Here is a 122,937-nt window from a genome sequence, read left to right as displayed (position 1 = left end):
GAACTCGGCAAGGATTCGGGAATGGAGGACGGGGATTTTGTGGTGGAGACTTGCATTACACATACTTTACCCCCGGCATTGACGCTTGAGAAGGGATTAGAGAGTATCAAAGATGCTGTGGGGAAGTTGAAGCCGAATCCTCCTTCTACCTCCAATTGGTTCTTTCAGTTTCAGGTACTGGAAAATTTCGTAAGACTTTGCTGTTTTGATACTATGTCGTTTTGTTTGGTTTTCATTTCATATGTGATTTCATGAGGATTTGTAAAGGTCGTTGTGCCTTCCAGTGCGAAAGCTTTGGATTGGTTTGCCTATCAGTCAGAGTCTTGCGAGGTTTTCCCTCTGTTTTTATGTCGAAGGAAACAGAAAATCCTGATTGTATGTGAATGAAACCGTTGGAGTATTTGGAATTGGGTCTGCTGTTCACTTTACACGGAGTTCTTCTTCTATCTCAGGAGAGAAGACAATGACCAAAAGGTTTAGATTCTCGTATATCTTATTTCTCACTCATCAAAAGCGTCTCCTATGATGATTTAGGGGTTGCATTTGGTTTTTGTTGTTTGTTGTCTGTTGTTCATTATATATATATATGTAAAAGTAATTTTAACTTTATTAGGACAAGAGTTCCTTTTTTCCTATTGAGCTTGATGGCTGAACTGGTTAAATTTGGGGGTTTGTAATACGGTTCCCCAACTCCATAAAAGAATATATTGCCCTTTGAATAGTTAGTCTGAAAGATGGATGTTTAAAACTTCTATTTGGAGGGTCATGGACAATTTTGGAGCTATTGAGACTTACGGCTTACCCTATTCCATTGACATCAAGGTGCAGGAGGTTATGCAATCATTTTTTTTAAGTGGCTTTAGGCTAATGAGCAGAATATGTGTTGAATAAGAACCCAAGATTTGTTAGTTATTTTGTTGAAAGGTCTATTTGGAAAATGACAAGGCAGAAATGAAATTGAATATTAATGTGAACTCTTCATTGGCAATTATGTAAGGAATGTTTCAACATATATGCTAAAGGCTCTAAAACATTTTATGAAATTTAGAATAATTTTGTCCATTTATTGGAAATTTGTGGTTGGTATGAAAAATTGATTAAGTAATGATGGTTAGTTGCTTATGGTTATGCATCTAATTATGATGCAAAATCTAGTGCCTTTAAGGTTTCTGCGTGTATGATAATTTGCATTTGGTATTGCAAATATGATGCATACTGTAGTGGCAATTTTTTTATCTGCATTTAGGTGTACGTTGTTTTGAATGGATACTTGGGTCTTTTAGATTTGTATGAATCTTTTCCTTGACAACTCTAAAAATGGTAGGTAGATGCTATTAAATTTAAGTAATGTTTGTGGTTTCTCTATAGATAGAACAAATGAGCTTTTGCAAAAGAAGGGTAAAACTTCGACTGTTCATTAGTCACGGTTTTGCATGTGATATTTATTTAATTTATTGCTTTACGTAGTTTCATGTGATACTTATTTAATGTATGTCTTTGCTGTACTTAGTTGCCTGGTGCCATTGCTTATATTTTTATTACCGTAGTTGTGTTTTGTAATGGTATGCTTTTTCTTATTCTTCTACTGTTTGTTATTTATTAATTTTTGGTTATTGGCATTCCAAAGCATTGTTGAATGTTGATCATGTTGATGTTTTGTTTGATTTGTTGCATCTTTGATGTGTAGTTTGTTCTCTGCTACATGTTTTGTACTTGTTAGATTACTGGTGGATGAATTTGATGCTGCACTTTGGAAGGTTGGCAGAGGTTGACAAGGAAGTAGCAAAAGAATTTGATGGAAAACATTTTCACATTCTTCCTTTTTTTGCTGTTTTGGAGATTTGGGCATCCTTTAGCAAATCAGTCTATGAGATTGGATTTTGGTTCTATACAATTCATAGAGAGCAAGGGATATTACTGGGTATGAGCTATTGCCTCAATTGTTGGATTTGAACCTTTATACTTCTTTATGGATACTATAGGTATTTAATTATTTTCTTTGAAACTTGTATGCTAAATATTTTAACTAACTACAGATATTTCATTTGATTTCATCCAGGTATCAAATCGGTCTTCGTTTTAGTGGAGTTGCCCCGTATGCTTTTAATGCTGTCACTAAAGTTTGGCATTATACCAATTGTGGTGCCAGTTGGTGTTCGAGATTTTGACATTGATGGGGAACATTGGGTCAATTCGAGATTGATACCAACAGAGGCTTTTGTAAGAGCTGTAATATTCTCTAGTTTTTATTCATAAAACACTTGTACAATTTTCTCTTGCTAATTCAGATTTCGTTTTTAGTTTTGGTACATGATTCTCGTGTCAAGATGATGTGTAAGGACCCAATTTCATTATTAAATTCTCCATATTATTTTATATGTGGAAAAGCAATAAATAAGAGGGATGAGAATTTAAATGGATGGTACTTGAGTTCTCAAATATTGGCTCTCTAGTTTCTGACCATTAGAACTTGTTTGAATGGTATGCATTGAAATGTAGTTAGTTTTAGATTGTAGACTATTCCCAGCTTGCAAGCTTCTTCCAATCACTTTTAAAATGCGGCTCCATGGTAGTATGTCCAAACCAGAGTTGTTAGGAGGGAATTAATTGTGCACTTGTGGAAACTATTTAAATAAATGGATATGAAAGTGTAAATTAAATGTAACAGTTTCCCATTTCTCATCTACCCTCATTTCTCATTAACTGTCGAATAAAGTGGAAAATATTAAAACAAATTTTTTTACCATCTCTCATTTCTCATCTACCCTCATTAACTTCTATCCCTCTCTCTTACTCTCCCTGTTACCACATTAAATGAATCCTGTGTGTCTTCCTCTCTCTACCTTTCAGCCTTTCTTCGCACTGACGAACCATTGCAGAAAACACAATACCACCTTCAGTTCAGTTCACTCTCCCTGCATACCCCCAACCTTTTATGATAACAACAAGACTGAAAATCTTCATTATGGAGCCCATACACTTCAAAAGGGTGTAACTAAATTGTACGTTTCTACGGATCAGAGTTAAAGATTTTTTGGTATGTATACATATACATATATATATATATATATGTACAGATATGTATACACTTTTCTCTTATATTGGATTCATTGTTTGTCACATTTTGACATGATATATAAGTGCAAATTACAACCTTTGTTTGTTACATACGGTCCATCAGTACTTATGAAACACTTGCTTGTTGGAAAATTTAACGGCGGTTCCATCGGAATATTTAATTTTTCCATTTTCTAAAAGCAAACAGATTGGACAATCGAATTTGTCCACTTCTTTAATGTTATTGTAAACGAATGACATGCTAAATGTAACTATATTTATGTTGTTTAACAAAATAATCCACAAAACACCACATTGTCAACATTGCATCCATTCAAGCTAATGTTATGTTATGATTTAGCACATGTGCCACAAATTTGACATCTTAATCTACTTGATCCACTTGTCTGTCAAGAGTAGCTATTCTACTAGGTGTTAATATGCAACATTTAAAATGCATTTGTACTCATTTACAGAAAATGCATTTGTATTTTATCTTTACTCATTTACTGAAAATGCATTTGTATTTGTATTTAAAATGCTATTCTACTCATTTGCATTTAAAATGCTATTCCACTAGGCGTTAATAACATAATTGTTTGGCTTATTTTCTGTACTCATTTACTGAAAATGCATTTGTATTTTTTCATAACTTTTGCTTCAGGATTATAGTTAAACCTTCCAGCAAAGATTCTACGATTGCAATTATTTTTAGTCATACGACCTCACGAATTACCACAAGCTTGTGACAAGGAGATACTTAGTATGTTTTGAATTGGTAAACCCTTTGTGCTCAATGTCACAAATTTCAGTTTTACTGTTCTATGATGGAACATGAAGTGTATGTTCTGAATGTACTTGGAGATACCAACGTCAAAGAACCAAGATTATACATATCAAAAGGAATTGTACGTTGGCAGAACTTGAAAATGTTGTCTACAACGCTCTCAACTTAGATTCTACACAACATCAATTAATCTTCAAGTTCATATACCATGTGTGTTTGTCATGTCAGCCGTACATTGTGGAAAATGATGAAGACTTACAAAGTTTTATAGAAGAGTATAGTTCACACAGACCTCAAGACAGATCTCCACTTATTGTTGATGTGTTATCCAGGGTTCAACAGAGTATTAATACTGCTGGATGTGTTGTGAATAGGATACCTACAAGTTCAGGATTTATGACTATTGCCTCACTATCTGCAGTTCCCGAGACAGCTATTTATACCTATGATGCTGACATGCAGTCCCTAGCGACCGAACTTCATGTGCCGGAAACTCAACCTGGATTCTCCGCAAATCAAATTTGTGAAAACAATGTGCAATCTATGGAACATGATCATGATAATGAGTGCTTCGACATTAATGATATGAATGAATATCGTGGACATGATTATGATCAAGATGAACAATTTGAGGTTGAGGTCAACACTGATCGTAGTGAAGATGGGTTACGTGACATTTGTTGGACCCAACATTCGGGACTTTCAGCTGGTGATAGTCGACATGGTGAGTCTCCTTATGGTAATAGTCCAATTGATAATGTGAATGATGATGTGCTTGCCTCTCCTTATACTGAAAACCATTTGGACATTCGACAGGATTCTACCGCATCCATGGATGAACTTAGGGTTAACCGTCGCTTCTCATCTGTCAATGCCCATGAAATCATTCGAATCAACCAACTCTTTGCGAGTAAGAATGCGCTACAGAAGAAGATTAGTCTTTGTGCACTAAGGAGAAATTTTGAATTCAAGGTCAAGAAGTCAGATAGAGTCCGATATGAGGTTGTATGTGCAAACGACAATTGCATGTGGCGAATGCGTGCTACCAAACTACATGGTGATAATACAAAGGCCTTCATGATTAGCGCCTTCAAGGATGAGCATATTTGCTCTTTAAATATCATGAAAAGGGATCATCATCAAGCAACAAGTTCAGTTATCGGAGACATCATCCAGCCAACGTTTGATGGGATTTCAAGGCAATACAAACCTCAAGATATCGTGCATGACATTCGCTCTAATTACGGAGTAAACATAAGCTACAACAAAGCATGGGCTGCTAAGGAAGTTGCACTATCAGGTTTGTGGGGCACGCCAGAAGATTCATATGCAAAACTTCCTTTGTGGAGTCACGTTTTGAAGAGCAAAAATCCGGGCACGTTTACTCGAATTGAAATTAACAATGAAAACATATTTTTATATTTTTTCCATGGCACTTGGAGCTAGCATTAGAGGGTTTCAGCATATGCGGAGAGTCGTAGCTGTCAATTGAACTACACTGAAGAATAGATATAGAGGTTTGTTATATATTGCATCATGTTTAGATGGGAGCAATCAAATTTATCCACTTGCTTATGGAATAGGCCCTAGGGAGACGGATGCGGCTTACACGTGGTTTTTTGAGAGCTTTAAAGAAGCATTTGGGGATGATACGAATATAGCTTTTATATCAGATAAACACAAAAGCATTGCAAAAGCAATACGTACAGTTTTCCCTAATAATTACCATGGCCACTGCACATATCATCTTGCTACAAATTTACGTGCTAAGAAGTTTAAAGGTAATGTCAATGCGATTATATCAACTTTTAATGATGCAACTAGAGCATATATTGTTGAGGATTTTGATAAGGCCATGCAACTTTTAGAAGGGGTTAGTATTGAAGTTGTACAATATCTCAAGGATGCAAGTCCTGCAAAATGGGCTAGATCACATTTTCCGGGCAATAGATACAACATAATGACAACTAACATCGCAGAGAGCATGAACTCTGTGCTTATTGATGCTAGGGATAAACCTGTTTTGCCATTATTAGATCACATTCGTGATGTCTTGCAAAGGTGGTGGTATGAACGTTGAACTAACGCAGCTGCAATGCAAACTCATGTTACTAATTGGTTGAAAAATATCATGCAACAGCGCTCAAATAATGGCAGAGGCTTACGTGTTATTCCAATGAACTTATATGAGTTTCAAGCTGTTGGCCATGGCATGTTCGTTGGAGTTGTTAACTTAGAAAATAAGACGTGCTCATACAAGGAATTTGACATTGATGGATTTCCTTGTGTCCATGCAATTGCAGCATGTAAGCATCGACATATTTCTCCATATATCCTTTGCTCGGCGCATTTCTCAGTTGACTCACTCTGTGACGCATATTCGGAAACCATATATCCACTTGGAGATAAATGTCAGTGGCATGCTCCAGATGATGTCATAAACCAGGTTGTACTTCCACCTCAAATTGGCAAACAGTCAGGAAGACGGAGAAAGAAGAGGATTCAATCTCAAGGAGAGGAGCGTCATCAATATAGATGCGGGAGGTGCAAATAGATTGGTCACAGCAGCCGATCATGCTCCGCTGCCGTACCTCTTGATAGCACTACCAACCAACAGCACCATTGAACTGAAGGCCCATCAATCGCACGATGCTATATTAAGACAATGGGGCCATGTTATGCGGTATGCGTGTGTATGTAATGTAGTCAGGAATGCAATTAGTTGCTCAACCGCGTAACATGTGTTTTGGCATAATAGATGTTGATTTTATGTGTTCTTTTGTTGTCAAATTCATCTGTCGTATTGTTTTGATAACATATCATTCTGTGTTCAGTTTTTGGTTCAGTTGTTTGTATGTTTCTGACTGTTGCACGGATGATATTACTGCCCAATGGTAATGACCGATGCATCGTCGGTAATTGACATTTCTACACCGTCATAAAAGAATCACCACAATTCCATCCGACAACTTCAATCATGCGTGTTCCAACCAATAACATGCTAAATGTAGCATTATTAATGATAACTTCTGACAAAGTAAGAGATCAAACGGCATTAATAAGTGAAAACGTTCAATTTATTTTTGCTTCAAACATTACCGTAGGTTTCATTGGTAATTACCGAAACCCCAGTGGTAATCACATTTTACCAATGTTATAGCCCCCACCAGTCCCCTAATATGTGTTAAATGCAAGAACATGGAAAATATGGATGGTTACACGATTGTAAGGAGAGAAAACCCCAAAATCTCTTAAAAAGTTCTCAAATTGGAAAAAAAAAATACGATTACTGTATACCTTCAGTAATTACCGATTACACATTCGGTAACCAACATATACTCTCTGGAAAAATTACCGTAGGTTTCATCGGTAATTACCGAAACCCCAGTGGTAATCACAATTTACCAATGTTATGGCCCCCACAAGTACCATAATGTGTGTTCAATGCAAACACATGAAAAATATGGATTATCAAATGATCCTAATGAGAGAAAAGCCCAAAATTGCTTAAAAAGTTCTCATATTGCCAAAAAAATACGATGACTGTAGACCTTCGGTAATTACCGATGAAACCCTCAGTAATCAATTTATACTCTCTAGAAAAATTACCGTAGGTTTCATCGGTAATTACCGAAACACCCATTAGCTTAGTATTTGGAGAAAAAAAAATGTTAATTGATATTACTGAAAGCATATCGTAATTACCGATGGTGAATCGGGAATTATCGATGCACCATCGGTAATCATCTTTGCTTTAATTTTTATCACAACCGAGGGTCTTCTTTTCACTTTTTTTTTTTTCAACGGTTATCATTTCTAAAGATAGGTTCAGCATATTAAGATAACATTAGTATACGGTGTCATAACATTAAACATACGATCTACATTGAAAGTTTATTAAAGTACAAATCAACAGCATATTTTTTCTAAAAAACCTAATGTCTTGCGGGCCAAATGAAGGATTCTCCTCACTACTCTTGTATTCCATAAATTTCAAAGCATAGACGCCACAATCACCCCTGCAGAATAGCATTAATGATTAGCATTAATGAAAACCAACCACGTGTATTTCCACACGTAACCACAATAAAACAGCAGCAATAGAAGTTGTTTGAAATGACAACACATTTATACCCATTATCTTGGCGGGATGCATCTTTGATCATGGTCATCGTGAATGGCTCTAAAGTGGGAGGCACGTCTGGATTCTTCTCGTAATATCCCCCATCCCTCAATAGGTATGTAACACCCCGTCCTAAAGTACAACGGAAATTTTCCAACTTTAACCGAGGTTGACCGTTGACCGTTAACCGTTGACCAAGGGATTAAAAGTTGATTTTTTGACTCGGATGGAATTCTAGGTTGACTGAGGTACCGTTACGAAGTACACGTTGGCATGAGTTCGTAGAATAGTAGCACGTCGAAAACAAAGCTACGGTTTGAAAGTTATGGGTAAAACAAGTCGAGATTCAAACTATCCAAAATGTGCTGGAGTTGACTTTTTATGGTTGTAGAATTTTGTTTTGACTTTCATATGCTTAAATTGGACATCTGGTTAAGAAGTTATGGACATGTGAAGTTTTTTGAATACCGTAATATTTTATTATATATGGCTTAAGTGAACAGTGACGCCACGTACCGACATCTGAGAGGTCCACGTGGGTGAACGGTGTCACCCACGGTGGCTTTTATTTTGGCAAAACGGCGGGGGAGGAGAGAGAGAGGGAGAGAGAAAACCACCGGCCGCCGGAGTTGCAAACTTTTCTGGCCGAATCTTGTCACACGCGCCGGCCAGGCAGGAGCGCCTCTCCATTCCCGGCCAACCCCCAAAATTTCATGGCCAACCGACCGGCGACGCGCCCGGATCGGAGAGTTTTTGGGCGACGGTGATTTTTCCCCTCCACCACCGGCCACTGCCGTTTGACCCATTTCCGGCCATTTTCAGGCCACACGCGCCAGCCACCCCTCACCACCTCCTCATTTTCGGCCAGCCCACCGAATTTCACGGCTACTGGACCTCCGACGTGCCGGGATCGGAGTATTTTCCGACAAAGGACCGAAAATCTTCAAACCCAGATCTCTTTGCCGTCCGGCCTCCGTTTGCCTCACCGCCGATCCCGTTGGAACCCTCTCCCTTCGATCTACAAAACCCCCAAAAATCTTGGCCACCAGCGACCGCACGCGCCGTCGCTGACGACGGTTGCCGGTGACCGCGACGGCTTGCCGAAGAAATTACTATTCTGGCGAGTACCCAGTTGCACCGCCGGTCACTCCCCACTAATTCCGACCCCCTGAACCCAGATCCGGTGTCCTTTTCCTCCAATTCGTGACGGTTTGGGAGAATCGAGGCTCTAAAGGCCGAAAGCTTTCCGGCGAGATTCCGGCCACCTCAGGTCCGATCTCCGGGAAGTAAGACCGGATTCGTAATCCTCGTCACTCAAGCTTCGATTCGGTATATTACTCGTCAATTTTGGTTAACGTTTGTGTTTAACCCCCCGGGTACCGGGTATTATTTATCCGAATAAAATATTAATTTATTTGACTGTGTATGAATTGTTATTTTAGGAGCACGTGTGGATTGACGAATCGATCCTATGGTGGATCGTGGTTTAATTGCGTGCTCGAGGTGAGTGACCCACCTTTAAAACTATTTTGGGGTGATTAATTATATTTATTTTGTGTTAACTTGATATCTAGAATTATGCTCATGTGGTGGAATTTAAATATAATTGTGGAAAAAAAATATTATTTTATATATATATATATACCCATTGATGCTAAACGGAATTTTGGGTTATTAAGAAATTCCCGATTATTATTATTGTGATTTAATTGTATTTATTACGCATGAGTAAGGTATTTTCATTAATTAATTGTATCTGGATTTTAAGATTATTTTTGGGCATGATTGGTTTAAATATTTCAAGAAAAATATTGGTTTAAATTGGTGATTTCAAATTTCATAATTATGCCCGTGGAATATTATTTGATGGACTTTGTGATACGAGAAAAATTATTTGTATATTGTTATCGGTGGTTTTGTACCGGAAATGTTAAAGAAAAATGTGGGAGGTTGAGTTCGAAAAATGGTATAATTTCCACGGTAAATTTTTGGAAAATTTGATTATTTATTTTAGACGCACTCATACAGTATTGGTGTTCTGGCTGTATATGTGGATCAGCGCGCAAGTTATAATGTCTCCCGTGAGTTGCCATTGGACCGAGGGTAGGCAAGTTTGATATTGGCCATAGCCACCCCCCTCCGTGGCTGGGATGACGGTTTCAGCAGCGGCGCTGGCGGGACGCCGAAGCGACCGTATGCAAGTTTCTCTCTTTAACATCCCCGCCAGTCGGTGCTCGGGACGCTGGGTATCGGAGGGCATCACTGGTATTTTATGTGGTGCGTCAAGTATAAATTTTCAGATAGAAATTTCAAACCCTAAAGTGTTCTAAAATTATTTATTGTACTTTATTACATTTTATTTATATTTGGATTATTTAATTATTATTTATTAAATTAACGATTCCTTGATTTTGCAAAAATGTTTTAAAAGGGAAACTTTTCCAACCAAGTGAATGGTGAGAGTTTTGAGAGAAATATTATCTTCAATTAATTATTATTTATTTATTTATTTATTCTTAATTAATCAAGCGTACTATAATTATTATTACTGTTATAATTGTACAGTAGATAGAGTCACTCACTAAGATGATTAGCATCTCATGTTTTTAAATTCCGTTCCCCTAGGTCCAGGTTTGGGAGACGTTGATCATCCGGGGCGAGCCCGACGTCTCAGTTCATTGCCGAAAGTCCAAGAGCATTTCTTCCCTTTTTCCTCTTCATCTTGTATTGCTTCCTTATCTGTCATTGTATTAATTCCACATTTATTTGTATAATGCTCTGTATACTGTATTAAATATTTAGTTATTAATTATGCACTGATTTACTGTTATTCATTTGGAGTGCTCAAATTTGTGGAATTAAATTGTAGTAAAGTGGAAGGAATAAGGGGATGTATATAAAAGTGTGTTTTCAGTGCAGGAAATTTGTGGTAAGTCCAACCCTTAGGCTAGGTTCTGCCGGATTTTCCATTGGAGGATCCGGTGGGGTTTCCCTGGGATCAGGGCTTGTCTAGGGTTCCGGGGAGGGATCTTGGACGGGTCCTGACAGGTATGGCAGCATATACGTAAGGCACTCCGCATTGTTCAACTCTTTATTCTGGACATATTTATTTCCCATATTTGGATCGTATATATCAATATGTCGGACCTTCAAGTCTACACATGCTGCCAACCAATGCGCATCTCCATTGTTGACAGGGATATACACCTGCAAATTAGAGCATAACCTCATTATCTATAAAATAGGAAACTTAGTGAGAATTTTTTTAAATATATGTAAGGACTTACATAATCACATCTCCGCCACGGCACGCTAGGTTTGGGTGACTTCCACGCACATAGCTACGAAGGGTCGCATCACATATATATGTGCTACGAGATGCCCCCCATATGGGATAACGCCCTTTGATGGATGACTGCCAAATAATGAAATAAATACAATATAAAATATCATCAATATAACATTAAGCAACGCAGTAACATCCCATCATCTTACCCAAAATAACACGTCTAATATGGCATAGGTGTGGGTGAATATCTTCTCATTCTCAAACCTCCTTTTTCGTATGAAATACGAAATAGTGTCAATATGCTGCAAAACCACATTAAAGGAAATAAATAACAAGTGCAAGGTGATAAATAAAACATCATTCCAAACGTAGGAACACAATGATTTTACATGAACATAAAGTATATAACTTACATCGGAAGTCAACCATCCTTTAGAGGTAAGTAGCTCAGCAAAAAATTTCTTCCCCACCATCATATAAGATGTACACATGGTTGCTTCCTTCGGTGCCACCCTATACCACTCATCGAACGCCCTCTCCTTCGATGCATCAATATGTCGATTAAGATTAAATTTGACCTTCTTTTTACACGGGTCGGTGTAAGGAGAGATGATGTGATGTGACTGGTGGTAAACTCTACCGAATCGGCTTGTATCACCAACGTTATGCGTCCAATCTTCCACCTCAATCTCAGCTGATTGGTCATGATGTGGACTGTCAGCTGAAGCACCGATATCCTACCCCAAATGCAAAGGCCGATATGGCACCAAAGCCCAGGAATCCTCCACATAGGGTCCTCCAGGTACGATAGGCTCAAACGGTGTAGTACAATCATCATCCTCCTTCCGACCATTGGAACCGTCTATGGGTGCATCAAATTCTTCGGCTTGCTCTCCAAATGACGGTGCCACAGGGGATGATGGTCACACCGAAGATGACGGTGAATGGCTTTGCATATGATGTTCGGCCTGCAAAAACACAATGGTTATTTTGCAGTTCCCAAACCCTAACAACAAATAATTGCTGAATTACAATATATAATTTAATAATGCTGAAACACTAAAGTATACTAAGTTGTCTAAATGATACCTGATACTTTTGTTGGTCAATAACAGAACTAAGCATCTTCCTTAACGATGCCATCTCTTTATTTAATTCATCAAATTTTGCCTCCAAGCAAGCAAGCTAATCAATATCAATATCCAAAACATAAGTCAACATATATTAGTACAACATATGAAATACAAATTTGCGTGCAAGTAACAATTGCATACCCTGAAATTAGCATCTGGAGGGCCACTAGAATGCTCCTCAGCTTTGGATGCATCTTTAGCGCCAACGGTGGCTATTGGTGCTACAAGTGGTGGTACAGTATAGCAAACTTCATGTATGTTCACTGCTATTGTTCGCCAGTAATTCATAGTCTTCTCCTCATCGGTAGCATCTAACCTCCAGTGCACAATATACTACATGAAATGAAGAAAGGAAAAAAAAGTAAATTTGGAAACTGACTTTGGTAATGTAACTTGAATGTAATCATACCATGTAGTCTAAAAAAAAATTTGCCTTACATTACTATTTGAGGTGAACCAATTATGGACAGCAAAATGGTTCGGTTGACTTGTAGCATGCCATCCAAGGATCCTCGGACAACGGGTTTTCCCGCCGCTCACCAAATTGGTTACCAAAATCAGGGATTGCTTCAAACCCCCACAACTACAAAATATAAATTATAGGTTATTAAATATAATTTTTAAGTAAACGCTACATGTATTAAATATATGACCGTACCTGAAACTCCAATGGAAAACCTTTTAGGCCATAATACTGTGATTTATTCTTTACTGCACGTCCTCTGTGCTGGAATGATTGTGGAATGAGTTGATCGTCTCCTTGTAGCTCAGAATGCCCCAAGGGTAGGAATTAAATACCTCGATATCAGCAACCAAATCAATGAATTTTCTATTTATTTGAACCCTCGGATCCATTCCGAGTACACCATGAACTAAGAAATATAGTAACGCAATTCTTACAGCATCCCAATCATCCACAAAAAGTGTACCCTTGAATATTCGTTCTAGTTCGGGCGGTTTCAATTCAGTCCTGTCATCTAGCAACCTCGTCAGCAGCTCCTTTCCTTTGGAAATTTGCATATCATACATGGAAGGGTACCTACTAATGAGTGCGAATTCCCACTTCGTAAACCGTACTCTAGATCCGCCGAAGTTAAACTCCAGTACTTCTGGATTATTGGACACAACTCATCTGCAAAGCAGGTGATGCACTACCTGACCAGAGAACCGAAGGTTCTTCATGTCAAGTAAGTGTCCAAAACATGTTTGTCTATACTTTTCCAGTTGCTCACTTGTGAGGACACTTGTCATTATTTTGTCCGCTTCTATTGGATTCCCGAATGAATGTGTCCTAACTTTAAATATATCGGCACCCTGAAAGATCCGTTCCTTTGGAGCATCGATGGGCTGCAAAATGAATTACATAAATGGAACTGACGTCAACGATTTAATCATACCCTATTTTTCCACCCTAACTTGATAATAATAATTTCCAACTAAATCTTAAGACATATGGGTTCACATTTTTGCACAAGTGGTAATTACCGATGTAACAATCGGTAATCAACCTACAATGAACTAAAAAAAATCCCGATGGCCTATCGGCAATTACCGATGGCCATCGAGTGAAGTTTTTCTTGAGTTTTCACATTCATGAATAAATACTAACAGATGTCTTATCATTTATCGTACAAAACAACATAAATGAATATAAAACTTACCATATCAGATGGGGGAGAGGAAAGTGGAACGTGCCCTCGAAGTTTGGCGCTTTCCGTCACAGCTTTGGATTTCTGCCTAGTAGTTCGACGACGCTTAGAGTCGGGTGCTACAGTGCTACCACCGCGTCTCTTACTTTCCACCTTCTTACCTCCCTTCTTCGGTTGACGTCGCAAGTTCCTCTTTGGTGCCATTATAAAGTACAACCTACAAATGTACATTGACAACATTAATAAATTTTTATCTACCTTTAACCACATTGTCAACTATGTATACATATATAAATATCCGCAATCCTCAATTTCATACACTCTCTTCCTAAGGATATTGTGTATGCCATCTACAAAACATTTACTGTATAGCAGTGTGTTTACTTCTAAATCTTTCTATCTTCTTCTTCTTCTTTAATTTTTTTTTTCTTTTTTGGGGATAAAGTGTTTGCGTGTTTGCTTCTAGCTAACCATGTACCTAAAATTTTATGCACCGATCTTCTCTCTATATATATATATATATATATCTATACCTTTAGAAAGTACTAACAATTAAAAAGTACTAACTCTGGAATTCTCAACTTCAATTCTAATTAATCATAAAGTATTTTTCTCTTATCTCCAAGTACTGATTTTTAGTAATAAATTACCCTAGCAAAAAGGAAGAAGAAAAAACTTAAAAGAAAAAAGAAGGTCTGAAAAGCAACTAAGATTTCTAATGCAGCTATAGTCTAAAGTGGGGTTTTAATAGAGCAACCCACAACTGTGGCCAATTATGATGCTACATGCAAAAGCAGATAAAGTGAAATATTGAAATGACTGGAGAGGAAGTAGTCAATTCACCCAAAATAGAAAAACAAGAAAGTGAAGTGTAGAGGTGGAAGACTACATAGAAGCTACGCAACAGACAGATTGTTATAAGCCAATCAAAAGCAGCCCTTAGACTGTATATATACATATCATATTCATGTTATATTTAATTATTTCTTAACATACAATATATGTCTAAAAAATGTGCACAGAAAGTTGCAGACTATAATCTGAACATATAGGTTAAGCTGGACTGCTACATGTCCACCACTTCTATATGAGTATGTCAACTAATGTAGCTACATCTCTTCCCCGCACTGCTTGTGTTTAACCTGATTTGGTTATAAAAGCTCAGACCTACCGACACCTATATATGCTATACAAATCATTCACTTTATATTTATTTTATCTGTATAATTAGTTTAGGGTCAAGGATTTATTTGTATACAAATCCAAAAAGAAATATAATTAGTTTCCTCAGGGTCAAGTACGTTTTTAAAAAAAAATTTCTTTTCAACCCACAAAAGCAGTTTTCTAGACAGAGTTTAAGTATCATGAACTAGTGAGATAACACCTTTAACTTTAGGATTTAAACTTCGATCAGGGTAAAAATCCTTATATCCCTAAGTTGTAACAAATATATATATATACATATATTATGTTTTTTTATTACAAACTAACATTATTCTTCATCAAATTCATTGATTTCCCTGCTTTCATCCTTTATTTATTTTCCATGCTCAGGGATGTCGATGGAACCAAAAAAAAAAAAAAATTAAAATTAAAAAAAAAATTAAAAACGACGTGTCGTCTGGGTGTCTTTCATCCCAGACGACATGTCGTTCGATCCATCTTCAACCTTTGTCCGGGTTGACCCGAACCCGCCTGAACCGGTCCCGTTCCGATTCTTGACCCAATTGTTTCTCCCACCTCCGGCCACCATTCAAGGCCAAACCAGTCCCATTTTTTTCCTCTCTTCATTTCCTACTAATACCCAATATCAATCTATCCTAAAGCCTAGGTTATAATCACGTCCATACAAAAACCTAAATCTTCAAAAATTTCACATTTTTAACCGGATCTAAACACAAATCACAAGTTTCAATGTCTCACATTGTACTAAATTTGTAAGTATTTAACGGTAAGGCAACAAATAAACACAAAAAGAAAAAAAAACTCACACGGGTCCACGGCAAGGCAACAAATAAACACAAAAATAAATCCACACCGGTCACGGCAAGGCAAAAAATCCACACAAAAATAAACCCACACCGATCCACGGCAACAAATAAACAAAAATATTAAAACAATTACCTCGGAGAGTGCTGAGATGAGATGAAATTTTGTTTTTTTGTTTTTTCTTTGTATTTTTTTTGGGTGCTGAGATGAAGCTTCCTTTGGCTTCTCCACAGCAAGTTTTGTATTTTTGTGTATTCTTGTAAAAACAATTACTTCATGTACTTTGTTTTCTTTTTCTAAAAAGTAGATTTTTGTTCTTTATTTGTTTAAAATATAAAAGAATATCTAAGTCATTCTTTATTGTTTTAAGGTTAAAATAGATATTGAAGGGTAGAAAAAAAAAATAGCAAATGAAGGGGTAAAAATCATGAAGCTCATCCCTACGAGGGCATTGGGCCAAATTCCCCTAAAAATTATTATAGTAACCATTTAATTAATGGTCTAATAACAGGCATAATTTACAAGTCAGTTAGCAACAGGAAAAATTTACTGGCTCCGAGTCACTAGTCAGGAAGGATGAGCCTCCAGGTGCATCAAGGTGCTATGGAGATACTCCAAGTACACTACCTTCATGAGGTTTGCTCAAGCTGCATTTACCTATACTGTGCTTGATAATCTCTTCAAGTTTTGAGCCTGTAAGATGCAAATCCGCTGACCAATTGTGCCCATGCACTACCGTCTGCTTCAATCAGACAAATATAGGCACATAGTGAAATTAAAATGGAAAAACAAGGCAGCTATCCATTTCATTAACAAATCATCCCAACATTATTGAATTTTTGGGTTTGATGTAACATTTTGCAAAACTTTATTCTAATGACATCAGATTTCCGGAAGTGAGACGTTTCAATGCGACTTCCAAAGCCAACTCTTTAAACAAATGCAGTAATTACTCCTCCATTTATATGCTAAAATAAGTATCCAATAATTTTATTTATTTATTTATTTATTTCTATAGAATCAGCACAAGAAAAAATATATTGATGGAGAACCAACCGTGAAATACTATTCGAGAGGTCAAAGAAAGGCACGTATTTCATTTTTCTTACCTTCTAGGTATGCTATGTGTTTCTGTATCATCCTCCATGCTAAACAAGGCATCCACTGCATCTACTTTTGTCCTTGAAAGCCCCTCCAAAGCACCATATGACTTGCAACCTGAATGTATTGCAGAGTCAGTAGCCCTGAGCTGATGCTGCTGATTCTTATGGTCACTGCCTCTTGACAATAAAGTGGACAATTTGCAAGACTATAGCTCCTTACAGTAATTTCACCAACTGAAATTCCTTTCATGCTTGATTCGACACTCTTGAAGCACACACATCGAATCCTATTAGATAACCATGCAAAGTGAAAGAAGTGGAGCAAAAAGGCTGATTAAATGGATATAGATTTTTAAATCAAGTTCGTTTTGTCTTGTCCTCTTCGAAGAATGTGAAATAATCCCAAAAGCAGAGAGCGCTTCTTTTAACTGAGAGAGGCCGAGTACAGAAGGTACGTTCTTAATACAAACAGAGTTTGGCTTTCTTATATTAGATGAGCATTTGTTGTTAATATCAAATCTGTAGACATTCTTCAGTGTCTCGATCTCAGGGGAAGGGGAAATGATTTCTTTGCTTCTTTTTGCAGGCAAAGATGATCCTGACAAAGCTTTTCTGGTAGGATTTCTCTTCTGCAGAAATGGAATTTAGACTTCATTAGAACTCACGTTATTTTCCTACTTCTCTTAATGAAAACTTATATGGCCAGCAATTAATGGATAGTATTAGTGAGGGAAAAAGTAAAGCTGTTTGTAAACCATTCCGAACACAAAAATAACAAAATCCAGGTGAGGCACTGTATGCACATACCTCATAAAGATCAGGTTTTTCAGTCACCAATTTCCGAAGTTCAGTTTCACCTTTACCAGCTAGTGGACCCAATGCTGAGGAGTCATCTTCATCAGAGGCATTATGGAAGGAACGTTTCAGGCTCTGAGTCTCTTTTGACCGGCAAATGAATCTTACAGCCCCCATGGACAATAACCTGATTGAATTGTTTATCTTAGCATTGCAATTTCTTCTGCATTACGAAGAGCAATGGTATACTTCTTGAGCATAACCACAAAATGCAAAGCGGTTCAAGCATAAACATGGTTGAAATTTGGATTGAGCAAAGACAAATCAGGTGAGAATACAATCAAATAGACAGAAAAATTGGAAATAAATACGGTGCCTTGAAAATCGAAAAATGCATTTCCAGTGATTTCTTCTCATGTTTTTCTAAATAATTTAATGGGATAGCAACGGATTGAAATGTTGTGAGCCTCTAAAAGATTATAGTATGTTTTGAGTCAAACAACCAGCCTAGATGATAGACATTGATAGTAGCAATGGCAAACAAAATGATAAATCAAAGCTTTTCTTAAGGTATCAAAACTACAAATTTTCACGACGACATACAATAAAGCAACCAAATTGAAACACATACATCTAATCAAGAAGAAAACAGGAATGCATAGAAGAACTAGTTTTTAAAAGAAGTCCCAAAATTTCAAGAAATATTATTAAGTCCCCAACATTCTCGAAGTCCTTTGAAAACACTATCTGGGATCCAAGGCACATCTGGTGTGAATCCCCAACTCAATTCTTCCTTGAATTGTCCGATAGTATAATTTCCAAAGTAACGGGAAATAATTCCAAAAACTACAACAAATCAAAATATTTTGATTTTGCATTTGGGCTCGTATTTTCAGCTGGTTTTCTTTTCTTTACTTACTCAACTGAACACAGAAATTTCTCTTCCAACATCTTTAAATGTGATAAAATTATGTATAAACCAAATTCCATCGCGCATTTGTCTTTTTGGGCCAATATATGTATATATATATATATATGTATACTTGGGAAAAATGTAAAATCGTGAAGTTCAAGCAAAGTACCTAAGATTTGCAGGAGCCAATTTGATTCCTTGTTGAGCTGAGAAAAATGAACAGACTAATTTTCAGAATCCTTTAGATATTAAACGCTATTCAAAGCGAAACGCCAGCTGAAAAAAAAAGAAGAAGCTAAACTACCGGTGATTGCAGCAAAGAGAGAAGCTGGTAAACGTAATCTACTGGGTCGCATCATCCTCACTATTCACCACTGAGACTCAGGCCGAGTTTTCAACAAACTCTAGCTCATCGGCATAATACTTTCGTTTAAGCGAATCAACGGATGATCAGATAACGCCAAAACTGAGGAGGATCAGTATTCTGTTTCCCTCCATGCCCTTTTCCTTTTTCAAAAAACAAAAAAGAGACTTTATTAATGGAATAGAATTACATATTCGCTTTAAAATTCATGAGTTTTTTTTTTTTTTAAATATTAAATTTATTATTGTTAACTATTATTTATTTACTGTAATGACAAATTTACAGGAGGGCCATATTGTTAGTAGAAAAGTTATAGTATATTTGAGATTACTTTTACAAATTCGTGCTCTATAGTGTATATTTGTTTTCTTTTTCTTTCTTTCTTTTTTTTTTTTTTTTTTTTTTGCTTCTAGAAGTATATTTATGATTATTTATTATAATGAAAAATATTTTTATTTTTTATTTATTCATTTTTTTACTGAAATGATTTATTTATTCAGAATTTTTTTTTAATTAAAGTTGTTACTAAAATTATTTAAAATATATATATATATATATATAAACTTATATACGTTATCTCCATTTTAATAATTAATGTTAAAACAGCAATTGAACTTTATAATTTACCAAAAACAATTCATTCAACCTTTATAAATTAGTAAACACTTGATTTTAACTTTTGCATTTTGCAATAATTTTATCAATATAATTTATTAAACACTTAATGATTATTTCTATAGTTGATTCTTCTTATGCATAACTAAACTAAAGCCAATTCTTTTAAAAACTACAATAATACCAAATTAACCTTATGTTGGATCTTCAATCTTTAGTCTTAAATTAAGCCTATATTAAATCTCGAAATTGGATTTTCATAAAATGATCCAACAAAAATTGATAAAATTTGTTCATCTTTCAAGGAAAGTAATTCGAAAGAAATATGTTTGACAAAAGGCAGAAAGTTGAAAAATGCATTATTTTATCATCAAATTGTCAAGACCTATCCAAAATTCCTCACTGAAACCTTAGACAAGTCCTGATTCGAAGGAAACACCACCGAATCTCCCAGCGAAAAATCTGACAGTATCTCCCCTAAGGGTTGAATTTACCATAAAATTATCCTGCACAAAAAACACTTCTAGATACATCCCCTTATTCCTCCCAGCTTACTACAATATATTTTCACAGATTTACAGCACTCCAAGTAAATGATAGGGAATCAATATATGATTCAATAAATATGTGTCCAATCAGTATACAGAGCATTATACAATACAATTAAGTACGAAATTTCATACAATAAATGATAAAAAGGAAATAATACAAGATAGAAAGGAAGGAAAGAAAAACCTCTGGAACTTTCGGCAACGAACCAAGACATCGAGCTTGCCCCCGGACGATCAACGTCGACTAACTTGAGCCTAGGGGAACGGAATTTAAAAACGTGAGATGCTAATCATTTCAGTGAGCGACCCGATCTACTAATCAATAACGATGATGATAATAATAATAATAATTATTATATTATTAGAAAATAACACTTGCACTCAAAATTCTCACAATTCACTTAGTTAGAAAAGTTCCCCTTTTAAAACATTTTCACAAAACCTAATCTTTTATGCCCAAAAAAAAATCAAGGAATAATTAATTTAATAAAAATTTAAATAATCCAAATACGAATAAAATATAATAAAATAAATTTAGAATACTTGCATTAAAGAAATATAACATAAAAGTGAAATTCAATATATAATTCATAAAATTTGATTTAATAAATCAAAACAGTGTCAAAAATATAATTTAAATAATTACAAACAATCCTGTAAAATAAGTGGTAGAAAAATACTATAATATTTATTTTGAAATATTCAACCAATCTATATAATATTTTTATGGTAAGATGCATTTTAAAAACATTAATTTAAAATAAATGACATAAAATATGAATAAATACATTTTAAAAAATACTAATTGGAAATAGGTGATAAAACAAATTAGATACATTTAATTTAAATGCTGCTTTAAAACTTTAAGATTTGAAATTTATATCTGAAAAATAATACTTGACGCACCACACTATATACCAGTGATGCCTTACGATACCCAGCGTCCCGAGCACCGTCCGGCGGGAGGTTAAAAAGAGAAATTTGCATAAAATCGCTTCGGCGTCCCAACAACGCCGCTGCTTAAACCGTCAACCCGGCCATGGAGGGGAGCGGCTTATGTGCACCATATAGAACTTGCCTGCCCTTGGTTCGATGGCAACTCACGGGAAACATTATAACTTGCGCGCTCATCCACATATACAGTACAGAACATCAATACTGTATGAGTGCGTCTAAAACGAATAACCATATTATTTTAAAAAAATAATAAATTTTCCAAAACTCACCGTGGGAATCATACCATTTTTCAAATTCACAATCCCACATTTTTTCTTTAATATCTCTAACGTAAAACCATCAATAATAATATACAAATAACTTTTTCCAAATCATAAAATCAATCCAATAATGTTTCAAGGACATAATTATATAATTTGAAAGCATCAAACTTAAACCAATATTTTTCTTGAAATATTTAAAATCGAATCATACCCAAAAATAATATTAAAATCCAAATACAATTAATTAAATGGAAACACTTTGCTCATGCGTATTAAATGCAATTAAATCACAATAATAATAATCAAGAATTTCTTAATAAACCAAACTTTCATTTAGCATCAATAGGCATATATATATATATATAAAATACAATTTACCATAATTATAAATAAATTCCACCACATGAGCATATTTTCTTAATATTAAATTAACACAAAATAAATATAATTAATCACTCAAAAATAGTTTTAAAAGTGGGTTACTCACCTCAAGCACGTGTATCAATCGAGATCTTCTACAGGATCAACTCAACTACTCACACGTGCACCTAAAATATCCACAATACACAAAACTAATTATTTAAATATTTTAATCGGGTAACTCCCAAATGGGTACCAGGGGAGCGAACACAAACGACAACCAAAATTTACGAGTAATATACCAAATCGAAGCTTGTGAAATAAAGATTATGAATCTGGTCTTACTTTCCGGAGATCAGACCCGAGGTGGCCGAAATCTCACCGGAAAGCTCTTAGATTTTAGACCCTCGATTCTCACAATCTGTTAAGAATTGGGAAAAGTGGACACCGAATTTGGGTTTAGGGGGTCGGAATTAGTGGGAAAGGATGGGCGGTGCAACTGGAAACTCGCCGGAAAGTCGATTTCCCCATGAGCCGTCGTGGTCACCGGAACCCATCACCGCCGGCGACGCGTTCGGTGGCCACTGGTCGTGATTTTTGGAGGAGATACAGATCGGAGGATGGGCGAACGGATGGGACAAGCGGTGAGGTAAATGGAGGCTGGATCGGGGAGAAATATGGGTTTAAAGCAATCAGCGCCGCCGCCGAAAAAAGTCTTGGTTCGGGCGTGTCGGCGGTCGGGTGGCTGTGAGATTTGGCTGGACGACTGGTTTTCAAGTGGACTTCAAGATGGGGTGGCGCGTGTACGTAAAGAGTGGTCAGAAAATGGCAAATCGGTGGTGGCTGGTGGTGGTCTCTCCTCTCTCTCTCCTCCCCTCTCTCTCTCTCTTTCTCTCTCTCTCTCTCTCTCTCTCTCCGGTCACACAGCTCACACACGGGTTTGAGCCAATAAGAAGCCATCCCGTGGGTGCCACTGTGCACTCATGGGAAAGGCTGAGGGCTTGACATGTGGCGCTCATTTTTCACAATAACACCATTTAATTAAAAATAATATAAAATAATACTGCATCAGAAAAACTTTACTAATCCATAACTTTTTAACCGGGTGTCCAAATTAGGCATGCTACTAGTATGTAGACTCGTATCGACGAGTACTTTACAACCATACAAGAGTCAAGTCAAAATTCTACATAAGTAAAAAGTCAAACTTAGCACCCTTAAACAGATTGGACTGCAACTTGCCTTGCGCATAACTTTCAAACGGTAGCTCCAATTTCAACGTGCTACTAGTCTACGAACTCGGGACGATATGTACTTTGAAATAATGTATCGGTCAACGTAAAATTCCATCTAAAACAAAAAGTTAAATTTTGACCCTCTCGGTCAACAGTCAACCTCGATCAACGTGCAAAAATTTCAACGTACTTTGGGACAAGGTGTTACAAAATTGTGAATGGTTGATAGGAATTAATTATGTACCTTTTATCAATTACACGTTTTGGAATAAATAATTACGTTTTCATTTGACAATGCTACCGACTAACTAATCACAAATGAATTACGAGTGTGGGGAATCACCTTTTCATATAAGTTTTTGAGAAATTTTTAGTTACACAATATGTACCAACGTGTCCATTGATTTGATACACATTGGCTAATAATATTATACCATGTGTGCATGATAATATATCTTATCTAAAATCTTAGGTTATTAGCTTGAGATTACTAATGCGGTTTGTAATCATCTTCTTGTAGTTATATGTTTTTTTTTTTTTTTTTTTCGCTGGTAGCTACACTACGCTGTTCTTTCCCTTTGCCATAAATAAGTAATCTCCACAAATGTTAGCTCTTATCCTCCATTTTTTTTTTTTTGAAACGTATATAAAAAATTTTATTGTCAGAATTGTCATATAATGGATAAATATTTATATATATTCATAGAGATATGCAGATAGGATTATAAATTTAATTTTGCTCTTTCATAAAATATATATATTTGATGAATCAAATTAGTTTTGAATCTACAAGTCTAAAGAAAACTTGAATTTTATTTCTCTTTTACCTTTCATACATTTTCTTAGTAGTAGTCAAACAAAATTCAATATATATGGTAAAAGAATCAAAAATAAAAATTTCATAACCGATTAGAGCCCTCGGATCACGAGGGTATCCATCAACACCATGATCTGCATTAAAGAACTTAAATTTGTGCAATTTGTTTTCTTTCAAAGAATCTTCAATCTTCAGGCTTATTCTTATATTTTTCTTTCAATATATTATTGTTTTCTACCATTGGAAAAAGAGGTCTTGGAGCGAGGAAAAAAAAAAAAACAAAAAGAAAGAAAGAAAAAGTAGCGACGCTTGGAGTTTTTAAATGAGATATACTATTATTTATATATGGGATAATATCATTGGCAAATGTATGCTAGCCACCTTAGTACACAATGTGTACCAATAATTTCTCCTAAATTTTTAGCCTTTAAAAATGTTGATTATATGTAGCCAAGTGGCAGTCTTATTGGCTATTACCATTGGTAAATACAAATAATAAAATTATTAATTTTTACACTTTTATCTTGACATGCATGCAGTTAATCTAAGCAAGCAATCAAAGAGAGGAAATTAATGATGAGAAAAAACAAGAACGATGGTGGCCAATTTGAAGAGGGAAGGCTTTAAATTAGGTGTCGGGCCAACTGGGACATAGACACGTTTAGACACAGAGGGAGGCAAGAGTCACTTCCATGGGGTAACCTGTAATAGAGTAATGCTGGAATGACCCACTCACACCCGCCATATCGCAGATTTCTTTAACTCTGCTCGCAGTTGCACGCTATGCATGGCTTTCAGATCAGGATTCAGGACCATAAAGAGAGAGAGAGAGAGAGGGAGGTGGTGCAAATTAAACAGAAAATGGACCACCTCTTCCCCCACCCCACCCCTTCGAATAATATTAATATATATAATGGAGCTGAGAATTTTACCCAAAAAAAAAAAAAACAAAATAATGGAGCTGAGAAATTAATTTTTATATTTTTATTTTTAAAAAGTATAGGATTCATCACTTTCTTAGTAAAGTCTCGTCCAAATCAAGGCACCGCTCAATATGCAAAATCTTTGGTTCATCGCTTATAAATTATCGTTGGGGACCGTTGGGTACATAACATACGCCAAAACGTTTTAATTCCTCTTATACTGCTGAAAATCTCCATTGGTTTTAATTTGTAGGTCATGTCCTTATATTTTACTGTTGACAAACTTTCTATGATTTTTGGGTAATAAATTTTAAAACGTTTTTGATAATAAATGTGAACTGTTATCAATATGCTTTAAAAATTGACAATATTAATATATAAATATTATAAATGAAAATCAATTCAAAAATTATTTTTTAATAATATTGTCCAATAGGATAATTAATAAAAATTAAAATTACTTTTAAAGAAAACTTAAATCATCTAAAAATAGATATTAGTTTTGATAACATCTAAACTATAAAACTATAATAACGTGGCATTCATTCTATAAACAATTTTTTAAAAACAGTGTCAATATTCGTTCAGCGGTATAAAAATATTTTTAAAGGAAAAAATGTGTAGCACAAAAGATTTCAATGTAAGGGTGCAATTACCGTTACAAAAATGAACCGTACAGTACGACAAAAGCCGATGCATGACTAATCGTACACTAATCGTACTCCATAATTATGTACGGTTATTCATACATAACTCCATGATTATGACAATCCAAAACACAAGAACTCCATGATTATGCATCTACGCCCTTCCACCGAGAGAAATTATATGTTACAATTTCATGTGATCTCTCGATCAGTTGCGTAGTGCCACGTCATGCAATAGCAACACGTCAATAAAAACCTCAGCGGTCCCTACCTCTAGGTTCTCTACAGCTGGAGTTATGTGTTGTGCACGGAATTCTGTCCCTCCGCACTTTATTTTTTACCATAGCAACAATGCACCACTTTCCATTCAAGGGTCTCAGAACCACCAGCCCAATTCACTATGCTTATAATTATGTAATGCTGCAGTTTTACTAATTTTTTATTTTTTTATTACGTCTTATGTGGGAGTATGAAATTAAAACTAAAAATGTCTGATAAATATTGAAGTAGTCCTTCTTTAGAGTACGCTGGATTAATTAACTCCAGTCCATTCTAGTTTGAAGTAGCAGAGTCGGGGAAACTGTAAATATTTTCTTTGAAATGAACAGCAAAAGTGGCATCTTTTTAATACTAAATAAATGATGACTGCAGCTGGTTTCTGAATTCTGACACAAAATTTTAAACTCAATACAGAATATTGATGTAGACGGGGACAAAATTATTGAACCAGAAAAGTAAGAACTAAAATTCATTACAGGCCATACCAATAATATATTATATACCTGCATTGCCCACTGTGATGTTTGTTTTTGCATAGGGAAAACTTTATGTGCACCTCTCAAATTTCATGAAAATTTATCAACAGATGGGAGCTTGAAAAATTGTCATTTACCTTTTTAAATTTTGAATAATTATTGTTTAGTATCCTAGCAATTGATTTTTGATCAAATTAATTTATAAAAAGTTTATTTTATTCTGAAATTTTGTTTTAACAATAATAAATCTAATAAGAATCTAATTTTTTTCTTTTAAAAATGATAAAGTTTTTTGTTTAGATATTTATTTTAAAATAATAGAGATCCAAAAAATTAAATTTTCATCTAAGAGCTATCATTTTAAAAACTTTAGAAAAAAATAATTTTAGAATTTTTTTAAAATATAAATTTGTCCATAATGTATTATATAATATTAAATTTAATTTTTTATAAATTTTAATTTTTTATTACTCATCAAATATAACGATAAAATAAAAAATTTGATATTTAGAAAACTAATTTCCGATAAACTGAACCTTGAAAATTAATCTCTCTTTAAAATTTAACATTTTTAAACAAAGCATTATATATCAAAATATTCCATCATTTACCATATTGTTGTGTATATTAAAAAAATATATCATTTACTGCAAATTTCATTTATATAATGATAATCAATATAATTAAAAATAATAAATAAATTACAATTTTTAATAGCTACATAAAATCATAATTTTTAATATATATTATCATAGAAATCCATAAAATAAAGTTTTGATATTTATTTTAAAATTAAGGTTGCAAAATACAAACTCAAAAATACATTTACTCTGAAATCAGCTGTAAATGTTGTAAATGAAATGAATTTTTCAAATTTAAAATATACGAGTGATAATTTTTCAAATTTTGAAATAGCAACGAATTTTCATCTTGAAAAGTACAGTTGAAACTCTCACTTTTACATGTGTTTTTAAAAAAAATTATTTGATGTTACTAGTCAAGTATGAAGTTTTTTTTTTTTTTTTTTTTTTTGTGGCCAAAAAGAAATGTATGATGCTATTTATTTTCTTCCCTTGTGTTCGAATTTGTGCCACGCGTAAATTTTGATAGGAAAAAAGAAAAGGAAGAATCTTTTGGTTTTCATAAGGAAGAATCTTTGTGCTCGCTTGCTAGTAATTTGCCGAGACGTATTGATTCAGTTTTCGAAGTTCCAGATTAATTAATTAAGTTTGAAAGCTACACAATATGTTGCATATGCACAGGATACAGAGTAAATAGACACTATAAAGGAATATATTTGTCCTGAATCACCGAACCAAAAAAAAAAAAAAAGCGAAAAAAGAATATTCGACACTCCTAGTTACATTCATACACGTGACCGTCTAACATTTGCCCAAAACGACACCAAGGGAATGGAAATAAGTTGGGATTCGGAGGCTCTCTACCAAGCTAGCTAGCTCACTTACAGCAACCAATTAAATAACTACTAACATATTTATCTCTCGCTGATTAAAATAATCTAGAAGCTAGGCACTAACTATTTCACCAAGCGCAAATGGTAGGCACAAACTAACAATAAAATAAAATTAAAAAAAAAAAAAAAAAGGATTCAAAAACAAACAAAAAAATCTGCCTAGAGTCTCAAATTTCGAACTACGACTTTTTACAAACCAAATTAAAGAGAGAGAGAGAGAGAGAGAGAGAGAGAGAGAGAGAGAGAGAGAGAGAGAGATTTCAAGAAAGAAGCCAAGCAACCATAGCACTCTGTTTCTCAGAGTCCACATCTCCAAATTTAAGAGTTTCTGAGCTATCACTTTCCCACAACCACGACAACATTTTCTCGTTCTCATCGATGTCCTGCTCTTGGACTACACTTTCCCAATCCCAAAAATCAAGACCTACGTGATCATCTAAACCCGAATTCATCGAAGAGCAGGAATACCAGTCTCCTACTTCTCCTATTCCTCCTCCACCATTGGATGAGCTTAAATTCCCACTACTCTCTATCTCCTGATCACTCATTCCCATCTTGTCATTCTGAAACGTCACCCTACTTTCTCTCTCCTCACTTAACCCCACCGCATCAATGCTCTCTTTCTCCTCATTTATAGTCATGTAGACCCCATTTGCTTCCAATAACTCACTGTCCATTATGTCATTAAAACACAGCATCCCATCATCAATGCCTTGTTCTTCATCATATGGTCCTGAAATTTCGTTAATGTTCTTCTCTTTCTCAACGTCGAGGCACAATATTGATGAATTCTCAGTTTCTCCTCCGCCAGCTTCCTCATCAGGTACTTTTTTATTATTATTATTATGATGATGATGATTGTGTTTATCTTCTGAATCTGGGTTCCAAACCATGCACTCGTCCGTATTAGAAACAGACAAGCTCTCGTTGTCTATGGCAGGGGTTTGAGGCAATGGAACTACTTCATTGATTTCAAGATCAGCAACATTGATCTCTGTCGATGATGAAATTACAGGTTCCTTTTGGACGTAGCTTTTGTTCTTCTTCATAGCCCAGCGACTGGTTCTACCACCTTTACGCTTTGTTGGTGGGTTAACGTTGATCTTGGCTAAATCCACGATCGACGGTAGAGATTCATTGCCGATATTGATAGGCTTCCTGAAGGTGTGGATTTTCCTGCTCAAGTGAGAATTCCAATAGTTCTTTATCTCATTGTCGGTTCTTCCTGGCAAATGACTAGCTATCAAAGACCACCTAAACGTCAAACAGAAAACATATTAAAAGGCAGGGAAGACTAAATACTTTTAAAATACTTTTCATAAATAATCAAAATTTATTCCGTAAGACTACGTAAATTGATGGGATTATTCAGTAAAATGCATTTATTGTAAGTTTTTTAAATGGGAATAATACAAACCATTAATTTCGCGTAAGGGAGTACGTTACACGTAAGACTATGTCACAGCATTAAGTTATATATGTTGTCTATTCCACAACCAAATGAAAAGCGAAAATTTATTTTTCTGACGGTGACTCATGAAGGAAGAATCTAGGAGGGAAGGAAAAAATCCAAAAAAAATAAAATGTAACGAAAAATCATGCTGATGGTTGAGGAAGACAGAAACCATTATTGGAGAAAAATATCACCATCATCATCACCTTTAAAGTGGGGCTCCAAGAAAGAGAAAAATCTGGGTAAGCTTTGGGTAATATATGTTTTGGTGGTAGAATCTAGAAAAAGTAGAAAAGTAAAAAAGAGTGAATAATGGTGGACCATCTAACCTGTTACCCAAAGAAGCATGCAACTTTACAATGAGATCCTCCTCTTCAGAAGAAATATTCCCTCTCTTTAAGTCAGCTCTCAAGTAGTTTATCCATCTGAGTCTGCAACTTTTCCCACACCTCAGTAAACCTTTTTTCCATTTTACCAAACCCAAGAGAAAAACACAAAAATAAATAAATAAAAGTGTTAGTAAAAAGTCACCAAATTAAAGTAGAAAAAACAAATTAAAAGACAAAAAATCGATAGGAATACCTGCATTCTTGGGTAATGATCTCCAGGATCCTTCCCCATTGACCTGAATATACTTGATCAAAATCTGATCCTCCTCGGACGTCCATCTTCCTTTCTTGAGGCCAACTTTCTCACAGCATGGAGCTCTCCCCATTCCACGATGCAATGAAAAAAGTGAGAGGGAGTTGTCAATGAGGAGTAGAGAGGGAGATGAGGCGTAGGCCTAGTTGCTGTAGTGGTTTAGTGGTGGCGTGGTCTCAATGAAAAAGAGTTTTTGAGAAAGGTCAATGAGAAAGCGCTTTATAGAGTGTGAATGAAAGGTACAGGAATATTTGTATGGTGGGAGATTGTGCCACGTAGGCTATAAATGAACGGTACAGTCGTGGCTTCTCCACCGTCGAGAAGGTGGTGATGGAGTTTCCATCTCCCACGTTGATGCCCCTCGTACGAACACATCTGCCATGACCATTTTAGCCTGTCTCCTCAAATCTTTGCCTTTATTATCTCCATCTACCTTTCTTCTTTCTTCCCTGTTTTCCTAATCATAGCTATACAAATTGGAGTGCCCCCTTATGAAATTAATAAATTCAATTTACAAAAATGTTTTTTTTTTTTTTGGTGAATCAATTTACAAAAATGCTATTTGTTGTCTAGGGGCACTATAGTATTATATTTCCTAGCTAATATGGAAATCCAACACCTATATTAAATTTTTGTTTTTTTTTTTTTTTAAAAAAAACACGTATATTAAAGTGGAGCACTACTCCGATTGTACCGCAATTTTTTTCTAGCTACTGTATACTATGGGCTGGCCAATGACCATCTTTTGACTCATACAGAATGTTTTCTTACTGAGCGCTCCTTCCCAGTCTGGAATATTTTCAGTCGAATAAACTCAAAATAAATAAATCAATAAAAACTAATATAAAAATTGTTAAAAAAAAAAAAAAAAAAACATGTAAAAACAAAAAGGGTTTCCTATTTGATCAATCCGGGTCATTCTTTCGAAGAGTGACAAAAATATCCACAAATAAATTAAACTCATAATCTTAAAAACAAATAACATTGATCCACATCATATATGTCAAGTTTTCACTTTGTGGCAAATATTATCATATACTCTAATTTTTCCAACGTGGTAATTATCAGCGCCCAAAAAAAAAAAAAAAAAACGTGGTATTTATTCAGCTTATTATTTTCTTACTTCTTTTTTCTCAAGAAAGAAAAAATGTAGTTGACTATCTTAATAATTTCATGGGCCGGATGGTAAAAACAGTCCAAATCATGTACAATTTTTATGACCAGATTTTCACCTCAAACTTAAAAGTTTTGCGCACATCGATGCTCTTTTTTATTTATTTTTTTGGAAAGATCGTTTAATCAGCATTTTTTGTTTTGGGCAAAAAGGGAAATTTGCATATTAATATGTTGACATGTAATTACTGATGACAAATTTGACAAATAATCATGACTTTTCAATTTATGAAATTCAGGGGTAAAAATTTATTGTCTTTGAAACCCATTATTATATCCAGACATCCTCAAAAATTCCTATTTTAAATAATAAAGTAAATCAATGATATTTATTGCTCTATAATTTCTCCAGTCACTTTTCTCACTCTTCAACTTTTATTTTCCCCTAAATATTCTCACTCTTCATCTCTTGAACGCTTTCAATTTCCTATGTATTTAGTTGAAGATTTTCAAATGTTAGGAATTTGTTAATGGCGATTATAAGTTGTTGAAAGAATATAGATTCAAACTGTTATAAATTCAAAAGAGTTATTATAAGCTCAAAGCTTTTTTGAAAGTGCTAAGAAATTGAGTTCTTATCAGAAAAGTGGAGGTTGGAGGGAGATTAATATCACATAGCTGCAGTGGTGTTCCTTTACACGAGAATCTTTTTAATTTTACATAGAATTGAATGTGTTTGTTTGAGATTTTTTTTTTTTTGAGAAATATAATTGAAAAAAAAAAAAATATATATATATATATATATAACAATGAATAATATTAATTTTTTACTTGAAATATAAATTTTTAAAGTGTTTGGATACGGGGATAAAATTTATAAGGGTTTAAAGACAATCAATTTCTACTGTTAAATTAGATAAATTGAAATGTTAAAATTGTTTGTCAAAAAAAGTTCTAATTTTAATGTATGCTCACCATAAATGTGCCATCAACAGTCTCGCGGATTTAAAAAAAATAAAATCGCAGAAAAATTTTGGTTTTTCATATGTTCAATTATTAATTCGACACTAATGGTGGTTAGCAGTTGTTTGTTTAATTAATAATTCCTTTGTTTTCTTTTGGGGAAAGTTTAATAAAATATTTCCACATCCCATGTTCTGCATTGTACAATTTTTACGTCGCCGTATTTCAATTGTCATTCAAAATCAAAAGGCATAAAGCTGACTCTTAATGCTCTTACCTTTATGTGCGTGTGTGTGTGTGTGTGTGTGTCTCTCTCTCTCTCTCTCTCTCTATATATATATATATATTTTTTTTTTATTCACTTTTTTAGACTTTTTTTTAAATCAATTTCTTCGGACTTTTTTTTCTTTTTTTAATCATTTTTTTCATACACTTTTGGCTATATTTAATGCATTGCACAGTGATAATTAATGTTCGAAGAAATAAATAACGTTGTTAATATGGGCCTTATGATCTTAAAATCCACCCAAAAAAATTACAAATAAAAAAAGGAACAGTTTGATTTGTAAAACCGAGCAGATGTTTCTTCAAAGTTTTTTTTTTTTTTTTTAATTTTATTTAGCAGCTTGCCAGCGTGTGCGAGGAACTTGAGAGGCTAAGGTAACTAATTAATTGGCAGGCGTTGGGCATTGAGAGCAGGAAACCAAGGGGTGTCTTTCTTTCCCACATTAAATACATTTACTTTTTATATTTGACAAAGAGCACAGAGACAACTTCAAGAGATGAAAAAATATGGAGCAATATGAATTTATAAAATTAATAAAACTTCTATTAAAAGCGCAATAAATACGAAATAAATACAAGGAATGGAGAACTTTCACCAAAAAATAAAAAAACACCACTGGCAATGGAGATTGAAGTTGGTCCACTTGCAATCAAATAAAAACAAAATAATTAAATTCAACCACCTCATTTATTGTTACAAATGGACACATGGAGCTGCTGAAGAAGACGTAATAGACAGTGACACCCGATGATTAGACATCTTGTATTATAACGATCAACTAATAAAAATATCTACAAGATTCTTTAAAAATAAAAAATATATTTTATATAATAAAAATTATTTTTTATCATATTTTTTATTTTTATTTCTTATTCATTTTTTTTATTTTTAACAATAAATATTTTTAAATATATTAATATAATATAATAATTTAAAAATTTATTAAACATCAAATAATATTAATATAATATTAAAAATAAATAATATTTATGACTTTCTAAATTTGAAAAGCCAATTCATTCTATATTTTAAGAAATTAAAATATAAAATGGATTAAAATTAATTTTTAAAAATAAATAACATATAGTAGAAGAAGAATTTCTTAAGAATGCTATAAATGTTTTAGCAAAAGAATATATATATATATAATAAATGGATTTTATTATAAAAAAAAAAATCAATAGCGATTATTTATTTGAAAATATGTTCTATTTTTTTAAAATAAATTTATAATGACTTTAACGCCAGAGTTTGAATCAAAACCTAAAAGCATGTCCAATAGAATATTTATTAGCTTTGCCCATGTAAAAAAAAAAATTACCACATCAAATACATAGATAATCCATTAAAAATAATTTATCCAATGATGTTGTATAAAAAATCTATTAAAATGAGGTGACAATAAAATAAAAAATAAATAAAACCTTGTAAAAGATCTGTTAGATAGTATAAATCATATATTCAACTTATTCTCTTTTATTATCAATTCATAACTTTTTTTCTCTTTTCGTATACCAATTCATTTCATTTTAAATTTTAAATAAAATTCATTAGTAAAGAAATTTAAATAGACATTATTTATTGATAAATATTATACCATTTAAGTTTCAACATCTTCCAAATCTTTTGACACATAATCTCTAATTGAGAAACCATTGAAAATGCTATAAGGCCATCACAACTGAAAGTATGTTTTGCTAATCTTACTTTCTACTTATTTGAAAAATTACTTTTTAATTATTATTTCTCTTAGTATATAAATTTTATATTTTTACATACAAATATCATATATGTGTCACTACTCACCTTATTAAAGGAATATATTAGTTCAATTCAATTGATTTTTTGTATTTTTTTATAAATTAAACCAAACCAAACTGATAGGATAAACAGACTAGATTGACTATCATCGATTTGGTTTGATCATTTATTATATTATTATTTTTAATAAATTAAATTTATTATTATTAATATCTTAAATTAAATCATTTAAAAACATACAATATATTAAAAATATAATTATTTATAATACAAAATTTTAAAAAATTATACATTTTGATTCGGTTTAATTTGAATTAACAATTATCCAAATAGAATAAGATTCGTTCGGTTTAGATTGATTGGTACCCACTACTAATTCTTACATGCATTGTGCAAGAGCATGTCCTATGTTTTATGTCTTGGGTAGGGAATATAACATAAATTGCACAGTTGCAAGACACTTTTTTTTTTTTTTTTTTTTTTTTTTTTTGGGAGCAATGCCCTTGGTCAAAATGAGAAACAAAAAGCCCACTTATTTTTAAAAGTTAAAATTTTGCCCAAGTTGTTGGAAGCGATTCTACAGCTCCAAACACATGGCGAATTCGTACAATGCTATAATATATAATTTGTCAATAGAATATTGCTAAATTACACAGAGAGACCCCCCCTCTTCTTACGAGTTTTCCTTTTCATGCATGTGCTAAAATAGAGAACCGCCTTTAAGGGGTTCGGTGAGAGGTTTGTCTATTTAATGGGTTTATGTGGAGGCAAATATTGGAGTGAGGGACTGAGCGGGGGTAAAATAAATGACAAAACGACACTCAACCTTGTGGAAATATGGTCTGTGTGATTTGTGACAGTTCCCGTATGAAATTACTAATTTGTATATTAACTTCTCACATACGGTCAGTCTTTTTCAGTAACTTCATAGTCAATGAAATGGCCGTATGGCGATTTTGTATTTTTATAATCTCTGCCGTCTTTTAACAAATCCACCAACCCTTTTCAGTGTTCATGAAAATACTATAATTTGAGAAAAACCGCATCCACTCAGACTAGCAATGGAACACAACCACTAAGAATGCTGATAGACTGCAAATTAAGAGTGTATCATTTCCTTAGAACTGTTTTTTGAACAAACAAATTTTATTTTTTTTCCTGTAAAATTCGATAAATAACAAATTTTGGATTTCAGCAATAACAAAGATTGAATATTCCAGGGTCTTCAAATTTTAATATAATGTTGAAGTACCACTTTGTTAAGAAAGCTATAATGGTTTGATTTATTATGGATATGGAGAAGCAAGAAGGCCATTATTTGCAGATTTTTTTTTTTTTTTAAATGTTTCGAATTGAAATGGGGGCAGATTCACATTTAGAGAGAAAAATCTTATAAATGAAAATTAATTAGGTGAACTTTTTTCCTGGAGATGATGTAATTAGAGTTAATTAATGATAGGTGTACGGTTTAAGTTGAACTCCGCGTTGTCGGAAATGTAGGAACTGCTGATGTTCATTTTTGAATATGGGACAACGAGTCCTTGGTTTCACCATCACGAGTTCCTTGCCTGGTCTTCTTTCATTTCAGATTCCGGCAATTAACTTGATTATAGGCTTGGCCTTTAGAGAGCATTAATCGAAGCTGAATTATTTGGTCATAATAAATCTGGTAAAGATCTCAATCAACTTTTTCTTATCAGATTTTGTGATAAATGGGAAACCATCTGGCGTGTATACGAAAATCACATTTTTAAGGAAGATATTAAATTGAAGATTGAAAAAAAAAATTTTTTGATAGCTGAATTTCATTACTTGTTTGTAATTGTGAAAAATACGTTGCTTGTTTAAAAAGAAAAGGAAAAGTGTTTTTTAATCTCCAATCTAAACTTCAACAGGTCCTGGAGTACTATTCATTTTCGTGTAATCGAATCAACTGAAATCACAAGCATCTTAAAATATGCAATTCATTGTACGCAACCAAAGTCATTCTGATAATGTTCAAGATTTCACTTGTTGAAGTTGTTGTTTTCTGAGATTGAGTGTTTTGGGTTCAGCATAAAAAATAAATAAATAAAAAAAAGTGGTGTTTTGGAAGGATTATCTTCGATCATAATGATACGTACCAAATGGTCAACGTCCCTCATTGAGTTAATATTTAGAATAATAGAATTATATCAGAATATATTTTCCTAATATAACGAAGCTTTTTTTTCTTTTCTTTTTTCCAATTATATCAGAATATATTTTCCTATTATCAATTGATAACGAAGCATTTTTTTTTTTTTTAATGTCAAAGTTGAAACGATTTAAACTCTAATTAATCTATAAAAGAAATAACATTTTTATTTGTTGGGGTTAATTAATAACAGAGTATAAATCCCAAACAAAAACCATCTACACAAAAACCTTCCAACGGGAACAACCCGCACAATCAGCAAGCATCACCGGAGCTTTTCTAAAATAATGGATTCTTGGTACTAAAACGGAGATCATACAGCTAGCACAGAAAGCAACTAACTTGTTACTCTCCATATACACTTGATTAACAATGACCTCCCAATCACTACTTAAAATTTCTTTCCAATAATCCACAATATAAAAGTAATGATGAAAGGAATTAATATTCCCATGAATCCAATCCACAACTATATTATTGTTTTACTATTAGGTTATTTCCATAGACAATATGAACATTGAAAAAGAGTAATGAAATTCGTCATGTTCCCTTATATGATAGCCCCTTGAAGATTTGATCTCTACTTTGTTTTTTTTTTTTTGGGAATAAAAATCGAGGATACGTGTTTTATAGTTTTCTCTCCCACAAAACCAACTCTTATACCATCTCTAATTTATGAATTCAAAACCCTTTAAAGGTTGGACTAATTTGACATAAGACAAGACTTTAGTGGACAATATGTAGAATTTTTTAATCAGAGGTTAAAGTGTAGAATGTGTTTTTGATTAGCGGGTGAAATGCTTTAACCCCGTTTTTCTTTTGTTGTTGGATTATTGAGCAGCTAACAGAGTTTGCTTAGATACCATCATATCATGTCAATGGCATCCCTTGTTAATTTATTTTATATGGTTTGGGCTTTTAATAACCAAATTCACCATGTTATAATGTGGTGGAGCCCCAATCTCAATGGCCATATTGGGCCTCATTTTGGTTACTTTTTATAGGCCCATTTCGTAGGCGGAAATTGCGCGAGATCTTCTTAAGGAGGAGCAATGAAGTGACGCCGTTTAGAGCTCTCCCCTCAAATACGCCCAACTCCGAGTTTGCCTCCACTTGCAGGAAACTAAACTGGGGACGCGCAAAATCCACGTGGCTTTTAACAATTGGTTGGAACAACCACAGGTTCGCGCTGATTGGTTGATATGAAGGAGAAACACGTTGCAAATCATAGTCACAGAGTCAGTCAATCCCCTTCGACCCCACTCGTGAAACAAAACATCACGCCCAGGTCTGGGGGAAGAGTTGGAGTCCGAAACCAGCCAGAGAGCATCAAAAGGAGAAAGAAAAAAGAAAAAAGATAATCCGAGTATTCGGTTTCTTTAGAGATTATACATTATTTATTTTCTCGGTAACCAAGCAGAGAGAAAAACTGATATCAGGAAGCCCTAGAGCTGAGCTGCAGCACTTCCGGGGAGATCCTGACTCTCTCCTGATCTGAGCGCCCATGTCTCCAATGGCGCATCGAAGAACAAAGCTACTTTTCCTATTCTACGCTCTGTTCTGCGCCCTTCCCGCCATTGCAGGGTATGCTTTTCTCACTGAATTTTTCTCCAATTCGAATGCCGCTAATCATGACTATACATATATATATATATATATTGCATATGAACAATTTTTTTCGTTTGTTTTTTTTTTTTTTTCAATTTTTATTTTGTATTATATGAATTTGTTGCAGAAAGAGCTATTATGATGTACTACAAGTGCCGAAAGGAGCCTCAGATGAGCAGATCAAGAGAGCTTACAGGAAGCTTGCGTTAAAGTACCATCCGGATAAGAATCCGGGAAACGAAGAAGCTAATAAGCGATTCGCAGACATTAACAATGGTATGTAATGGTTTATTTGCTCATTTTGTTCATTGTTTATTGCTCAGTTTTTATTTTATTGTGTTGCAAGGAAATTAATGTTTTTTTTTTTTTTTAAAAAAATATATATATTTACAAATTTTGATTAAATAGCATACGAGGTGCTTTCGGATAGCGAGAAGAGGAGCATATATGATAGGTATGGGGAAGATGGTCTCAAACAGCACGCCGCTAATGGAGGCAGAGGGGGAATGGGGATGAACATCAATGATATCTTTTCCCAGTAAGTTTGATCCTTTGTAGCATAATTTTTTTTAATTTTTTTTTTTTCCAATTGGTTTTCTGTTAGATGCAATAAAAATATGCAACTGAAAATTAGAATGTTTGGAACTGAAATAACAAATGCCTGGCTACGGAGCAGCACTATATTTAACACGGCATAGGAGGTTCATTTACTTTTGTCATTGTAATGGCATCTCATTGTTATGTCTGTCTTAAACTTAAAAATGTGGAACTTCTTTTAGATTTTTTGGTGGAGGTGGTGGTGAAGAAGAAGAAGAGAAAATTGCAAAAGGTGATGATGTAGTTGTCGAACTGGATGCCTCACTGGAAGATTTATACATGGGAGGTTCATTGAAGGTATGACTAAGGTCTAGCTATATAATTTGACCTTACTTGCTTAACCAATACAAATATTTGACTCCTACTTCAAGTTATTTGTTCTTTTGCATGTGTTGATGTCAGAATTAATGTCTAGTGGATTAAATTATTTTTGGATTGAACATTGATGGTAACTTAACAATTCTAAATGAAGAAAAACAAAATGGATGTCAATAAGTTGGTATCTCTTCATTTCTTTCATGTTGTTGGATAGTTCCTTGTTATGTTGGTTGCTTCATTATGTGAGCCTTCTTGTGGACACTGTCAGGTTTGGAGAGAAAAGAATGTTTTAAAGCCAGCACCAGGCAAGAGACGTTGCAACTGTAGAAATGAAGTCTATCACCGGCAAATTGGTCCGGGGATGTTCCAACAGATGACAGAACAGGTTCATACACTTTCACCAACATGTGTTGTAATTTTTTACCTTTTTTTTTTCCTTGAAAGGACAGATATGTCATTGGGCTGCGTATTTAGTATATTCTGTCAATTGGTGACGCTGTTGATTCCTTTTTCTTTAAAAAGAAGAGGGGGGGGGGAGAGGGGGGGAAGGGGTGGAGTGCAATTTTTGATAATTTGAATTCCTTTTTCGTTATGCCTCGGTTGCTTTTTAATGTTTTCTGTTTTGCTATGTAATTTCAGGTCTGCGAACAATGCCAAAATGTCAAGTTTGAAAGGGAGGGATATTTCATTACTGTAGATATTGAAAAAGGGATGCCAGATGGAGAAGTAAGCTTCAATCTTTTAAATTTGTAATTATGAATTTCTGAGCATTATGGTAATTTTTCATCATTAGTTGCTTGGTTTTGTTAAAAATGCATCTCTTGCAATGGTGCATATATGTTTGTAATATCATCTCCATGTTTTCATGTATGTATGTCATAGCAAAAACCAGATTTTAAATATTTTGGATACTGAATTTTTGACTGCTTAAGAAGTTCCAATTTAAAGTTTTAAAATGTACGAATAATAGAGCAGTCTCTTTGGCCCATTAGTATTTTGTTAGGATGTCGACAAAAGTTTTAGCATATTTGTTCCCCAAGAACGGAAAGTAATACGATAGCTGCTTATTCTCTCTCTCTCTCTCTCTCTATTGTGGCAAAATTTGTCATTTAGCTTCCTCTATTTTGTACTACTGGTATTTTATGTTATATCTGAGAGTTCTAGAGTGATCTATGGTTCTATTTCAGGAAATTGTTTTCTATGAAGATGGTGAGCCTATAATAGATGGAGAACCTGGAGATTTGAAGGTTAGTTCTTTAACCTTGCTATAGTTTTTAGTTGTGGTATTTAGTTTGTGCTGATAGTAAGTGCCTCATTTTAATTGCAGTTCCGCATCCGCACAGCACCCCATGACCTCTTCAAAAGGGAGGGCAATAACTTGCATACAACCGTGACAATAACTCTGGTAAGTAGAACATTGTTTTATGGAAGTCGGTTCTTGTAGATGAGAGTTTATTCAGCCATTTAAACTTTATGGTACAACAAAGATCTAGTAATAAAACCTTTTATTCTTTACAGGTTCAAGCTCTTGTTGGTTTTGAAAAGACCATTAAACACCTTGATGATCATTTAGTGGACATCAGTACCAAGGTAGGCTTGAAAATATATCCTCTCTAGCTTCTCCCATATTTCTGGCAATTACTTCTCTTCTTTTTATCTGATATTTGCTACATGATCACACAGGGAATTACGAAGCCGAAGGAAGTGAGAAAGTTCAAAGGAGAAGGGATGCCTTTGCATCTTAGCAAAAAGAAAGGAGATCTGTATGTCACATTTGAGGTTTTATTCCCCAGCTCACTAACAGAGGACCAGAAGAAAAAGATCCAGGAAATTCTTGGTTAGGATAGGATGTTAGGTTAAATATTTTTGTTGGGTTCAGAAATATGTTCCCTTTGTAACATGATGAGAACATTACTACATTTGAACAAGCCCTGAGGCATTACGCCTATACCATTTTTCCCGTTTTGTTAACAAGTATTGCCTTGATACAACGTATCTTTTTTTTTTTGTAAACCTTTCGATGTCCCACGATTTGTTCTACTTCTCCATTAGTCCAATTCGATCCGTATTGACAGACGGATGATTTTCTTTCTTTTTTTCTTTTTGTTTTTTCTTCCTCGTGGTGGTGGGATAAATGATGGTTATTTCCTATTTTTTGGGTGAAGAATTCGGGTCCTAAAAGTGGGATTCAACACATGAATCTTGGATGGGCTAATTCGACTTGATATAACAAATACCTTCCTATAATCCTTATTGGGAATTTTCATTTCACACTGGTGTTTCTACTAATTATCACCGCCAGTAACAATAGTTCTTTCTGAGACTGTCCTCATACAGAAGTCTTTACTTGAGTTTTATCGTGATTCTTCAATAATCGAAGTCCTTCATTAAATTGTATAACCACTCGTTTTATTTATTTTAGACACACAAATTATGGTCCTCTTGTTAAGAGGTGAAAAAGAGCAAATTTTCAAATCAGTTCTCATTTATGATTTACATTGCAACAAGAACAAAATTAAAATAGCGTCATCAAAAGGAATTTACAAGAATATACAAGTTAAAATACTAATTCTATCCCTCTGTTGGACCCAGTTTCTCTTCATCTGCCTCAAAAGCCTTCCTAAGCTTCTCTTCATCTGTCTCAAAAGCCTTCCTTGCTTGTTTGAGCTCCTCATTCATAGATAGTAACTCGTTACACCGGTTAAGTTTTGGCAAGTCCTGGCAGATTAAACACATAGGTGTTATTCTATTGTCCAGCAAAAAAAGAAACCCCATAATCATGAACAAAATTAGTAATTGATTTTACTGCATCTCTTCTTCTGTTTTTTTATTATTAGGATTACTTTTAACTTTCTCACATTTAGAGGACAGTGGATATTGCCACTAAGCTGTTCAGATAAATACTTTACTGCATCTCTCTCGAAACACCAAAACCCATAGAACAAAATACACTTTGACTATAACTTCAAAGGAAACTTGCCCACCAAAAAGGAAATATTCCTTACAAAGTTCTAGAAGCAAACTATTATTAAGCAACTCTCTACTATGGAGGAGGACAAAACAAATACTAAATCTCAGAAAAACTATATTAAAAATAAATAGCATAGTGCAACAAACTATCTTTAAAGCTTAATTCTTGTCCTTCTTTTGACAGTTTTTCGGTGAAGGACCTGCCGTTACCTTTGTTTAATTTGCTTTTGAAAGACATTGATCGTATGTAATCCTCCCTAGGGGAGGGCTTCTTGTGCTTTAATGCAATCATTATTACCCACAAAAAATTAAAGGTGCGCCAAAGTTTGTGGATGAAGACATGGAATCTATATACAAAAAATACCATTAAAAATATGGGATAAAATGAGACCATCAGGTCAACCACATAAGTGAGCTTAACAACAAGCATAGAGAACTTATAGGTTGGTGATATAAAGTTCAGAATTGATTGCAAGCTTAAAATGGTACAAACCATGTATAAAGATCCATTAAGGGAAAAAAAGAAAATCTTCTTCTATACAGCAAAACATACAATTGGAACCACTATTACAGGTATATACCTTGCGGATTTGATAAAGAAAATCCTCAACAGATAGCTTTCCTCTCTTTGAACCAATATCTTGGGCTTTATAGACCTGTAAAAAGATTACAACAGCAGGTATTATATAATACCCCCATATAAGTTACTAAGCATAGCAAGAACACATCTTCCTCAAAGAAAATCTTACCAAATCTGTGATATATTCCACAACTATGTCCTCCATAAGTGCCACGCTTTCTGGAAGTGGCTAATAACACAAAACAAAAAACGTGTTAATATCTAAAGCTGAAACAGTTGTACGGCTTAAAGGTGGAACACTATGAGGAATTAAACTTTAATTCATTCAAGTCCAATATTTCAACTGCCGAACTTTATGTGTAGCATAAAAATAAAATATTAAATAAACAAACTTCCAATAACCAGACTAATAAAATTTGATGGTTTTTTCAAAAATCAGGGTAGTGCAACTTACATTAGGATCATCCCCAAAACCATACATCATATGCTGCACTGTAGACAACAGGGAAACACAAAAGCAATTAGAAGCATATATTCTCTCTCTCTCTCTCTCACACACACACATACACACACACACACACATATGAACTTACATTCTTTCTGAAAGACTCCTCGCTTCCGCTTAAACGAAGTTTCTGATAGCTGTGAGATTCCAGCTCTTGGCTTTGACGAAGGTCCCGTAGAAGGGTTGCTCATCTTCTAACCCAACAACCAACTTCCAATATGTTCCAAAATCAAATATTAATCAACGAGTAAAAACACATGACTAAACTCAACCCCACAAACCATATGTTACATAGAATGAAAACCGTGAAAACTCAATTTTTCTCGAAAAGGAAAAAACATGATTAATTATCACTAAAATAAAATTAAAAAATAAAAAATGGTTTGGACGGTAGGAAAAAGTTGAAATTAAAAAATTGCATTCGTTTAAATAACTGAGAAGAACAAATATTCAAGCAAAAATTCATTACTAACCCTTCCTTAAAAATTCATTATCAGCCCTTGCCTGATAATAAGCCCCCCACAAATTAACCAGTTTAATCACAATTTTCTAACATAATTCCTCGGCCTCGACTATAAAACCCTATCCAGTCCACCAAACAATGAAAAGATTTACTTTTGATGAGACTATCTCTCTTTGAGGCGAACGGAAAATTACCTCAGACCAAACTTCTGGTTGTTCGAAATATATGAAGCAAGGTATACTCAAATCAGCTCCTTAAACTGCACCGACTTTTCTTTACCAACAAAACAAAAAAAACGCACCGGCTTTTTTTATTACTAAGGGGGAAATTTTTTTTAAATATATATGTATATATAGCTATATCGGGTTTCTTATTTTTTTCTTATGTTTAATTCTCAAATAAATAATACAAATTGACAAACACAATATGTTAAATGAATAAATCATATTTTTTATAGATATTTCTTTTGTTTTCCTATATAATTATATGTGAATATATCAACTTTATGGAAAACCGTTTTAATTATCTCGTCTTAACTTATTTTTCCCGTTAGTTTCTTCCCGGTCCGGCCCACACAAACGTGGACTAGTTACGACCCAAACCCAATAGACAGTAAATGGGACCGAAAAGCGACCCAGAGATTGAGAAAGTTTCAGTGGAAATATTTGTAGCATTTAATTGAGCTATTTCCTGAATTATTGGTCGCCCTCCGTTCAAAATGAGTTAAAATTATTGAAACTGAATTTTTTTTTTCCCTTTTTTTAATGGAAAAATAGTTTGTATTTATGTATATATTTTGAAATTCTAACCATAGCGTCTGTACATATATTTTATCGATATCGCGATATTTCTTAATTACTTAAAATTGTTCCTTTATTTGGTATCTAGTTTTTTTTAACAAATTATACACTAAATACTTTATATCGAATAAGACTGCAGATATTTACTAATTTATTAAATGCATCTATCAATATGATATGGTATAATAATATATTTTTATTTTATTTGTTGAAATATACAATGAGATAAGTAAATTTGTTTAAATAAAAATGTAATTAAATGTGAATCAATAATATAATTCTAACATTTATCACTTGGTAAAAGAAAAAAAAGAATATACACGTATCATTTAGTAAACTTCTCAGAAAATTAATCGATACCTCTAATTTATTATATTTTATAATCCATCCATTTGTCATTTATTTGGGGGACCTAATAACCAACTACTACTGAATTTCCAATTCATATTTATGAGTGAAAAATTTTATGAACTTGGTGAGGTTTTGGTCCACTCAACTTCCACCTACTTTGGAACGCTCCTAAATCTTAGATCGAGAAGTTTGTGGGTTGCCTCACCCACTTAAGTCACCAAAAATCTGTTGCACATTTAGGTCGTCTTTGACTAACAGAGTTCCTGTTTAAAATACAAACTTTAAGACTTTAGATAGAAATAGGGGAAATAACCCAAAAAAAAAAAAAATATATATATATATATATAGAAATAAAAAAAAAACAATAATAATAATGCTTTTTTCCACTACTAGTGCTAAAATTGAAAATCCCTCTTAATTAAAAAATTATTATTTATCACCATTAATAAATTTTTGATTGTTTGTGCAATCTAATTGGAAATTTTGATGTTGCTCAAAATTATTTGTATGTACCATATGTATATTTTTCCACGAGTGACAAAGTGTGTTCCAAACAACATTGATAAATACAAATGAAGGCATTAAATATTTTTATGAATTTTGGAATCATAAGATAAAAGTATTAACTGAATTTCACGTTATAAATAATTCCGCATATTATCATGAATTATTTAAATTTTAACAAATATGATAATTTTCCACCGTTATTGAAGAGATCCATTCTTCTTGTAATAATAAAGGGAAAAAATCCATAATTTCATTATTTAATTCGTAGAGAACAATAATTTTCTTATTGAAATTAAAAGTAAAACGAGATATGCTTCTCACGTCCACGTTTTCTGATCATGAGTTCAAAAGGCATCACCGTCATTTACAAAATATAAATTACTGTAACAGAGAAAAAGGAAAAAAAACAGAAAAAGAAAAACAAAGGGTTTTGTGATGATAATCCAAATGCATTCGTACATCTCTTTAATTTTTCATTTTATTTTATTTCTTAAATAGGAAAATCACCCTGTTTTGTTGCGAAGAAATGTATAAATATAAATATAGATAAGGATATAATAATTGAAATTTACATCACATTTTAAGATGATTTTGATATCCAATTACGTGCGAGCTAATATTTACCTGTCTAATTACCTGAAAGGACAGCTGTTGCCTTTGAATGGAGAGTATCACAATTTAGCATAGCCGAGCGAGTGCAAAATCTGCCAAAGAGACGAATATTCAGAAAGATAGGATGAACAACTTAAGGGACACGTCAGTGGGATTTGTCATATATAGTTCATCTGTATCCCTGACGTGGCGGTCTTCAGATACTTTATGAAACGCTGTCAGGAAGAGTGGGACCCCCACGCGCTTTCGTACGAAATTAGTGCTTTATGCAAACCCGACACGGGCTTACCCTGCCACGTGAGAGTGAGAGAGATCGAGATTCCAAAAAGAACAAATTCGAATCGAAACGCCGGCGTTTAGATAGAGCCCCAAATTAGAGAAAAGGGCAAATGAAGGTTTTGAAAGATTTCCATCTATTTTTGGAATCGGAGATTTTGACGAGAAAGAAAGGAATAGTAAATATTAGATTAATTGGAGGGTTTAAAATACGAAGGGTGTGAATGTTGCGAGATCTGTTTGGTTGCGAAAGCATTCCTGACCCTTTCTTGGTCTGTCTTTATAAGAAGGCTTTTGCCGACGCGATTTGCTGCCTGTCTCTCTCCCTATAAAATCGTAGTTGAAGAAGAAAGACGGATTGAGACTCCTAAATAATTCAAAGATTGTGTGCTCGTTTACGGCTCTTCCTGCTGTTTAGTCGAGGCTTAACATACGTTCTCGCAGTTTGAAGAAAAAACAGAGGCATAAAACCCCAAAAAGAAACAACAACAATAATAATAATAATAATAGAGAGGGAAAAACAGAGGAGCCAGAAGAGCAAATGGATAGTCTCTGTTTGAAAACAGGGATTAATGGGATAACGCCTTCTATTCCTGTAGGTGGAGGGCTTGATCTCCGTACAAATCCATCTCAGGTGAGCGCCGTGGGGAGGTCCACGGTGGACAAGTCAACAACAACAACGTCGCAGAAGCAGACGACGGCGTTTTCGAGATTCTCGTTTAAATACTCTCTGAAATCTTTGTGGACAAGAGGAGGAGGAGGAGGAGGAGGAGGAGGACGTAGTAGGAATAATGGGTTGGCCCTCGACGATGCCGTTTTGCTGGAGAATGTTGAAGGGAGGGTCGGCGAGGAGGGTAAGAAGAGTGGAGCAATGGAGATGGAGGGGAAGAGTGAGAACTGGGTGTTGAAGATCTTGCACGTGAGGTCCCTCTGGAGGGAGGAACAGGGCAAAAGTTGTGGTCTTGAAACAGAGCAAGGCCAGGAGGTCAAGGATGGAGATGATCAGAGAAGAGGATCTGGTGGTGACGATCATCATCACGATGACGACGACGAAGAGTGTGATGGTTGTAGGGTTAAAGAAGATCATGATGATGATGATGACGAAAAAGAGAAGGCTAAATTTGATAAAGATTCGTTTTCGAAATTGCTTCGTAGAGTTTCCTTAGCAGAAGCGAGGTTGTATTCTCAAATGTCGTATTTGGGGAACTTGGCTTATTGCATACCCAAAATTCAGGTACGCAATCTTGCATTTGTGTTTGTTACAATGTGGAACTGTGTTTGCTTCTTTCGCTTCATTTAATGATCGATTTTTTCGAAAAGAAGAAAGGAATATCATTAAACAATTTCTTTCTATTTTGGAACGGAGCAATTTGGATCATTTGGGTTTGGATTCCTTTGAAAATTCTCAGTTTTCTTTGTTTATTTATTAATTATTATTATTATTATTAGTTTTAGTGCGAGCAACTGAGCTGAATAGGTAAAATCACGTTGATCTAAGATTTAATATTTGGAAAATTTGTTATTTTTCCTATGCATCCTGGGAGATCAATCGGGAAATTGATAATTTTTCTGGTCTGAATTTTTAAAATTGATATTAGGTATCTCAAGAATATTGATTGTTTCATGGAGCTTCTCAACTGGGATTATAGCTGTACGATTCTATATGTGAAATAAAATAGCACATTCAAGATAAGCTCATCTTTCTGTTCTGCGTCATCTTTGGCAGAACAGAATGGTTTGCTATGACAATAATCATATCTGTGCACTTACCATAGAAGGATTTGAGTTCTTCCTAAAGTATTCTGGGGTAACTTTTTTATTTTTATTTTGGTTGATTCAGGCAGGAAATCTACTTAGATCTTATGGTCTGCGCTTTGTTACTTCGTCGATAGATAAAAGGGAATTGGCTGCAAAAGCCGAGAAAAATCAAGAGTCAGCTGAAATTCAAGAAGAAGAAAAGAATGCAATGGATGATGAGGAAGGAAAGGAGGAGGAGGAGAGCAATGGATACAGAATCAGTGCTGCTGCTGCTTATCAGATTGCTGCTTCTGCAGCTTCGTATTTGCACTCTCATACAAGGGCTATACTTCCATTTAAATCTTCAAAGAATGAGGCAGCTGGAAGTTTGAGTGAAAAAAAAGATGGAAGCAATGATGATGTTGAAAGGATGAACTCAGAAATGGCTTCTTTCATTGCAACAACTGACTCTGTTACCGCTGTGGTTGCTGCGAAGGAGGAAGTAAAGCAGGCTGTTGCAGATGACTTGAATTCGACTCATTCATCACCTTGTGAGTGGTTCATTTGCGATGATGATCAAAGTGGTACACGATTTTTTGTCATTCAGGTAAGGAAAACCAAAATTGACCCAACAGTTTCATAATTTGTCTAAAAAATATACTCGCCAAGGTTGAGCATGCCAGTACATTTTGTATTGGCTGTTTTTTTTGATAGCCATATTTTTTCTCATTTATTGATATTAGACACTTGTAGCTCAAGTTCTTTAATAATCCGGTTTTAACTTTGGATGTGCAGGGATCTGAGTCACTTGCATCCTGGCAAGCAAATCTACTTTTTGAGCCCATTAAATTTGAGGTAAATTATGTAAATTTTTTGTAAGTTTTGCGACAGTTTTTCTGAGCATCCTTCTGTATAGTTACTTGTGATTTTCCAAATGCATTGATGCATCTTCCTTTTCCAGGAACTGGATGTGGTTGTGCATAGAGGTATATATGAGGCTGCGAAAGGGATCTATGAGCAGATGCTTCCCGAAGTCCATGCTCACCTAAAATCCCGTGGAGATCATGCAACCTTTCGTTTCACCGGGCATTCTCTTGGTGGAAGCTTGGCATTACTTGTAAATCTCATGTTGCTGATAAGGGGTGAGGTGCCAGTCTCTTCATTGCTTCCTGTTATAACGTTTGGTGCACCTTCCATCATGTGTGGAGGTGATCATCTGCTTCGCAAGCTTGGATTACCACGAAGTCATGTTCAGGCAATTACAATGCACAGAGACATAGTACCACGAGCCTTCTCTTGCAATTATCCTAATCATGTTGCGGAGTTTCTCAAGGCTGTCAATAGGAACTTTCGGAGCCATCCTTGTCTCAATAACCAGGTAAAACATCCACCCTCTGAAGTATTCTAAGGTGTTGAAATTTACCTTTATCTGATGTATGAATTATTTAATCTTTTTTGGGTTTTATCTCTGTAACAGAAGCTATTATATGCTCCAATGGGTGAGCTTCTGATTCTACAGCCAGATGAAAAGTTCTCGCCAAACCATCAGCTTCTTCCTTCAGGCATTGGTCTGTATCTTTTAAAGTGTCCAATATCAGATGCCATTGATGCAGAGAAGATGCTCCGGGATGCGAAGATGGTGTTCTTAAATTCACCGCACCCGCTGGAGATCCTACGTGATCGCTCGGCATATGGTTCTGAAGGATCCATTCAAAGAGATCACGACATGAACTCTTACCTAATATCTGTACGAGGAGTTATACGTCAAGAGCTAAACCGCATTAGGAAGGCCAAAAGGGAGCATCGCTGTAAGGTTTGGTGGTCCTTGGTGTCACCACATGGTGTCAATGCCGGTATCATTTTGGGAAGGCCTCTAGGAACGGTCAACCAGGGCGGCCGAGAACAGGTCAATCTTTCTGGTGTCTTACAGAGTGGTAGAGAGTCGTTGAAAAGGTTCAGTAGACTTGTAGCATCACGGCACATGCATCTGTTTGTGGTGCTTTTGTTCCCTGCACGATTGTTGCTGTTGGGAGCATACAGCGTCATGGGTTTCCGCTGATCGGCCATATACCTTGTTTTCCATTCATTTCATTCTTTTTGTGGGATAGTTTGTATAGATGGAAACGATATGAGGCTTGTGCCTTGGTCCCGCATTTTGAGGGGCCCCATATTCTTTTTGTTTTTTTTTCAAATGGAAAATTGTATTTTATAATTTTTTTAATATATAAAAAATTTACATTATATAAACTTTTTATTAGAGATGTAAGATTTTTATTAGAATTAAATTACGTGATTTTCTTTTTCATTTCTTTTGGGCCCCCTTTCTAGCCAAGATTTTTTTTTTTTTTTTTTTTGGGTTTTTAAGAGTAACGAGTCAGGATCAGAAATTGATTTAACTGAAATGTGGAACCATAAGAAAGGCCAATCTTGAAAGTTAGATCTTTCGTAGGCGTTTTAAACACTGTTTTTGAGCTTCAATGGTGTTGTGTGGACAATATTTTCTGACGTTGACAAAAATCCTTCAATCACTCCTCCAATCAAGCCATGAAATATATCAAATATTTGCAAGAAAATAAAAACTTTGAATCATTTTCTTTTCGAATCGACAAAATTAAGCCGTAGATGAAGAAAACCTGCTACTCTCTGCGATCAATAGACAAAGATAATGAGGGGGAAGAAAAAAAAAAAATAAAATAAAAAAAATAAAAGAAAAGGCGAAATTTTGATTTAGATGGGCAAATGATGGAAGATGGGGATGCATGTTAAGGCATGTGGTGCACATGTTCAACAACATATGATGTCGACATTCCAGAGAGCAGTGAGGCCTCTCAAGTTGCTGAATAGCCAGACAAAATAGGTGTCTCCGGTCCAAAATGGCTGAGTTTAATACCTATCCCTCCGACGTGGCAAATTCAGTCTTTCACTTCTCTGTATCCTGTTTTGGATTTGGATGTCTTTTAGTTTCGTATACGATGCACACGCACTTGGTACTTGGTTGCAGCATTTTGGTCGTCCAATTCTCTTACTTCGATTTTCATGTTCTGGCTCCGTTGTTTTGTTTTTTGGGATGATTTTTCAGAGTACGCTGCGCTTGCTGTTCTCAGTTAACTCGAAGGAGACGGTAAAGGTGGACCATTTAGAAAGAGGCCAAAATGATGAATGGACAAAACAGTACATGTTGTTGAATACTCGAATGTGCGAAAACAGAGAAAACAAAAACGTAGAGGTGTGGGTTTTGTGTGACCTATAATTCCTTCAGCGGCCTCCTCCTTGAGGCCCAAAGTTTTGTGGGTGTTCAAGCATTTCATCCTAGAATTTTGGCTGGGTATCAGGCCTCTGTGTCAATTCCATCAAGATATCACCAATATTTGCTCTTCCTTCAACAACATTGGATTTGGCCGCAGAAAATATCAACTTTAAAGAGAAACCATAGATTAACATCACCAGGTAAGGCCCAATTAGAGCACTTTCGGTGTATAAAAGAACTCGCCAGAATGCGCAGAAACAGGCCTTTAAGGCAATATTGTTAGGTTGTGTGGATTATCATTAACATAAGAAGAAAAATCAGCATTAAAGCGAACAGAATAGTAAAATAGTCAGAGAAAATATCTCTCACCGAAAGGGTTTGCAATCAACCAAAAAGCGATGAAGGTAATAAACCAGGCCTCCACTTTCTAGAAAATAAAGTCCTACCAACTATAGAGGAAGCCAAATTGTTTTCTTGAGCATGTACAACAATTATTATTGACAAAATACTGATGCTATTACTTTCAACCACGAGCAGCAGCCACCAGTGTAGGCAGGAGAACTTCAACTCTATCCAGTATACAAAGTACCAAATCTTAAAACAAATTCTAGATAATGCCATCTTATTTTTTTTGTCCATATTCTCGTTTCAATGCCACATAATAAAAGAAGAAGATTTTATTATCCTTGTTCAATATTCATACATCCATCTTTTGCCAAGTCTACAGAAGAGGAATTGCATCAATTCTTGTCCCTTCTATTTTTTTATTTTTATAATTTATAGATCACAATGAAACAACTATAATAATATTGTTTAATGGTACACAACTTGGCCAAGAAACGACCAAAAAAAGTATCCCTCCAAGGGATAATTCATACAAGTCTTTGCTCAATGTATTTGTCCATGGGAAATAACGATAAAACCCTTTTTTTTTTTTTTTTTAAATTACAGATCGAGTTTACCTGCCAAGTACCATGAGTGCATAGTAAGGCTCCCAAAGGACATAATATTAGCAAGAGATGACAATCCATGAATCATCCCAAACTTCTTGTTCATGGCTGCAAGCTTTGGATTCCGTTTTGCAGCCTCCACATTCTTTGACCACCCAACTTCGGTACCAATGTTCTCTTCCCTCTCCACCTTATGCCTTTGTTTCATCATCTATACCACAGAACACAGAAATATGACATAAGCAGACTAGTAAAATAAGGAAGATATAAAAATTTGAAACATTTCCCATGTGAAAAGAAACAAACACTGCCATTCTACCAATTTTCGTTGAGAAGAGTTGAAACCAAAGCTAAACTACAATGGCAATTAAACTTTTCAAAAGTGAACAGAAACAAATAATGCCATTCTGCCAAATTTCTCTGAGAAGAGCCAATACCAAAGCTAAAACTATAAATGGGCAATTAAACTTTTCCATTATGAACAGAAACAAACACTGCCATTCTGCCAAATTTATTTGAGAAGAGCCAAAACCAAAGCTAAAACTATAAATGGGCAATTAAACTTTTCCATTATGAAAAGAAACAAACACTGCCATTCTGCCAAATTTATTTGAGAAGAGCTAAAACCAAAGCTAAAACTATAATGGGCAATTAAACTTTTCCAATGTGAACAGAAATAAACACTGCCATTCTGCCAAATTTCATTGAGAACAGTTATAACCAAAGCTAAACTATAAATGAGCAATTAAACTTTTACTTGGCTATAGTTGAGACTGTCATACATTTTGACAAATTTGAAATCCATTTACATTACTCAATTATCCACTCAATTGAATCTAATACCAACAAGTGGCTATGTTCTAAGAAGCCTTTTATCCACGAAAAGCAAGAGCAACAATAAACAATGAATTGGGTAACTCTTAATATTCATGCGTAACCATAAGCATAAAACAACCAATACGTATGGATTTATATATAAAAGAGAACAAGCTAAACATAAATTTACCTCGATTGTCATTGGGGTAAAGACAAACAAATTGGTGAGGTTGAAAGCGAATGCAGAGAGCAAAAAGCCAAGCTGGTATATCTCAGCAGTGGTCGAAGACTTCCACGGATGAAGATACCCAAACGATGCCACTGATATTGCGCAGCAAGTACCCACCAGTGCGAAATATGCAGGAAACATTTTGCTTTGCAGATTGCCAAATTGATGCCTTGGGAGGTTCCTAAAGTTTTCCAATACAAAGAACATTCCAATTGTCAATTAAACGAACCAAATCGAAAATAGTTGACTTCAGCCCAAAATCTGCACCATTTTCTACTCTTTTAACTTTCTCAGCGACCAAAAACCACATAAAAATAGAAAATTGAAGGGAAAGAAGACATACTTAAACATGACTATGCCTCCGATGAAGGTGACCCAGAGAGCCGTGCCCCAGGAAGCAGAGAAGCTGAGGAGATGAGCGAGTTTGAGGTAGGTGGAGAGTTTGGGTGAACGGAGACCGTCCGATTTTGATCCAAAGGTTTCCGGAGAGAATATAACTCCGATGGCTAAGAAAGCCACGGCTGCCAAGAAACGAGTTAGCCAGGCCATCGCAAAATCTCTCTTTTGGTTCCGATTAAGATCTTCCAAACTCAAAACCTTTGTAGAGACAACGAACCTTTGTAGAGACAACGACTGGGTTTCATTGATAAATTAATACCAATTAGCTACACCTACCCCTCCGTACTTCACTGTGCCATTCTTCGCTTTGAACTTTGGTTCTGTCGATTTACTAAAATGCCATTGTTCGTTTTACTGATTTAGGTCCTCACGGTCTCGTTATCTTAACGTGGCACGTCACATGCGCACCATGTCATCATAAGACTGATTTAGTTTCAACTTTACCCTTCAACGCATTTTGTTTGTTCTTATTCCATTTCTGCCTGCGCCTTAATATGACCGGGAATCGTTAAAATATGTAGTCATCGTAACGGAACCCGCTACTCAAGGTAGCGTGTCTAAGGCCCAAAAAACTGATACTGGCCCACTTTAATTACTTTGGGCCGAACATTTTGTGCCTTCTAAAGTCTTTGTTCGTGCACACGTGTCCAACATCGGTGTCTCTGAAGTGCTACGTGGAGGGACCTTGATCGACCATAATTTAGCCCTCCCGCCAGGGACCCAAAATCAAAAAAGAGGAACCAAAAAAAAAAAAAAAAAATTTATTTCCCTCTTTCTCAAAAACTGTAGTTTATGAATAATTTTCACTTCCAGTCCAGTCTTCCGCGACAAGTTTTAGCAGAAAACAGTGAATCTCAGTGTGTTTTTAGATTGGCCTCTGAATAAACCTCCATTTCCTTCAAGTTTAGTATTCACAGTTGGATTCGATGATGGAAACCAGTCCTCCACTCAGAACGTTTCAAGGCGTCCGTTTCGTCCTCTTTGGATTCGACCCCATTAATGAAGAGAAGGTCTTTCTCTGTCTTTTCCTGCTTTAGTTTTCATTTTTATACAGGATCCTATCATGTTGGGTTTGTATTCTGCTATATAGTTAACGATGATTTTAATTATTTTAATTGTTTATTTGTTAATATTTTTGGTAAAATTCAAAATTTGTAGGTTCGATATAAGCTAGTAGATTGCGATGGAGTCGATGCCGGTCAGTATAGCCAAAATTGCACTCACCTTATCGTCGACAAGATTGTTTATGTATGCCCATTTCTTTTTTTTAAATTTTAATTTCCGTTTTTTATTTTTTTATTTTGAACTTTGCTTCTTAAATTGTAATTTATACCTTATCCTTTCTGAATGTTGATTCTTAAAGAAAGACAAAAATGAAGCGCTTTTTTTTTTTTTTTTTTAATGTACAATTTTTATGTAGATTTCTTGAAATACAGGCGGTTTTAGCGTTTTGCTTTACCATATATATGGTTTTGTAGGACGATCCTATATGCGTTGCTGCTCGAAAAGACGGTAAAACGGTTGTGACGGGTTTATGGGTTGATCATAGTTATGATATTGGAATGCCCGTCGATGCCACTTCGGTCAGTTTTCCAGTGATGCTTTGTGCTTTATTTGTTTTCTGTTTCCTGTTTTCTGGTTTCGTCTTTTGCTTTTATATTGATTAAGGATCATAGATATAAGTTCTTTCCGTTACTTTTAGCTCTTGCTGTTCGAAATTTCTTTTGGTTTCAATGTTTTGAGCAAAAGATGAATTCTGCCTCTCCCTAAGGGGATAGCACTGATGAAAAATTCAATTCTTTCTATACATCAGCTCTTGAATTCAAGGCATATAGGATCCTAACAAAAAAATTTCTAGCCAATAAAGTAGAAAATTCCTACATTATGGGTTTCTATGACTAGTTATAACTAGAATCTCTCTTCTCCGTCAGTCACTTTTGAACCAAGAGGTTGTTGAAAATCATGATAAATGGACATGCAAATTTCTAACTGTATAAAATTGTTAATATAACTCCAACATCAACGGCACACATTTCTATAGTATATTTGTTTCACAGAGTTTACGTTTCTGGATTGCTAGTTTGTCTCCAGCAATCACTGTTTACATGTTATTAGGTGTTTGTGTTTGTTCTTGAACAGGTATTGTACAGACCACTTAAAGATTTGAATGGTATTCCGGGAGCGAAAAATTTAATTATCTGCTTGACTGGATACCAACGACAAGACAGAGATGACATTATGGTATGCATTTACCTTATATTCTTTTCCTTTTTCTTTCTTCTGTGATATTGTTTCTTACAGGGTTATAGGGAGTTGTTAGCACATGTCTTCTAATTTACTCTCTTTCCCTTTCCAGACTATGGTTGCCTTGATGGGTGCACAGTTTTCTAAACCATTGGTTGCAAACAAAGTCACTCATCTCATATGCTACAAATTTGATGGTAATTCCTTTTGTAGCCCGAATGATGGAAATTGCAATGAATTCTTTATAGTTATAACTTGTATATGTGTCAATTTTGTTTTTCTACTCCTCTATGGATGGCATGCTTATTGTCACTGTTTAATACTTTTGTGGAATTTATATCTGTAGGAGAAAAGTATGAGCTTGCCAAAAAATTAACAAAAATAAAGCTTGTCAATCATCGATGGTTGGAAGATTGGTATGTTCATCTTCATTCTTTAATGTTAAAAAGTAGCATAGTCTACATTGATGATATTGCAACTGCTTAGAGACTTTGAATGAAAATATTCTGTCAAGTTCAATTGATTGAATTTTTTCTTTTCTTTTGTCAAATCTCATTATTTTTATGCAGCTTGAGGGTTTGGGAGATTCTTCCAGAGGCTAATTATAACAAGAGGTAAGGAGATGAGTTCCCAGTTGACCACAAATCTAATTCTTTTGTTATTTTTTTGCTGAGCTTTTTGCTCTTCCTCAACAGTGGCTATGAGTTGGAGATGATGGAAGCTGAGGCAAAGGATTCTGAAGATGAGGCAGAAGATACCTCTATGAAGCAATCTGGGTTGGAATATATGCAGAAGAGCCCTTGTATTGTGAGAACTAGTGTGCTAGAAGCTGATAAATTGCCCAAATTGGAAGGGTTGGCATCAAATGTTAAGCCAGTTCCAACCGTGCCCAATGTTCCTTTGAATGATGACAATGCTAAGGACAAGCTCTCAGTTCCGGTGTTGGAGAATATATTTGACCAAGCCTCAAACATTAATAATGTCAACATTCCTAAGACTCTTAGCTGTCAGGATGCTGGTGGAGTAGAGGTTGCTATGTCTGGTGAGCTACCTGATCTGCATTACAGAACTCCAGATGGTAAGAATGTGAGGAATGATTTGACATGTAATTTTGGAAAGGCTGAGAGGTCGCCCCCTCATTCTGATGGAAAGTTCAGTGCTAAAAGTTACTCAAGGAACATGCCAAGGAGATTGGAAGAAATGTTGACTAATGGAAGTGGCTTTTCAAAAGTACCTTTAGTTGGAAACAAAGTTAGTGATGAACTTTGCTCTTCTTCCTTCACTATGGAAGAAGCAAAAGACAGAACTGGCTTTAATTGTGTTGAAGCTCCTCAAAAAGAGATTAGCACAGATCATGGAGAAGAGTCGTGTGGTATTTTGCCTCAAAAGAGAATGATGGATGCTTCTTATTCTAGCTCTAAAACACATAAAATAAGTTATGAAGCAAAATCATGGCTTACAAGTCCATCAGCAAGTGACAGAACTCTAGGAGTACAACAAACTTCTTTTGCTGATAATTTACGTGGGACAATTAATAGTCATTTCCAACTCAGCAATAGTAGACGTTCTCCTGATGCTGCTGCTAATCTAATTATTGCAGAGAGCTCAAGCGCTGGTGGTGAAATTAAGAAGGCATCTAGTTTTGCCAAGTTGTCATCATGTGATCTGCCACTCTCCAAAAGCATGTCCTCAAAGTCTGAGAAAGATAGTAAGACACCTTCTTCTTGCCAGGGATTTAAAATGACGAGCTTTTCGAATGTGCCTGATGTTATTATGGGGAAAGCTACAAATATGGTTGGTGAGATGGGGGGGCCACATAATCCTCAGCAAGTTGTTGAGGGTTTAGTTCCAGGTAACAAAGATGCAGAGACAGAGAATTCCAGTGGCCCTTCTGATTTCAATCTGATAGGAAATAGAAACATAGTTACAAAACCACAAAGAAAGAAGTCCATTGCCAAGAGGACTTTGGGTTCCAGACCTAAGTTAGTTTCTTCTAGAAACCAAAAATGTTCTATTTACTCAAATAAGAGTATACCACAAAATGATGCTGCAATTTGTTCAACGGTAGACAAGAATGAGAAATCCCCTTGTGCGAAGAAGCTTAATGTATCTTCTCCAACTGAAAACGGTGAAGCACTAAAAGATTTTGTGAAAAAAGATCCTATTGCTTCTGGAGGTAACATTTATGAAACAGAATTTATGGATGATGATGAAACTGAGGCTCCTGAGGAAAGAGTTGAAGTGTTGGAGAAAATATTTGGTGAAGAAACGGCTATTGCGAATCAGTTAACCAATAATACTGACACACCGATGGAAGAGAAATTTGAAGGGTTGCAGTATATGTCAAGTGATCGGAAAGCTAATACTCATGATGATACAATGGCTTTAAAAGAAGACAGGAAAGCCGCCAAACCAGATGATGGAGTTGGTGGCAAGATTTCCACCCCGGTTGACTCAAACTCTATAGGATATAATGCTAAAAAGAAAAAGAATACAGAAAAAGGTTCTGCTGTAGGTAAAACCAAGATGAAGAAAGTTCCTAATGTCGTGGAGTTGAAATATATGGAATGCACTGCTGGGGAAGAGACTCGAAATGAGAAAAATGAGGCCACAGAGATGGAAACGGAAAATAGAGTAAGTTCTCCTGCTGGCAAGCCTAAGAGCCCTACTGCACCCAAAAATAAGTCAGACAACTCTATTGAAATGGAGAAGGAGAACAAACCTATTGTTAATGAAAAGCAAAGAGGATCTGAAACTAAAAAGCATGTAGAACAATTAGGTGGTAAATCTGATATGCTACCAACGAAGACTAATCAAAATTCCGCAAAGCTCCTTCCTGATTCTTCAAGACATGTGGGTGATGTCCAAATGAGAATTAAATCCGAACCTTCATGGTTTATTTTGAGCGGGCATAAATTCCAAAGGAAGGAGTTTCAGCAAGTTATTAGGCGTTTGAAAGGAAAATGCTGCCGAGATTCTCATCAGTGGTCTTACCAGGCGACACACTTCATAGCTCCAGATCCAATCCGCAGGACAGAAAAGTTTTTTGCTGCCGCAGCATCTGGAAGGTAGTAATGTTCAACACTCCATGGGCTGGGCTGGTGAATTCAGCCGCATTCTTGTCCTAGATAGTTCAATTTGAGTAAATGTAATTTTAAAATAATAATAATAATGAAAAAAATAGGTATGATTTTTAAGGATATTTTCAATATTTTACATGCAATTGAGAGTTATTGTTAATGGCTTAATGGTATCCTGAATGCAGGTGGATACTTAAGACTGATTATTTAGCAGCTAGTAGTCAAGAAGGAAGATTCTTGGCGGAGAAGCCTTATGAATGGTATAAAAATGGGCTTAGTGAAGATGGTGCAATCAATATGGAGGCCCCTAGGAAGTGGCGGCTCCTAAGGGAGAGAACAGGTCATGGTGCTTTTTATGGCATGCGCATTATCATATACGGTGAATGCATAGCGCCACCTTTGGTAAGTTTGACATTCCAGATTCATATATCTAGTCTATTCTTTCGAAATCTGCGACATTTTATTTCCCATTTTCTTTTGGAACGAAACCCGACGGTAAAACTGGGGTCTCAAGCTAGTTGGTTTGCCTTGTTGAGTTGAGAGCCCTATTTTTACTTAATTACATACTGCTTATCTCACCGTGTTATAAAACAGGATACTCTGAAACGTGTAGTGAAGGCTGGAGATGGTACCATTTTAGCAACTTCTCCACCCTACACTCGCTTCCTCGACTCTGGTGTTGACTTCGCCATTGTCAGTCCAGGCATGCCACGTGTTGATATGTGGGTTCAAGAGTTCTTAAAACATGAGATACCCTGTGTGGTAGCTGATTACTTGGTGGAGTATGTCTGCAAGTCTGGCTACTCCCTAGAGAGACACGTGCTATACAATACTCACGCTTGGGCAGAGAAGTCATTTGCCAAGATTCAGAGCAGGGCAGAAGAGGTTGTTGGGGACTTGATACAACGGGATAAGTGTGATAGTAACGAGGATTTACCCTGTAAGGTTTGTGGGTCCGGTGATAGAGGAGACGTGATGCTGATATGTGGTAATGAAGATGGTTCATTGGGCTGTGGGACAGCTACTCATATTGATTGCTGCGATCCTCCATTTCAAGAGGTTCCCGAGGATGACTGGTTTTGTTCCCAGTGTAAAGAAAGTAAAAAAAGTAGAACCTCGACGAAAAGAAGGAAAAAGGGTACCTCTGCTCATCGATGAGAAAGCCAATTGTTCAGCCTCCTTCCTCAAAAAAAAAAAATAAATAAATAAATAAATAAACACTGTATTCTCAAGAATCCTGCATTTAGTTTGTCTCGAAGTCATCCCAGATAACTGAAATTTGTACCACTTTGGCGTTGTTTTTTGCACTTGTATACAAATTTGTGTATAACACCATGATGTTTCTATTCTTTTACTTGGAGACATCATAGCAAAGCTGTCCTCGGTGCTTTTCGCTGATTCTAATTCTAAATTCTTACTTGAGCAAGATATTTTAACGAGCTTAACCAGCAAAAAAAAGAAAATAATAAATAATAATTAAGTCTTTGGGTAATTAGTTAATAAGTTGCTCAGAGTTTTAGCTTGGGTAATTGCCCGGGATCATTCTATCAAGGGTTTTTTCGAAAACTAGCCACCGAAAAAATGCAAACTTGAAAAATAGCAAAAAATTTTTTTTTTATAAAATCTAACCAACTGTGGATTGAAATATCCTTAGATAAACCGAAAATTACAAAATAGCTTTTCTCTTACCTTTTTTCTTTTTCTTCCTTTGTCAAAACACCCGTGCTCCCTAAAAAAAAAAAAAAATTCTTACATCTCATCTTCTCTTACTCATTTTTCTTGTATTTTTTGGAATCTTACAACCCAATAGAGTCCAAATAATCAGAGTTGAGAAGACTTCAATATGACAGCAGCTTTCTTGCACTAGCCTATGGATTGAAGGTCTCTCACAAAATTTTGATTTGTCCAAAAATTCATTGGGACTGGATATTTTGTACACTAAACTTAGGTAAAAAGTTTTTTTTTTTTTTTTTTTTTGTTATTAGATGAAATATTGGTGCTAATGATGTAAAATAGTGTGAAAATGGGAGGAAAATGATGTAAAAATAAAAAAATCGTAAAAACCAGTAAAATGGAGGAAAATTGGCGAAAAATATGAATTTCTGCCATTTTCCACCAATTTGTCAGTTTTCTTCTAATTTTTCTCCAGTTTTTCACTAATTTTCCGCCGGTAGGAAAATGTTATATTTGGCAGAAATAAAAACAGAAGCAATTTTTTGGGACAAATAATATGTTTATTAAGTAATATTCATATTTTTATATATTTATTAATTTATTTTAATGTTATTAATTTAATTTTGTAGTAAAATGGAAAACGATGATATTGTAATTGCCATTTTATACAATTGAACATTAGTACAAAGTGATGGTGGCCATTGGGGATATCAAAATGGTAAAACTATAATGGTTTCCGTAGGCAAAAGATGCACAAAATTAAAGTTAGAGAACGAGATTTTCAATTTTATTGAGATAGACCAAAATGAATATTTGCTAAATCTAAAATGGATATATGGACGATGTGCATAAAAGTTGGATTCTCTAGAAATATGCAAGGATAGGGTTGTGAAATGCTTTCTTCAATAAGTGAGGAATAGAGGGATGACAATGATGCGACCTCCATTGTATGTTAAGGTAATCTTGAAAGTTGAACATGTATCTAGAAATATTCATCAAATAGCCTTTGCTTCAGATAATGGGAGTAATCAGCATTCTTTTGCTCGTCTTTCAATTGTTGTTCTTCTACCATAAGTTCCTGATCCTGAACCTATTGAGGCTACATTTCATGACATTGTAGTTCATGAAACTCAGGTTAGAGATCACGATGAAGTTAATGTCTGTAGATCTTGGACATCATTTAATATCCATGAAGGAGTTGATGTTAGAAGTGACTCTGCAGAACGGTTTCCTAACCAAAGGGAGTATGAGAAGTTGAATAATATTAATCAATATGAGAATTACAATGCAAGGGATTATGTTAGCATTCAGTCGGATGATGTTGATCATAATGATGTAGATTTCGAACATGAGTTGCCCGACAATAATAATGATATGCATCCTGAAATGAACAATGAACGAGTTGATGATATTAAGGTTCATCGTGCTACAAGTGACCACTTATCATCGAGCAACAAAAGTGGTTCTATCGCCATATGTTCATCAAAGTTCACTAATTGTGAGAGCATTGTAGTTGGACAGATATTTCGCAGCAAATGTGACTTACAGAATAAAATGTCCAAATGAGTTTGATAAGAAAAACAAATATATATCATTTTTTTCTTTTCTTTTAATTGGTTACTAATTTTAAAAAGCAATACATTTTTTGTTAAATCCATCTTTATTTTATATAATATTTGTCTCCACTCTCAATTTTTTTACCCCAATATTAATTTAAATAATCTATTAAAAACAAATATTTGTCTCCGTCACGACGACGGCAAGATAGGTTTTTCGGCAATTCGGCCACTACCCGGCCAAATTGATACTCCTTTCCATTAATTTTGGACCTCCTGAACTTAATTTTGAGATCCATTCAGCTTGATTCCCTGTCATTTGAGAGATATGAGGAGTTGAACTTTGGCCAAAAACTTCCCGTCCATTCTGCCCGTCACCACAGGTCGAGTTGAGTCCAAAAAAAATTGGTAACATATTCCTCATCTCCTTAGCTTTCTATAGATACCTCATTTGTGAATTATGGTGTAGTATTCTAAAAGGTGCCATTTTTACATAAAATATTATTATTTTATTGCGGTAGTTTGAAAAATGTATATGCTTGTTATTTTAATAATTATTTATATTGAAAATGTCATATTCATGTTGATTGGAATAAGCATGGCTTTAAAATAATCTTGAATATTATATTTTCTACTCGATAGTGGAAGATTTATTAGCAATTTTTTTTTTTAGAATTTAATCCCAAATGAAAAGAAATTTTCTGGAGTTGATTTTAAATCTTTAGTTTATATTTTATTTTATGAAATATCCAAATGATTTTGATAAGAAAAACAAATATATGTCATTTTTTCTTTTCTTTAAAATGGTTATTGATTTTAAACATCAATACATTTTTTGTTAAATCCATCTTTATCTTATATAATATTTGTCTCCACTTTCGATTTTTTTATCCCACAATTAACTTAAATAATCTATTAGAAATTGATTTACCAAGTGGAATAAATATTATTCAACAATTTCCGCTTGGAGAAATTTTTTTCCAACAGGAGGAAAATGATTTCTGCTTGGAGAAAAAATTTTCCGCCTGGCGAAAAATTATCCAGAAGCTTCAATTGGTCTCCATATGAGATTTGCGACTGGAGGAAAATTTTTCTGCCTAGAGAAAATTTTTTCCAACAAGTGGAAAATTTTATAGAACTGCAATTGAGTTCGTAATATGTTTGTGCATAATGAAATTCTAATAAATAAAATGACACATTTTCTATAAGGTTAATTAGTTATCCTTACATCAATAACACATCGTTATCTTCGTTAAATAAACATTATAATCCACCTTTATTTTTACAATTAAAAGTCTAACATAATAAAGAATATGCATCTATAAACATGACAAAAGTAAAGAAAAATGCATCACCATGTAGCTCATATGCTTAGCTCTTTGTTGTAAGCCTCATGAGCATGCTTCCTCTTGAAGAACTCTATGTTATTTTGTGTGAAACTCAATGGTAATCTAGCATATAAAAACTCCATGGACTTGAACACAAAAATATCACAGTCACCACTGCAACAAAACAATTACACAATTACAACCATATTCAATAGTTAAAATTATCAATAATGCTGAAAATCCATATAATACAGCACAAATAAAGGTTCAATGATAAATTCTTGACATTATATTTTCACCAACAATAAATCAACTTGCATAATATTTTCTATTTTGTTCGAACAAAAAACTTACATTAATGGAGGACAAACCGCCACCAATGCTTCTCTATCTATCTGTGTGTGTGTGTTTGTGAGAGCTTCAAAAGTTTGGAGTTGTAATTTTCTCAATATTCACCTGTAACTCTACGATCTCAAATTTTATGCTTCGTTTTTCTACTCATTCCCTCACTTGCTCCTCAAATGCTAAAGGAAAAAAAAAGTATGAGTATGTTCAAAAAATAAAAATTAAATATTACAAGACTGAAAGTGAAATACTACCAAATTAATTAACGGATATCTAAATATGAAAATTATGATGAAAGTTTCCACCATGCATTGTCATAATATATATGTTGTTTTATTATTAATAGTTTACCGAAATAAGATGATTCTTATAATGCAACCACGGCTGACCAAGAACAAAATAGTATCATGGAAATTATTATGTACTAAACTAAGGATAGAGATAACATATAAACATCAAAATCAAAATAATTCAACTTAGTCATTCCTTAGTTGTTTTCTGTTAAACACAATGATTTTTAGTGGGGAAAAAAAAAACAAGAAATTTGACAGAAAAGTATGCATAAACAAGAAAAAGAATTCAAGGACATTAGTTAAACGTTACACTACAAAAAACAGCTACTATGCATACTGATTAGTGTCTAAGCCACAGACCAATATTTTCTCTGTTGTATGTTTCCCCTATCCCAAACACAATAAAATTTTCTATTAAAAGATAATCTTAATTAAGTTCATAAAGTATAGGTCTTCAGTGTGCTGTTTGGTAAGAGGCTTTGGTTTTAAAAAAATTAACCATGTAGTGGAAAGCATATTATGATTTAGGACATTTGTTTGTGAGTATTTTAAAGCTTATATACATATATATATATATATATATATGAAAGAGAGAAGAAAAATGAAAAATGTGAAAGAAGAATTTTTTAAAATATTCAACTGAAAAACATAATTTAGTAACAGTATTCACAAACTATTAACACATTTTCATACTAATATTTATATTTTCCTAGCTAGTTTCTACAGGCCCTGCATTTTCTATTATTATTTAGTTTTTATTTTGTGCTCAAACATCATTGCTTTTCTTTATGCCAGTTGGAATTCTACAACATGATCAAAGTTATAAATATATATATATATATATATATGTTATATTAATAATCCCTTTGTTATCAACGTATAATACATTGTAAATATTCCTTGTTATATATTAATATTTTATTCATACATATTAATGATGTCAACAAACTCTATCCCAAACAGCTGGAGTAGATTCTTACAGTGTAAATCCTAATAAATGTTTTTCATGGCAAAGAATAGAAATTTTGAAAGTAACATAAAACCCAACAATGATATGCTAGAATATGATAGAAAAAATAAAATAAAATAAATAGAGGCAAGACGGCTAGAATAAATTAAATTAATTCACCACATCCACCATTTGCCTAGTTTCATAACCACAATAACCTACCATAAGACCTCTGCCCTTTGAAATTAAATTAATTCACCACATCCACCATTTGCCTAGTTTCATAACCACAATAACCTACCATAAGACCTCTGCCCTTTGAATTGAATTTAACTTTACTTTAATTGAGAAAGGAAATTTTAGTGCCAAGCAAATCCACACGCAAAGCTGTTCCTAATTCGTATTTATTGATTTTTTTCCCCCCAAAGAGGACTAACAACAATGACTTTTTTCATATTTTGAAAAAAAAAAAAAAAAGAGTGTGACTTTTTTAACCATGCAGCAATCAAACTTAGCATATTATATGTGTAAGATGTGCATAGGAGAGGCCACAGAATATTGCTTACTTAGCTAATGATAAGATGGAGCCTGGAGGTTCAAATAGGTAAATGTCTCCTTGTATATTCTTTCTTTTGATTTCTATTCAAATGAACCAGAGCATATGAGAAATTTGAAAATTTTGCACCAACAGAAATAAACCACAAGAACTACTAACAACTAAATAACTACAAAAATATACAAATAATAAAAATAATAAATTAAGGACAAAATCATTGCATAAAATTCTCAAATTTTCTCACTTTTTATATATTTCAAGGGGCAATATAAAAGGCTCTGTTTCGTTTCTTGGGTCAAGAAGTAGGAATATTGACTTAGGAATATTAAACCATAACACCAATCCCGAGTGCCATTTCTCTCTATTTCTTTTTTTTTAATGCAGCGATAATGACACTCACTTACTAGCATAGCATTAAAAAAATTATTTGCAATATTTTAATTATGCTGCTTTGGACTTGACAATCTGCCTCCTTGTTATATTAATAAATATAAATTAAGGATTGCAAGTTGACTGTCAGGACCCGTTCAAGATTCCTTCCCGGAATCCTAGACAAGCCCTGATCCCAGGGAAATACCACCGAACCTTCCAACGGAAAATCCAGCAGCACCTCTCCTAAGGGTAGGACTAACCAAAAATTTCCTGCACTGAAAATACACTTCTATATTCATCCCCTTATTCCTCCCACAATACTACAAATTGATTCCACAAATTTACAGCACTCCAAAAGGAACAGTAAATCAGTGCATAATTAACAACTAAATGTCCAATACAAATAAATGTGGAATTAATACAATGATAGATAATAAGTATTACAAGATGGAGAGGAAAAAGGGAAGAAATACTTCTTGGACTTTCGGCAACGAACTGAGACGTTGGGCTCGCCCCGGATGATCAACGTCTCCCAACCTGGACCTAGGAGAACGGAATTTAAAAATATGAGATGCTAATCATCTCAGTGAGTGACCCTATCTACCGAACACTTTTGATATTAATAATATAATAATTAAAGGGATTTAAGTAATCAATACCGAACAATTAAATAAATAAATAAATAAACAATTGAAGTAATAATTTCTCTCAAAACCCTCACTATTCACTCCATTGGAAATGTTCCCCTTTTAAAACATTTTCACAAAACCCGATATTCGTATTTTTCGAAAACCAAGGGATCAAATAATTTAATAAACAACAAATAAATAAATACCCCAAATATAAATAAAATGTAATAAATTATAATAAATAATTTTTGAACTCTTTGGGGTTTGAAATTTCTATCTGAAAAATTTATCCTTGACGCACCACACCATATACCAGTGATGCCCTTCGATACCCAGCGTCCCGAGCACCGATTGGCGGGGAGATTAAAGAGAGAAACTTGCAAACGGCACTTCGACATCCCGACAGTACCGCTGCTGAAACCGTCATCCCAGCCAAGGAGGGGGGCGGCTGATGAGCAATATATAAGACTTGTCTGCCCTCGGTCCAATGGCAACTCACGGGAGATATAATACTTGTGCGCTAAACCACATATACATACAGCAGAACACCAATACTGTATGAGTGCGTCTAAAATAATTATTAAATTAATTATAACCGTACCGTTTTTCCAAAATTACCGTGGGAAATATACCAAATTTCAGTTCCACCATCCCACATATTTTCCTTTAACAAATCCGGTACAAAAACATCGATAACGATAAAATAATAATTTTTCTCGTAACACGAGGTTCAACAAATAATATACCACGGGCATAATTATAAAATTAAACCACCAATTTAAACAAATAATTTTCTTAAAATATTCAAACCAATTATGCCCAAAAATAATATAAAATCTAGACACAATTAATTACTGAAAATACTTGCTCATGTGTAATAAATACAATTAAATCACAATAATAAAAATCGGGGATTTCTTAATAACCCAAAAATTCCATTTAGCACCAATGGGTAAGTATATATAAAATAATATTTTTTTCCCGATTATATTTAAAATACACCACATGAGCATAAATTCCAGATATCAAATTAACACGACATAAATATAATTAATTACCCCAAAAATATTTTTAAAGGTGGGTCACTCACCTGGAGCACGCAATTAATCCAAGATCCACCACGGGATCAATTCCATGACTCACCCGTGCTCCTACAACACAATTCAAACACAGTCAAATAAATTAATATTTTATTCGGATAAATAATACCCGGTACCCAGGGGGTCAAACACAAACGTTATCCAAAATTGTCGAATAATATACCGAATTGAAGCTTGTGGAACGAGGATTGCATTACCGGTCTCCATCGACCCCAATTCCGCCGACGGTGGCCGAAATTTGGCCGGAAAGCTTCGGCAGAAATTAAGCTTGAGGGATCTCTCAAACGGTGGGGATTTTGGGCAATCTAACCTCGAAAATGGACTCAAAGGGGTCGAAAATGGTGGAATAGAGGTATGGGTCGAGCTGAGTTGGTCGGAAACGGCGAGAATGGCCGGAAAAACTTAACCCGCCACCGCCGACTTCATCGGCCCGATCTGGGCGCGTTCGGCGGCGACTGACCGGGAAAATTGGAGGTTGGGGTCGCGGGGGACTAGGCTTCACCGGTGGCCGGTGCGTGTGACCGTTCGGCCACTAAAATCCGGCCAAACGGTCGGTCAAAGAGAGAGGGGGAGAGAGTCAAAAGAGAGAGAGAGAGAGAGAGAGAGAGAATTCCTTGCTGGTTTTTTGACGGGCTCGGGGAAGAAGGAGAAGGGAAGGAAAGGCAAAGAAAAGGAGAAAGGTGTTTTCCCACGTGGGGAAAAGAAAAAAGAAAAGAAAAAGAAATAAAAGAAATAAATTAAAAATTAATTAAATAATATTAAAAATAATAATATTACATAAAATAACAATAAAATAATATGATATTAAACATGGTTGACATGTGGCATCTCACCATGGTGACACATGGTCACATTTATTAAGTCACACGTGGCACATCGTTACGCATTTAAAAATAATATTAAAATAATACAGTATTTGAAAAACTCTACAAGTCCATAACTTTCAAACCACATGTCCCAATCGGACGTGCCACTAGTCTACGGACTCGTATCGACGAGCACTTCACAACCATGCATGAGTCAAAGCTCAACTTTGCATGAATAAAAAGTCAACTCCGACACCCCTTGGACAGTTTGGACCTCAACTTGTTTTGCTCATAACTTTCAAACCGTAGCTCCGTTTTCGACGTGCTACTAGTCTATGAACTCATGCCAATGTGTACTTCATAAGGGTGCCTTAGTCAACCTAGAAGTCCAACCGGAACAAAAAGTCAACTTTTGACCCCTTTGGTCAACGGTCAAAGTTGGAAAATTTCTGTTGTACTTCGGGACGGGGTGTTACACTGACCATCATCATCCCCAATAACATGAATAAAATAAAGGTGAATTATTTACAAATGGCATTTACGAGACGAACAAATAGGGATTGCCGTCAGTTTTTTTTTTTTTTTTTTCTTTTGATAATGGGTTGTGGCTAGCTCTTTCAAGTTTTCATATTGGTTTTCCAAACTAGGATAAAGAATTTAAGATGATGATAATTCTTACTTCTTCCTATGTGTATAATATCTTAGTTTATATATATTCCATTGCTTGTCATATTAATTTGTCTAATTTGCTGCTGATAGTTACAAGGAATTTATTGATTCCTTCTGGGGACATATATGGCAAGCTAGCTCAAGTATATTTCATAAATCTAATCAAACTAGTACTACTGCTACATATTTCTGAGCTCTGCCTAGTTGACGGCCAGTCAAAAGTGCATGTTCTAAATACATTTCTTTTAACAAGATTAGCAAAAGTCACACATGAACAGAGAGGAAAAACAAAACAACAAGGAAAGCCTATTGAAATAACATAATTTCATCAAATAGAATCGAAACCCTATTGAAAAGGAAAGCAGAGAGAGAGAGATGTATGTTTACCTTAAAGCCCAATGGTGGAAAGAACATTGATGGTGGCAAGAGATGTTTGGGTGTCCCAAGAGGTATCAAAGCCAGTAAAGGGTGTAAAATAGGGTGGATAAAAAGCCTTGTATGCCGTATGTACGACTTTGGGTCTTCTAACAGTAGCAGATCAGCGGGACAGAGGCAAATTCGAAAGTGATCTATCAAAAACACCGATGAACAGGACAATTTTTCTGATGAATGAGATGGTGTTTTTTGGAAGGAAAATGGAAGGGAAAGCCCTAGGTTTCTTTCAAAAAGGAAAGGGAAAGGGAAAGGGAAAGAAGAGACAAAAAAACAGGAAAAAAAAAAAAAAAAAAAAACAACCTACGTTTTGATAGTGAAAAAACATAAAAAAGATTAAAAAAATTTAAAAATAAAAAAATTATATATTTTGGTCTGAATGGGTTAAAAGTTAGCTAGTTTTTTTTAAAAAAAAAAAAATTTGCTATTTTTCAAAATGAATTTGTACGGTGGCTGGTTTTCAAAAAAACCCTTCTATCAAAGGTGGTTTGGGCTCTGCTTTTGCGCCGGGCCTGTGATTCATGTGGGCCTTCTCTTCCACTGCAGAGGTCGTTTTGCGTACCCAAGAGGACCATATCTGAATTTCTGGTTCCTCACCGGTGCTTGGCCTGACTCATTCGTGTGGGCCTCATCAATTCCATGAAGTCCGTTTTGAACAAGGGCTCGGGTGATTGCTAATGTGTTTCTCGGAATCATTCATTTCATTTTTCCTGGGGCCATGATTCATGTGGGCCTTTTCTTTTACTCCAAAGGTCGTTTTGCTTACCAAGCCTTATTATCTAAATCCTGGGCTCCTTTATGGTGCTCTGCCTGTTTCATTCATGTGGGTCTCATCATTTCCATGAAGTCCATTTCCATCAAGACTATCTGGGCTTCTTTCGGGCTTGGAACGTGTGGATCAATTATTTCTGAGAATCCATGGGCTCCTGTTGCGTTTTGTGGGATTATTGTCCCTTAGACAATACAGGCTCCGGCTAAGCATTAAATGGGTAAAATTATTTGTTCGTCAATTTAGCTAAGTAATTAGTTATACATAGAATTAATACAGTAAATAAAAGCATAAAATAACATAATAGCAATTCCGTCCACGTACTGGATATAAACTTAAATATAGCCACATGAAAAAGCTTCAAGAAATAGGTAGTAGAATAGTATCTTCTCGTTGCTTTGTCAGTACAATTTTGTAGCACTATAGCGAATTGCTATTAGAATGTAGAAATAAGTGAAAAAGCAGATATGTAATTTCCTGGGGAAGAAAAGGGTCATCACCTACAAGGGGAAAGGGTTTTGTGGTTTGCATGGAATCAATAGGTTACGTGTAGTAGCACCAGTCTAATGGCCCAGCACCTTACTTTTTTGTAGTGAAAAGGATAGGCCATTACTGTTTTGTAAGGGATAGGCCAATACTTTCTTGTTCTCGCTTGGATGATAATCATTTTCTTACTTTTCCAATTATTTGGCTTCTTCTCCTTCAAGTCAACATCTCAGCTGGATAAATTGACAAATTCACTACAATACAAAAGGAGGGTCAGAAACAAACATATGTATATATATTTGTGTTTTAAATCCTCTGCTCCACATTTTAAGCCTATTTTTTTTTTCTCTATTTTTTATTTGGGTTTGGGCAACCGTACGGTTACTTTCTATGAAGCACGAAATTTCAACCTTATGCTGTTTTACTGCCAAAAGTCTGCCAAAGTTTGAGCCATCGCTGGTACCGAAATGTACCCTATTACCTATTTTAATATCACACGGATTCTTTCTCTATGGTTTTGATTCTTTGATGTATATCGTATTTTATAAGCTTTGCAAAGACTTCCCAGATCAGAATTTGACTAAGTTCAATGTTTGGCAATTCAATTTCCAACTTTCTAAAATTTGATTGAGCTCGTAGTTCCCTATAAGCGGGAAATGAGTAGCTAAAAAAATTATTTCTCCCAACTCAAAAAACACATATTCTTTGTACTCTTGTGTGGTGTTTTTACACAGGGAATGAGTTTAAGTAGATAGTGTGAACAGAATTTGTCAGATTATTTTGTGAATCATTAAGCACCTAATGTTAACAATAATAAGCTAAGAGAGGATATCTAGAAAGAGAGGGAGGCACATGATAGCATCACATGCTGTCACTGACATCATCATATCTGGCCACGACTTATCCTCCTTCCAATGCTCCCAACATTCAAACATCACGTGTTTATATTCCCCATTTCCTCCTCCTCCTCCAGAGGGACCAAATCCCATTTTCAACACCCCCACATTTGGCTCAAAATTACCTTCTTTTTTTCTTTTTTTTTTTATCTTCAAATTCCTCATTCCAACTTAATACAAAATGTCCACAACTTAAGGGCATTGCAGTCTTCACATTATGCCGGAATAATTCCTAATTCTAAAGTCCAAAAGCTCAAATCAGAGATGATCTGTGTAATCAAAGTTTAAAAAGAAAAAGAGTATGTAAAAGAAAATGAAATTAAAGAAAAAAAAAAGGTCGTATAGCGAGATGCTCCAAAACTCTCCGGGTAGTGTGGGAATAGAATAAAAAAAAGAAGAAATTTTTTTTTTTTTCTATATTCGTTTTTTTTTTCTTTTTCTTTCTCTCTATCTCCTCCAAATAATGGTGTCCTCGTGAGAAACAATGCCAGCCCACCTTTTCTTTCGCCATAAGTAAATAAAAAATGCCTCAAATTGTGAACCTATTACCTATATGCATTAACCTATTGCAATCTACGTTACAAAAAATAATAACGTGACAGAGTCGTGCTTGAAAATTACTTAAACAAAAAAAAAAAAAAAAAAACACTCTCATAAACAAACAGGACTTGCAGTGGCTCGCATTCATGCTGTATGGCAGGAGTTCAGGATCACACTATTTTCAAAATAAGATTTAAGAAATAAGAAAATGGAGATGTGCCTAGCATGTTTTCCAATTGACCACCAATAGCTTTGGCTAGCTCTGCCAAATCTACATATGTAAATATTTTATTTATTAATTTATTATTTTTTTTTTTGTATTTAGGAAGGAAAAATAGTGATAATGAATGGCTGTGCATATGTATTGTCACGCGCAGCTAATTATATAAGAGATCCAGCTATTGCCACGTAGTTAGATGGAAACGATTCAAAGGACTCCGACAGCGAATAATAAATATTTTCCAACAAGGGTTTTTTTTTTTTTTTTTTTCCTCCCTTCTCAATGTGGGGTTCTGTTTGAGCCTGGCAGCATGGAAGTGGGCTGTAATAATTACAACATGGTGTGTTTTGCACTACAATTTGGTACTAGTTTTCTTATAGAAACAAAAAAGTCCAAAAGCTTTCTACCAAGGAAAATGAGATTATTTAAAACTAGAGATGCCAATTTCAAAGAGCCTCGTGCTAGATTATTGATTAAGGATTGTGTTTTTAATTGGTTCAGCTTTCCAAAATCCCCATATGATTATAAGCTCACTAAATTTGGAATTTTACTTATAAAGGGTCTGATTAAGTTCGACCGAAGATAACATAATTGTTTGAGTCGCTTGGAAGGACAAAAGCCCCAAAAGCCGATTCATTTAGATCCCCAAAAAAAACAAAAAAAAAGAAAGAAAAAAAAAAAAGGGGGGACTCAGATCACTTGTAAGGAAAGGAAAGGAAATATTTAAGATGCAAAGGCTATTGGGAATTTTCGTATAAATGTTTCTCTTTGTACCCTTTTATAAAAGCCAAAAAAACAATTAGTAAACCATATGCAAATGATGTGAAAACCCCACTTACAGGCTAATTATTTTAATGCTTAAAACATATGTAAAAGGGATTCCAAAAACCCTTATGCTTCTCTTTTCTTTTGCTTATTTTCATGTTTTCAAAAATAGCTTGTTTAGAAAAAAGATATGCTACTTTCTCATTAATGTAGCATTAAATGCTTGGTAGCTTCCCATGAACTACTATATAGTAGCTGAATAAATACAAGGTTCAAAAGGCAAAGCAAACAGACTCTGTTTTGGCAACAATTTGTATGTTCCTTCTGGCAATAGTCACAGAACTGGAATATAATAATAAACCTATACAATAGAAGCACTTTTTCTGGAGCAGAAAACGAAGGTCCTATTCTTCAAAAACAAGCCAAGTCCTAAAATCATTAACGCCGTTAGGCTTGGAAGGTTGAAGCTCTTATTGATTCTCACCAACCCTCTTAAAAGTCCTTATAACTTCATACATTGGATCTTCCCCACTACTGTATTTCTTTCTTATTTCAATGATAAGACGTGTTTGGGAGTGAAGCAAAACAGCGCTTTGGAGAATGGAAAATTTCTCACTTTATGATGCTTTAGGTGTTGTTTTTGCAAACTGCAAATTGCAAATGCAAGAAGAAAACAAACACAGTGTTAAAAGTACGGAAACGGTAAATGATAGCAAAGTGAATGTGGGATTGACATTTCATTTCCAATAACACCATTGTTTTCTTGTATTGAGTGTCGATAAAACCTACTCTATTGTTTTCAGCTTTCAATGCCAAGAAAAAATTTCAGAAAAAAAAAAAAAAAAAAAAAAAAAAAAAAAAAAAACCGATCAACTTTTTCATCAGTGGGTGGGTGACTTGACGATGTCTTTTCACAGTTCCCACCGGCTCAGTAAAGCCACGTTTGTGTAATCAGATGCACTCAAAGCCACAACGCCAAATAGGGTGCTCCAAAAATATATCATATTTTTTTACCATCAGTTAGTTAATTCTCCTCACGGCGAAAAGACAAAAGAAGGAACTACACCACCAACACAGATGGAGAGTGTATGAAGTAAAAAAATCAAAGTGGAAATAGCATAAAAATAAAATCTAGTGGAATGTCAGAATTGTCAGTTGCATGGATAAAGTAACCAGAGAAAAATTAAATGGTAAGCAGAATAGGACATGGGAAAGAAGCCAAAGAGCCATCTTCTTTCTTACTCTCCCCACGTACCATCACTCACTCTCTCTCTCTGCCACTCTGCTCCCTAAACAGTTACAGTGTACTCCTTATTTGAACACCAACCATTAGTATCACCCACTTCACCTCAACAGAAGAAATTAAAACAGAGATATACAAGAAATAAAAAAACACAAAAAAAAAAATCTGGTGGCAACAAAAAGTTATAAGCTAAAAAGCAAAAACCCAAAAGTAGAAAAATTCGGTACTTAAAAATTCTGTACATGTAGTAGATATTAAGCATATTTAGAAAATAAGGTGACAAAATTTCCCGGCAAGGATTTAAACATAATAATTTTCCTTTTTTTGTACAAAGATGGGATAATAATGACAGCTAATGGTGATTTTAACTTAATTTCTTGCCGGTAAAAATTAAAAAAAAGCTCCAAATTTTTTTTAATTGTGAAATTAATCACAATCTTTTCTAGCAGCTCAATGCCTCGTACTTGACCGGGAGTGGACGGTTAAACCCAGCCTGAGAAAGCAAATTCCCAACCACTGCAAGGTCCCGGCAAAACACTCCTTGGAAAACCGACGAATTTGAATTTCCAGAACACGGTGTCGTATTAGGAATATCAGAATTTGTTTCCGCCTCCATTTTGGGTTGTTCTTTTTCTTGGGCTTGAATTGTTGCCTGGGCCGCTTGCAACGCAGCGGAGGCTTTCTTCCTGTGTTTCTCTGCAGCCTCTTCATCCATGATCGTCGACATGACGCTTGAATATCCCTTCTGAAGCAATCTGTAGAGCAATAAAGAAGACATCTTTGCTCTGTCTCTGATCGAATCGAGATCGCGATCATCGGAAAGCTCGCACCTTTCGATGAAATTCGTGGCTTTATCAGGCTTATGACGCAAACAGAGCAAAAGATGAGCTCTCTCCAACTCCGACCTCGAACAGCCTCGTCGTAATCCAATCAAAGCGTAGTAATCCACATTCGAAGTTTCTCCTGAAGCAACTCTCTGTTTCAGCTGTTGGATTTTGGTTGTCAGAGCACAGAGCTTCCCCGGAATCTCTCTGTATGTGACGTTGTGTCGCTTCCATGCCGGGCCTGGAAGCTTCCGGTCCCGCAATATGGAGTTGTAGAGAAGTTTCAGGTGCTCTAAATCATGCAAACAATCCGGCAAGCATCTGATGGTTTCGAGAAGAGAAGCTCTAGTGTCGAGAGCTTGAATGCAGGTCGGGTCGAGCGCAAGTGTCCGATTACAATCGGCAATGGACTCCGCGATCCGGCCCGCGGATCGGTAAGCGGAGGCGCGGTGCATATAGCATTCTGCGAGGAAGCCCTGTGGGGCGCCACGCCGGCCGTCGACGATCTTGCTGAAATGGCGGATGGCTTCGGAGTATAGACAGGCGTCGAGGGCCGCGACGGCGGCTGTGCGGCGGCGAACGAGGAGCTTGATGTGACCGAGAAGTTGCGTTACGGTCTCGGATTCGGTAAGGGACCTAGGAGGAGTGGCTGGCGGGTTTGCGGTTGAGATTTCGCCGGAGATGGGAAAACTTGAGAGTGAAAAGCTGTCGTCGGACCAGCATATGCTTTCTCGCCGGAATGCGGCTGTGGCGAGACGTTTTCCGGTCTGGAGAAGAGCCATGGCATCCTCCAATAGGCCTAGATGGCAACAAGCTTGACCCAGAACCAAGTATCTGTAGCCATAGCATACAACAACAACACAGTGAGTTGGCAATAACAAACTGAGTTGACTCGGGGGGGATCCGAGTCCGTAATTTTAGTGAAAAACGACCTTTTATTTTTTAAAAAAATATACAAGAAAGTAGATATCAACCTTTAAAATTATGAGAAAAACAGGCCAAATATAGGAAAAAAAAATTGTCAAACACGAAAATTTCCACGGAGAAGTTTCATGCTAAATGACACAGGAAGACAAAGTTCGTGGGTTCACATTGCCTCAAGTATTTGAGTCTAAAAATCCTCCATATTTCACCAATAAAAAAAGAAAAAAAAATTGCTTCCAAAAAAAGTTTCTCCAAATCACAAGCCATTTCCAAAAACATAGAAAGACCATAAAATAATACAAAATTTCCATTGTACGAATTTAATCTAAAAGGCAAATTTAATTTAAAGGAGTAAAAAGTTCGAAAATTCCGTAATGGGTGGCAGTGCGTTTAACTCAACCGAAAGGCGATGAAATAAAACACGTCCTGTGATCTCGGTAATCAATATCATTAAATAAAGTCCTCATAAAAAGTTGAACCCAGAAAAACAATGAAAAAAAAAAAAAAAAACAAGAAATTGAAAACCAATATTTAGAAAATCAATGGAACAGAGTATCGAATTTTTTTTTACCTCCATTGCCCCTCTTTCTCGCAATTTTTACACAGTCCTGCCATCACTTTCTTTTTCAAATCCGAAACGGAGAAACATTTAAAAGAAGGATCAGGATCGGCTGAGTCAGAGGACGAGTTGCCGGAGGAGAGAAGCTTGACTCGCTCCCTCGATAGCTGCTGAGACGAAACGTCAGAGCCCGAGTCGTCGTTGGCCATTTTGAGGCTGGGAATGTAGTCTTGAAGCATATCCGCAACCTCCTTGAACCGCCGGAGATAAAGCAAAGACCTGGCTTTCAGTTCCAAAGCTTGTTCGAGGCGCGGCGAGAGGGCTAGAGCCGCGTCCAATAGGCCGAGAGCCAAAACGATGTCGTTCTGTTCGTGGGTCGCAATGAGTCCCCGAGCATCTTTAATATGCTTATCAACAATCTGTTTTCACATTTTTTCAAAAACACCAAATTATCAACCCTTCTGATATTGACCAAATCCACAAATGGAGATCAAGGACTGAAAGAGAAAAGATTTTTGTTTTACCTTTCTGTTGCTAAGCCACCAGTGCTTCTTTTCATTAGCAGATAGGCAAGGAGAAGTTACAGCCATTATTGTTGGGGTTTTTGTTGATAAAACGTCTTTGAAGTTGCAGAGGAATCAAGCATTTACCATCAAAGCATTGGCATTTTTTCCTCTGCTCAAAATAATAATAACAACAAAAAAGAAAAGAAAAAAGGAAGTAGAAGATATATAGGAGAAAAGAATAGGAGAGAGAGGGAAAACGGAGGGGGAAGAGAAAGAGAGAGAGAGAGAGAGAGAGAGAGAGAGAGAGAGGAGAGGAAAATGTAGGCTATTTAAAATCTGAAAAACAAATTCTAAGTGTAAATAAGGGGAAGGTGGTGGAGAGAACAAAGACCTAAAAAATAAAAAAAATAAATTGCCAGCTTTGACCTCTGAGAAAGCTTCGATCCTTCAATTTCATAGCTGGCACCACACCATTTCGTAGATTCTCTCTCTTCCTCTTTCTCTCTCTATTAAGCTATGGGTTTATGTGACCTATGGGACTATGACCAAGACCTTCTAAATTACCAAAAAATAGATAAATAATAATGATAAATAAATAAAAGGGTCATATGTCTCACTGGGTGCAGCCGGTGAGTGCATGATTATGACTGGATATATCCGGTAACACATCACGGGTCCTCGGGTTCAACTACCGGGGGAGATATATAGATAAGAGGTCAGCAAATTGCCCGAAAAGTAAAGTAAAAACCATCCCTGGTTATTTATTTCCGGTCCTATTTGGAATTACCATTCTGTCCCTCCGATCGTTTGGTTTTGAATAGATAAGCATCTTGTTGTTATTATTATTGTTATTTTATATATAATTTTTACTCACTCGTCTCATAATATCATTTGGAGCCTAAAAGGGCCCAAAAATATGATCACAATATTAACCTGAAAAAGGTTATCCAATCGAAAAAAAAAAAAAAAAAAAAACTGTGATTTCGTTAATTATGCTAGATTTGTCCCAATTAGTGGCTCAATTTACGGCAATTTCATTATTATTCTTGGGATCCATTCATGTCATTATGATTTTTATTTTTTCTTCTTTCTATATCTTTTTGCGATCTTGTGATTGTTGGTTTTGTTATCTCTACCAAATCATTAAAATTGGTTATTTTGTACTCAATGCTAGTGTCATAGAATATTTCGATGAATGATGGGAATACAAGGTAAGTATTGAATGATCTCAAATTTTTTTTTTTTGATCAAATTGTGGCTTGCTAATAAATTTCAATTTAATGGCTATTTATGTCATATGATCAGTGTTGAAAAGGAAATATTTTTAATTGGAGTTCATTTCCTTCTATGTTTTATAAATTAAAAATAAAAATAAAATAATAAAATATGATTACTCAAAATAAAATTCCTACAATAAATAATAATAAAAAATGATCAAGACTTAAATAATAAAACAAGTAAGGCAAAAATGATAACAAAAAAAAAATCATAATTTAAAAGCAAAAATGCACAATACCATTAAGACTTTAATATTTATAATTTATCAAAAAAGACTTTAATATTTATAAAAATATATGGAATATGTTATATAAGTTTTTATTTTTATATAAAGATCAATAATGTTAGAGTTACCAAAATTATTTATAAACTTATGTAATATATTTTTTATTTATTCATTTAATCTCCATTTATTATTTATCATTTGTATTTAGATTATATGAATATAAAAAAAATAATATATTAATATGTATTATTTGATAAATATTTTGATGCCATATATTTATTATTACATGTAAAGTTTGATAAAACTTATAAAATAAAAACTATTCTTTATTAATATTTACCATTTTTTAAAGTGATCAATTCTAATTTTAGATAATCATTTTTGATTGTTTCATTTTAAATTATAAACTATAAAAGAACATTAAGTTAATAACTAATAGAAATGTTTTCTACTTAATAATGTTAACATGACATAGACCACTAAGTTCAATTTTCTTGATATATCACAATTTGGTTGATTTAAATTGAGATCCTCCATTTCATTTTTATTTGGAAATACATTAAAATCGTAAGGAAAATATATGTCATGCCACTTTGGTATTTATTGTCAGTGGTTGTTTTTCAAATGGCTGATTTTTCCATATCTATGCCAATTTAATGTCTGAATTATTTGATTTTATTATTATCCTTCCTCACAAAATTAGGGAGCCACGTAGATAAGATAGTTGTGAACATTATGGTAAATGAAGATAAGGAATTCAAACAAAACTGGGTAATAATAACAGAAATTTCCTTATTAAACGGGGATATGTAGGAAGAATATAGCAAAACAGAGAATGATATAATGGTAAATAGAGAAAATGGTGGAGGAGGAATTAATAAAATGGGACGAAGTATATTAATATCATAGGGGAAGAAAGTGACTCTTCTCTCGTAAGCCACAGGAATCATGCTTTTCCTTTTGGGAGTTTGCTTTGCTTTTTATTTCACCCACATTGATTAATGAATGCACATGAATATGGATAGCTAGCCAGATGGGTTTGTCTTAAAGGTTCTCTAACTTTCCCTTTCCATAGTCCCCACTATGCCGGGGCCCCACAAGCCCCTCCTTCATTAAGGAACAGTTCCTACAATCTCGTGCCTACACAATTCTCCTGCCACGTCATCCTGTTACATAGTCTGTCTCCACGTGGCATATCTCCTAATCGGGTCCCTCTGGTCCAGATCAGCCAGAGGTTTTGACAGTGGCTTTATATTTGTTTTATTTTAGTGGGAGTTATTGTATTATATATGCATATATACTTTGATAATTCACCAAAATTCTATTATGATATCAATGATTTAATGAATGATCAACACTACGTATAAGTAGTTTTATAAAAGCCAAATGAATATTCTGATGAAGAAAATTATTGAGTATACTATGGATTAGTTACTAGGTTTTTTCTTTTATTTATTGAAATTTGTCAATAATGTTCAATTATATGAATATGGTTAGCATAAACAATTTGGAAAAAGTTAGGATAAGTAGTACCATTAGCATTTATTGTTATTATTATTATTTTGCTGACAACCATCTATTTATTATTTTTATAGGAGGATATATTGTATAGTTCATATTAAAACATAAGTGTTTGTGTTGCATATGTACTAGTAGGTTAATAATTGTATTTTTAAATTTTGGTACACCTCAATCTCAAATTCCATCCCATTTACAGCATATGCTATTGAATATGTCAATATGGATTGTTAAAGATATCATTGATTTTTTTTTCCCCCCTTGATATTATATATATAGATTAACAGTAAGGTTACGGGTTTGTGATATTGTTAATGATAAAAAATAAAAAATAAAAAATAAATTGATTAGATTTATTCAAGAGCTGTAAATTAAATAGGAGCAATTATTCCACAATGTGTGTGGTGCCACAGTCGAAGTAGAAGATATTGTCCATAATTACAAGACATGTCATGGGGTGGCATCATTTAAGCAAAAAAACTGATCATGTAGCTTTGCACCCTCTGGCAAATAATTGGGTGTGGAAAATTAAACTCTTCTATGTTAAATTAGAAAGCTGCTCTCAAAACAAACACCAAAATGTCCACATATATCCATATATACATATATATATAAAGTATATACATGAAAAATCAATATTGGCCAGTCGAGCATGATGAAATGCTTTTTAGGTTGTTTATAGGACGTACTAACAACGTGGATTGTTTCTGAAATTATTAATCAACTAAATTTGAAAAACAAACAAAGACAAAAAACGCTTCCGCAATCAAAATCCCCCATTTAAAGGCTGGCCTGCCAGCCCCAACTATTTGAAAAATAAAAATAAAAATTATTTAGATAGAAAGAATGAGGCCAAATGGTATTTTTCCTTTTAGTGAAAGAATATAAAGAGGTCCTACAAAGTGTAAGTTATGTTTTTGAGGATGGGTTGCTCTTCTTGTTTCCTCTCCATAGGTTTGGGACCATTAGACCAAATGGACAGAACCAGGGTCTACCAAGGGTTGGTTTCTTCCACCATATATATTGCTTCGATTCTGATACAGCTAATGAATCCAGGTTGTAAAAATTGTGACGCTTATTTCATGAAGACGGACCAATTTTATAGGTAGAAATCATCAATTCTTCAAGTTATTGGAATGCCCAAAAAGGGTCCACTAGTTTTTATGTGGTAGACCCTCGCAAAAACGACCTCCTTTTACTATTTTCATGTATTTCTTAGGTGTCTCCCCCACAATCAAACATAACTCATATTGATTCATTTTTTTCTATTTTATTTTTTCTTCCTCTCTCTCTAGATTCTTGGGAAGTTCTATTTTTCTAATGTAGGTGGGTTAAGAAGTCTATGCTTGTTCTTTTGTATGTAAATGGGCCATGAATTTATAAATGCATTCAGATTTTGAATAAAGAGAAATACCTAAATTATATATATATATATATATATTTATATAACATGTACTCCATTTATGTTCTTCTCAAAACACATGCTTGTGCCTGAGAAATTGCGAGTAAAAATGAAATTGACCATTTTTCACTATATACCAGTTTGATTCCCTGGCCGGGTCCGTCTACAAGGAAAATGAAACACAGTGTTGGTCAGAGTTTGATTGACTAATGTTTTTGGTTTGTTTTTGATTTTTCTCATTCTTTGGGATCTACCTCTCTCCCTTCATTGTCATTCCGTTTCATTATTGACAACTATTAATTTTGCATGGATGAGGTGGATGTGCCATATATTGATGGTACCCCCTTCTAACAACTAGTTCGGCACTTATATAATTCCAGTTGACTTCATAGAAACCCAACAGAAACCAAATGATCCTTTTCAGGCCCACTTTCCAATGGTGTAAGGTCACGGTAAATATCTTATTCTGTTTATACTAAGATAGACAACGTTTCATTTAATAGTTTTTCTTTTTGTAAATATTATTTTTTCGATGGGCAAATTCTACAACAATTATGATAATAGACCTTATCATATCATATATAATATTATATTATTATCAAATTGACTTCATAAGAAAGAAACTTTCTGAATGCATACATACTAAGCAAAGTCATAAAACATAGTAAGTGAATTAGAAGCAAGCTTTATTGTGTAAAAATACTAGGAGAGCGCTCAAACATTCCTACAAACCCAGCAGTAAAAAGCATGCAGAAATTTTTTGAGCAATTTAATCAGCGGGATATTATTATCATGCGTCTACAATTTGAAGTCATAAATTTTGATTATGTCATAAATTAGAATTGAAAATTAATAAAGATGAATTATAATCATTATTCATATATAGGATATCCAGCAAGCTGCCAGGATGGCAAATGCGTGGCTACAAGATGCAAGATCCTTATTTAGAGGGAAAATCGATCAACATCTAGGGATCTCTATCTGCCAATCTTAGTATGTAAAATTATAATATTGTATTAAATTAATTAATAAACCGCTTTTGATTAAAAATGAGTATGGTCGATGGGAAACGCTCCCACTCTGTAAGACATGTTTGTATCCAAGGAGGCACAATGTGACGTGAAATCCTAAAGATTCCCTTATCAAAAACGTCACTTATTAGATAAGCTTTCTTATAATAGTTTCGCACTTCGCACAAAACCAATACTATTTTTATTATATATTATCATAATATGCATAAGCTCTCGTTTTGACGGCATAACAATGCTCATTTTTAATTTTTTAAGCAAAAAAAATATAAAACAACGCTCATTTTTTCTATTAATATAATGTTAGGCGTCAGGTTTCACCAATCATGATTATTAATTCATCCAATGTGGATCTTTTTCTCTTTTCCTCTTTTCTCTTTTCTTATAAATATTGAAAATGCATGCTGTATAAAACTAAAAACCTCTGAAAAAGCTCGGAAAGCCTCAGAGGGACGCACGTGTCTTGTTGATGAGATTTCACGTGGGGAGAGTGAGCCATGTGCGAGGACGTGCAGCTTTTTGAACCAAGTGCTTTGTTTTGCTCGGCCTCATAAACCTTAAAAATGGCCAACAACGCCAACCTATTTGTGTTGGTCTTGATGGTGTTTTGCCTGAAAAAAGTTGCTAATAATGCTACCTAATCTTTTATATACGCTTAATTACGTAAATTTTCTGAAGCAATTACCAAGAGAATAAAAAATAAACAAGGAAACAAAATTAAAAGAACAAAAGCGAACACTTTTTCTGGCTTCACAATTCCAACGCATACGGCTAGATTAGAAATTTCATATTACGAGAAGTCTTATTTTGATTTATATAAAGCTTTGATAAAATAAACATTTGAAAGTTTCTAATGTGCTTCGAAATGCATTTTCGCCAAAGACTTGTTCAGTTTTAACATTTAAAGAATCACGAGGAGTCATGCCGGCTGGAAGGTCATATATAAGGAAAACTAAATCACAATTTTATGAAAGTTGTTTCTATTTTCATTATTTTAAAGGGAATTTAGTAGAATATTTCATGTGAGAGACCGTTAAAACTGTCTAGTCCCAGAACTGCATGATCTGTGAGATGGACAGATAATATTTAAGAAGTAAAATAAAAGCAAATACAAGAGGAGTTGTTAAATAAACATGTTGAACTATAATTAAAAGACATATGGTTAATCAATATAAATTAATTATCATAAAAAAATAATTAATTATGAGTTGATTCACAAAACAAGTTAACCAGTTGACTAAATAGATGTAGAAATTAAATGGTTTTGGACACTTGGGATCTGTTAGGAATATGAAAAAACCACTTTATCAAACACCAATAATTTCAAAATTTAAAAGGAGTCAAACATTACTGCATGCCCACCATTTCATCCACACTGAATTCAGAGAGAAGCATCAGATTTATTTCTTTCAGTCTAAATTAACAAACTGATTCCGCAATCCGCATGATATATATTCGTTGAGTAAATATTAAAATATAATAAAAAGATTGTTCCTACAACCAGGGAATACTACTTAATAAAAAGAACGTTGCTGTTACTTTGTCATATTCAAACTCGGATCGAGTCAACTCAGCTATGGCTGCCGGAAATCAGCCAGCTTACTTGTCTACCTACTCATACTGATTAATAAAATGTTAATCACAGATTCACAGTGTTTCTGAGACACTTTTAACTTTTATAGCATGCTGGATTACAGTGAAGATATCTGTGAGCCTAACAAATTGGCCGAGTCAACTCAGATTTTAGAGCCATTGACATTTCCATGCGTGCCTAATATGAGACGATTCACCGTCTTTGACCGCATGCAATGAATTTAGAAGATAGAAAAAGAAAAAAGTCAACTGGATTTTTGGTGCAAAATTGAAAGTTGTTTTGGTTAATTAAATGTTTTTCTCTCTACTATTTGTTTAGGTTGGGTTGGGTGGGAGGTGAATAGAATAGGAAATTGTGGGTGCAGGGTGATGGTGAGCGTAGAGGATCGGTTCCCAGATCATAGAATGGGAATCAGATTTAAAGCTGAAGCTGATCCAAAGGCAAACAGGAAAAGATAGAAAGGCTATTGCAATAATTGGGGGACTACATGTGCCTAAAGTCGGGTATGGAGCTAGGCCGAGTCATCAGCATCAGATGGCTCTCAGTTTTTCTTTGGAATTTTTTTTGGGCCCACCCCCACTTCGTCAGCCTTTCCATAAAGTTTCACTCTTTATACAATTACTGTAACCACAGTTGGGGGGAAAAAAAAAAAAAAAAAAACATATATAGATCATTTTGGAGTAATTTTCGTCTCAACTCCACAAACAACCTCATATTTGAGTTATTTGATCACTTAGATAATTAATTACCGTATGATCATCAAAGCATTATATACGTTAATTAACATATTTATATATGAAATTAGGAGTCTGTACGCTTGAGAAGTACGTAAATTATTCCCTGATCAGCAATCTCAGCTTGATCCCAAATATAGTCGTCTGCGACTGCAAGATTCCCTAGAAGAGAAGTCCATAAAAACAGTAATATAATGGATAGGTGGTGTAATATAATGGATAGGTGGTGGGTTTTCTTTTAGATTTTATGGCATTGGAAGATAAGAAACTGATCGAATTACAGGTCTTTTCTGAAATCATTCAGAGACTTGAATTTCGGGATTATCCACTTGCTGAGTTCTTGTTGGAGCATTAACTCCTTCTCTTTCAAAATTTTTCTCCGTAGCTATAATTTATTGGATTATCGTGGACGTGCACATGCCAATTTCCAGTGGCGATGCACATGGAACATGATTGGGTACTAGTGCAGGTGTATAGCTCGCCAAGGGGTCTCACCTAGGATATATTACACCTAGCCGTGGTACTTGTTTCTTTTCTATTCAGGTCATTGTTTCCATTTTCGGAAATTTGGACAATAGAAGAACCCTTGTACTTTGAGACCTTTAAATAATTTCTAACCGCATGCTTTAACTGGTTATACTTTTCACCTCATTGCCGATGAAGAAATTTCAGTTTCGGTATACATCAGACGTCTAAACCAATTTTATTTGAAAAAAAAAAGAATTATAAATATAATTTTGTATGATTGTATTTTGCTTTCTCGTGATTGTCTAGTGAAATGTCTCGTATAATTGACTAGTCCTGCAGTGGGAGTTTGGAATTCAGCTTTTTCCTACAATCTTTCCCATACGGAGTTGTGTTTGGAAAGCGAGAAAAGGGATGAAAGAATAGTGAGGTTGATGGGTTTATGGCAATGGCGAGGAAGAGAAAAATGTGAAGGGGTTATCTTCTGGCATCCTTATCCACTGGCTGGTAGGCTGGTTTCAACAGGGTCTGGTCCCTGTTAGTAAGATTGATGGTCCAACTGAGCCTGAGATGACCAAAAATCCTGTTTATGGGGCTTTATCCAATACCATACTAATTGTTGGCACTATTCACAAAGTAACTAATAATGGTCCCTAACCTAAGCCGTATAGAATTTTTTCACATGGACCACTACTATGTCCTTTTTCATGGGCTTTGTCCGATGCCATGGCCATGCCCCTTCTTGGAACAAAGTGTCAAACACAAGGAAAAAGAAAAATTATGAGCACATAGTTACAAATAGTTGATCACAAAGAAATATATATATATATGCTATACCGATCATGTAATTTTGTGGGATAACATGAAGTCAGAACTTTTGATCATATGTGATTCGGTAACAAATGCACAATATTCACATTTTAACAAACTATGAATATTTACATGGTAGAATTTTCATATATATATGTATGTATGTATAAATCTAATAACCAATTGTTATCTTTAGAAAGTCAAGTAAACTTTCTACTCTTAATTTGCTTCAATTTTCTCCAGAAGTTTACTAAATCTATTTTTTGCACATGTTTTTTAAATATATTAAAAAAACGGATATAAGATAAAAAATAATAATAATAATTAAGTTTTTAGAAGGAAAATAGATACTTTTTCATATGAAGTGTTTTGTTTGAATAAACTACGTGCATATTTATACATATTTTTCTGAAAAAGGAAATTTTCTTTATATAATGTTCTGGTCTCCAGTGGATCGATGGCCTGGCCCATTTTCAAGGCTCTGCATATACATACATGCTTTTAGGCATAGCTGGCCTTCGATTTGATAATCGTTTAGGCCATGTTATATTAGGGCTCGTCATTTATAGTCATATTAATCAGCAGTTTCATCCTCTTTCTTTCTCTCTCTTCATATTTTTTTTAATTTTATTTATTTATTTATTTATTTATTTATTTTTTTATCTCAATCAGTCGTTATGTTAGAAAATGAATAAATGCAAAGGTCATTCTAAAACCAAGCTCTTCTAGACTTCATTAATAAGGAGCGCCAGATTACAAAATACTAAAACAAATTGCTTCAATCAGTTGTACTAATACAAATTACTTCAATCAATTTGTTATCTCAATCTCAAATTGAATTATAGACAAACCAATGATGATAATAATGATGAAAAAAAAACCTGAAAATGGGAAAAGATCTTAGTATCCTTTCCTCTTCTTTAAATCAACAACCTGTTATATCTGCCTTCGCAGCAATTTATGAGCTCGCAATCTTCACTGTTTTATTTAACTTCTTCAACGTATTCTGTATTTTTTTTCTTTTTTTTTCTCCCCTTTCCCTTATTTAATCTTACTAATATGTCCGATGTTGCTGTTTTAACGTATCTATCTTATGGTTTATTTGGAGGAGTATGCACGTGTACTGGAAGAGACCAGGACACAGATGCCATTGCGGCTGTGGCACGAGGGCATACTCAACCTTTCACCAAAAAAATCACGACTTGATCACCCCCAAAGTTGTCGCTTGGAGGGACACAGAATGCTTTGCATTGCCAATATGAAGATTGTGTTCACCGATCGGAATTCTTCGAATTCCGGACCTGTCCACTACGCTCAGATACTTGCACACATGAATGTTAATTCGGACTCTCTGGCTTGCCCTTGCTGCCACGTGGACCTTCTCAAAGGCCACCAACTGTTTGTGGGGGGCCCAATGCCCAGCTGGTGGGTTGGAGAAAACAAGCAGAGTGTGGGACCCATCTCTAGACCCTGCATTATTCACATCCACGTGGACAGCCAAGGAAAGCCTGTTGCAGTTTGCGTGGGTCACCCTGATTGCCTTGCCCCAAACGGTTGCGTTTGGTGACTTGTGGTGACCCTGCAGTGGTACTGAGACCAGAGTGGGTGCACTTGCTATGGAGTGTTCAAATTTCGTGTAGGTCAGTCCATGACCAAATGGATATACAACCGGGCCCTTATAGAATCGGTATGTTCTTCCTGGATACCCATTTGATGGGTTGGATCTCATATCCATGGCTGTCATTGCCAAATTTGAAACATATTCTTGCGGGTACCATGTTACAGGCAGCTTTCCGCCTGAGACAACCACAGAGAAACATATTCCAAATTAGTTTTGTTTGTACTAGCCTTGGCCCGGAAAAGGTTAACTTACGAGGGGTTGGTTTGATTAAATGCAAACCTGGATTGCTTATTCCAAACACAATATCGGCGATAGCTGCTCCTCCAGCTTGTCCCGGATACCCGGCCCACAAGATGCCAGCAACGCGTGGGTCATTGTTGGCGAAAGACACGTCAATGGGGCCACCAGACATCAAAACCAAGACGGTTGGGCCTTTGGAGGCCGCAGCTACCTTGGAGACAAGCTCTTGCTGGCGTCCAGGAAGAAGAAGCCCACCTCTGTCGATGGTTTCAGCTTCAATGGACTGGTCAAGGCCCATGAATAAGACGGTCGCATCGGCTCTGCTGGCTGCGTCAATGGCTGCGCCGAATAATTGGTCACCGGTGCATGCAACGTCGGCACAACCCGGCTGGTGAATTGTGCTTGCATATCTTGCTATTCCTTGCAGGGGAGTTGTATATCCACAGGCAATACCTATTACCATTGCACACCAAACAGAGTAAGCAAAACCCACCCAGTTTTTATATGAGAGACAAATAAATAGTTCTTAAACGCATGTGCTTACCGGCATAATTCCCAATCATAGTGACGGTAACGTTGGAATTAGGCCCAATGACGGCGACACTACGGTATCGGCGAGTGGATAAAGGCAGTGAAGGGCCGTGATTCTTGAGAAGCACAATCCCCTGTTTGGCAGCTTCAAAAGCGAGCTCCTGGTGAGCGGGGGTGCAAACGTCTCTTGGACCTAAGTTTCCATAAGGCTGCGAGGAGGGCTCTCCATCGAACATTCCAAGCCTCATTTGGACGGTGAGTGTATTAAGCAATGCGGAGTTAACATCAGACTCGCTTAATAACCCTCTCTTCACTGCTTCCTCTGAATGGATCGCCAGGAATGGTCCGCAGTCCAAATCCAAACCAGCTTTAATGGCATCCGCAGCAGCTTCTTCTGGTGTCGATGTATAGTGTTGGCTATCGTAGAAAACCCCCACCGAGTCACAATCCGAGACAATGTACCTGTGAGAACCAACCAATGAGAACCAAATGTTAAGATGACAATGGGTGACGTGTCAAAGTAAATGAACCAATACCAATTGCAAGCATGGTAGTGGGCCATACAAGTAGCGGCTTACCCGTCAAGACGCCATTGACCGCGTACAGTTTTCTTGAGGAGATTAGGGTCGGCACAGGTGGGGACCCCGTTGACTTGATTGTAGGAGCACATAACGCTCGCAACCTTTCCTTCCTTGACGCACATTCTGAATGGCACATCGAACGTGTCCTCAATGTCTTGTTTGCTAACCTGGACATGCAATAAAAGTTAAAAATAAGAAGTGTGACCCTCTCATGTGAGACTATTAAAGGAGCACGTGCCACCACTTCCATTTGGTAGCTGTAAACTGCATTGCCACTTGCAGCCATTGTATTTATATTTCGTGTTTTTTTATTTTTTATATATATAATAATTAATGCTTTATTATTATTATTATTTTCTTTGGATTAGGTGGGGGCAAGAAAACCACTGCATGGTCCACAGCCATGGCCGTAGAATGATAATATAATAATTTTAAGCGACAAAATCAAAGGCAATATTAAAAAGTTAATGGCCACACGCAATTGTGAGTCAGAGATTTCTTAAAACATTCATATTCGGGTACATCCAATTTGGTTAAAAGTATTATTATTATTTTAATGAAATTTCGTGTATGTGAAGTAAGTAATAATTCTAAACAACGAAAATTAAAATTTAGATTTTGCTAAAGAAATGTATTGTTTTAAAATTTCCACGCATAGGCATTATATAGTCAAGAGTGTATCATAAATCACAACAACTAGCTGACTAATTTGTCAAACAGATCAGTGGTGGTTGATAAACAATCAAGTTCAGGTTTGGTGTCTTATACTGCATTATATAAACAGATTACCAGAAAAACGACCTGACCTTGGCGTTAAAATGGAACCTATCGACTCCGTTCCAGTTGTCTAGATCGTAAGCCGTGAAGTGTTTACAACAAGCCGCCACCTTCAACCGGTTACCGTCATTTCCCTGCAGTCCTCTCACATAGCTGGCGGCATATTTACCCACCACCACCGGATCTTCACCTGGAGTTTCCTGTCCCCTGCCCCACCTTGGGTCCCTGAAAATGTTGACATTTGGGCTCCAGTAGGTGAGCCCAGCCACACCCCCATTGTACATAGCCCTTGCCTCGTCTGACACAACCTGCATGCGCATAAATCAGTCTACCTTACAATTCCAACCGTGAGCCTGCTAAAATGCGCAAGTTGCCTTCAGTTTTGTCACTGGGAATCATTACCATGCAAGTTGAGACCTCAGCCAATCAGAGACGAGATTAAAATATAAACAAAAGTCATAAAGTTATGTACTTCCTCTTATCTATATCACCGCTTTTTTTATTATAATAGCTGGCTTTTTAGTTTTCACACTTTAAACTATTTAAACAATTCTAAGTTTCTTATCTCTAAAATAAATTTATCCGCGAATATTTGTCCTAAATACGATAAAAGAAGGATCTCCTGAAGGCCATTATCTTAAACATGTATGTTTTTTCCACACAAAATCTTGACTAAATAGAACAAATTTTAATCAAACAATTAATACTTCTTCTTTTTTTTTTTTTTTCATTAAAAAAGATTAATACTTCGTTTTTCTTTTCTGGAGCAACAAAATAAATAAGTACTTCATTTTCTTTATAAGTTCAGGACAACTCCAAAGAATGGGTCCCAATTGGTTTATCCAGATTCCTTTTCAAAAGAACACAAGATCAGACGACGATCTTTCAGCCAAAAAAAGAAACAAAAGATTAGAGGGCAATCTCTAATCTAGATTTCCCGAAAGTGTGAATCTAGTATTTTAATAATCTAGATTTTCCAAAGTGTGCAACTAGTATTTCTATGAAAAATTTTGAAAGAGAAACGGAAGAGAGTAAAGCAAGGTATAAACATATATATGCTGGGGTGTCATTTTGTTTTGTAACAATTTGTCTGCTCGAGATTCGTCCTTCACTATTTGTAATTCCAACCAGACATATCACCACCTAAACTGACACACCATATCCTGACCATAACTCATGGTCACGGAGCATAGTGCATATAAACTGGCCTATATATATATATATATATATATTTAAATGTTCTTAAAACAAAATGATTTTTTTTTTTTTTCGAATGAAAATGTTTAATTCACGCAACAATATCGCAGAAACATCGGAAGTTGCTCTGCTTTCATCCCCAGCGTAAACTTTACTTTTATAATAAACTAATGAAAACTGAAAAATGAATCTCACCCGTCCAATTGCTTCCCAGAGTGACGCATTGAAAGAAGCAGCGGTGGTGATGACTTGAGGGAAGCTAGTGGCCCCAGGGAATTCCCCACCAAATTTGGTTCCGGGTCCCACATTGGAGACCCCATGAAGTGCCTCCGACCACCATTCATAGCCTTTGATCCCCAATCGTGGAACAGCTGCAGCATTATCACCCAGCAGCTTAACCTTCTCTTGCAGTGTCAGCTTTCCAAGAAGGTCATTCACCCTATCAGGAATAGCCAACGACACTTTACAAAAAGGCAAATTCTTTGTCGTTGCATCTTTGGGGTCACAAGCAAATGGCTCTCTGCCTGCGCTGGAAAAACCCAAAAGGAAAAGAAGAAAGAAAGGAGTGAGAAATGAGAGAATGGTGGTGGAACTGGAAGCCATACTTGGCAGAGAGAGAGAGAGTAGTACTAAAAGGTATGGTTTTGGGTGGGGATGGGATCACAGGGAGGTGAAAGTAGAGGTATAAATAGGTGAAGTTTATGTGCCGCAAAGACACTGATGATGTAGGAGAAGTCCTTTGGTGAGTGGATGCCCATCATGTTTCTTTTAACTGTTTAAAGAAGGAAAATAGAAAAGCAAGAGATTTTTTGGTGGGTAAGTCTTAACAAATTTTCATTATTGAACTTACCTGCCAGGCCAATTAGAAAAATTATTCACCAAAAAAAGGTTGTACAGATTTTGTATATATATTCTATATGAAGATTAAAGAGTATAAGAGATTTATAGGGAAAAAAATTTCATTTGGGATGACATGTGGCATGCCTTGATTGGTTGAAAAGAAACGTATAAAGAAGTTGATGAGCATAATAATGAATAATCTGGTAAGGGTTGTGTTAGATGATCTGATTGACTAAACATGCCCATACCGTATATGTCTTAATGGGTGTGACGAAATTTCTACAAGTTGGGTTACCTGAAATTTAATTGTTTGTCTGGCAAGCATATTAGACAATGTAGGACTATAAGAATTAATAATAATAATAATAATAAATGGTCATGATTCCTAAATGTAGTCAAATCACCAGTCTCTGGCTCTACGGCTGGTGGTGGGCAATGAGCTGGTGGTATACCCAAAATCATTAATAATATGTAGCTTTAAAGCACAAAAGCATACTCATGTATTTGATTTTTTTTTTTTTTTTATTATGTTGCATGACTTCAATATTTATAGTTTCTTTGATAAATACGATTGAATTTTTTTTAACAACATCACATGGGAAGGAAATTACCCTCCTAATAATGGCTTTCATTTTTAGAAGAAAATTTTAACATTTTCATACATGAAATTATAATTAAAGCTTTTAAAAATCAGAAAAGAAAAAAGAAAGTCCATCCTCTCAGGGTAGATTTGCATAAGAGATACAGTATTTGGGCTTGGCTTGACTTGGAAGGAAGGTTGGCATATCCGGTCCATCCAAATTTCAAAACCCAGAGGATATTGCTGGACGGTGAACGATATATGATTGCATTCTCTTTTGTATCTCAAAGCAATATATAAAAACATTCCAAGCAAAAAAAAAAAAAAAAAAAAAAAAAAGCAATATATAAAAACATTGCTTTCTAAATCGAATACAATAAAGTGTATATACAACTGGCCAGCTTAATTGTTTTATGAAGAAAAATATTAAATATATGATATAAGATGGATGGGAATCTCTTCTTCGGCAATATATCAGGCTAGTTTACAGAAACTAAGGACCTCAGTTTAGATGAAATCTTACAACTGCTTTCTAGGACTCGGTGCCTCTAAATCAATGAACTTACAGGTGTTAATAGATGAATAGGGCTTTTTTTTTTTTTAATTGTTACATATTATTATTATTATTACTATTTTGTTTTAGTATATTTAATTTCTATTTATTTTTAATTTTCTGTTTTAAATTATTTTTTATAACAAATAATATATATAATATAATTTAAAATTTTATATGTAAACATGCCTAATGGTATATAATAACATCAAAATTTAAATATCATTATTTATGATATTATATATACATATATTATTTATATTATATATAAAATAAAAGAGTTAATAAAAACTTTTTTCATATCTCATAATTAAATTTGAATATAATTAATTATTGTAGATAATTTTAAAAATTATTTATTATATATCCCGTGTATAGCATCATACGAGAACGAGAATTAATGTTAGTAATAAATATATGATATAAGATGGACGGGAATCTCTTCCTCGGCAATATATCAGGCAAGTTTACAATAACTAAGGTCCTCAATTTGGATGAAATCTTTCAACTGATTTCTAGGACTCGGTGCCTCTAAATGAATGAACTTACAAGTTTGTCCCATTACTTTATTGTGTCTAGCCAAAAAAATAAAAAAATGTTTTACACCATTCAAATTTTATTCACAGTTCCTTTTATTGTGTCTAGCGAAAAAAAAGAAAAAACTGTTTTACATCATCCAATTTTTTTTGACAGTTCCTTTCAGTTTCTTAATTTAAGTAACACCTTGAGATTTATTATTATAATTTTAAATAAAAAAGGAAAAAAATACTATTGAATTGGTATTATATGGGTATTTGGAGTATTGATATTATACTGTCATACTGTGTACGTGCGCTAATAGTTGCGTTATGGGGGAAGAGAGAAAAATAGAAGGCAGCCACTTGAGTAATGAGCAGTTTGTGTCGGTTAAAAGCTTCCCCAAGGGTTCTTGGGAAAGTGCACATAATATGTGACGGCACAATTTTTTTTTGGTTTTTCTAACGCAATTTTTCTTTTATTTTCTTCCGTCTTATCCTTTACTTTTTTCCCTTTTTTATTTTTTAAAATTTTTTTATTTATGCTTATATATATATATGTATGTGCATTATTTTCATCAATATAGAAAATGAAAATGCCTCTCATAAGTTGCAACAACTGTATCATTTACTTCTACTTCAAAAAAGCTGAAACCCAATCCTAGTATAAGTTTCATGTCTTTTTTTCTTTTTTTAAGACATATCGGTCCTACTTGACCATTGTACAAAGAAACTGACCATTTCTTTTAGTTGTTATTTTCCAGTTGAATTGTCCTTTTTCTTTTAAAATAAAAGTTGAAAGTGTAAGCACAGAACTTGCAGAAAAGTTTCAAGTGCTTTGGTATCGTATCAATAATGTCGATTTGGAGTGCGTATCTTACCCATCTTTCCCTTTAAGAAGCCTTACTTGAAAAGTTTAGCATTGGAGCAAATTGCTTCATGGCCTTTGGTACCTTAAATCTTACATCACCTCCATTATTTCTTTATAACAACATGAAAACGCCAGGACACAATACATATACAACATGCTCATTCACAAACAAACTTACAATTTAGCTCAAACGGCCTTACTTCCCTTTCTTTACATATATGTTAGATTGCTTGTATTTTTCAGATCTGATATGGCAGATCAAACAAAACCCAACCCAAAGAAACAGAGCACAAATCCCTGCTCTTCCAAAATCATATTGCTTACAATTATTGAAATGGGTTTCATGGAGTTTGAGCTATATCTGCATTTGGTGATGCTTTATTATTCATCATTTTATGGGTTGAAAAAAATTAAGATTCCCTTCAAGTTGTTATTGAAATTTAGAGGCCAAAACAGAGAACGTGGGACAGAAAGAAAATAGCAATGCGAGTTGATGACCAATACCAACATAAAAATGATCATGATAATTGCTAATTAAGCTTGAGATGAGCATGATTTTTTACCTAATTCTGTCATCAAAGGCGTGGACCCTTTTTTGAGAAATTTCTGAAATAAATTTGGACCAAGAAGATTAATAATCGATAGATTTACAGGGATGAAAAGAAGAAGAATAATAAAGGAGACGAATTAGTTGGCCATGGAGGGGCATTAATTTCTTGATCTTAATTATGGCGGATTCGTTGCGTGACACTATGGAATATTTACTTCCCAACAAACTAGTTTTCACCTTATCCATATGGAAAAGTACCCAAAAAAAAAAAAAAAAAAAATCTATCTATTACACGTTCATATGAGTCCACCTCGAAATTGGGTATTCAAACGCTTGAGAATGTACTTTTTATCCATATTTCATCAGACTAGTTACTTCTATTTTCACATATTTTTACTTGCTTAAAACAACCAATGGGACACCTTCTTCTCAACCTTCATTTCTTTTTCATTGATAGTATCCAAGCTAGGCTTCCAACCTTTACCTGAACACTGTCTAATCAAAAACTCCGGTCTCCCTCCCATACTTTCCGGCAGAAACTCCGACACGTTCCTTATCACCTCGGACTTCTGTACGTTTTCTTTCTTCGGCAACACGAAGCTCTGTCCATCGACCACCGTAGATGGAGGGCATATCCTTGCGAAGAAAGGCAAAAACTTTGAGGATGACACAAGAGACCGAGACCGTAAAATGGAATTTGCGATCAGAATAACACCGCGAATTTCCTCCGATGACAATGATTTCGGCTTCCCTCTCTTGGTCGGAAGCATAAGGTATATCTTCTTCATCTCGAGGTTCTTGTCGGCCGGCAATGGATTTGGTCTTTTTCCTGTTACGGCCGACTGGAATTCCACCACCACTTGTTGTGGGTGTTCCAACATCAGCTCTGCGACTGTTAGAGGGTTGTCAAACTCATGCACCGAGCCGTCCGATAGGATTACTTTTGCTGTGGGTTGGGGTTGACGGTTGGAGATTGAATTGCCCATTAAACCTCTTAAGAGAAATTGCACTGGGAATTTGGGATTTGGATGGTAGCTAGCGTCAGCGTATAAAAGCTTTGGTTGTTATGGCGCTTTTACGATTAAAACAAAGAATTTATGTAGGAATGTTGAAGATTTTTTTTTTTTTTTTTGGTGAATACGAAGATGGAGTTTGTTAAACAGCTCCATCTCATGACGTATATAAAAAATGGCGGAGTTTTGGGTTAATAAATCAAACTAACACGATATTACTTAAAAAAAAAAAAAAAAATTGAACTAATACGATGGATATGGTGTCGTTGGCTTTGAGGTGGGATTACTCCTATATTTTGACTAAGCTGTTTAGCTACAATAATCTGAATCGAATTTTATGATCCAACGGCCATAAACGTTTTAAAGCAGTAACCCTCAGCCAAGGATTTATACCTAATCGCAAAACAGGTCATAGAACTGTTCAACTATAACTCTGTCTACGAAATTTCTTTAATTGTTATTGCAAGTGGTGTGTAAATAATCAAAGAGTTGAATTGGACATAATCCCTGTTTCCCGTGGAAATTTTTGGTATCACACGGATTTTTTTTTTTTAATACAAGAACGCATGTATATTAGTATTAATATAGCACTCACATGGAGATTTTTTTATGTTAGAACCTAACAATGGAACATTTTTATATAAGAATTTCGTTTACAAACTTTTTTATTTTATTTAACGACAAATAGTTTATTGATAAACCGAGTTTATTATATATATATATATATATATCTAAATAAAAAGATAGGACGAATGTAAAATAAATAAAATATTTTCTTTGAAATGTGAAATACAATTAAAAAAAAAAAAACTAGTGCATGCATTGTAATTTATAATTAATAAGGACTGTGAAATGCTAATGGCACATGAAAGGGAATAAATTTAGAGAATATAAAATTTCCGTGTCAATGTTAGTATAATTACTTGAGTTGGGATACAAAAGGTTAAAGGAAAGTGGTTGTTAGTAAAATATTCCCAAATCAATACAATTTTATTAGAATATAGTAAACAATATATATATATATATATATATACATATAGCATAAGTGGATGAGTGTGGAAGTAAAATACAATGATGGGCACAGTTGAACTCTACTAACTAAATCGTTGCTTGTTTATTTCGCCGGTAACAAGTAACAACAAACAAGTCGTTGGTTTGTGCATAGCGTAATTCACAAAAAGAGTCGGTGCCAACAGCCAACCAACGGAATTGGGGTTGGGCTTCAATTAAGACGTGGTGATTAAACTTGGAAAATGCCACCATTCACAAATTCAGTCCATTATTATACTAGTCCATTCGTTGGAAAAATAGTTGGTATTCTATACATACAACAAGTGATCAGTGGCCACTTTTACTTCAAATAAAGGTTCAAAAGACAAAAGATGGTGTAATTTAAGTATGAGCTAGTTATGATCAAAATAACACAATCATTATTGATTCTATCCTGGATTATTGTTGGACTTGGATCAGAGATAATAATAAATCTCGTAAAATTTAATGAAAAATGGAAATGGGTCATCTTATATATAGTGTTAGAATAGTATGCACAAGGAATAAAAAAAATTAATTGAGGGTAGCCTGAGAATTTTCATCAACAATTGAACAAGTTCTACAGCATCCTCTTCTCTTTCCCTTTTTTAACTTTCGGAAATAGGCTCCAAAACAGGATTCCAACCTCTAATATAGCCCTTCAATTGGGGACCCAGATGATGATATTCGGTAACCTTCTCTGCCAAAACCTTAACCAAACCCTCATCGTCCTTCCTTTCCTCCGCCATAGCCGGTGAAACCTTTGACCCACTCCGCTTTGTTTTTGACTTGTTCCTGGTAGCCAACTCTATAAGCTTCATGTCGGACTCCGACACCTTACGGTTGACCCTAGTCAAAGGTACCAGCAGGTACGCTTTTCTCGCCACAATTTCGTCCTCTGCTTTCATGGCTATAAACCGACCGGCCCGGCGGATCTCTTCCGCCCGAGAAATGACGTGGCCGGGTTCCTCTTCGAGCAAGAGCTCCGCTGCTTTTAGTGGGAGTTTGACTTGTCGGACGAAGTTGCCTTTGGCGTCGAAGAGCTTTGCGGTTTGGTTGCTTGAAAAATTTTGAAAGCAAGAAGAATAAGAAATCCCCATGAGCTTGTGAATGGGTATGTGATCAAATTTAGAGATCAGAAGAGTAGAGAGTGTGTGTTACAGATATTTTTTTTGGGGCAGTTTTTGGTGGGTTGGTTTATTTCTGTCTCGGACTTGGAGTGAATCTTTGCAAATTGGGTTTTTATAGTGGTTGGTTTAGTGGGTCAAAGTAAAAGTAGAAGAAGTGCGAGTTGGGGCAGTGTTAGTGTTTGAAACGCGGATCACGCTTTGTACGCAAGTATAGCTGTAGCCTTTTTGTGTGTGGTGATGATTCTATCTAGATACACGTGGATCTCTCATTTTCAAGCAAGCTAGCTTTGTCTTTGTGGAATGTTCTTTAGTTTGCTTTTTTGATGCGTCCCTCTGTTTCTGTGGCTCAAAATTAAATGGAGACCGTCCGAAACAATATTTAATTTTATTTTTGAAGTCATTAAAATATATTAACAACTTAGATTAATACCTATAAATTGTAGGATTATAGAAACCTGTTTTTCTTTTTGATTAATTTTACAGCAAACAAGCTTAACATGGAACTAATGAAGGTATGTCAAAAGATGGATGAACTTGGTCTCAACTCGATGGCTTTAAACTCAAATGACAACGCGATATCGAAATTCTGTTGGTGTAGCAGCCATAGGAAAGAGCTTCAAAGTATTCCAAAAATTTGTCCTTTGTTTGTAAAGTCATCTTGTAATTAAGAGTCTAAGACCAGACCCGGTCTTTGATTTCAGAATAAGCAGAAATAAACAGGATAGGACCGCGGATGTCGTTTAAAGGCATGCACTTGAATATTGAAACCATTTCCACATCCCATATTTTACGCGCGCATCATAATTAGAAAACGCTCCTACTGGACGGAGACTTAAATTGTCCCATAGTCGAATTTATGACATTTCTTTGACTCTTACCTGACTACAATTTTCTAGATTCTTTTTTTTTTTCCTGCTTTTAGAGGGCGTTTGATTGTATGCATGTGTTAGAATGTGATATATATCTTTAAATTAGAGGCGGCAATTTAAATTATGATACGGTGACATGATTAGAAAACGACACAAAATAAATGGATTTAGATTTATCTTAAATGGATTCGGATTATAATCGGATCAACCTGTTTAATAAGATTATTAATCGTATAATTTTCAGATTGACCCATTTAACTCGAAATTGACACGCTATGACCTATTTAAATTTAATTTTAAATTATAATTTTAGCCATAATATATTATTTAACAAGTGAAAAATATTACAAATTTAAAAACTTTATAAAAGTAATTTTTTTATTATTAATTTTTTAAAGACAAATTTATAAAAGTAAATTTTTTTATTAATAGTTTAATTTCCAATAAATAGGTTAATTTTTAGGTTAACAGATCAATATTCAGTTTAATAGATTAACAAGTCAACACGATCTGTTAAAGTAATCGTGTTAAACAGATCGTGTCGGGTTGACCTATTTATAAATAGGTTGGATTAGTGTTTTAAATACCTGACACGATTAATAAATGGATCGGATTAAGATTGAGTATTTTTGACACGATTATTAAACGGATTGATACGAACCCAACACGTGAACACGAATTGCCACCTCTATTTTAAATCCACTATTTTCCATGCCAAATCCACATGGCAACAAATTGTTTTTATAGTTGTGTTTTCACCTTTTTTTTTTTCATTTCTTTTTCCTAAATACTAAAAAGGTTCTTAACGATCAAGTTCAGGAATTAACAACTAATATATATAACAGTTGTAAACGTATAGTTTATTTTGGTAATACTAAAAATTAATAAATTTGTTGGAAAAAAAAAGTTGGATATTAGATTATTTTTGTAAAATTATTTATAAAATTAGTTGATGCTATAATATTTATGGTCTGATGGTAATAATGACAGATGGAGGTCCTAAAGTATAAATTGAAAAAAAAAAAAAAAAATTAAGCCAAAACAAAACAAAACATTGAGCGCACAACATGGTTAAGACAAAATAGAGGCGCATAATATAGCAAAAGCCTCGTGAAACAGCAAGATCAAATTTTTATGTGTTATACAAAAAATATTCTAGCTCTAATAATTGCATAAAATATAGTTGTTGTTTTGGAGCTTGCTTTCCCTTGTAATTCTCGAGGTCCTAATTATATTCAACTGGTGAGGCCGCAATTTGGAATTTTTATTTTTTCAATTTTTTTTCTTTTTTTCACTGCGATCATGTTCTTCCTCCTGCTCAAATAGTTTGTAAATTTTACAGAGCAATGGCAAAGTTAATATATATAGAGAGGGCTAGGATCCGGTCCGACCTGATCAGTTTTTATCTGAATTAAAAACGTGAAATTTTTTCTGGCCGCTTGATTAAAAATGATGGTTCAAATTAGATTGTCTTTTCTACCCCATTTCCTGCCCATCTTTGATGCCATCTCCCACCTTCTCTCCTCCAATTCCAAGTCACCCACCACCACCACCAACACCAAACAACCCTCTTCTTCCTCAAGATCTACTCCGAACCAATTTTTTGGCGGCCAAAAAATTCAACCCCAGCGTCTATTCACCGAAGAAGACGAAACCCATCTCCTTCAAATCTTCTACCATGTCAGCAAACCATCACCTCCTTCATCCTCCATCAATTCACCCAACTTGAACCGCATCAAAAAGTCTCTGGAACTCAGATTTAGTCACACCTAGATCATTGACAAGCTCCTTCTTCTAGACCACGATTCAGAGGTTTATAAGATTGCAAGCAAGATCTGGGGGAGGAAAGGTTTGAACTCTCGAGGTGGCAAAATAGAAGAAGGGAAGGAAGAGAAGAAAGAAGAACAGAGAAATGGTGATGCGGGTTTGGAGGAGTTTCTGGTCCTAAAGCACGAGGTTTTGGGTTTTGCAGCGAAATGTGTTCTGGAAGAAGGGGCTAATGGCTTTGGAAGAGAAAACATTGGAGGGTTTGAATGAGAAATGGATGTTGCTGAAGATGGAAGAAGCTGAGGTCATGGCTCAGAGAGCAGAGCTAGAGAAAGAGGTCGGTGATTTGGTTGTGAGGGCTTTTTTAGCCTTCAAAGAGTAAATGATTTTTAGGGTTTTTATTTTATTTTATTAGAGTCGAAGAAAGAATTGTAATGTAGAGTACCAAATATTTTCGTGGTAATGATTTATGAAATTTTAGTGCTTTTGGATTCATTCTATTATTTTTTTTATTTAACTTTTTGTTTGCCAAATTTGCCAATAAAAGATGAGATGAAAATTTGAAAAACAATTGAAATCGACTGGGTGAAATCGAGATGAAAAACAATCTACGAATTGAAATCGAGAACCAAATAACAATTAAATTCAAAAAAAAAAAAAAATCCAACAAAAAGCAGCTCTGGTGAAGTTGTAGAAGCTAAAGGCATACTTGATCAAAGAGAGTGAGTGAGAGAGAGAGAAGGCAGATGGGTATGCGATCAAAAATGGATGGGAAAGGAAGGAAATGGGAAGAGGAAATCTAATTTGGACCGTTAATCTAATCGAACGATTAAGAAAATTTTCACTTTTTTTATCCGGATAGAAATGGTCAGGATGGACCGGATCCTAGCCCCTCTCAATATATATATATATATATATATATATATAGGGAGTCTACCATGAGGGACATCCACATGGGTTATGTGCGGTCTAAACATGTGAGGCAATTCCGTGCCCTTCGATTTGCATTTTTGGCATCAACGGCCCTGGACAAAAATTGCTCTCACGTACGAATTTTGGCCAAATCTCCCATTTCTGGTCTCTTCCCATTCGCAGCTTCCTTACTCTTCTCCTCTATTCCAGTGACGTTGCAAGCCACAAATGCAAGAGTAGAAGGTTGAAGGTTGTAAGAAATTTCCACCCTTCTCAACCCACCGTTCCAGCCAGCACTCGGGATCCAACCACCATTCCAGCCAACGTTCGCAATCTAGCCGTACCAGCCCCACCATTTTTTGTCTTCAAGTTCCATCGGCCAGCCCGCTATTCTCTGTATGTTTTCTTATCCTCATTTCTTTTTTTCTTTTTCTTTTCTTATTTGTTTTAGAGAACCTAATTTCCAAACTTTTACCACGAATTGCTTAGATGGGAAGCCGATGGGAATTGTTTGTCTTGTTTCCAGAGAATAGTTATCTTGTTCGTCTTGTTTCCCTGCTTTTTAAAATTATTATTCAGTTTTTAGCTCTCTGTTAGTTCAATTCTTTAAGATCTGTTTATAAACCCCCTTTTGTGAAGTCTTGAATGATATGCTTGTTTTATTATATATTATATCCTTTTTGTAGAAAAAAGAAGAAGTAAAAACTGAGAAACGGGAAAGAACCCGGATAGGAAATTTGAAATCAATTGGTTAAGCTAAATTTTGTATTTATTTATTTTGTTGTTTTATAGGGTTACGATGTTTTATTTGCATATGGTATGATTAGTCTGCTAATGAAATTGGATAAAAATTATTACAGCTTTTGCTATTTTGGGTTGGGTTTGGGGGATTGATGATGGTGAGAACTTCATGAACAATTCGACCATATCCACGACCATGGAAACATGTAGTGGATGTATCTGTTTACAGCTTGTATTGTTTATCTTACTCTTTTTGTATTTGAGATAGTGGCAGATGCAGTGTGGTTATGTTCCTCTTTATAAGCAATATAGTTCTATTATTTTGATATAGTAAAGCATAAACTGCTAGTTGAATAGTATGTTTCTAATGGTTAGTGAGTATACTTTGTGAATGGGAATTACAACCGTCTATAGCTGTGTTAGTCCAATATTTGTTGGAAGCCTTGCTGAGTCCAAGAATAGTATTGTATATCTTAGAAGTTATGCCACTCAAATTAGTTTTCTTTTCTATAAGAGAGAAATAAGGCAGAAGTTAATTGTAAGACAAATAAAATGAAAAACAGAATGTCATTTTTGCTTGTCCAAGTTCATCCTTCCATTTGATTGGTTTGTTTAGCTTATTCGTTGATCGATTTGCACAGGTTGCAAGGTTTGTGGCTAATTTACTTGTGATGAGGTCCGGTGTTTTGGCTAGGGCTTTTTTTCAGGCATACTGTCAAGCACTACCTAGCAAGTTTCTTGGCTTAGCTTTTCAATTTTAGCATGATTATCACACTATATGTTGCTGATGTGATATTACTATATTTAACCTTTATTTCTACTTAGTTTTTAAAATCAAATAATTATTTGTGTACATTCTTTTAAAGGGAGAGGGAGAGAATGCTGGTTCTCCATATACTAACGAACTCAACCCAACTGGCAACCTATATAAAATTTGCCAACTCATAACCACACATATTATCCATCCTAGTATAGTGTTGTATGCACTAAATTTATGTATTTATATTTATTTTTTAGGGTAAAACACATTAAATGTAAATATAATACAAAAATGTGGACATCCTTATATGTTAGCATTACCATTATATTCAAATGATAGCGAACAAAACGAAAGTGATTATAATAATGTAATTTTCGGATGCTTACTGGATAGATTAGAAAATAGATTTTGAAATGTAGGAGCATAGGTTTTGGGGGGAGTGGCAAAAAGGAGAATAAGATGATCTGGCATAATGTTAAAAGTGAATATTAAGCAAACCGTATGAATAGGGAAAAACTATATAATATATATGGCTTTGCTATAATTGCTATTGTTATTGCTATTGTTTTATAGTCATTGTTATTGCCAAGTTAGATTCATTCATGCATATAGAAAGGTTGCTGGTGGTTTTTGTATTTTTTGTTTTGTTTTTTTGTATGTTTTTTCATATCTTTTGGCTTTTATAGCTTATTAAATCCTACCTTGTCTTCTTTAGAGGTCAGAGTTTGAGATTAGTTGTGTAAGCATGTCAACAAGTACTAGTGATGTTCAACCTATCCGAATGTGCTCATGTGGGCAATATATGCATTTAAAAACATCGAGGACAGATAAGAATCCAAATCGTCAATTTTGAAAATGCTTAGATGGAGAACAGGTCATACATAATTATTAATGATTTAAATTTTCATTTATTTCTGCTTATAAAATTAAAAAATTATATATGTTTAGTTGACACAGGAAAAATGATGTGGTAAATTCATTTGGGCACAAGACGGGGAAGCTAAACGAGACAAAATAGATATACTTATCAGTGAAGTTCGTCGTTTATCTGTGCAAGTGGACAAATCTAATGATATGCTTGAAGCAATTCAGAAAAAAACTAAGAGGAGCGACCAAATTGACGTTAAGACTTTTATAGTTCTTGTTCTTTTATTATTTTTTTTCTTTAAAATGTTTGCGTAGTGATGTAGTCAAGTAATATATGTGTCTGTTTGGTTGGTAAACTAATTTGTGCTTGCTAAGCACCATATGTATCCTATTCAGCTTGCTACTTGTGTTGTTGAAATTGTCGGTTACAATTATATATGAAATATGACTTTTCAAGTATGTTGAACTATTTGGGGATTGAATCGCATTTCTCAATTGAAATATGACTTGTCAAGTAAGTGCTACTTAATGGCCCACTTGGCTCATGAAAGACGTCTCTGGTGAAAGTGAGCAATATTATTAGTCAATATTATGTTGAAAGAGATCAATCTTTGCATTAAGTGTTTGATTCAGCTCACCAAGCTACACATGCTGTGGTGAGTTTTATTCCCTTGTTAAATAGTTTTATGATATTTTCAAGTTTAAAGGAGAGAAACTCCTTTGAATTTAGAGATAGTCTGAGAATCCATGTGTTTTCTTGTGTTTTGCAGGTATGATTATTCTGGCTATGGACAATCTAATGGAAAGATATATATTCTATGTTCTTTTCCTCTAAAAGACTGAGCACATGTCACTGTTTAAAAGTTTTTAGAAGTCCAAAAAAGAATTTGAACTTTGTGCTTTTAAATAGGGTAGGTAGAGTATGAATATGCTAATAATTTTTAACATTTCCCAAGTTCATGCATGAAATGTTCTTACAAGCTAGTTGATGAATATTCAAACAAATTTTTAACATAATAGCTATGGTATTTATTTAGTTTCAAAATGATTTGATAAAAACAAAATATGAAACATAAAATACTGCACCAGACTATTTTTCTCTATGTTTCGTTTTTATGCTCATTTTCTAAGCAAGTTGGACTTACAATGTCCTCTTCCTTGTTTGGCTTGGTTTGAACATTTTTTATCTGCTTAGTTTCTGCATATAACTAAGAGCAAACTATTGATTATACGTGTAACATAATATTTCCCAATTAGCCAAGTGAGCAGGACACCTATGCGGGCATAGAGGCTGCGTATAAATGTCTCGAAGAAACATATGGTGTGAAAGAGGAAGACTAATAGCTTGAAACTAAATACTTTAGAGTGCTTAGTTTATACTTTAAAGTACTAAATACTTTATTTTCTTTTTCCATGTATGACAGTACAATTTACTAGTTGTTTGATAGCATGTACTCTACCATCATATATAATTTGATTTCTGTATGATAGTCTTGCTTTTTTCTGTTATAATTATATGAAACTAAAACTTACATTTGGATTTTTTTGGGTTATATGTAGTAATTTAGTGGCCAACAACTTCACAATAGATAGTTCAAACAACAGGTAGTTTTCTGCACTCTGTCCTTGGTGCTTGAACCTTACAACTCTAGCATGCATAAGGATGTTATAGTTAAAGCATTATTTATGAAACTTAATGCTGCAATGCACTCCAAATGATTTTAGTACAAATTTCCTGCATATCATGCATATGCCAATCATTTTCTTCTGAATATTGGATTACTAATTTACCTTTCTTCCAATGGTCCTTTGTCTATGCATCCAGGGGAAAAGAGTTTTAGAGAATTTCAACATACGAGAGGAGGTAGGTGGAGTTGGCTTCTCAAGCTGTCCAATGGGGTTTTAAGGCATTTTTATCAGAAAACTACCTCGAAATCCATCCTTTCATACCTACAGTCAGTAACAAATCTCCAAGCAATGAGAACAGAACTGGTCTGATAGTGGGCATTGTTGTTCCTGTTGGAGTTTTAAGCTTTCTATCTCTTTTGGTGGTTTTATATATTGTCTCTAAAAGAAGAAAGAAATCTCAAACAGATGATGAGGAAGGCTAGCCATTATCTTTGATGCATGTGCATTTTGGTTGTCTGACTTCTTTAGTGTTGTTTGCTTATGTTTGAAATCTTAGTGCCACACGTACATGTAAACCAATAAATAAAATTGTCACATAATTATGTGCTTAAGAGTTCATACTTCTCCAGAAGCTCTATGCTAAACGAAGAGGTATTAAGTTATGATAGTGCTTAATGTTTTCTTTGCAGATTACTTGACCGGATACTTGACCGACTAGAAGTTCGAAGACTTGAGCAGCCAAATGAGTGACAATGCAACCATAGGAAGTAACACTAACTACAACAATTCATCTGGCAAGCATGGTGGGAGATGTAGAACAATCTCCTGTCTATGGAAGTACAATGCTTATGCTTAAAAACTTCATTGAGGAGGGTAGATGAAAATTTGTTAGGATGCTTGTGCTTGTGCAAGCTGACACTTTGAAGTGCAGATTGATTGATCTGGAGGAAATGCACCATATGAACCATCTGGATTGAAATTGTTGTAACTCACTAGCTTTTAAATTGTAACCTGGATGTTTGTGCTATGAACAATTTACTAAAAGTTAAGTTCAATAAATAGTTGTTCAATTTGTATTCTTTTTATCTTTCTATTTTTTTTTTCCCAAAAGATGTGTACTGCTAGATAACCAATCAGAATGCATTGTTGGCATGCCTATAAATAACACTAGAAAATTTACTAAAGCATGCTCTACTCGATGGATTTTAACCAATTTACATGGTACAATAAGATCAACAGCTTTGGAGTAAATATGATATGGATTAAGATATGTGTCCTCTATATGTATACAAATGAATGTTGATCCATCAAATCATACGGATTTTATGTTTGAAAGGAATATAATCATAGGTGTCAACCAATGTATTCATATTACTTATTAACATGCACTTTCAGAAAGTGAATTCAGAAAAAGCATGGATGTATGCATGTTGTTTTTCTTTCTTGGTGTATAAATACCACTGTTCACACGATTATTCACGTGACTATTCACGTGAACTATTTACTTGTGTTTAAATAATTTTTTTTTTTAGATTTTTTTTTTTGGCTAAAATACCTGTGTATAAACATCAATCTCCATTGACAAGCAAGCATTTCGGCACTACATTTAACAAAATCCACCACCAATGTTTGTCTTCCTTCCTCCTTAGGTTCCATTAGATGGAGAAATATATTCAAAAGTTATAACCATCAGTACTAAAAGCTTGAGTGGAGCAAACCTAACTACCACATATTCCATATCATTTACAATATAATTGCAGCAATAGATAGTTACAATATATTTGAGAGACAAAGGCAAAACTCCAACAGCACTTCAAACTGCAACCACCAGTTCAAAAACCAAAACCAAAACTAATAAGATATTAATAAAATATAAAAATTAATTTGTTTTCTCATCAAAATAACTCCTGCAACCACCAACAGCACTTATGTAAGGCCTAGAACAACAATTTTTTTTTTGTTTTCTCATAAAAATTACTCCTGCAACCACCAAACTAAACTAAGGAATGTTACTATTTCCTCCATGCTGATGCAAGATACTTTATCAGACCTAGGGGGTCATTCCAAATTATTTCTCATGCAGTCCTGCCAAAACGAAGCAAGCTATTGGATAAGCAGCAGGTTAGTTCAAGAAAATGTTGAAGACGATATGGAAACCACAACTACTTATACTTGTAGAAGTAAAACTATCAGCTTCATATTCAAAGTCCGATACTTGTTAAGGATTTTTCCCATTTTGTGAGGACCTATATAGATGAGCAGCATGGTTTGTACAAGGTATGATCATACAAATTGTATAAGAATAATAAATAGTAAATGTTTTATTTTCTTACAGAATTTTTAGGAGTGGACAGTTTCTTTTCTCGTGCGATTGTCCAATTTTTCCACACCCATTGCAACGTCGACCTCTCTACTTTGTGGCATTTATTGCCTTCTCCTTCCCCCATTTGCCTTCACAGCAGGGTCTTTCAAAGCTTTATAGTCATGAGCAGTGCTATCTTTTTCGGAAATGCCTCCACTCTTCGCGTTGTTAACTATGGAATCAATCTTACCTAGCAAACTTTGAAGACCATCATTCACAATTACACTTGCCTCTTCATGTATTATGGCTTTATCAATTACTTCCGAAGCAAGTTTGAATAGTTTAGTTCATCAAGTCAACATTGAGCTACGTTGTCCACTTATCTCAACACCTTGCTTACAGTTATTATTTGTGATTTTGCACCTCTAGTCCACATTTTCATGATATATTGATTTGGCAAAGAAATGTTACCTAGTCGCAAGAATGACAATATATGTCTACAGGGAATTCCTTCACTCTCAAACTTCTTACATGTACAAGATGCAAAGTCCAAATGTTTATCATAAGCAATTTTCCGCATTCTTCGAACACCTTCTTTCGAACTACTCTCGACCACATACATTTTGTGTGTAGCATTTTCACAAACAAACTGTGGCATTGTTAGTAAGCTATGCCACAACTCATCTTGAAACTTAAGAAAAATCTTGCGTGTGTAAATCTTAGCCATTTGCTTTTCCATTTTCAATGGCAATTTCAAAACAGGCTTCTCATTAGTATCAACGTGATCAGCCCTTAACTCTTCGTGTCGTTGATGTGCAAACGCCCTATTAAATCGAAGTATGAAATCCATCAATAAGTTTCTCTTCGAAACATATTTCTTGAAAAATGCATGGGAGCTTTCTGCACGTTGGCTACTTGACATTCTAGTTAAGAATATATGGTTAATATATGCAGGCACCCATCTTGAACGTAGCTTAAATATTGATTTTAACCAATCATTGTCATATAGGCCTACCTTCTTAATGGTAGTCACCCAATTTCTTTCAAACTCTTTAGGGGATTCTGATTCCCAAATGCATTGCTTGAAGTCCTTATAAAATCTCTATAGGTGATTGCATTTAAATACATAGAGAACTTCTCTAGTATATGCCAACTACAATACCTATGAAATGTATTCAGTAAGCTCTGAGCTATAGCCTCTGTCATTGCAGGATCTTGATCGGTAATGATCATCTTTGGGATGTTAATCGGCATGCTATCCTTTAATAGCTCAAACAACCAAACAAATGATTCCGTTCTTTCATCACTTAAAAATGCACATGCAAAAAGTACCGTTTGACCATGATTGTTCACCCCAACCAAGGGTGCAAATATCATACCCTATTGATCAGTGTTGTAAGTTGTATCAAATATAACAACATCACCAAAACAGCCATAAGATCTTCTACACATCGAATCAGCCCAAAAATAATGCTTCAATTTACCATCATCATCTACATCTATTTTAAAAAAGAAGCATGGATCCCTTTCTTACTCGGTTAGGAAATATTCCTTTAAGAGTTCTGCATCTTGTCCTCTTAATTCATTCCGCACCTTAGTTTCATGGTTATAGATATCCTTCTTTGTATACCCAATATTCTCTATACCTCCAGCTTCAAATTCAAGAATGCTTATTTGGTGATGAGTTGTCACATTTGCTGCTGAAAACTGCAGGGTTAGTGATTTCTTGGCTTCAGAAATACTACGATGTGCCCTCAATAAATGCACTCTTCGAGGGGTTGATAATGGATGATATGTTCTTCAACAAATACAGTCATGACAAATTTTCCCAATTTTGACCTAACCACGGCAAGTTTAGCTTTACAATTTTCTCTTATCATCCCCTTACACTTTTTTCTCTCATCCTCCTTTATAGAAGATACTCCTTCTTTAAAACACACAAATTCTTTCCTAACAACTTCATTCGTTCCTTTACATCTCTTAGTCGAACTGCTATGAACACTAAATCCCGCCTCTTTCGCATATTTAAAGTAGAACTCATGTGCTTCATTTATCGATTTAAACTCTTGTCCAACATTTGGTTTGTAGTTTTTGGCCACTTGGGGAATGTAAACATCATCCACGGATTTTGAATGTGACAGCAGGGATATGTCTTCAACTCCTATACAAGCTGAATTTGCTTCCAACTGTTCTACACTCATGTTTCCAATATTGAAGAGCTAATTGCACTCAAACCAGCTTCTTATTGATGAATTTGTAACCTGATAGACAACAAAGCAAAACCATCATGAGAGGTGGTAATCTATTATATTTTTAGAAAGTTTAGTTTCTAAATAGAAGAGAAAAATGTTGAAAAATAAAAGGCACTTCAACCAAAATCTGACGAGTTTGCATTAAGGTAGCTTATCCAGCACACTATATAATGAAAGAAACAATTATGCCTGCATCAATAGGAAAAAAAAAAATAGAGAATATATGAGGGGCATATGCACTATATGATAATTGTAATGAAAATACATGTGCATTATATGATAATTATGAACACAGAAGTGTGTTAAGGCGTTAATAGCCAATTAATTTCAAGTATTTAAGACATAAGTATAGCAATGGCAACTCTCACACAACTTAACAAATCTATTCGAGCAATGGCACTGCACCCTAAAGAGTATGCGCATGAAGATATGACTTCTTATTTCTTGCATGATTAAAGAATAAGCTCTTAAACAAAAGTATGACAAACTAACATATCAAGATCATTATCCTTCCACGTACACATAGCAAAAAGAACAAATAAAGAATATGAATTAATACAACACAAGATAGACAAATCAATAGCATAAAGGCAGAAGATGAACATAGTCATGCTAGTCTCCATACAGAAAAAGTTTGAGCAAGGAAATTCTACTATATTCATTCTAACAAAAGTCAATACATTAACAAGATTAAAGTTAAACTGGAGATGATAATTTTGATAAACAAAAAGACCCTGCTCATAAATTTGATTTCCATTTCAGTCATTGAAGTAAAATAAACAGTTTGAAAGAAAAAGATGTGCAACAATGTCTAAGCAGCAAGAAAGAGTATGAGGAAATTTAAACTTTGTCTTTATATCAGTTTTAAAGCTCCTCTAAATGTCTAGAATTGATAAACAATTTAATCTGGGGCTGGCTGTAGAATACATCAAATGGTCCTTCAAGATGCTAGTCACTGGCTTTTAAAGCCTGGAGGGTTATTTTTTCACTGCAAAAAAATAAAAAGATAAAAAATAAAAATATAATAATAAAAAAGATATTTATTTTTTCCTGAGGGAGGGCTAACAAATTAAAGGAAATCAATAACTAAGTCGCAAGAAAGCTGAACACGGTTTATTAAGTCCAGCAACTCTACATGTATTACAACTTATGCATTCCAAGAAAACAAAGTGTAATGCTGAGCACTAAGCCATAGTGCAGCCCAGTATGTTTAAACTGCTTGCTTCTTCTTTGTTAGTTCATGATTTTGTTGTTAGTTCATGATTATGTTGACTATTAATGTTGACTTTTTTCTTAATTGACTTTCGGTAACCAACAAAATCATACTTTCAGTTTTAACAATTTCACTCTACTCTCAAACCAACAAACTCATATTTTCAATTTTAACATTTTCGGTAACCAACAAATACACTCTTACTCTCAAACCAACAAAATCATATCTTCAGTTTTAACAAGTTCAACGATGCAAGACTACATAAAAGATAGTGATAATTTGGTATCTCTACATGATCGGATCCAACATAAAACTAGAATGAAAAAAAAATAAAATTACAAAACATTAACTCACCAACAGAGTAGAAGAGCCAGAATACAGACATGCAGAGTATAAGAGGTGGTGCGAGCTGGTGGGTACAGAGAAGGGTGGCAATGGTGGTGCAATCTTTTGGCAAAGTCCTTTCGATCGGGTGAGAGCGGAAATGTTAGCTGCTGCAAGCGGGGAAGGGCTCAGGGGAAATTTGCGAATTGAAGCTGGGTTCAATCTCACATGAGAATTGCAACTGAAGCTGAGTTCAATTTCCCACCATTCGTGCCAGGTCTTAAAATCGAAGGACAGGGAAATTCAGCATGTTTTTGGACCGCATATAACCCATACGGATGGTCCCCATATTAGACTCTCCCTATATATATATATATATATATATATATTTTTTTTTTTCTTTTATGTATGTATGTGTGTGTATATATGCATGTGTGTATGTATGTGGGTATGTATGTATGCATGCATGCATGTATATATATATATATATATATATGTATGTGTGTATGTTTCTATATGAATGTGCATGTATGTAAGTATGTGTAATGATATGCCATTATTATTAATGAATTCATATTATATATCTATATTAGGCATGGCCAAAATCGTTGGTCTTGCCTCATTCTTTAGTAGCTAATTGCTCATTACTTCACTTGAAGTCTAGGAACATAGGCCACATCATATTTTCATTACTTTCGTTTGAAACTTGATTTCTAGATCATACCAGGCAAATTGAAAATTTAATTTATTAAGTGTCTTTGGATTTGATGCTTAATATTTATAGATAAATGATGTTGATGTAAATGACAAGTCCCTCACTCTTAAACATTCAGTTCTCTGTTTCTGCTGCAGGTTGTCCATGATGATGGTGGAGTATGCCACAACATATTTATGTCATTTTACCATTATAGTTGAATATGTAAATTTCACCTTTTTTCTTTTTTTGTCCCCATATTTTCTTCTTGAAATGCCACAAGTGCCTTGACCAAATTCTTTGTAGCTCCTACCTTGAGCTATAAATGCAGCATGTGGTGGACTTGTAGATGCTCGAATCCCTCTTAAGCATCTTTCTGGTAATGAGGCTTATGATTGTCATCGTTTTTTTCTCATCTTCTGATGAATGCTTGCTGACTGTATTGTACTGGTTTGTTCAGTTGCAATATGTTGTGGCTTGGCAGAAAGTGGCTATGCTATACCAGATCCAACCAAGCTAAAAGAGCAGGTTCTTATTGTTTTTGTGTTTCACTTTATGAATTAATGAAGTACTAGGTTAAACAGTTTGGGTAGTTATTTTGCCCCATTGCTGTACCTCTTTCACTCCACAGTTTGTTTGTTTCTTTTTTCTTTTTCTAAGGGCATGTTTAGCATGTATTAGTCCGTATTGTATTATGTAATACAACTGCCACGGGTATTGTATTATGTAATACCGTCCGTGCTTTTTAATACCATTCACGGTGTATTACTAATACACTCGATTTTCTTTGTATTAGCTAATACAACCGAACAAATTGAACTCTCCCTCATCTGCAACCGCACCGGCTCTCCTTCCAGAAACTATACAGCAGAGTTTCTTCAAGTAAGGCACTTTTCTTCTCAGATCAAAGCTTTCGTTTCGTTTCGTTTCTTTTTTTTTTCTTTGTATTATTTTTATTTTTTTCTTTGGTTTCCTCTCCATACCGCGAAAACTCATCTCTCTACAGATCCAAAACATGGTATTTCTTAGAGATCAAATGGAAAAACTTGTACTTGTACGCCCTCTTTATAGCCTTACCCATTACCTCTTTAGCCGAGATTTTCATCTTCTTGACTTTTACCGGTAACCCAACTTACAGATTTGGTTTTTTCCAGCAATCAGCAGTGGTATTCCTCTTCTGGGTCCTTATCCTTTTGATCATTTTCTGAGAAAATTTTAACCTATTACACATTAATGAAGGCTTTGTGTTCGTCTTGGTGGGGATTTCTTTTCTTGCTGGGTATTTAGTGATCGACAAGGGGATTACGAGTCTCAGTGGCACTGTTTATGTTATGAGGTGCTTTAGCACTTATCTGTGCTGGCTGTTGTATGTATTTGTCAATTAGACCCTAGTCGTTCTTCGCAGAGTTTTTGCTATCTTCGGGATTGATTTTCAAAGGTACATGGATTTTGGAAACTGGGTATACCGATGTGTTTGCCTTGAAAGGGTGTCAGAAAATTTCAATGGTTTTGGCCAAGGAAGATGCTTTGATGAAGTAATTGTTCACTGGGCATGCAATTGGAGTCTTGTATTGAGTTTTGTGTCATTTGGATTGGTTTTGAGCAAAAGGAGATCGAGAAATGGTGAAGCAGGAGGGTCGTTGCTAGCTCAGCTTGACTCACAGACTGTGTTCATGTGTCCAAATGCTGAGCTTGAGCTTGAATTGAATGAATGAAATGTACGTCTATATCTCTTTGCTATGTAATGAAGTTCAAAGTTTTGATGAAGATTACATTTTTTTTTTTTAATGTCCTTTTGGTGACTAGTTTTTTTAATATCACGAATTGATATTCAGCAATAGTTGCTTGCTTACTGTTACTTTCTGAGTTTTGTTAATGGCATATTAATGTTATGAGTTTCAATGAGATGGACTGAGTTTCTGTGTGAAAGCTGTTGCAATTATTGGTTCATACTATCCTGGCTTCACAACTGAGACCATTTATCTTTTCTCAAAAATGTTAATAACCTTATAAAGAAATAACAGTGTGTCTATCCATGGTCAAGAACAAAGTAGATTCGGTTTTGTACGCATTCATCTTTATTATGTCATCATATTTAAAAGTTTCCCTGTACATGCTTGGTTCTGGTTTTTCACCTTAAAACTTATATGCAGGTACATGGCATATTTCTTCTAACCTCAGTGCACATGAATGTACATATTTAACTACGAGTAAAATAGCAATATACATGTCATGGAAAAGAAGCTCTTCTAATTTTCTCCAACCCCTTGAAGAAGAAAACTTGGGTATTTTCAACAATATGTAAGTTGAAGGCATACCTTGAACTTTTTCATTTTCTTCTTCCTCTGAACTTGGCTTAGGTAGGAGCTGTAAATTCAGTATATAAATTCAATTTCTTGTCTTGGTAGGTACTCTCTTGTCAATATCTGGCAAGGGTATGCAGTTTACTTGCTTTACATTATTGTGGTATCGTTTTGAGTTAATTTTTTTATTTTTATTTTTTTTAATATGAGGAGAAATAAAAGAGTAGGTATTTATGGTTTGAAATTTATACCAGAGCTAGCCCTTCCAAGCGCTTTCTCATTCTTCTTTGAATGAAGCCTCTGGTGCTCTGAACAATGTTTTCAGGGATAATGTGAGGAGCATGGCACTTAAGAGTTCCAGGACCAACCTGGAGAAAATCTTGCAGCAAAGGAAAAAAACTCAAGATACATGTTACCTTTTCATGGAATTTAGCAAAGGCATGGAAATTCAATAGACTCCAAACAGTTTTGTCCACTCTTTTATTGTCCACATAACGTGAAGATATATCTGCCCATGTTCATATAAAATGTTATCATTTGATTCAAGTCAAACTTTCTTAATTTCTTTTAATATTAGACTTTATTATTGTCATGAATTATAATAATAATAATATACAAAATGGAAAGGGGAACATATGATATTTTTGTAATATTTATTTTTTTAATAGCAATAATTTATTAAATAATAAAAAATAAAAAATAATACAGTACAATACACTGTTGTATCAAACAAGGTATTATTTTATACGATCCTGCACCAAACATAGCATAGGTATAATATAATACATTCCAGTACAATTCAAAACAATATAACTCATACCAATACAATTCAATACTGCATACCAAACGAACCCTAAAAAAATTAAAACCTTATATATATATATATATATATGACATACATACAATGTGCACAAATATACAACACTGTATTATGTTTTGTTTGCATAGTTGTGTTTACCAAAGGAGATTAGACTGTTCTTTATGGCATTGTGACACAGAGATGGGAATTTCTGAAAGTTGAAAAGTATTGTTTTTTAGTTAATGACATTGGACCTTTAACTTACCTCAACTTCAACTTTTCATTTCACCTCTTGAGCCAACTAAATTTAATATCTACATATAACAACATGCTTGCTATTTTTTGAAATGGCAGAGAACAAAGGCCTTTATATATTTGGTATTCCCAAATTCGGTTCTCTCTCTGTCCTTCCGAATGGCTCATTATAAATGGAAGGTGGTGAACCTTTGGAACATGGGATCATCACATCTTTATTTATTTTATTTTATTTTTTGAGGAAATCATCACGCCTTTTACCCAGGGTTCCATGTCAGGTATGGGTCATTCTTATTCCTTCTATTTATCATCTCTAAATAATCTTATCAATGGACATTTTTTGCTTTTCCATGGAGTAATCAAAGTTTTCTTACGTGCCTTCCTTTCCTTAGCTCAATTAATCTTCACCATATACAAGTGATGCCTCTTAATTAACATGGTCAGTTAACTTGTAGAGGGAAAGTGGATGATATATACATATATATCATCTGGTGGAACTGTTATCTAGGAATGCCCCCACTAAAGGATAACCTGTATAAGGTCACCGGATGAGTTATGAATAGGCCATGGATGAACATGATGCAAAGCACTAGGAAGGAGATAGCTACTCTTTTTCTGAATGTATATATGACATTTCTGACAGAATATAGATGGCTGAGCCAGTCTAATATTGTTCTCCTAGTTTCAATTGAAGTTGTGTCTTTCATTCACAATGTGCATGTCATATTATTGCATATCTAGATGGTGTACAATGATCTAATTAGCGCAGTGTTGTCTAAATTTGTTCAAGTGGACGAATATCTTCACTGCCTAGCTACAACGAGGGCGTGCTGCGAGTTCAACGATGTCTGGTTTTGATTTTTTGAGAAGGAGCTGGCAACCGCAACACCCAAGTTGACTTATCTACAGCTGGATGACGTAGAATGTAACTATCTTCTGCAGATTGACTTATCTACAGCTGGATGACGTAGAATGTAACTATCTTCTGCAGATTGACTTATCTACAGCTGGATGACGTAGAATGTAACTATCTTCTGCAGAGCCCTCAATGGCAGGAATCCTTTTTGTTCCCTTTTTTTTTTTTTTTTTTTCTTTGCTCCACCGCTTCTTCTTACCTGGTGGATAGTAGTTTTTGTCCCCTCAAAAGTTTATTAGATCTCCAAGTCAATTAGACTAAATGCTCTCTACCATTGCAAAATTACGTTTCAGTATGACAGTATCGTGTATATATATATATATATATATACGTATATTCTTTTGATTAATGAATATGCTTGTAACCGTGATATATATATATATATATTCTTTTGATACATATTTGATTCTTTTCCCTCTTTCTTCCTTCGTTACCAATTGAATTCTCATCCTCCCAGATGCAAATGAGGTTTAAAAATGGTGTTATAAGACATAATCAGAGTATAAAGACATAATCAGGGTATAAAGATTGGTCCTTTTCTTTTGTTCGGTAGAACGATGCTGAGATTAACATTTTGTTCTTGTTTTTCTATTTTTGTTTTTTAATTAATTACGAAACAGAACAGTGCTTAACATTTTGACAATCATGAATAAACTAGTTGTTTGTTTAAGTGATTGCTTTCCGTACGCTCTTGTTTTTGTTTCTTGTTCTTTTATTCGTTGGAGAAATTGGATGGGAAAGCTTGTTGTTGCTTTATGAATAATCTTTCAAATAGTTGAAGTATTCATTTTTTGCTCGTAAATGAGAATCTAAACTATTTGGTTGTTTAGGCTTAGTCATGTGCATTATCTTAGTTATGTGCATTATCTTAGTTATGTGCATTATCCTGATTGGTCATACTCTTTAATAGCATTTTGTTGATTTCAGCGGTTTTTGCTCTTATAGTGTTATCAGACCGATTCTGGCTATGAATATGGTGTATGAAGTAGATTGTTAGTTTCCTCGACTTCTCATTCGGTATGAGGTGCGCGTAACCTCGTTAAGTTATTAAAGTTAATACAAAGCCCTGAGTAAGTTTATAATTTATGCTCTTCGGTATTCGTAAGAACGCAAGCTAATCTTGAATCTTGTAATCCAAACAGTTTAAATTTTAGCTAAGAATGGAGTTAGAGAACTCAACGGGACTTGTGGGGTGAAAGCAGCAAAGACAGTGGAAACCATTACTGGGTTTTATCACCTAAAACCAAGTCTCACTTGGTCACTTTGTATGCAGGGTTGCTTATATAGTCATTCAGATCGATTAGATTGAACTATTGCTGTTGAATTCTGCAATGAAGTTTGTTGTTCAGGTGCTCCGGAATCTTATATTTATTAGCCCTATATTTGGAACAATTCCAAGCCTTGATTCAAAATTTGTATTCAATTTTTTTGTCTCCTGAAGAAAACATAGTCTTTTGTTTTTTTCGCCCCCTCTGTGTAAAACGGCAGGTTAAAGTCTGTGAATGCCAATATTGACCACTGTTGGTCCCAAATTGTATACAAAGTTGCTAATTGAGGCGCTTTTTTTTTTTTTGGTTTTTGCTTGAATCAAGTTAAAATCATAATTATATTCTTTTTTCTGATTTCTTTTCTCTACAGCAATTTCATGAAATTTAAAACTAAATACATATCCATTATCTTCCTCACCACTCCTTTGGAAGAAACCACTTCTTCATGGTGAAGAAGGGAACTCAGTTTCGAGCGGGATGCTTCACAATCACCACCGGACATTTGACATGCTTGGCACAGTAATCACTCACGCTTCCAAGAAGAGCCCTGCAAATCAAATGGTAGGAGGAAAAAAAAAAAAAAAAAACAATTTGAAACAATTAGGCTCCATAAATATTAAACATGAATAATACAGAAATATGGATAAAATATCATTGCTGAGTTTTGAGTTTCCAACCTCTTAAAGAAACCATAGCCATGGCTTCCCATAACCAAAGTGTCCGCTTTCAGCTTCTCAACCGTATTACATATCACATCCTTAGCCTCTCCCCTCCCAACTATTCTCTGTATTTTAATCTGCAAAAAGACCCAATTTTTTTAGTTTTTTATTTTTTATTTTTATCATTCGTTCTGTATTTCCAACTTTAAAAGCAAAAAAAATTAGAGATATCAGAAACAAGAAGAAAAAAAAGAATGGGTTACATGAGAATCGAAGTTATTGTAGACAGCTTCGGCTCTTTCCATAACTGAATGAACCAGTTCATTCCCGTATTTCTCCATGGTTGCAACTACATCGCTGGAAAACATGTACCCTGTGTGAATTGCCAAAACCATAAGTTCATAGTCTCTCCAAATCAATTCAATTTTATTTTTTTTAAATAAAAATTCAAAGCCAAAAAAGGGTGTATTTTTTATTTTTTCGAACCTGCAGCATCGTAAGTGGAGTGGACAGGAGATTGTGGCTTGACATAGAGAAGAATGAGAGTACTGTTGGTGTCTTCGGCGAAGAGAGTTTTGAGACACCATGAAAGAGCAAACATGCTTTCTTCGCTCTCATCCACTGCTACCACTATCTTGCTATCTCTCTTTATCGGCTTTGCTCCTTCCATTGCTATAACAAAACGGAACTCTTCTTCCTTTACTTTTTTTTCCTCGGAAATTTCTTGGCCTTAAGATGTTGGATAAAATAAAGCGAAACGAATCCAAAATTTATAGCAGCGAATACTGGGTAGTTGCCGCGGATTTGTAGTTGTTTCAAGTCCTTAAATCTGTGGGATCTACAAAATTTATTCGATTTATGTAAATGGAAATTGATTTGTAATTATTATTGAATAAAACAACGGTAGTAGAATATTAACGTGAAAGAGACCCATTGGCCTATAAAAACTTGACGATTGGTCGAAATAATGAAGAAGCGTACAGTAGAGCAAAATTATATGCACCATAAGATTATATTGATGCTATTACTCTCCGAGAAATACTGCCTTCAAGTACTAAAAAGAATTTTGTTGAATATTTTAGATACCAAATAATTTGTATATATTTTTTTTTTTTTGGGGTAATTTATCTATTACAAAATATCTTTGCTAGAACAAAGCTGTAGCAATCGTAGAACTGATCCAGAAATCCAAAACCAATCAGCAGAAGAGATATTTAGGAGGTCGTTGATTGCAAAAGATAGATGCACTTTTTTTCACAGAAGATTATTGGTTTGTAGTTTGGTAATTGCTTTGGATTATGGACTCTTATAGACTTTTTTTGGGAGTTTATTAAGATTCCATCTACCAGAAATTTCAATCGAGGACCCCACAAATTGCAATTCAGAAAGCGTCATGTTTGAATTTGACGGAGAAAACAGGCAAAAATAATTGCAATGACATCCGTTTAAAAGTCTAGATTGGTTTGCTATTTTACTTGAGCAGGTTGAGGGCAATAAGGTCTTGTTATCTATGCCTCATCCATGCAATGAATGGTCTATAACTTCATTATCCCAAAAAAAAGAAAAAGAAAAAAATGAGGTCTATTGCTTCGAAACAATTATCCTTAGGCAAAAAGGCTCATTTTTGGATACATTGACCATTAGTTCTGGATGAGACATCTTTCTTGATAATTTATTGACCTTGTTGTTTAATTGGTTCATGATTCTGGAGGAACCAAAAAACATTGAGGACTCTGTTTTTGCTCTTATTTTTTAGGAAGAGACACATGGATTGAGCAGCTGTACCTATATTTTATAACATAATTGATGGTGTAAGGGTCTGCTTAGCAGTGCTTCCAGAAGCAACAAGCTCATACTTCTAGTTCTACACCTCTCAAAACAGCCAAACTAATAAAAATGTATCAGTTCATGAAACATGAATAGCGTGAGTCTTTAAAAACTATCCCTATAAACTCGTATCTCAATTTTTTGTTAATACCATGATTTAAACGAAAAGAGAAAATAAAAGGAACTAAAATAAAAACCAAAAACAGTTGCTCATTTGTTAACATTGTATTTTTTGTAGGTATATATATAAATCTTTTCCCTGACAATTTCTTTTTTTTATTTTTTTGGGATCGTTAACAATTTTTATTCCTATTTTTGCTTAGTGGTCCTTCTATTATGGAACATATGTTCCCAGTGGGCCTCAAATGAAACCTAACCCAGTAAACGACATTTAGATTAACTATGGGCCAATCCATAGCCAATCTGGGTAATGTTTTGGACTACCTAGATAAATTATCCAATCCTTTACCCAACCCATGGGCTACCTTGCGGCAAATCCCTTTTAGTGCTTATTGTTCGCCACGTAAGCTTTGACTTTAAGCTTACTCCACTCCCTGGTCAAAAAGGAGAAAATAAACAAACAAAAATTTGTGGAGGACCCAAAGAAAAACACACACAGAGACAAAAAATTAATAAGGATTTACCATCCACTAATTTTTCATTCTTCGTATGCATGCATTAATGCTAATGAAATTGTAAACACCTAAACTTGTCCACTATAATTGTATCATTGTTTCTTATTCAATTCCCATCATGTTATTTGTGCTTGGTTCAATAATGAATTCATTATTATGCAATAAACCAACTTAAATTATTCTCAAAAAAATAAAAATAAAACTTTAATTTTACAGGTTTTATTATTATTATTTTTTTAAAAAATAGATAAGCGACAAATCTTCATTTCAAAATCGGAAAAAAAAAAATTATTAACATTACACATTATTTTAAAGTTTCCCATTAGTTTAACCAACTTCTATCTACGTTTTTTATTTATTTTAAACTTATAATATACACATTTTATTTTTTCTTTGAAACAATGCTGTTTTAAAACTTAATGGATCATACAGCTCTGAAAAAGACCCAACTAAAATTTTGAAATGCTTTCTTTCAAAATATATATATATATATATATATGAAAAAGAAAATGCTGAGATTGTTATAATTATCACTTTTTTTTTCCTTATATTGATTAATCGAATTTTATTATGATTTAGAAACATTAACATTCCAATGCAATATGTAAGCAGTGACAGTGTTATACTAAAGCGAATAAAAGGGCAAGAAAGAATCAAATTTTTTTTTATTGGTGAATAAAAGATTTGAACTTGTTTAGATAAGCTTTAATGTCTCCACGGCGCAAATTCAGTGCCGACCACTTGCTTGCTTAAAGGTTCAAAAGAGGTTCTAATGGTACCCAATTTGCCATTTGCCCACTTCATAATTGTGCTTTTCCTTGCCACATTGCACAGAATTAGATAAATCCAAATATCCCTGAGCAGGAATAGATAAGACCAATAAGGGATAAGCACGAATGTCAGCATCGTAAATACCCAAAATTGAAATTTCAACAATTTATCATATAATAACCATTTTTTGAAAATAATAAATTATTATTTTTAAGGAAGAGGAAAGAAAAACATCATCGAGACAAGAAAAAAGGGACCCACTGAGTCACACATACTCGCGCTTTTCGTTAGGCGCGTTCATAGTTTTTTAATCTTGATGGAAGGGGCCCGCTTTTTTAAAAATTTGGATCATTTAAATGATTGTAGCCGTTTATTCGGCATCGGAAGGTCCAGATTCAAACTGAGAGAGAAAAAAAAAGTTTTGAATTGTATGCAGAGGTACCAAAAAGAAAAAAAGATTTATAGGTATAAGTTTGTATATGGGCAATGCAATCATTTTTCTAACTATTCCATAAAAATTAAGAAGACAGCATATGACAACATTACCCTTCTGTTTTTCTTAAATCACATGAGCACATAATTTCCAATTTCAAATGGGCACTGGGGGCTTAGGGCACTCAGCAGCTTTATCACTATGTGTTCTTTTTCTTAATTTTGCTTTTTATAGGTTCATGCATTTACTAAATCTCTTTAGTTATTGATAATTATATATGGAAAAGAAATATTGGGTATCTAAAACACAGATTTGGAAACTAAAAAAACCGTCTGGTTGTTGTTATATCATAACTTTTTGGTAGGAAAGCATTATTTGAAATGACAAAACATAATTTATACACCGTTTATGTGTACTCCAAGATTACATGAATAGGTACATTTCCAAAGAGTTATTTGTGACAAATAAAAAAAATAAAAAAATAAAAGAGAAAGGTGAAAAATAAGGAAGGGGGGCAATTTAATTATACGGAGGCAAAGTTTAAAAAGCATTTTTTAGGTAACATAAAATTGTCCAAAACAATTGGGATCCCAATCAATCGTGTAGGAGATCATTGTCAGCGTTTGAAATGCAACCTTAAATGGGAAAATACCCAGAATTAAAACTGGCAAAAATGGTTTTAAATGTTATTTCGAATACTTAATTACAAAATAAATTGAAAAAGACCACAACTTC

The 122,937-nt window shown here is 34.6% G+C and overlaps 13 protein-coding genes and 1 long non-coding RNA gene across 28 annotated transcripts; 5 read left to right on the top strand and 9 right to left on the bottom strand.

The window, feature by feature from the left end:
* Positions 1 to 16,446: 16,446 nt before the first annotated feature.
* Positions 16,447 to 19,359, bottom strand: LOC107426234 (uncharacterized). Of its 3 annotated transcripts, none has more exons than XR_007243120.2 (5): positions 19,143 to 19,359; positions 19,008 to 19,044; positions 17,938 to 18,148; positions 17,137 to 17,759; positions 16,447 to 16,766 (listed from the first exon to the last, which is right to left on the bottom strand). XR_007243120.2 is itself a non-coding variant. In XM_048481363.2 (4 exons), the coding sequence occupies exons 1-4, from the start codon at positions 19,195 to 19,197 to the stop codon at positions 17,421 to 17,423; spliced, it is 642 nt and encodes a 213-aa protein (XP_048337320.2). In that variant the 5' UTR covers positions 19,198 to 19,359; the 3' UTR covers positions 16,777 to 17,420. The 3 variants fall into 3 exon arrangements, 1 of the variants encoding a protein (XP_048337320.2); XR_007243121.2 differs by having other exon boundaries at positions 17,938 to 18,112; XM_048481363.2 differs by lacking the exon at positions 16,447 to 16,766 and having other exon boundaries at positions 16,777 to 17,759.
* Positions 19,360 to 27,660: 8,301 nt separating this feature from the next.
* LOC107426233 (transcription factor MYB30) lies at positions 27,661 to 30,243 on the bottom strand. The gene is made up of 3 exons (XM_016036355.4): positions 29,835 to 30,243; positions 29,582 to 29,711; positions 27,661 to 29,053 (listed from the first exon to the last, which is right to left on the bottom strand). The coding sequence occupies exons 1-3, from the start codon at positions 29,965 to 29,967 to the stop codon at positions 28,060 to 28,062; spliced, it is 1,257 nt and encodes a 418-aa protein (XP_015891841.3). The 5' UTR covers positions 29,968 to 30,243; the 3' UTR covers positions 27,661 to 28,059.
* A 7,218-nt stretch (positions 30,244 to 37,461) lies between these two features.
* On the top strand, positions 37,462 to 40,808 carry LOC107426375 (dnaJ protein ERDJ3B). Its single transcript, XM_016036538.4, has 10 exons — positions 37,462 to 37,777; positions 37,929 to 38,077; positions 38,210 to 38,339; positions 38,581 to 38,695; positions 38,985 to 39,101; positions 39,356 to 39,442; positions 39,904 to 39,963; positions 40,044 to 40,121; positions 40,235 to 40,306; positions 40,400 to 40,808. The coding sequence occupies exons 1-10, from the start codon at positions 37,698 to 37,700 to the stop codon at positions 40,556 to 40,558; spliced, it is 1,047 nt and encodes a 348-aa protein (XP_015892024.3). The 5' UTR covers positions 37,462 to 37,697; the 3' UTR covers positions 40,559 to 40,808.
* A 300-nt stretch (positions 40,809 to 41,108) lies between these two features.
* On the bottom strand, positions 41,109 to 43,633 carry LOC107426376 (transcription initiation factor TFIID subunit 13). 2 transcript variants are annotated; one of them, XM_016036539.4, is made up of 6 exons: positions 43,429 to 43,633; positions 42,860 to 42,981; positions 42,721 to 42,758; positions 42,436 to 42,495; positions 42,268 to 42,342; positions 41,109 to 41,434 (listed from the first exon to the last, which is right to left on the bottom strand). In XM_016036539.4, exons 2-6 carry the CDS (start codon positions 42,960 to 42,962, stop codon positions 41,288 to 41,290), a joined length of 423 nt encoding a protein of 140 aa, XP_015892025.1. In that variant the 5' UTR covers positions 42,963 to 42,981; positions 43,429 to 43,633; the 3' UTR covers positions 41,109 to 41,287. The 2 variants fall into 2 exon arrangements, with proteins under 2 accessions (XP_015892025.1, XP_015892026.1); XM_016036540.4 differs by lacking the exon at positions 43,429 to 43,633 and adding an exon at positions 43,245 to 43,422.
* A 2,405-nt stretch (positions 43,634 to 46,038) lies between these two features.
* LOC107426362 (phospholipase A1 PLIP2, chloroplastic) lies at positions 46,039 to 49,771 on the top strand. Its single transcript, XM_016036515.4, has 5 exons — positions 46,039 to 47,014; positions 47,621 to 48,124; positions 48,313 to 48,372; positions 48,479 to 48,895; positions 48,995 to 49,771. The coding sequence occupies exons 1-5, from the start codon at positions 46,322 to 46,324 to the stop codon at positions 49,574 to 49,576; spliced, it is 2,256 nt and encodes a 751-aa protein (XP_015892001.3). The 5' UTR covers positions 46,039 to 46,321; the 3' UTR covers positions 49,577 to 49,771.
* A 1,652-nt stretch (positions 49,772 to 51,423) lies between these two features.
* LOC107426341 (uncharacterized) lies at positions 51,424 to 53,433 on the bottom strand. The gene is made up of 3 exons (XM_016036487.4): positions 53,103 to 53,433; positions 52,721 to 52,940; positions 51,424 to 51,925 (listed from the first exon to the last, which is right to left on the bottom strand). The coding sequence occupies exons 1-3, from the start codon at positions 53,306 to 53,308 to the stop codon at positions 51,710 to 51,712; spliced, it is 642 nt and encodes a 213-aa protein (XP_015891973.1). The 5' UTR covers positions 53,309 to 53,433; the 3' UTR covers positions 51,424 to 51,709.
* Positions 53,434 to 53,571: 138 nt separating this feature from the next.
* Positions 53,572 to 59,831, top strand: LOC107426340 (BRCT domain-containing protein At4g02110). The gene is made up of 10 exons (XM_016036486.4): positions 53,572 to 54,168; positions 54,317 to 54,406; positions 54,637 to 54,741; positions 55,298 to 55,399; positions 55,515 to 55,599; positions 55,749 to 55,818; positions 55,972 to 56,016; positions 56,098 to 58,470; positions 58,668 to 58,884; positions 59,077 to 59,831. Exons 1-10 carry the CDS (start codon positions 54,085 to 54,087, stop codon positions 59,638 to 59,640), a joined length of 3,735 nt encoding a protein of 1,244 aa, XP_015891972.3. The 5' UTR covers positions 53,572 to 54,084; the 3' UTR covers positions 59,641 to 59,831.
* Positions 59,832 to 74,264: 14,433 nt separating this feature from the next.
* On the bottom strand, positions 74,265 to 77,459 carry LOC107426292 (uncharacterized). Its single transcript, XM_016036421.4, has 3 exons — positions 76,942 to 77,459; positions 76,430 to 76,836; positions 74,265 to 75,768 (listed from the first exon to the last, which is right to left on the bottom strand). Exons 1-3 carry the CDS (start codon positions 77,005 to 77,007, stop codon positions 74,553 to 74,555), a joined length of 1,689 nt encoding a protein of 562 aa, XP_015891907.1. The 5' UTR covers positions 77,008 to 77,459; the 3' UTR covers positions 74,265 to 74,552.
* Positions 77,460 to 86,685: 9,226 nt separating this feature from the next.
* LOC107426356 (probable beta-D-xylosidase 2) lies at positions 86,686 to 91,749 on the bottom strand. Of its 2 annotated transcripts, none has more exons than XM_016036506.4 (6): positions 91,121 to 91,749; positions 89,758 to 90,036; positions 88,949 to 89,118; positions 88,384 to 88,832; positions 87,879 to 88,292; positions 86,686 to 87,775 (listed from the first exon to the last, which is right to left on the bottom strand). In XM_016036506.4, the coding sequence occupies exons 1-6, from the start codon at positions 91,526 to 91,528 to the stop codon at positions 87,174 to 87,176; spliced, it is 2,322 nt and encodes a 773-aa protein (XP_015891992.2). In that variant the 5' UTR covers positions 91,529 to 91,749; the 3' UTR covers positions 86,686 to 87,173. The 2 variants fall into 2 exon arrangements, with proteins under 2 accessions (XP_015891992.2, XP_060667454.1); XM_060811471.1 differs by having other exon boundaries at positions 89,758 to 90,116; positions 91,121 to 91,259.
* Positions 91,750 to 94,907: 3,158 nt separating this feature from the next.
* LOC107426357 (uncharacterized) lies at positions 94,908 to 96,119 on the bottom strand. The gene has a single exon (XM_016036507.4). The coding sequence runs from the start codon at positions 95,818 to 95,820 to the stop codon at positions 95,236 to 95,238; it is 585 nt and encodes a 194-aa protein (XP_015891993.1). The 5' UTR covers positions 95,821 to 96,119; the 3' UTR covers positions 94,908 to 95,235.
* A 3,809-nt stretch (positions 96,120 to 99,928) lies between these two features.
* Positions 99,929 to 106,636, top strand: LOC107426163 (uncharacterized). 11 transcript variants are annotated; one of them, XR_009640799.1, is made up of 5 exons: positions 101,577 to 102,094; positions 103,771 to 104,578; positions 104,693 to 104,833; positions 105,483 to 105,527; positions 105,748 to 106,636. It is a non-coding gene; the product is annotated as an uncharacterized LOC107426163 (long non-coding RNA). The 11 variants fall into 11 exon arrangements; XR_009640797.1 differs by adding an exon at positions 99,929 to 100,117 and having other exon boundaries at positions 100,218 to 102,094; positions 104,693 to 106,636; XR_009640801.1 differs by having other exon boundaries at positions 101,576 to 102,094; positions 103,771 to 103,929; positions 104,013 to 104,578; positions 104,693 to 106,636.
* A 1,339-nt stretch (positions 106,637 to 107,975) lies between these two features.
* On the bottom strand, positions 107,976 to 108,775 carry LOC125424082 (protein FAR1-RELATED SEQUENCE 9-like). The gene is made up of 2 exons (XM_048480398.1): positions 108,325 to 108,775; positions 107,976 to 108,103 (listed from the first exon to the last, which is right to left on the bottom strand). The coding sequence occupies exons 1-2, from the start codon at positions 108,773 to 108,775 to the stop codon at positions 107,976 to 107,978; spliced, it is 579 nt and encodes a 192-aa protein (XP_048336355.1).
* Positions 108,776 to 112,445: 3,670 nt separating this feature from the next.
* LOC107426151 (uncharacterized) lies at positions 112,446 to 117,008 on the top strand. Its single transcript, XM_025077176.3, is given in 6 exon segments — positions 112,446 to 112,494; positions 112,797 to 112,864; positions 113,155 to 113,663; positions 113,665 to 113,903; positions 113,906 to 114,054; positions 114,490 to 117,008. Coding segments are annotated over 5 exon segments (1,011 nt in total). The 3' UTR covers positions 114,052 to 114,054; positions 114,490 to 117,008.
* Positions 117,009 to 118,201: 1,193 nt separating this feature from the next.
* Positions 118,202 to 119,343, bottom strand: LOC107426150 (universal stress protein A-like protein). Its single transcript, XM_016036257.4, has 4 exons — positions 119,023 to 119,343; positions 118,800 to 118,909; positions 118,555 to 118,673; positions 118,202 to 118,424 (listed from the first exon to the last, which is right to left on the bottom strand). Exons 1-4 carry the CDS (start codon positions 119,204 to 119,206, stop codon positions 118,340 to 118,342), a joined length of 498 nt encoding a protein of 165 aa, XP_015891743.1. The 5' UTR covers positions 119,207 to 119,343; the 3' UTR covers positions 118,202 to 118,339.
* Positions 119,344 to 122,937: the final 3,594 nt, after the last annotated feature.

Source organism: Ziziphus jujuba, chromosome 9, assembly GCF_031755915.1.
Source record: "Ziziphus jujuba cultivar Dongzao chromosome 9, ASM3175591v1".
Classification (NCBI taxonomy): Eukaryota; Viridiplantae; Streptophyta; class Magnoliopsida; order Rosales; family Rhamnaceae; genus Ziziphus; species Ziziphus jujuba.
The sequence above is the reverse complement of the archived record's forward strand: the minus strand, read 5'-3'. Positions and strand labels throughout refer to the sequence as shown.

Coding starts and splice junctions, on each gene's coding strand:
- LOC107426356 (XM_016036506.4), bottom strand. CDS start 91,528: ATGGCTTCCAGTTCCACCACCATTCTCTCATTTCTCACTCCTTTCTTT. Junction 89,119..89,757: donor GGTTCCATTTTAACGCCAAG/GTCAGGTCGTTT, acceptor TTGCATGTCCAG/GTTAGCAAACAAGACATTGA. Junction 88,833..88,948: donor GGTCAATGGCGTCTTGACGG/GTAAGCCGCTAC, acceptor TGGTTCTCACAG/GTACATTGTCTCGGATTGTG.
- LOC107426340 (XM_016036486.4), top strand. CDS start 54,085: ATGATGGAAACCAGTCCTCCACTCAGAACGTTTCAAGGCGTCCGTTTC. Junction 54,407..54,636: donor TCGTCGACAAGATTGTTTAT/GTATGCCCATTT, acceptor ATGGTTTTGTAG/GACGATCCTATATGCGTTGC. Junction 54,742..55,297: donor TGCCCGTCGATGCCACTTCG/GTCAGTTTTCCA, acceptor GTTCTTGAACAG/GTATTGTACAGACCACTTAA.
- LOC107426341 (XM_016036487.4), bottom strand. CDS start 53,308: ATGGCCTGGCTAACTCGTTTCTTGGCAGCCGTGGCTTTCTTAGCCATC. Junction 52,941..53,102: donor GGAGGCATAGTCATGTTTAA/GTATGTCTTCTT, acceptor GGAAAACTTTAG/GAACCTCCCAAGGCATCAAT. Junction 51,926..52,720: donor TTACCCCAATGACAATCGAG/GTAAATTTATGT, acceptor TCTGTGGTATAG/ATGATGAAACAAAGGCATAA.
- LOC107426376 (XM_016036539.4), bottom strand. CDS start 42,962: ATGAGCAACCCTTCTACGGGACCTTCGTCAAAGCCAAGAGCTGGAATC. Junction 42,759..42,859: donor AGGAGTCTTTCAGAAAGAAT/GTAAGTTCATAT, acceptor TGTTGTCTACAG/TGCAGCATATGATGTATGGT. Junction 42,343..42,435: donor TGGAATATATCACAGATTTG/GTAAGATTTTCT, acceptor ATCTTTTTACAG/GTCTATAAAGCCCAAGATAT.
- LOC107426234 (XM_048481363.2), bottom strand. CDS start 19,197: ATGATGCGACCCAGTAGATTACGTTTACCAGCTTCTCTCTTTGCTGCA. Junction 19,045..19,142: donor TCTCTTTGCTGCAATCACCG/GTAGTTTAGCTT, acceptor CATTTTTCTCAG/CTCAACAAGGAATCAAATTG. Junction 18,149..19,007: donor TTGGCTCCTGCAAATCTTAG/GTACTTTGCTTG, acceptor TTCGTAATGCAG/AAGAAATTGCAATGCTAAGA.
- LOC107426362 (XM_016036515.4), top strand. CDS start 46,322: ATGGATAGTCTCTGTTTGAAAACAGGGATTAATGGGATAACGCCTTCT. Junction 47,015..47,620: donor ATTGCATACCCAAAATTCAG/GTACGCAATCTT, acceptor TGGTTGATTCAG/GCAGGAAATCTACTTAGATC. Junction 48,896..48,994: donor ATCCTTGTCTCAATAACCAG/GTAAAACATCCA, acceptor TCTCTGTAACAG/AAGCTATTATATGCTCCAAT.
- LOC107426233 (XM_016036355.4), bottom strand. CDS start 29,967: ATGGGGAGAGCTCCATGCTGTGAGAAAGTTGGCCTCAAGAAAGGAAGA. Junction 29,712..29,834: donor ATCATTACCCAAGAATGCAG/GTATTCCTATCG, acceptor AATGGAAAAAAG/GTTTACTGAGGTGTGGGAAA. Junction 29,054..29,581: donor CATGCTTCTTTGGGTAACAG/GTTAGATGGTCC, acceptor TTTGACGTTTAG/GTGGTCTTTGATAGCTAGTC.
- LOC107426375 (XM_016036538.4), top strand. CDS start 37,698: ATGTCTCCAATGGCGCATCGAAGAACAAAGCTACTTTTCCTATTCTAC. Junction 37,778..37,928: donor GCCCTTCCCGCCATTGCAGG/GTATGCTTTTCT, acceptor AATTTGTTGCAG/AAAGAGCTATTATGATGTAC. Junction 38,696..38,984: donor ACATGGGAGGTTCATTGAAG/GTATGACTAAGG, acceptor GGACACTGTCAG/GTTTGGAGAGAAAAGAATGT.
- LOC125424082 (XM_048480398.1), bottom strand. CDS start 108,775: ATGTCAAGTAGCCAACGTGCAGAAAGCTCCCATGCATTTTTCAAGAAA. Junction 108,104..108,324: donor ATTGTCATTCTTGCGACTAG/GTAACATTTCTT, acceptor AAAGTTTGCTAG/GTAAGATTGATTCCATAGTT.
- LOC107426292 (XM_016036421.4), bottom strand. CDS start 77,007: ATGGCTGTAACTTCTCCTTGCCTATCTGCTAATGAAAAGAAGCACTGG. Junction 76,837..76,941: donor GGTGGCTTAGCAACAGAAAG/GTAAAACAAAAA, acceptor ATGTGAAAACAG/ATTGTTGATAAGCATATTAA. Junction 75,769..76,429: donor GAGAAAGAGGGGCAATGGAG/GTAAAAAAAAAT, acceptor CTATGGCTACAG/ATACTTGGTTCTGGGTCAAG.
- LOC107426357 (XM_016036507.4), bottom strand. CDS start 95,820: ATGGGCAATTCAATCTCCAACCGTCAACCCCAACCCACAGCAAAAGTA.
- LOC107426150 (XM_016036257.4), bottom strand. CDS start 119,206: ATGGAAGGAGCAAAGCCGATAAAGAGAGATAGCAAGATAGTGGTAGCA. Junction 118,674..118,799: donor ACAATAACTTCGATTCTCAT/GTAACCCATTCT, acceptor GTCTTTTTGCAG/ATTAAAATACAGAGAATAGT. Junction 118,425..118,554: donor GGCTATGGTTTCTTTAAGAG/GTTGGAAACTCA, acceptor TTTGATTTGCAG/GGCTCTTCTTGGAAGCGTGA.